A 136,243-nucleotide genomic window follows, 5' to 3' on the forward strand; every position below is an offset into this window, starting at 1 on the left:
CCCCCACAATCTCTGCGCTGACCTCGCGGGACAGCAGGGCAGCCATGGTGCACCGGCTCTTCCTCTCACTCCTGCCTAAACAGAGGGGCTTGGGGCGGAGCTCAGGGCTGGTGCCTGGGACTGGCCTGGCCTGCTCCCTCCCAGCCTTTGTGCTGTAGGGCTGGGGATGGCACAGTGGGGGCTAGTGGTTAGAGCGGGGGGGGGGGCTGGGAGCCAGGACTCCTAGGTTCTCTCCCCGGCTCTGGGAGGGGAGCGGGGGCTAGCGGTTAGACTCACTGACTGTGCCATCTAACGGGCGGTGACTGAACGGCAGGAAACACCCCCGTGCACACAGCACACTGACTCGTCGAGCTGCGACAGGCACCAGCAGAGCAGCGGATTCATTCAGCGACATGTCCTGCCCAGGGCTGCCCTCGCCCGTCCCCAGGTCAAATCGAGGCCAGACCTGGACCCCGGGGCTGGGGCTGATGGTGGGCAGATGGGACCAGATTCACCAGGGGGCCCTTCCCTGAAGCCGACGACTCTGAGACCTACTGGACCTGCCTGGTGCAGGAGTTGCGTCCACACAGCCCAGCATCAGCCTGCAGCAGGGGCCCGGAGCAGCCCCTTGGCTTTCCAAGGGCCAGAGATCCCTGCGCACAAGAACCAGCCAGTATCCTGCCTCCAACCGCGGCCAGTCCCACTGCTCCAAAGGAAACTGCCAGGAACCCGGCCATGGGCAGCCACAGGACAGCACAGTGCTGCCTGGTGAGAGCTGCGTTCCCTGAGCCATGGCCTGTTACGCTCCAGCCCATGCCACCTGGACCATCATCCCAGCAAAGCCCCAGGGCCCCGTCGGGCCGGGCACCGCCCAGACCCCAGCCGAGATCAGGGCCCCGTCGGGCCGGGCACCACCCAGACCCCGGCCGAGATCAGGGCCCCGTCGGGCTGGGCGCCGCCCAGACCCCGGCCCAGATCAGGGCCCCATCGGGCCGGGCGCCGCCCAGACACAGACTGTCTCTGTACTGAAGATCTCACAACAACCCTCACAGACAAGGCCGACTCATTACCCCTGTTTTATGGACAGGGCACAAAGGCCCAGAGAGATTCCCAGGTTCCAAGGCCAGAAGGTTCCACTGTGACCAGCTGGTCTGCACCCCTTGACCCCGGTATAACACAAGCCAGAGACCTGCCTCAGGGGAATCTCTAGAGCAGCGCTCTTAGAAAACAGCCTCCCTTGATTTCCAAATGGCCAGTGCTGGAGAATCCCCCACACCCTTGGTAAGTTGCTCCAGTGGTTAATTACCCTAAACCTACCCCGTACTTCCTGGCTGAATGTATCTCGCTTCAAATTCCAGCCAGCAGCTCGTCTGACCTCCCTCTGGGACGTTTGTTCCCCTGTGGGCAGCGACAGGCTGGGATCAAGTCACCCCTGAACCGTCTGTGCTCAGCTAAGCATCCGGAGCTCCTGCCGTCTGTCGCTCCCAAGAGCTTTCGAACCCAGCGGTCGTTCTCCTGGTTCTTCTCTGACCCCCCAATCCACCAGCGGGCCCCAGAACCGGCCCCAGGCTCCCAGCAGCGTCGCACCAGGGCCAAACACGGGGGAAATCACCTCTCTGCTCCTGCGGGAGATTCCCATTTCTGCATCCTAGGGTCACATGCGCTGGGAGCTCGAGTCCAGCTGATTACTCACCACGCCCCCCAAACCTTTGTCAGGGTCCCTGCTCTCCAGGCAGCATCCCCTCCCCTGTCAGAACAGGCGTTCGGCGGCCGTCCTCTGGTCCTAGACATCTACGTTTGCGTTCAGCGGCATTAAAACGCAGAGTTCACCTGGGCGCAGCTTGCCAGGAGATCCGCATCGCTCTGTGCCAGTCACCCGGGCTCTGCTTTGTTTCTCTCTCCCCTAGTTTTTGTGCCATCGGCAGTGACTGGCCCGGGAAGGGCCTGCAGCAGAATCCAGGTCGCCTGCATCCCTGACCGACCCTTCACCACACGTCCCCCTTGTGCGAGGACCCCACCTCCCTGGCCCACTCCTCCCTCCCTGGCCCAGCCTGCAGCTGTCATGAAAAGCCCCAGGGCTCAGGACCCCCAGCCCTGAGGTTCAGGGACCTGGGACCAGGGGCCGGCTGGAAACTCCTGGCCCACTTTCCCTCATAACCAATATATGAGGAGGGAACACTGCCGGCCGAGACCCACCTGGCTCCCCCCTCGGCCCAGCCTCCTCGGGGGCGTATGTTCCTGGCTGAGCGGGGTGGGGGTACGTGGTGGGGGGTCGGTACAGGGGTGGGGAGGGGTGCATGCCGTGCCCAGCCCAGTGGGCCCAGGAATGGCAGTGGCATGGCAGGGGGGCACCAAACCAACCGAGCAGAGCAAGGAAGCACAGCACCTGCCCTTCCTGGGGGCACCAAGCGCAGACGCTGCCTGGGAGCCAGGCCCCCAGGTGTTTCGAGCTGGGCACCCGCTCCCGCCATCCGACACGGCGTTTGTCCCGCCCCGCTGAGCTCTCCTTGCCCCGGACCCGTTCCCCCCATGGGCCCCCCAGCCCCGCTCTCCGAACCGAGCCAGGCCCAGCGCCTCCCACGAGCCTCCGGGCGTGACCTACCCCCCGGCCAGGCACCAGGGTCCCCGCCAAGCACTGGGTCACGCCAGGCGCGCGGCTCCGGTCGCTCCCAGGGCAGCCGAGCCCCAGGACGCCTCCGGGTGGTGCCGCCGGGTGGTGCCTCCGTGCCCGTCCACCCTTCGGGTGGAGAAGAGACAGCGCTCGGCGCCTCCCCACCCCCGCCAGGGGCATAACATTGCGAATGCCCCCTGCCCCCGGGGAGGATGTGACACACGGGGAGCTGCTGGGTTATAAATAAACCGCACACCCGGGAGTGGGGTGGGGGCAGCGTGGGGGCAGAGTCTGGATTAGGGACTAATCCTGCCCCTAGGGCAAACCTCCCCTGCCCCGTTCTGGGCTCTGGGGCGTGAAGGGAGCAAACAGAGACGTGGGCCTGGGAATCGGCCCCTGACAGCACCCAGAACTACAGCCCCGTCCCCGCGCCAGCCCCGGCCCCTGGCCCAGGCCAGCACCCCTACCCGGCCCTGAGAGACAGTGCGAGAAAGGGGTTTGTGGGCACGAGCCCAGCAGGGGGACACAGGCCAACACCCCCAGCCACCCCAACACACATATCCACAAACACAACTCACACACAACACACTAATACACCACACGCCCACACACACACACACACACACCAACATACAAATACACATATCCACAAACACGATTCACACACAACACACCACACTAATACACCAAACGACCACAAACTCTAACACAAACACACACACGCACTATTGCATATCCACAAACTAAGTCCCTGCCGTGTTAACACACAAGCACTAATGCACATGCAGAGCACACACCCTGACAAACACACACCCTGCTCAGTGCAAAGGCGGCGGCCGGACCCGCTCCACCCCAGCCCCGGGTCGCTCCGCTCGGGGTCCCGCGGCCCGGCGCAGACCCGGGCTGGCCCCGTTCCACCCCCGGCAATCAGCCGCCCCTGCCCGGACCCGCAGCTCCCGGCCCCGCGCGGCACCCATGGGTGCTCGGCCCGTCGCTGCGGGGTGCGGGCTGGAGCCGGACTTGCCTGGTGCCGCCGGGCGCTGCCCCGGATCCGGCTGCTGGCGCGTCCTGCGCGGGGCTGGCTCCGGAGCCGGCCGGGACTCGGGGGCGGGGGCCGGGAGCAGCCACCGCCCGCCCGGGATCGCCAAGCCACTGACGTAACGCGCCAAGCCCGGCTTAAATCCGCGCCCAGCTGCCCCCCCAAATCCCGGGCCCGGGGCTCAGTCCCCGAGAGTCACCCAGCCTGGATGTGCGCGTGCAAATGCGTGCGTGCAACCGCGCAACAGTGCAACCGCGTGTGCACAACGCCCGTGCAAACTTGTGAGTGCAAGCATGTGTGCAAACGCGAGTATGCAAAATCGGCCCTGCAAGCACGTGTATGTGTGTGCACACGTCTGTGTGGTCAAACGTGGGTGTGCAAACGTTTGTGCCTGTGTGTGCAGATGGGAGAGTGTGCCCCCCGCGAGTGTGCAAATGAATGAGCGTGCGATGTGTGCACACCTGTGAGTGTGTAGGCGTGTGTGTGTGCATGATTAGCTGTTGTGGGCCATGTTTAGGCAGGGCTTGGGAGGGACAGGCCGCAGGTGGGGGGCTGTGAGGGGCGCAGGCAGGTTCGGGAGGGATCTGGGGGGGCACAGACAGAGTGGGGGACTGTGTCTATGGGGGGGGGGGGTCACACAGACCCATTTATCTGCAGAACTGCCCCATGAGTCAGGGCTTCCTCGTCCCCTTTGCAGGGAGCGAGGGTGAGTCAGGGACTGTGACTGTCTCACACATGGATACACCCCCCCCACCCCCATAGACAGACAGACAGACACCCTGTCAGCACGCAGCTAATAATGGGGTAATGAGGCAGGGCGCATGGTCTAGTGTTGGGGCAGGGGCAGGGGGAGGCTGGGAGCCAGGACTCCTGGGTTCTGTCCCTGGCTCTGGGAGTGGAGTGGGGTCTAGTGGTTAGAGCAGGGGGGCTGGGAGCCAGGACTCCTGGGTTCTCTCCCTGGCTCTGGGAGGGGAGTGGGGGCTGGTGGGTTAGAGCTGGGGGGCTGGGAGCCAGGACTCCTGGGTTATCTCCCTGGCTCTGGGAGGGGAGTGGAGTGGAGGCTGGTGGGTTAGAGCTGGGGGGCTGGAAGCCAGGATGCCTGGGTTCTCTTCCTGGCTCTGGGAGGGGAGTGGGGTCTAATGTATGGGGGGAGGCTGAGAGCCCAGTATTCTGGGTTCTCTCCACCGCTGTCACTCACTCAGTGGGCAATGATGAATCATTCCTCCGCACCTCAGTTTCCCCATCTCCACGGAGTGCCATGCCCGCCCCACGTGGGCTGGGGGGGGGGTGTGGGGCGTGTTGCTGGAGCAGGGCAGGGTGCAGAGTCGCATGCAGCTCTCAGCCTCGCAGACCCTGTGGCACCTTCAAATCCTGTGGAAGGGGCACCAAGCCCTCCCCTCCCCCCCCCCGGCTCCATCAGAGTTTGGACAGAGTGTGAGGCCTTGGCACTGGGGTGGGGGGTCGGGGGCAGAGCTGTCTGGACCCCCCAGCGCAGAACAGGCCCTGGGGTGACCCTGGGCCCCAGCGAGTTCTGACTGGCAGTCACCTGGGAGGTGCTGAGTGGGGCTGTGTGCGTGGGGTGTCCTATGGGAAGAGTTTGGTGTGGTGCTATGGGGCGGGGGGGAGTTACTCTGTGTGGGGCGGGGAGAGATTTGTTCTGGGAACTGCAGGAATTTCCCTTTGCCTGCTGCAGAGGAATCCCAGGGATGGATGGGAAGTGCCCCACCCCCCTCACCCCATGGGGACCGGAGGGGGAGGGGAAGGAGGGGGCTGTTTCCTGACAAAATAAAACAGGAAATTTCACAGGAAATTAAATTGCAACTAAACAAAAAACCCTGATCCCAGCTCCCGGCACTGGCCAGACCCATCTCCCTGTTCCATTCAAACCCAACCCCTGTGGGTTTGGCAGTGCCCCTCAGTCCTGACCCACAGCCCTCTGCTATCCCAGCCCAGGGCCCCCCATACCCAGCTCTGCTGCCGGTGCCCCTCACTCTCAACCCGCAGCCCCTGCTCGCCCAGCCCTGTCCCCCCTGACCCATAGCTGTCCACGTTCCAATCTCAGCTGGCTGCAAAGAGCTTTTATGATTCCCAGCATCTCTCGCTGCCCCCTGCCATGAGCCCTGTAGAGTCACGGGGGTCCATGCAACACGTGGCCTGCACAGCCGTCCTGCGCGACGCTCGATGCCCGGCCAGGGTGGGCGTCTGCCTATGGCACGCAGCGGCCCCGCTCACAACAGAGCTGCTTCCCCCAGACAGGCCTGTGCCTTTGACTCCAACCCCACATGCCAAACAGCACGATCCAGGCCCCTGAAATCACGGGACTGGCTTGAATCGTAACCAGCACTGGCACCTGCCTCTTTGCCTCCTGGTGACCCTTGGGGGTCCCCTTTCCCGGCTTCTCTCCCCAACCAGCAGGGATGGAAACAAGCCCTGTCCAGTTAAAACCGAGATTCTTGCCTCATCCCAGGACTCCAGGAGCTGGGGCTTTCACAAAACACCAAACACGGTGAGAGTTGGCAGCGCTGCGGAGGGAGCAGCTCCTAGAGCCCAGCCTGGGGCGAGCTGCATTGCAGCATCGGTTGTTCAGCGTCCGGATCCCAGCCCGGGGACAGTGCGGGGCATGGGGGGCGGCCTGGAGCTCTATTCCCAGGGCAACACCCGCAGAAGTGACAGACACCCTCTGCATCCGGCGTCCTCGCTGGCCCCCTCCCCAGTCCAGGGGTTAACCTGCTGCCCAGGGGAAGGACGCATCAGCCTCCAGCCTGAGCCAGGCCACCCCCCCCACACACACACCTGCCCCAAGCGCTGCTCCCAGCCCAACCTGCCCTGGAGTCCTGGGTCATGCTGGCATGGGCGTGGGCACCGCTGCCCTAGCACGACGGCTGAGTGGACAGGGACTGAGCTGTGTGCTGGGGTGATTCAGAGGGCACTGGGGCCAGAGCTGCGTCCCCCAGCAGCCTGGGCCCCCAGCGCTCCCTGGCCGTTGTGGGCTTGCACATCCTGGCTGCGGAGTGGCAAGTTCCCAGCCTCCCCTGCAGTTAGAAAGATGGTTCTGGGCTGGTCCTGGCATTGTCCGCCCAGTACTGCCCCTCACCTGCCATTCCCACGCGGCTGAGCCCAGGACGAAGGGCCGTGGGGCCCAGTGAGATTACCCAGCGCTAGCTGCCGAGGCACTAATCCACCACAGGTTTGGAACTTCATTAGGTCCCTGACCCATTTTCCCTGTAAGAGGATGAGCGTCTATAGATAGCAGTCCCTCAGGCGGGGGCTGCATTAGCTCCCCCATGGGTCGATTTGTCTAATGAGATCGCCCACAAAGACCCTGATCCCAGCACGCCACCGGCCCTGGCGCCGCCTCCCAGAATGAGATTAATTTCCGGGGGAGGGGGGGAGGGAGACAATAGCCATCTCCAGTGCAGATTGCGGATCGACCCGGGGCTGAACGACCAGGGACATTCAGGGCGGGGGTGTCAGAGAACTTGGCAGCCCCATGCTCTGAGCTCCAGGGCCCCCGTGTGCTGGTCGGTTACATAATCGTCCCTCTGCAGCGCTGACCGTGGCCTTGGACCGACGTAACCAGGAAGGACTGTCTGTGCAGCAAAGGGCTCCGTGACCTTGGGGGAGCCTTTGCCGTGGGAGCATGGCCCGGCTGGGTCAGACCCCGTCCATGCCCTGCACCCTAATGCACGATTGGTCCCTTTGCACCTGCTCCTGCAAATACCCCCTACGCGGGGCCCTGACCCAGGCCTGATGGGGCACGCTTGCCAGCCCTTTGCTTGATCTCGCCCCATCCCCCCCGGCTGCATTAGGCTCTGAAGCACTCGGGCAGATGCCCTCGAATGAAGGGAGTGAGGTGGGTCTAACTACATCACTCAGGGTATGAACAATCCACCCCCTGAGCGACGCCTCCGGTGCAGCCAGCACTAGTTTCCTGTTGACCCGGCTACCCGTCTCGGGGAGGCGGATTAGCTGTGCCAACGGACGGGAGCAGGCCTAGGCAGTGTCTCCCCGGAAGCGCTGCAGCTGTGGTGTTGTAAGTGTAGAAGAGCCCCAAGTGACGGTCACAAAGCCCTGTCCAGTTCCTCCTCTCCGCAGGCCCCAGGCCCCTATGGCCACTAGCCGGGCGTGTGCACATCAGGGAGCTCCTGTTCCCGCTCCCACCCAAGTCTAGGAGTACCTTAGGGCACATCTACAGTTCAAACACTGGAGCGCCACCATAGTGCGTCAGCGTGACCCTGCCTACAGGCCCAGTGAGCTGTTCTCACGCCCCTTCGCCCTGCTGCTGCCTGCAAGGCGTGGACCCCCCATTCTGGCCGCACACGGCGCTGTGGGTCGGATCCTGCCCGCCTATGGGAACGTTAATGCCCCAAGCACCGGCCGGTGGTAGGGAGGTGTCGCGGCACCACCTAGAGGGAGCTGGGGTTAGAAGCAATACACAGACAGCAAAGGAACCCGTCATGCAAAAGACTCTCTGGGCGTCCCACACCTTGCAGCTAACGGTGGGTGTAAAAAGTTGCTGGGGTCTGATTTCCTATTAGCTGAGACAAGATGGGACCAACTTCTGACGGTGAAAGACAAGCTTTGGGGCTTACACCGAGCTCCTCTGATCTGGGAAACGTACTCAGCGTCACAGCTCAACTCCTCCGAGCTAGGCTGTTAGAGGCATGTTTCAAACTCCGCATCGGCAGGGATTAGATCGCCTGCCGGCTCAGGAGAAATCCCAATTCCCTGCGCAAGGCTCCTGGGCCCTGTTCTCTGCTTATCTACAGCGAGCGGGATTTTCAAGTGAAAGGAGTCTGATGGCACTGGCAGCTTTCGTGGGCAGCCTCGACGGAGGAGAGAGCCACAACTCTGCCTGAAGTATTTGGCAGTAGTCAAAGATGCGAATGACCATCAGGGCCCATCTAACCCTGCAGGAGGGGCCAGTGAAGTGCCGCTCCCTACAGGCCATTCCCCATCCCTTGTCCAGTTCTCTCTCAAATGTCTCATGCATTGGAGTTTCCACACAGTCCCTAAGAAAACGGTCCCACAGCTTCATTGTCTGGAGTGGACTCCCGATATTAGCCATGGAGTCTTGATCCTACCCCGCATAGCGATAGCCCTGTCACGGAGTGAGGGGGGAGACAAGGCCCTACACCCCCGGCTTCCTGCGATTCACCACGACTCTCAGCCACCCAGTAAAACAGAAAGTTTATTTCGATGACAGGAACACAGTCCAAAACAGGTCCTGCCGACACAGACAACAGGACCCCCTTTAGTTAGGTCCATCTGGGGGCCCCAGGGAAGCCACAGCCCTGTTGGTCAAGGCACCCCTCTTCATTTCCCAGCCAGCTCCAAAAACTGAAACTCGCTTCTCCCGCCTCCTTTCTCCCTTTCTCGGCTCCTCCCCCAGTCTTTGTGTCCTTTGTCCAGTTTCCCGGGCAGAGGTGTTACCTGGCCTCCAACCCCACTCCTGCGTTCTCAGGTTACATGCTCAGGTATGCTCCCTTCCCCAGTGCAGGCCGTCCCAGCAAAACTCCCCTGCAACCTTCCCAGGTCAATACTCCCTACTCAGCATTCAAACAACACATCAAGAACAGTCCTACTTCGTCACAAGCCCCTCTGTAGCACCCTCAATCTCCACCCACCCTTCCAGTGGGCAGTGCCAACCTGCCTCTCACATCCCCTTCTGGCCACACCTAGGCTTCCCGATTACCCCCAAATTTCTCCCAACTGCCACCATCCGTTCAGTACCACCAAGGCTCGCCCGCAGGTGGTCTCAGCTATTGGTGCTAGACAGCCATGCTTAAGGAAGAGGAAGGACAGGCTAGGGTGCTGGGTTGGGGTTCAGGACACCTGGGTTCAATTCCTGACTCCGCCACAGATGTCAAGTCACTGAATCCAACTGGTGAGGCAATTCCCTGATAGCGTGGAGATGATACTCAGCAGGAGGGGTGTGAAGATAAAGTGCCCGGTTGTGAAGTGCTCAGGGCAGAGAGACAGACATACACGTGCTTGGACAGACAGCAAAGCCACCTTCTCTTAACAACTCTTTCCTGAGAACACAATCAATCCCTTTAACTCTATGGTTATTTCTGTACCGTCAGCACTCCGATATTCACACCCAGGATTACTGCTGTTCTCTAAACAATGTTACATGCCTGAATAGGATTGGGTTAAAAATAGACTGGAAACACGTCTACAAAGCGCATCCCCTCACCCCAACTGTTCAACACAGAAACAGCGAGCTGGGTTTAAACTCTCTCCCCATTCTTCACACTGTCGAACAGTCCTGCCCAAAAGAGTGTTGCAATGAGACAAGACGGGATTTTTTAACTCCCCCATGAAAATGAAGGCTATAATTTGTAAAGAGCTATCAGGTAGGATTGCTAAACAAACACAAATGTAGTTAACTCACGCTTGAGCCAAATGAACCAGAAACCTTTAAAATAACTGCATCCTTTAATGGCAGTAATACAATTATAGAGGATTAAAGAGCTCACAGGAGAAATATAGATGACATTTTTGGAAGACAAATGTGCAATAAAAAAAAGGAAAAAAACACAAAGCCATGCAACGAAACAGTCATTGTAAAAATACCAATACAGTATATACATATTTGCATCAACAACTTCAATTCTGAAATAGTATTTACAGTTTATTACAATCTCGGTTAGAGCATTATTTTTTTTTCTCTTAAAGCTCTGGAAGATGGAAAAATATTAATGGATTAAAGACTGGTGATGTTTTACGTTATGGTGAATATATTCCAAAGTAGAGCGTCATCACTTTTCATATTCTGGACAGGGTTCAATATGGTTTTTTTATTTATGTTACAAATGTTTAGGGTTATGGTACAAATGCCACTGATTTTACATCCCTCTCCCTAAAAGCAATCTCACATGGCAGAACATGACACAAATGATTTATTTCACTTCTCTTTTTTTTGTGACAGTGATACCAGCCAAACTCCAAAGCCATGAGTTCATATGTCACACTTCACTGCAGGTTAAGAGCTGAGGAGACACCAAGAGAAGGCATGAGGTAAACCACTTCAACTGTGCGCTAACTACTACCCACACAGATGCCACACTGATTCATTGAAAACTAGCAAACAATTTCAGGGAGAAATGCAAGCAGAAATTTTAATAGATTAGATCTCCATTGGACATCCACTTATTGAACAGATCAGCACAATCCGTTGGCATCTGAGTTTTCTGGAATCCAGCTGGGTTGAGGGACATTGTTTAGCGTAAGTTTGCCTCAAATTAAAGCAGGGTGCAGGAGGAAGTAAAACAAATAGCGTCCAAAGGGAAGAAGACAAGTAAATTAACACCAAACATAAATGTAACAAAACTTCAGAGTCCAGACTGGGTTTTTTTTAATTGAAGAGAGTTATTTTGGCATTATTAATATTAATCTCACATGCACCAAAACCAAAGAACACCCATTAGCTGTAGAACTTTTTCAAAGCAAATTATAACGCTTACAGCAAAACTGAATGGGTTTTCAAGCAGCTGTCCCACTGCTGGACAATTCATCCTAAACCAGATTCAATGACGGTAGCCAGCGTCCTGAGAAATGTTTTTCCTCTCACACTACTCTTTATGCAAACACCAGCCCGATGACAAGCCACTGTGACATGATGCAATGGATGAATTCTCAACCCAGAGAGGTACAGCCCCTTGGGATATATTCTGCAATAAAACAGGAACCTCTCTGCGGGGGAAGGTGGGTCGGCTGGGATAGCCTGGCACCAGATCCTCATCTAAGCTGGTGCAGCACTCCCCGGTGCGAGGCCCTGGGGAAGGAGAGGTATGACATGCACACTGTGCCTTTAAAACACTCACCATTACCAGCTATTTGGGGTCTCTGACAAAAGTTCTGGCTTGTGCCTTGGTCAGAAGAAAGCACGATACTCAGTTCACACTCCACAGACATTTTCCTGATAGTGCCACAGACACTGTCCTGGCTGAAAGTATAACGAAGAACCCACCTGGCTCAGCCATGTTTATAAAACTGTGTTTAAAATATTTAACTTCGTTTCCATTATTTCACAGGAATTGATACTGCATGTTGGTCATGTACATTGTACAGATCCATGTCTCAACATATGGCTAGAAAGGTGCAAGCATTTTAGCTTTTCCTTGGTGCAGTTTATGCTTTAAAGACACTTAGCATAAAATGTTTTTATCTTCCAATACTTGTGAGCATGTTTGCTACAGGCTTTGCCAGCCAAATACTTGTGAGCGTGGGGTACTACCAATATTCACGTGACGGACGGCGGAATCCAGTTAGCTCCACAGCGATACCGCTATCGAAATACCAAGAAGTAGGGGGTAGGACACACCTTGACATTGAGTAACCGAGGCTACCAAGGGGAGCATGGGAAGGAGAAAAAAAAAGTATTAGTACAAAGATCTAGCACATTTGAGACAAGCGTGGGGCAGAGGGATGATCAGGAAACTGTAAACTACAGAATTGTCTCGTCTGTCGGAAAGGTTTATAAACCTGTTATCCCCTTTACCCACTGAAACAGCTTGTAGCAAGAACACTGAGCCACAGAAAGGAGTCACCCCAGATCTTCCTTCCCTCAACAACCATTTTCATAACCACAGACTCTACTGTATCCCGTTCATCTTTTGAAAATCTTGATTATCTGTCACTCACGTCCCTTCCCCTGTAGCTGCTTTTCCCTGCACACCCTGAAAGCACAGCTCATTGTACTCAACACTTCCATCTCCACATTTGTTTCTAAACACACAATGAATCAGAAAAAGTATTCAGCACCTAACATCGCTTTCCTCTCTTTTCTAAAGAACAGCCTCTCTTTGTAGTGTGGCACTATCGGACAAAACTCTGCCTCCTGAAACGCACAGCATGCAGAGTTCCCCCCTCCCATCTGGATGGAGATGGGTTTTACCCCTGGGGGGTAGGGTGGGGATCATCTACTGAAAATCTTAGAACACAGATTTGTGTTTATGGAAAAACCCTCCATTCGCAAAATACATACAAGTGAAATCTGATTGAGATTAATAATTTAATTTCAATAATACAACCCTTTTTTTTTTTGGTAGACTGCACAACTTTTTGGGATGCAAATATTCCATGGCCATCCATGGAAGGTCTCGAGAATGCGAGTCCTGTTACAACCCAGCTGGGTCTTACAATCAAACAACCTCCAGGAAATGGCATAAAATATTTACTTAAAACAAAAGCAAACAAAACCCCCACAATTACAAAAATAATCCCACATGGTTATGTTTCCATGGTAATTCTGTTCACTGTACTAGAATTTTAAAAAAGACTATGATACAAATACTTTAGTTAGTTACATTTTAGAAGTGAACACATTCTACTAATCCGCATGGCTCACAGCTTTAATCTGCTAAGCAACACGTATGAACCACATTTCTCTGCCATCCAGTCTGTCACTACCCTTGTCCTGAATGTAGTACCGGGGAGATGCTCGGCTACTGCAAAGAGGGAGGACAAAAGGGTGGTGTGACAGATCAGCCACAGCTTCCCAAGGACATTTCAGACAATTCATTATTTCCCGAAAATGATTTCAATTGCATTTTGAAAGAAAGCTCTAAAACAAACTATTGGGGAAGTCAAACAAAATGCTGGTTATTACTGCACAAGGATACTTTGATTATTCATTTAAAATGCATCTTTGAGACTATATGTTACAGCACTGACCAGAACCAAAACGATTTATATACATGTTATATGGCTAAAGTGAGCACTAATGGAATAAAAAAAAAAGTTACCAACACTGCGCGCTGTTATTCAATACACCGACGCAAGGTCAGTCCTTTAATACTACTGGCAGAACGGTGAAGCTGTGGGATCGAAGCCCTTAAAAACATCTTTCAGAGACCCCGCATCCTGCTGCTCAGTGTCGTGGGCAGGACTGTTCCCTGCAAAGGGGCTGCCTGACCCAGGCTTTGTGGTCTGCTTAACCATGCCATAGACGGAGGGCACCGGGAGGTTATGAACCCCTGGCTGAGGTGCGGTCTCCTGGGCAGGTGTGGAGGAGGCGGCGGGGGCGGTGGAGGCGGCCTTGGGACGCGGCCTGTTATAACTATTGTATCTGTCTGTGGCAAGCTCAGCGCTTGCCTTCTCGGCCTCGGGCTGATCCAGCGCGGACCTGCGCACAAACAGAGGCTCCTTGGCCTTGTTAGCGCTCTTGCTGGCCTCTGGGCCTTTCAACGATGCATTGCCTTCGCTGGGAGACTCCCCGGCTTTGCCACCTGAACTTGGAGTCCTGGGGTCATACAGACTAATCCCACTGAGCACACTGCTTTGGCTGCTGCCTTTGCTAAGTCCACCGGCTGTCAGCAGCCTGGGGTCGTAGGGGGCAATGGTGGGAGCTGTCTCGCTGCTGGGCGTGGGAGCCGCTGTTGGCTGAGCTGGCTCCGCAGGTTTGGCAGCTCTGGCAGCTGCTGGCTCTGCCGGTTTCTGTAACCTGGGATCGGCTGATGCTTTGCGCATCCGAGGGTCGCTCGGCTTATCGCTCTGCCCAGGCCCTGGACTGCCAGACGCATTCACAGTCTTTAATATTCTTGACAACAGCTCGAAGTCAGGGATGTTGGTGCCAGAACCGGTGGCAGGCTCTGCTTGGGCTGCTGCCCCTCGTTGTCTGGGGTCAGAAAGGCCTGTGTTTTGGGGCCTGTTGAGTCGTGGGTCAAGGGCAGGTAATGACTGGAGAGCAGCTGGGACGGGAACAAATTCTTGCTTTGGGACAGGCAGTGGAATCAGATCCTCTGGGCTCCACAGGACCATTCGGGCAAAGTTTGGCTTGTTTAGGATCACGTCTTTCTTTATGTGGCTGAACTGCTGCAGCTGAGACCTGGGGTCTCGCAGAGCGTGGGCTGGCAGTGCGTCTAAGGGGATATTGACCGGTTTGTCCCTTAGCGCTCTTTCCCCCTCCTCCTCCTCAGGAACCACGGCAGCCTTCTGACTGGCCACACTGCTGGAATGAGGCGCATCCGGTTTCAGGGCAGGCGTGGGAATGTGTCGTGCTAGTCTCGGGTCAGTGGGCCCTGCGTCTCCAGTGCTAGATGGACTACAAGCATCGGCATTTCGAGACAGCCTGGGATCCCGCAGCACACGTGGATCCGCAGGCCGACTGCTCCCTGCTGGCTGGGCCTTCTGCAGGCGAGGGTCACTCACCCCTGAGGACGGGCCGATGCTGCCACTGATTTCTCCATGGGATGCCTGGGCATGAGGCCTGCTTGAACTTTGCTGCCTTAGCGTTTTCAGTATGGAAGTGACGCTACTTCCACCGTCATCCTCATCACTGGAGTACCAGTTGCCAGGATCACCTAGGAACAAGGAGACGAGAGTAAGCAAATACCACAGTGCGCGCCACCATAGCTAACCACACGGTACCTGGTTCTGTTAGGGTCTGCAGCAACTGGTCTCACACTAACAAGCAGCTCCCTCAACCCCCTGGCAGCTCACGACGCTGCAATGCTAGAAAGGGGGATCCACGAACATTTAGCAGCATCCAACCTCACCAAACTACATTAGCTTTGCGGGATCTTTCAGCCAGCTGCTCTGATTTCTGCAGCGCACTCTTGCCATTCTTCCTCTCCCCTATTTCTTCCTTCATGACTTTCGGTGCTCACCCCCGGCCCTCCTTACGAAGGGAGTTTCTGAATCAGTGCTTGGGAGATTGATTGGGAAAAGACCCGAGTGCATGTTCTTCAGAAACCTCCAGTGCCCTTCGCTACAAAACCAAGATGGCCATCTCCCACGTGGGGCCCATGCTGGCACCAGGCGCTGTCTGTTGAGATCACAATCTCATAGCTCCTCTTTTTGTTTTAAGATTTGTCATTTGTAAAATAAAAGCACAAACCCCACTGCCAGCCTGAGCTGTCGAGTATGTTCAAAGAGGAGCTGGGGACGGAAGCAATGGGATGCAGAATGACATTCCCACAGGGCTGCCCATTTGGAAAACAGGGAGAATGTCTGTCCCCCAAGACATCTTAGCCCAGGGCAAAGACAGATCTGGGATCGCATTCGGTCTCTGTCACTGAGAGACCTGCAAGCATAGGAATGTTGCAGGCAGAGCATGGAAATGCAGATGTGCCAGGGCCCACAGTCCACATGGAGGGGGAAGGCAGCAACCAGAAATGGTGCCACTGGACTCTGGGAGGAAACAGGCCAAAGGCCTAAGCCAGGGGAGCAGGTTAGTCTGGTGTGGAGCCCCTGGGGGATAGGGTAGCTTGTGCAGGGGCATCCTTCACGGACACATCTTTGAACAAGTCCGGTGCTCTGCCACTTGCCTTCCTCATTCTCCCGCTCCTGCTTACTGCTCTCGGCCAGTCTCCGAGCCCTCTCCTCCTCTTCCTGCTGCTTCTGCTGGATTCTCAGGTACAGGGCTCTCTGGGCCGATGGCAGGAAGTCAGGGATGTTGGCTGATGGTTTGTGTAACCCTGGAGCCCCTCCTTCACACAAGGAGTCAGGTTCCAAGGACTGGTCAGGGAAAAGATGCTCTCCCAGCGGCTCGTCCATATCCTCATAATTCCCATAGTCCTCTGTCATGGAAGGAACAGGGCAAACGTTCACAATCACAGGACACTGACGTTATTTCTCATACAGCTGAATATAGCAGCCGACACTCAAGAAAGCAGTAAAGAGAGACTTATGCCCATGAAACCAGCCAATGTTCGAGTCTTGTCTGGTGCGAGTTCTGCCCAGCCACCTAGAGCAGCACGTTAAGTGGTCACAGGCAGCTAAAAGAGACCAGGCCAACATCGCATGTCCAGCCCTCCCTGCACAAGACCAACTCCTGTCATTCTTGATAAACAGAGACAAGGCAGGGACAGCTAGTAAGAGAAACATACCTGGGTCACCCATCAAGCCAGGGTCCATGTCCAGGCCCTCTTGCTGTTGGTAGAAATTATCGTAGAAGCTTTGTGCAGGTGGGCCAGGAGGCATCATTCCGGAGTGTGGAGAATCGTCCGGGCCATATGGCATCATTGGGGGCCTGGGACCCATTGGAGGCCCAGGATTCATCCCAGGGCCCATAGGCATATCCGGGTGCATGTCGGGGTGCATATCTGGATGCATATCAGGATGCATGTCGGGGTGCATGTCCGGGTGCATGTCCAGATGCATGTCAGGATGCATATCGGGGTGCATGTCAGGGTGCATGTCAGGGTGCATATCCGGGTGCATGTCAGGATGCATATCCGGGTGCATGGGTCCTGGCATAGGCCCAGGTGGTCCACCAGGCCCAGGGAAGCGGGGAGGTGGTGGAACTGGGTGCCTGGAAGAGAACAGAGGGAAATTTAACTTTTAAAATGCAAACTTGAGATCAGTCTCATTTCCCTACAAAGAGCACGGCTTGCAGCAGTGTCCCCATCAGAACTGGAAGGACAGGCACGGTGCTGCAGGGAATGCCTGTTGCTGCACGCTCTGCTTCCTGCAGGAATAGACCATGTTGTTTTAAATGCACCCACCGGCAGGAGCTGCCAGAAAAGCCTCATTTCCACACAAAAGGCGCCTATTCCACATCTCTCAACTTCAGCAGCCAGCTCTTTACTGTTGAGTTTCAGTAGCAGCAGGACTGCGTCCCCAGCCCTTCTGTACACTGCTATGAAATGGCAGCAGGATGTTGAATTCACACTGTGCAACCCCCTCCTGCCTAGACCACCATGCCATGGCACAGAGGTCTCTGGGCGAGGAAGACAGGCTAACCTTGTAGCAAACCAGATGTCAGGAGCAGAACCTTGGCTGGCCTATTTCCGAGCCTACTCCACAGAGAGAGAACAGGAAATACATAATGTTCAGATTACACGGTCTCAGTGACTGCACTAAGGGGTCAGTACCACCCCGTGTGCAGTGAAACAACACACAGGTTCCTAAACACCCTGTACCGCGTCTAAAGGATCCACAGAGCTTCCTAGACGCATGTAGGGAGAATTTTACTACTATGCAAATAACAAAGAAATTCCATATATTAGCTACATTAAATAACAACTAGGCTACAAGTGGGAATGTTTTGCTTGTGACAGAGAGGCTGTGGATGAATTTCATCCTGTAAAATTACTTTAAGACCCTCAGAGAGAAGGGTATGAATAATGACCTCGCAACGGCACACATAACCCCCCCTTCCTATTCTTGACTCTCCCACTGAGCGTTATTCCTTTAGTGAATCCGTAAGTAGTTGGAAGGGAGGGTCATGCTTACCGCACGCCTAGTTTCTCCGCCAGCTGCCCAGTGGGCCGTACCACAATCTCAAACAGAGATGGGATCTTCTTATACATGTCCTGCTGCTGCTGAAGCTGCTGTGGTGAGAGAGGCTCATGCGGCGGTGGTGGCAGCTGGGGTGGCCCTGGCGGTGGAAGGGGGGGAGGCGGAGGAGGAGGAGGTCCTCCAGGAATTGGCCTGCCGTTGGGAGACGTTGGAGCTGGCGGGCCAGGAGGGCGAGGGGGTGTGGGCAGCAGGCCCACTCCAGGTGGAGGTTTCGGTAATGGATTGATGCCCTGTTTCTTTAGCTCTTCAACTTCCTTCTCATCTTCTGCACCTGCTTCTGCATCATCAGCCAGCATCTGAGGGAGAGAGAGAAATGAGAGGAAGTTAAAAGCAACGCCCTAAACAGCCCATGTTGGTATGAGTTTGCCTGGTCTCGGCGCAGCTGGTCAGACCACGGCCTGGGCCCGTGTTTCTCCAGCGCTGAGGTTGCATATGAGAGTCTGCCAGCACAGGCTTGTCTCCTACTGTTCCAGCAAGCTGAAAGTGTCCCAAATGGTGGGGCTTCTGCTCTGCAGAGTCAGACCAGGCTCCCTGCGCTTCCCTTTTCAGAACTCAATCTCGGGACTCCAAATGACACCCTTGTTACCCCATCTTACAAACTCCTCTTTCCTTGCTGTGAAAGTCTCACATGGGCAGCAAAATCAGCCAAGGCAAGAGAGCCACTCGGAAAGGAACCCACATTAACATTCCCTTTTACCTTGTCCAGCAGCTCCCGTGTTTCGTCTGTGAGCGGCTCATGGGAAAACATGCAGTCGTCCCCATTGATACAGTTCCCAGTGGTGTGGAACAGTTTACAAGGAAAGTCTCGTACAAAGTGTTAAGGAAAATAAAACTCCTTTGAGTAATTAATAAAAAATCTGTCAATGGGCAGACAGGTTATTTTTAACAATGCTGCACCAATGGTACATTCTTACTAAGCACGTGAAATCTCTGCAGTCCCAACACTGAAAATAAAACACAACTGCCCCACACCCCACATTTTCCTTTTCTAAAACTCCTGCAAACCCACCTGCTCTGTGCAGCTCTGTGGCCTAAAGACCCCATTCCCTTGTGCTTACTCCATACTGTATTGTTCCCAAGCTGAGCCTGCCTTCACCAACATGAAGCAGCTCGTGTCCCTGCAGCTGTCACACACTGTTAAAAGCCTACACATCTTAAGGTATACGTCTTCCACACTCCCATGGCTAGTCCTAGCCTCCCTCCCCCTGGGGAAACATCAGTGCAGGTCTTCATCATGGGACCCTTCCCTTCCTTTCTGACACACTTTGGTGAGCAGTGAAATAATGAACATGCCATCGCTGACATCTGAGTCAGCACCCACTGAAATGAATGGGGCTGTTCACACCTTAGCATTCAGGCTCTCTGCAGGCTCAGGCAGGCATAGGTTACGCTCAGGGTAGTCTCTCCCCCCGTTATTGTTTCAGGCTCTCTGCAAACTTAGGCAGACGTCTCTGCATCAGTTAACTCAGATCACAACGTGAAGGATTTGTCTGCAATTCTAACACCTAGAGATTGACTTTTTATAAAACGAAAGCTGAGACTGAAGAACAAATGAGAGGTCTGTCTACACCTTCAGCTAGCCCTTCACGGCCCCCTCCCACAAGTGGGTGCACCCCACATTCTGGGAAACAATATCAAACAGGCACTTGCCTGTAGATCGTAAGCTGCTTAGTGCAGGGACCTAACTCTTCTGGCCCATTTTTCCCTGTTGCACAGGGCTGCACATGACTGACTTAGCCACTGATCTCCCTGGTGACTGGGAACACAGCGAACAAGAGGAAAGGATATCATGCATGTAAGGGCAATTCTCCGCCCTCGCACAGTAACCAGTGATGTAAAACTTGCACAGTTCCCGCTTCTTTGGTAGCTCGATGTCATGGCTGAAATTGCAATGCTCCCCCTGTATAGAAAAAGTACAACACCCGCACTGTTAATGAAACAATAAAGCACACACAATAACAGGGGGCAGCAAACACCTATAAGGCACTTGTTATGGAACTGACTCTCTGCTGGGGTTCTGGCCCTGAAATCCTTGAAAACCGGGCTCTGTGTACCACGGTTATCTTGTGTTTTTAAAATCGGAGAATCAGGAAGTAGAAAGTAAAGCAAGTGTTTATCTCAGATTGGTGTTTGCACGCTTGATTTTCCTTACACTCGGTGTAACACTCCTAGCACTCAGCATGTTATCACTTTCAACATGTATTCTAGACTCTATGTTCTCGACCACGTACATCTCAGTCTATATCTTGTACAGATCTGGATGCATTTTAGGTACTACAGAAATGCTTAAAAGTAAAGTCAAGGCCACCATTAATTATCTCCTTACCCAGGTACACCTGCCTTCCACAAAGTATTTGCAGATAACTTTTCCTTTTTTATCAGACTGCTGGTGGGGTTTATCATGGTCATTCCGCCTGTAATTTCCACCTCCTCCTCCGTCCTGCAGGAATTGTAAGGGTGTAGTTAACAAGCACGAAAAGGCAAACCCTAGCCATGGAAAGAAATTAACCTACAATAACCTCCCTAAAATATGCATTTCAAAGTGCACATGAAGGTCTTGCATGAAGGAAGCATATGACTTGCAGCCTGACCGACTGTAGCTAGATGGAGACAGATTTCAACTTGGTTTGTCAATCAATCCATCAGAATCTGAAAAATCCATCCTGCCTAGAAAAGGGATTATTGTCATGAAGCCTGGGCCGGTCCCATTTTTACACTGCTGGGAAATACACAAATAAGAAGTCTAGACTTTGGGCTCATTTCAAGGTATTTCAGAGATCATCTCTTTTGGTGGGTGGGGAATGGGGGTCATTTTTCTGACTGTAAGGTCAGTGCATACACTTGGTGACATGAACCCTAATGAGGGCTCCCCGAGATGCCTCCCTCTTTTTAGCATTACTTGGTGCCAGTCAAACAGTGCCTGAGAGCACTTCTCACTCCAGACAAAAACAGGCAGAGGAGCCCCTTGATAGAAGGGAGAAAATCGATGCCCGGGGTTCAAAAATTGGGCTGCTTCGAAGCTTGACTGCCAAGCACAGGAGTACGTGACTGATCAGCAGCCTCCTGCCGTTGAAGCGCAGCTCGGATGAGAAAAGTGACTAGATAAAAGGAGCCCTGTCCTCATGGCAGGTCTGCTCTCTGTGCCGGTTCAGTGTCACTTTACTGAGCAAGATCAACAGTTACTGGCTTTACTCCTAGCAGCCCTGCAGAGCCAAACCCGGTGGGAAAAGGAGCTGGGGTGTGCTCTGCTCTGTGCTTCATCATCAGGACTGTTCATTATTTCCCAAGTTTTGTACTCCAATAGGGTTTCAGAAGCCCGAGGGCTGGATCTTTACTCTCAGCGATGATGAATGAGGTAGGAGGAGGTCAACTTGTGGCTCTCAGCCTAGGGCAGTAAGCAGCGCTGGCGGGCAGAAAAAGCCATCTTTATGTGCAAACTGACCAAGTTTGTTCTGGGTGCAGAGAGCCCTGGGCAGGCTCAGAAAGTTCCATATTTCAGAATTCAATACATCCAAGTGAAATTATTTCTGGGGAAGCCTGTCTGGTATGTTGGAGAGAAACCCCCTGGGCATCTTTCCACAGGTGACCCAAGTGCAGCAAGACCCCCAAGGAGACAAGGCAGAGCTGCTTACCCCCATGTCTTCATCATAGTAATCGTCATCCTCGTTCATTCCGCCACCTTTCCCCATTCCACTTCTGCTCCCACCTCTTCCTCTTCCCCTGCCCATCCCTTTGCTTCCTCTCCCTCTGGGACCACGCCCACGCCCCCGATTTAAACCTGAAATAGAGTAAAACAACATCATTATTTATACTTTTCCCCTCAAATAAAAGCTGACCATTATGATACCAGTGGCTGGCTCTACTCTCCGGACTGCGCAGAGCTCACGAGCACCATCTAATTCACTCGGCTCTGGGCTGTCACGTACCTCGCCCTCTGCCCTCTTTGCTCCTCCGGTACTGGTTGAGCTCTTTCGAATAGTCGTCGTAATCCTCGTCACCCATTGGCTCTTCATTGTCACCATACTGCAATTCAGAAAGAACAGAGTGCTCAGGGCACTGGACTCTTGGCCCAAAACTGATGCTCACCCCGCCACTTCTAATTCCAGAAAGGAATGTTCTCCCCCTTAACGCTCCCCATTTCTGGAGGACTCGGATACAGCTCAGTAACGGGCCTTACTTCTATTTCTTCCTCATACATCTCCTCCTCCTCTTCCGGATGTTCGCCTCTCCCTCTCCCACGGCCTCCTCGGCCCATGCCTCGCCCTCTCATTCCACCTCTGCCTCCACGCCCTCGGTATCCTCGGCCTCGGCCTCGACTGCCTGTAAAGCAAGCAAACAAGTGTCAGTCTGCTACCACAGTACTTGAACACTCAGACAGCCGCGTGGCTCCATGCCTGACAACTGGCTGTCTTTGGAGCAGGTACCAAGTCAGTTCACAGGAGTAACATGTTGTCTCTCACTTCCAGAGGACAATCAGATCAGCTTATGACAGCAAATGATCTCTTAGTTACTGCTAGTGAGATCAATGAGTTTGCGAGGGCGTGCTGGGACTTTTTAAGCCTACTAATACAACATAGGGTCACTTTCTTAAGGAACACAAACGTAAGTGCATACCTAATTGAAAGGAAAGTCAATGGCATTCCAGTAAGGGTTACCCATCACATTTAAATAGTGAAGAATATGGCAAAGACAATACACGCCGGGTACAATATCTGTACCATGCTTCTGCTTCAGGCTCTATCAACCTGTAACCAGAATCCATCAATCTGTGGTACTTACCTGCCCCCCATTACCACAGTATCTGAGCGCATCACAATCTCTAATGTATTTATCCTCACCACACCACTATGAGGGAGGGCAGGGCTACTCTCCCCATGTTACAGACAGGAAAACAGAGCTTCAGAGAGACACGGTAACCTGCCCAAGGTCCCACAAGAGCTCTGTGGAAAATCAGGGAACTGAACTCAGATCCTCCAAGCCCCAAGTTATCACCTCTACCACTCAGCGATCCTTCTAACAGAATGTATCTATATATGTATATATTACATACCTGGTTAGTGAAGACATCAAAACACTTGCCTCCTCCTTATAAGAGCAGGTTCTGTGTATTTTAGACTTTTGATAGAATAAATCTTGGTGCTATTTGGCTTTAAGTGGGTTAATGCTTTTTAATATTCTGAAGCAATTACTCTTAAAGTGGCTAGGACGTAAACATTTTAAAGCAGCCATTGTGAATGCAGGGCAATTACCGCACATAAAGTTTCATCCTTCCTGCAGGATCAGCAACATGCTACGCTTCAGAGTTTACTCTGAATATACTTTAACAGGATGAAATCGGACTTGCCATGTTATTCTGACTTTGTTTTCTTTGCACATAAAGGACACACTATTTTTTTCTACCTCACCTGTATTTTTAAATCTATCTAGACATAAGAGAAAGAATGTGCCTTTAAATATAAAGCTACAAAACTGGGATCTGGCCTTTGCCCTGGCAGAATAAAAGACGTCAAGAAATGGCTGTCTCTGGGTCTCGCTATGCAGCACTAATGAGTTATTTAGGCCCTGCCATTGCAACTGAAGCAGACCTCTGCTGTACCAGGGGCTCAGAGCGGGCACAGCATTCCACCTGCAAGCCGCCAACTACAAGATCAGAGCCTTACATGGTGACGGAGCATCAACCTTCATAAGCAAACTGTTGTAACATGTTGATTAGAAAAGTGGCTTGGCCTGGAAAGCGTGTTGGCAATGGCAGCCATACCTCGCCCCCGATGTGTCCCCTCCTTAGCTCGCCGGTACTGGTTCAGCTCTTTTGTGAAGTCGTCATACTCTTCTTTCCCCATGTCTTCATCTTCATCCCCCTCGTATTCGCCATAGGCCTCATTCTCGTAATCCTCATACATGCTGTAATTCTTGCTCTCCATTTTGGAGTAGCTCTTCTTTGGCAAGGGGGCACTGTGAGAGGACTGATACTGCTGGTGAGACTGAAAAAAGTAGACAGACAGGAAGGGTTAACAATGAAGCAAAGATCAATCTGAAACAGCATGGTGATGGCTGACGCACAGCAGGTCCCTGGGGCATGCCCTCTTTCCAGACTTGCCAAGGAATTGTGGAAGTAAAGCAGTCTTTATCCCCAAACCTGCAAAGCCGCAGCCCCCTCATGGTTTCATTTACTACCCACCATGCATCCCTTCCCTGGCAGCTTTCTCCCAGAACCTTCAGAACTCTGCAGAGACAGACAAGCTCCTCATCAAGATTGTGCGGTTAGAAGGGGTGTAATGGAGCCATCAGACAGAACTAGAAAGGGGAACTCATGTCATCTCCCCTGCATGCAGCAAGACAGGTCTCTATGTGCAAAGCCTGCAGCATTTCCAACCCAGTGCAAGAGAGAGCAGCTTTTTCCACAACTGGTTGATCGCAGATACTTACAAGAGGGTAAGGAGGGCTGTATTCCCGGTACTTTCTGTGCCCCTTCTCACTGGGGCTGAAATCAGAGTCCTCGCTGTAGTCAGAGAAGTCTTCACTGGAAGATGCATGGCGCTGCAAGGCATGGCAAACATATTGTATGATTTTAGTACAGAGGCTCTTATGCTCTAAGCTTGAATTCCAACTCTGTGGCCAGGCATCTGGACTGCCACACACAATATAAACGAGTCTTTCTGAAGGTAACTCAGATTCTGGCTTGCAAAAATCTTGACAGTGTTCCTTGAATTGAACATTTATGATACAAAAGACTTCTAGTGTATTTCAAACTTCATTAGAATCTGATGAAACAAACTGGTAACGTTCCCAATTCGGACGGAATCTATAGTGAAGGCAATTCATATCACACTGTCTGTTAGCTTGAGGGTCTCATAAACATCTTTGACTTTACAAGCCAGATATTTTAATTTACCATATACTAGTCTTCTTGCAAGCACAGGTGTTCACCAAAAAAAAAAATTAGTTTCCCAAATGAAATTGTTTTTCCTTTCCATTCTACCCACAGATATATGCAAACACAGAAAAAGAAGAGAGATTCCTTACTAGGGTATCTTCTACCTCCCCACCGTTTGTTTACTTGTTACCTCTTGCTGGATTATGTCTAATTTAAACAGTAAGCTCATATTTCTTTGTAAGTGAGGTACAATGCACTACATGGTGCCATAAGGATGGGCTACGTCCATATGGCAAGGCCTAAGGCAGGGAGATTCTGCCTAGGATACTACAGTTAATATGTTCTCTACAACAGTGGTTCTCAACCAGGAGTCCGGGATCCCCTGAGGGCCCACGAGCAGGTTTCAGGGGGTCTGTCACACAGGGCCAGCATCCGACTCACTGGGACGCTGGGCAGAAAGCTGAAGCCCCACTGCATGGAGCTGAAACCTGAGGCCCTGGGTTGAAGCCAAAGCCCGAGCAGTTTAGCTTAATGGGGCTCCCTGTGGCATGAGGCTCCACGCAATTGCCATTTGCTACCTCCTAACGCTGGCCCTGACTTTTATATGCAGAAAAGCAGTTGTTGTGACAGAGGTGGACTGTGGAGGTTTTACAGCATTGGGGGGGAGGAGGGGTGTTTGAGAAACCCAGCTCTACAAGGTAAGTATGTAAACGTAGCCATTGGAATCACTAGATATGTAGCCTCTTGGAGGAGTGGAGTTGGGATCCCTATTACCATACCTGACAGGAATAAGAGGACCCTGGAGGTTTGTTTACTCACTTTGTGCTTGGATTTCCTTTTCTTTTTTGCTCTTCTTTTCTCTTTCTCTCTCTCTCTCTCTTTCCTCCTCTTGCGCTTCATCCGCCGATGAGCCTTTTCTTCATCCGAGTCGCTTCTGTGCTTCTCTCCCTTCTCTTTCCGGCCCCTCTCATGGGACTCAGAGGCATTCTGGGGCTCCTCTCCCCCATCGTCCTCCAGCTCGCCTTCTTCCAGCTCCCCATCCTCCCTGCAAAGCAAACACTCACATTGGCATTTCACTCCTGACAAAATCACTCAAGGCACTCAAGCCAGCTGGACATCTTGGGGTTTCCTAAATCTAAAGGTAACACTAGTCCCAAATACCTTGGTTTGAGACATCTGTCACATTTGACTTTATCAATCCGTCTCACTGGAACATACAAATAGAGCCTATTCAAATCTCGCTCACTCTCTCTCTCTCACACATACACACACGCCTCAGACCAAAGTTCCCAGTTAAAGAAAGACAAGAGAGCTCTGCTATTTAACTGATTACATCTATGCACATTTTTAAAAAATGAAAGCCTATACAATAATTCTACTGAACAACATACGATAGCAGAGACTGCAAAATTACAGCTTCAAATCTTAGAGAACATTATCACAAATTCAATCAGCCTTAGAATTAAAGTCAATATACAACAAACCATGTGGTCCTACAAAAGATAAAAATAAAACAAATTATCCCAGAAACCCCATTATTCCTATTGTCTATCCTAATTATTATAGGAAATCCGGCAAATCATGTACTGAAGAAGCATGCAGCTCCTCTTCCAGGGGTTTTAGACAGGCAACTTCTTCTTATCTAAAAAGCATGTGTGTGTGTAAATTTAAATAAACAAACAAACATTTGGTTTCATCTATAATTATCTGGCCTTTTGCTTGGAAAGAATAGCTGTTTGAGTCCTCATTTCCAAGTGAGAATGCTGCCTTAAGAAAATTTAATTTGTCTCTTAATTTTGGATTGGTGAGACAAATCTGGAAACACACGCACTGCTGCTTCCTGATCTTTACATCACATTAGCAACAGAGGGTCCTGTGGCACCTTTAAGACTAACAGAAGTATTGGAGCATAAGCTTTTGGGGGTGAATGCCCACTTCATCAGATGCAAGTAATGGAAATTTCCAGAGGCAGGTATAAATCAGTGTGGAGATAACGAGGTTAGTTCAATCAGGGAGGGTGAAGAGCTCTGCTAGCAGTTGAGGTGTGAACACCAAGGGAGGAGAAACTGCTTCTGTAGTTGGATAGCCATTCACAGTCTTTGTTTAATCCTGATCTGATGGTGTCAAATTTGCAAATGAACTGGAGCTCAGCAGTTTCTCTTTGGAGTCTGATCCTGAAGTTTTTTTGCTATAAGATGGCTACCTTTACATCTGCTATTGTGTGGCCAGGGAGGTTGAAGTGTTCTCCTACAGGTTTTTGTATATTGCCGTTCCTGATATCTGACTTGTGTCCATTTATCCTTTTACGTAGTGACTGTCCAGTTTGGCCAATGTACATAGCAGAGGGGCATTGCTGGCACAGGATGGCATATACAACATTGGTGGACGTGCAGGTGAATGAGCCGGTAATGTTGTAGCTGATCTGGTTAGGTCCTGTGATGGTGTTGCTGGTGTAGATATGTGGGCAGAATTGGCATCGAGGTTTGTTGCATGGGTTGGTTCCTGAGTTACAGTTAGAGTTGTTATGGTGTGGTGCGTGGTTACTGGTGAGAATATGCTTAAGATTGGTGGGTTGTCTGTGGGCGAGGACTGGCCTGCCTCCCAAGGTCTGTGAAAGTGAGGGATCATTGTCCAGGATGGGTTGTAGATCACTGATGATGCGTTGGAGAGGTTTAAGCTGAGGACTGTAGGTGATGGCCAGTGGAGTTCTGTTGGTTTCTTTTCTGGGCCTGTCTTGTAGCAGGAGGCTTCTGGGTACACGTCTGGCTCTGTTGATTTGTTTCTTTATTTCCTTGTGTGGGTATCGTAGTTTTGAGAATGCTTGGTGAAGATCTTGTAGGTGTTGGTAGATACTTGACACCACATTAGGGTTCACACATAACTATGGTCATCATGAGATGAAATAAAACAAACCAAGATCTGAAATATCCTCAGAGGATTTTCCAGTCACATTCAGTTTAAGAATTACTGGGGTTTGGTTAAGTGAAGCTTTCTCCAAGCTCACAATAAATCAAATTTACAAATCAAGTAAGGGTGCAAACAGTACTTGAATTCTCTTTTTATACTGCTCACCCCTTCCTGAATCCTACAAATTCTCACATTCTTAATCTTGCTCTAATTTTTCATCTCTTCTATGCTCTGACTAGAGCAGTACATACTTATCACTGTTCAATTCTTTATTTAAAATGATGATTTTGAGTACGATGAATGGATGGAATTTTATCCCTGAGTTTGGAAAACAGGGTTTATATGCCACCAATTTAAGGGTAACCCTTTCCTCAAATGCCTTAGTAGCATGCAGTACCGCAGTGAAGGGAAACTTCCGAGGGAGGTTCCCCTTCTAACTCATCCCTTGTTGGGAACTCTATATGGGGTACTGGGTACAGAGGCAATGCTGTCCCTTAAGTAGCTATCAGCATGTCTGCTTTCACAGGGATCTTTCTATGTTGTCTTCATTGTTATTTATTTGGCAGACGTGCCCAAGATTAGCTTGGTGCTGTGCAGACATCTTGGAAGGCACTGTCCACCCCAGCGAGCATACAGTCTAAAACCCATTACAAGATCTCCCGCTCCTTTTCTGTTTAAGGCAAAGAACCACAATAATGGTGCCGTTACTACTTTTCAGTGGCAAGAATTCAAACAGAAACAGCATTTACGACAATAATCTTTGGCCCCTCTACAAAAACATCTCCTATTAATTTCACTGCTGTTGAAAGATGCTAAGATGGACAGCCCTAGAAACTGAAACCGAAACAGTGCCTTTAGCTGCAGACCAGATACAGCAGCAATGGTACAAAGGTCCACTCTCTACACGGCCCTCTGCTACTGTGTCTCACCCCTTCCACGGAGAGACGAGCTCTGGGGAAAGAAGGGACTTCAGTCATTCGACCTCCCCGCTGAAACTCTGCCACCAAGGGACCCGGTCTGTTTGTGGTTTTGGGGAATGATTTATCTGGATTTTACAAATGGTAAAAGGGCATCCCCCCACCCCCTTCCAGGACTCTGGATGCCCTTGGTAATCCCAACATTACATAAATGAACAGAGTAATCAATACCACCAGATTAAATCAAATAACCCACTGATCATGTAAATAGAAATTAATCGACCCCCTGTCACCACAAGCCCTGCTCAACACCACTCTCCCCGCAAGGCCAGAGAGGACAGACAGTAGGGTGACCAAATTTACCAAAGGGAAAATGAGACACCGCACGGGGCTGGCCCGAGCCCTCTCCCCACCTCAGCACGGGACTGGCCTGAGTACCTCTTCCCCGCACAGGGATAGCCTGAGCTGCTCGCCCAAGTCCCCTCCCTAGGCCCCCCCGCAATGAGGCTGAGGTCGCTGGTCTGCCCCCCCCCCCACGTGAGGTTGGGTTTGCTGGAACCCTGCCTGCCCCTGCACAATCCATGCCCCCCTGCAAGGGGCTGGCATATCTGCTCATTCCCCCGCATGTTCCCTCCCCACAGCACGCCACCTTTTTGACGAAAGCGGGCATCTGCCCAGTTTTCTCTTGCCAACTGATCAAGTCGGTAAAAGCAAACGGGACAAATGCCCACTTTTGCCAAAAAAGTCGGGTCGGCCGGGATAAGGTTTAAAAAAGGGACTGTTCTGGCCAAACGGGATTTATGGTCACCCTAACAAACAGACACTGTGATACACCGGTAGGTTAACAGGGACCTGGGGAGGATGCGAGTTCCAAAGTCCCAGGCCTTAATAAAAAACAATCTGGCAACAAACCCCTCTAGCCTATACTGATGGGACCCCAGCTCAGGTGCCTCCTTTGATTGCAGCTATGACAGTGTCATGGGGCAGAGGCATTTCTTAGACAGGGAGATCCCAGACTATTTACAGCCATATAATTCAAAACCAACATCTTAAAATCCATCCAGAATTCAGCATACAGCTAGGGCAGGTCATGCATCACAGGTCTAATGTGCTCACAGAAATAAACACTGATTAACAAGCAAGCCGACAAATTCTGCACCAGCTGCAGTTTCCAAACAGATTTAAGAAGTATCCGCGTGTAGAGCACATGTCGGTATCTAATTTCAAAGGCAGAGATGACAGTGGCAGAGTCTACATCTGAAAGGAACGGGAACAACTTCCTCGCTGCCAATGGATGGGAAAAGGCCAAAGCGGCTGTAGCTGCTACCTGCTCTTCTAGCAGCAGGTAGGAATCTCATTAGACACCGCCATCCCCAGGTCAGGAACCAGGTCAACCACAGGCAGTCAGTCGCACACCTTGAAGGGACAGAAATAATCCCTGCAATCTCCTCTGGTAAACTCACCAATCCGACCAACATCACCACAGCTTATCTGGTTGAGTCTCGGCCAGCTAGCCCTCAGTCACACCCCAATGTATCCCGGACAGTGAGCAATGCAGTTCACACTTCTGAAGTTATTTTGAACGGACTAAGGCCCTGCAACTCATTACACAAACAGCTGAACAGACATTAGAAGACAAAATTTGGTCATCATCCGCTTGGACTGGATGGAAACCAGCTCTAGCCCCTTAGAGATCGAACACTCCAGATCCCACCATTGCCAATTTTCCTGAGCCATCCATTCCCACTATAATCCAAAATTCCAAACCTGTTTTAGTTGGTATTTGCAACATCTGAATAACAGATTTGTTCAATCCAAGATCAGGCTTGCTGCAGGACTACCTGGTCCTGCAAGCATGTGGAATTTTGAAAGGCAAGCACCAGTTGAATAAACTTCAACTAGTCACTGAAAGTACTCAGTGCCCATCCAAGGTTCATGTTCCACACTTCCAAATGGCACAAAGTGAGAGTGCCTGGAACAATATCTGGTGAATTCAGATCCTATACACATTTCTGACAGAGTCAAATAATAAATGTATAAAGCCAATGAGAAAAAAAAGGTTAAATAACTAATTTCCCCTTCCAGTAGCCATTTCCCTTTGTCCCCACAACAATTACCTCAGACACTCCAGAATCTCAAAATAATGGTTCAATACAATACCAGGTGCCTGACAACCCTTTCTCCATCCCCCAACAAATTATGCTTAACTACTAGTTCAAAACAAAAGCCCCTCTAAGGTCACCAAATCTCAGCAAGTTATGATTTCCAAGGAAACACTTCCAAAGTCTAACGCACACATGACAAATCGAAAACATACGAGACACTAGGAGTACACATAACATGAAAGATTTTCCTCCCTTTAGAGCAGTCAGAGAGAAGGCAAGAATCCCTGAGTTCTAACATTATATTTGCCTTGGCAGTGGCTAGTTGGTTTTCATCTTCCTCTGTAGCACTGAGAAGGCACTATGTTAGGATCAGCCAGGAGAATCCTCCATGACTGATTCTCTGCAATCACAAAGGACCCAGGACACTGGTGAATCCGACTCCTTCTAGAAAATAGGAAAATCAACTCTGGACTAGATGAACCAACATTTTTCATGGGGTTGGAGCTAATTTAAAATGTCAGTTTCACAAAGGAAAAAAAACGGTGTTTAAACTTTTATACTAGCATCCCAGAAACAATGGAAACCCCATTATTTCAGACATTTACAATCAGATGGGAGAATGATGTAGAAAAAAAAATACTAACAGGAACAATCATGCACTGGCCACAAAGGACTGGGCTTCAAGAGACTCAGGGTATATCTACACTAGAAATGTACCAATGTAGTGTAGACCCTTACTAAAGTGCCATAGTAAATCCATCTTATCAATAGGTGGTAGCTAGATTGACGGAATTCTTCCATCAACCTAGCAGTGTCCAGTGTGTAGCTGGATATAGTACCACTCCCCCACACACACTCCGCGCAGACTATGTTGTGAGAAGAAACAAGCCGGGCAGGCTATTTAGAGTATTAATATTCTCCTATGGCAACTGCTGATGAGCCACTATTTTAAAGGCCTGCTGTGGTATGGTAAATTCATTCAACGACGTATGTTTTGGCATGCATGCTATTATCCACGGGGAAAAAAGACTATTCCCATTAGCACTGCTCTGCTTAAATCAGCATTACCTTCCCCGAAGCACCTGCCAACTGGGCATTGCAAGACTGCTCTTAATTTCCTACCTTCCCTGTTGGCTTTAAATAGGAACAAGTGCTCCCGTCAATATCAGGTTGCAATCACCCTAATTGCAATTCCCAGCAGTCAGAACAACTGTCATTTCTGTTGAGTAAAGTACACAGTTCTTCAGCTCTGCTTTGAATTACTCTGGCCTATGAACAGTTTGGAGAAAGGAATTTATCAGCCTGTTCTATCAAGGCATTTATGAAGAGCAAGAGGACAATCTGGAAGTAAGCGTAAAAGCCTGTGGCTACTGCGAGGCAATTTGTGAAACAGTTGCTGGGACTCTAAACAGAACTAATTCTGGTGATACAAGTTACTTTCATCATTGTACAAATCTTCCATAGAATAAGAGAGTGTCTAATACCTCGCTTTTATACAAATGTTTAGATATCAAGCAAAATCTTGGGAGAAATGGCACAGCGTAGCACCCACCATGGGGCAAGGAGCCACATATTCCTGAATTCCTTAACTCAGGTTCTGCCACCGACTCATTTTAGTAGCTTTGGTCCCATTATTTAATCTCTCAATCTCAATTTCCCAGTCTGTAAAATGGAGATTATAATACCTACCTCAGAGCGAGCGTGTGAGGGTTAATTCATTAGTATAGGGGAAAGTACTTTGAGCTCTTTGGACAGAAGGACTCTAGAGGGCTTAATATTATTTCATCATTAACTTTGGTTTTGGGTTTTCACACAAACAAAATAGAAAATAACACCAGAATCTGAAATCTGGCAAATTATAGTGGCATCTGAAAGTTAGGGTGAGTAAAACTATGAATTAAAAAGTTTGAATAAAAATGATTATAAAGTGACAAGGCTGTGCCAATTTCATAAGCGAGCTCACCATTTGCATTCACTGTGGTTATACAGTAAAGAAGCCAAGTTGGTAAAGTGGCTAACGTATTTGTAGAGAAGAATGCTGACTGTGGGAAAATCCTTAGCTAAGTGTGTACCTATCTTGTGGCCTTCCTATAGCCCCTTCACACTTTTTCTATTAAGGGCCGTCTCCAGTACAGAGCACGCTGCTGTCTTAGCAGAATGCTGAACTTTATCCATAGCACTACATCTATGACATCACAATCATAGTAATGACCTAAACACAGTACTGTGAACCAGCTGCCATCTCAAGCAGATACAGTGTCATAAAGGTGAACTCTCTCATATCACAGCAGCAGAGAAAACAAAATTATTATTCACACCAGCATAAATCCGAAAAAAATAGGGAAAAGTGTGGCCTTTTGGAAAACAATTTCAAGTTTTCTGTTTTCTTCTCTTTTAACCATTATATTGTAATCGATTCTAAAATGGGACACCAGGTGTTTAGAAAGATTTTTTAAATCATAGAAATAAGTAGCAAAAATAATACATGGTTTTTATGTAAAAATAGGAAATTTGGTGTATGCTCAAGGTCTTTCGCTACCACACACTGTTAGAATTTACAGAAATTAGAACGTCACATTTATCCGAACTATTTCAGAACTTTGATTGACATTTTTTCTGATGAACTGAAGTTGAACAGGTGTATATATGCACATATGGAATGTTAAATCATCCATTGGGATTATGGGGATTAAAGCACTATAATGCAATATTATGCACAAAGGAGAGGTAAGAAAGAATTTTGCTCTGAATAATCTTGCACTTATGAGCTTAATAAATCCCCTGCCCTTAAATATTAATTTTTTGCCCTCTGTTTTCTTTTAACAATAACGTTTCATGTGAATACAGGAAACAACCACAATTTTTATGTAATAACAGCATTTCTACTGTGCAAAAGTATCTATTAAAAACAATTCAGGTGCTTTTTAAAAATAATTCAAAATGGCTTAGAAAAATTAAGGGCTAAATATTTACAAAGTTCTATTTCATATAACTAAACAATACTTGGTTGAACTTGGAAAAACTCATATGAAACTGAAAAATTATGAGAACATTTTGCACAGTGGGCATAACTGACAGCTGTAACTGAGATAGTTTACTAGTTATGCTAAAGATTTTATAATTATTTTCCGCATCACAGCTACAAAAGTTGGTCCAGAATAACATGCTCTCCCGCATCTGCCAACTTCATATGGAAACAAGTGGTTTTACTATCTATGGAAGCTGGAAAGGGAAGAGAAGGAAGTTTGTCTGACTCAAGGGAAAGAAAACATTGCTCTGTAAACCCATCTGTTACAAAACATGGGAGTATCTTATTTACAGTTATAAAAAACAGCTTTATCCAAAGTGTCAGTCACAGTGGAGGAGAATTAGGATGGTGATTAATATCTGGTCTGCCTGACTACTGCAGAAAACCTTCCTTTTTACAATAGTCGTTTGCACAACAGGTGCAGTTGAGCATGAAATCCCATGTACAGTGCGATCTGTTTTAGTGGAGTGGATCCACAGACTACAAAACCTGAACGTTAACATACAAAGAAAAATGGCTACAAGGTAACTGAGGTCAGCATAAAAGAACGCAAAAAATGTGGCGAAAATGCATCTTTTCAAAGCAATAGAAGGGGTGGCTCTGTTAGAAAATGAACCACAAACACAGGTTAACAGGAAGTTTACTGGACCGAAAAGCCTGCAAGATCTAATCTCACAATCATGAAATATTAACTTCTAATTTTGTGTGAATTTAAACAAAATAAATGAAACCCTAGCTAGACTGTATAGCACATTTCCCTATTCTTGGGATAAATGTCTCTCTTCTACCTCAAGAAAGGTATGATCCGGAGGGTTTAAGATGAATTCTGTTTTCTATTAATAATCTGATTTTTTTACAGCACATTCCATAGGGGAGGAAAAAAACTACACAACAAAATCAGCAAAAAGAAGAAGAAAAGCTGAAAACTAGCAAGAAAGCCATTAAACTAGCTGAACATGCAGGAAATGAAGAAAACTTCATGTAGGAGTGGGAAGAGACTATTCTAGTTGAGAACAAGTATCCATCCAGTCATGCAATGGTGCATCCACAGCATCTTTCTGAACAAGGTTTAAAAGGCTTTTTCCTGGTTTTGCAGTATGTACAGCAGGGTGGAGATCTTGTGTTGTTTTACGGTGCTTTGTGGCTCTTTTTAATGTAGGCAGTGGCACACTGTCTTAGGTTATTACTTGAGTTCTGTAAAGGCCGTCAAAGGCCTGAATGGACAGGACATCTCTGCATTAAAGATGGGATTTTCAAAGGAACCTAAGAGAATTACATGTCTATCTATCTCAATACGATTTGAAGTCCTACCTCCCTCAATACAAATATTGGTTAATTCACTAAAACCCTGAGAAACTCGGTACAATCCTGAAGCAAAAACAGAACTGGCCAGAACCTGCCTCTTTTCTGTTCCTTCAGAGTGTTGCCATCTTGGATTTTTACCTCAAGATGGTAACAGCGTGAATAAGGTCAACTGAGAAACCAGGAGAATATTCACTTTGCAAACTGGTGTGGCCTCAAGAATGCAGTGTACTGTGTTACCTACAGAACCATTCAGGTTGAAGCAGAAATTCCATCCCAAGTTTCTCAGCCTTTCTGCAAGCTACCTTCCATTCAATGCCTTTCTTCAAACTGGGATATCAACTGTGGGTTCTCCACAGGGAGTTCTACGAGACATTCCTCTCAACCCAAGGTAAAACACTAATGTCATTCCTGAACTGGGGTCTCGCTCACTGCCTCTTAGTTTGTAACTACTGCTTTTCTTTTCTATTTTGAAGGGACTTTTATACTGGGGAAAACTTTCACACACTGCTTTAAAACATAATCCAGCTCTCACTTGGCATGTTTTTGCCGATTGCTAACTACTGAAGTCACTGAGTTTAGACAGTTGGCTCCTTCCCACCCGTTACTCGATCTTGCAGTGAAGTAATAATGTTGTTTTGATATTCTAGACACTGCTACAGCACTAGATGATGTCACAAACCCAGGAGTATAACAAGGCTATTGAAAAGGACACTGTTCTGGGGTTCGGGATTTGCTTTAATCACTTCTCAACCAGTGCCATAAAATACTGCTAGACCAAAGGACCAACACTAGTTTTTGCAAGGGCTGGTATCTTGTGAAGCAGCGGTTGAAAAATAAAATACCATATACCCAAGCTTTCAACTTTCCGAAGGGGTACACTCTTCACTTCTAGTCCATCAGGTCACAGGATATCAGGTCATAAGACTAAATCATTCCGAATACCATCTTGCTTCATCTATCTGCACTTCAATTCTCACCTGACATTATTAGTGGCTAATTCAAGAACTGCTAAAACTAGAAATTTTTGCCTTAAACCACCTGGAAGAAACCAAGTAATCAAAAATATTAACAAACATTTAGGCATGTGTTGAATTTACTACGAAAAGCAATTCCATTGATTTCCATGGGCCTACTCAAAGCAGTAAAGTTAAACCCATGCCTGTACGTGTGATTGAGGCCGGAGTCTTGAGTGCTGGATTACGGTCATTACAGAACTGAAAATGCAGGATTGTAATCAGAAGAAAACGTTAAAAGATTGAGTGTCACTTCATTTACTCACATTTAAAAAACTCCAAAACTTGAATGTTCATTTTGTGAAATCTCTGAACAATTCCACAAAACTTGGCAGTTTAAGATTCTACTGCTTCTGATTTTACAATTCCTATTTCCATGAAGAAGTGGCACTACATTAGCCCAATAAAGTGGAAATTAGTATAAGATTCTCCTCCACCAAATATCTAGTTTCTCAGCTGCATTTGGCCATTCTAGTTCCAATGACAGTGGATTCAGAAACTCCTGATGACATCAGTCAATAGTAGATTAAGACTCAAAAAGCCTTTCAGATGTTGCTTGGAAAATGATCTACTATGGAGGTATAAAAATTAACTTTTATTTAAATTTTGTGGAACAACTGAGAGGTTTAACATGAGGATTTTATAAAAAATAATAATATGGCTTTAACAAATTAGGAGAAATCCATACTGTCAGGTCCCACTCCTCATGAACTGCCAGAGCTAGAAACATCTTAGCCAGGTACGTAAACATTTTCCAGCTCTGACCCTGGCCCATTGATCAAAGAGACATTTCAATCCTTATGACTTCATAGCAAAAGTAAGCTGCCAGAGGTAGGATGTTAGGGAGAAAGGTCCCATTATAAAATACATCTAAAATAATAGCAAACGGAATAATACAAGTAAATTGCATTTTTTACACCCCCCCCCATTGTACTCAATTGTGAAAGTCCCCTTTACAATGCACCAACATTTGCAACAAAAATCCTCCACTAGTCTTAACAATGGATTACGAGTGTTTGTGCTGTTTTATAATTGACGTTTTCTAACAAATGTATACAAGTTTCTAAATTTTTTTTTTTTTGCAGTGGAAGAAGAGTAAACAAGGGGGAAATGAAACACCACAGTTCCTCATAAATATACTTGTGAGTGCTTTTAAGAAACTAATTTTGTCTTTTCCACATAAGAAAAACGTAAACTGGATGGAATACTCCAGGACAATATGTGTGGTTTTGTTCAATATGAAAGACAGAAGGAATGACTGAGGATTTTTTTTGGGGGGGGGTAGGGGGCAGTATATTGTACACTGAGGGGATACATGAGCTAATTTATTTCATGTAAGTATTGTGAGGAACAAACTTATATGAACTTTTCATAATACATTGGATAAACAAAGGGATCATGGAAACACAGGCAGAAGAGAAACTAGGACATTGTAAAACAGATTCCTATAAACAGTGTGCTTATACTGTACATCACTACTTGTCCTGCTTAAACTTCTCCAGGTATCAACTAGAACACTCTAAAAGGGGATTGGGGCCGGGGGAGAGAATGTGTGATGACATTTGGGAAACAGTGATTTCTTTTGCCACAATTTTTTTTGCACACTTGTGAGTTGGTCACCAAATATTTTTAACAGGACAGTCTGCCTGCTTTCAACATAATGGAATGAGGATGGAGTTTGCAAACAAAGTAATGGATCCACATCCTGTTTCTAGATGGAATCAAGGGGTTTGAGCTAGCTGACCTTTCACTCTGGTACCCGTGCCGTTTAAACGTCACAGCAGACCTATTTTGGGAGAAAACTGTGTGCTTTTGTGACTTTTTTTAGTTCACGTCTGTGGGGTGCATGAATCTAAAAGTCAAGTCAACACAAAGGGGCAGAATCCCGCTTGGTTTGTATACATACTGTATTAACTCATTCCTTACATGAAATGTATAAAAGGATGGTCTCCGGACTTTTTTTTTGGTGGTGGGGAAAAGAAAGGAAAACGTATAATTGAATTATTCAATAAAAGAGAATACTTACCACCCCAACCCCTGCATCACATGAAATACAGAACTCCTTAGAGAGGAAGACACACTAATACATACAAGCAGCTCTCTGTACTACACAACTGCCTTCATAGGGGAGTGGGAAGGGGAGCATCTCTCTCTCTCTGTCTCTCTCTCACAAACATACATGATTAAGCTGTTTATTTTTGTGCACTGCATACAATAATCTCTGGCTCTACCTTTTCAAATGACAGCAAGTGCTAATACTAGCAAAGGGAACAGTTGCACTTATGTTTCTTTGGCAGGGGAAAGGTGTTTCACATACATCTCTGAGGATAAAAGGAGAGAGGGTTTTCCTGGGGGACTATAAACCTTTCAGTACCTTGATAGACTGGGATCACTTGAGATTCCAGCTGTGGAAGGGAGTCTCTCTATATAAAGGGGGGAGGGGAACCAAGGGGGTATTACTGCTCAACACATCCCATACCACTACACACTCCTCATTACACCCCAGGTGCCTTTCTGCCCACACTGCTCTCCCTAAAGCCCCCCTGTGGCCTGCACGGGTCCATGAAGCCACTGAGAACAAAGGGGACATTAATGAGGCCAGCACTGCCCAGCTGGGCTATGGGGTCCATGGCCTCATTAAGGCGTCCACAAAGCCTTCCCTTAACCCCTCCAAAAGCTGGAAGCCCAGAAGAGCCCCCCCAGCCCCCCCCTTGGAGCCTCTCCCTGCCCCTAGTGCCAGCAGCTCAGCTCCCTGCCCTAGTCTCAGGAGCATAACCGCTGCCTCCCCCCGGCCCCTAACTCTGCCCCCCTGCGCTCCTCTCTGGCTCTGCCCCCCCCAATCCCTGCTGCTCCCCGGCCCTGTCCCCCTTTTCCTAGGACCCCTAATGCTCCGCCCAAGGGCTGCCCCAAATACCCCCCCCCCCAAGACAATGCCCCTGGCTGATCTCAGGCCCTGTCCCCCAGGTCCCCCCCCCGAGGGCCCCGGGCCCCCCCTGCTTCTGACCCCCCCGATCGCAGGCCCTCCCCCCCCAAGCTGCCCCCTCCCCCTGAGGCTCCCCCCCCCCGGATCTTGCCCCCCTGCCTGATCTCAGGCCCTGCCCCCCCCCGGGCCCCCTGCCCTGCCTCAGGCCTGCCCCCCGGCCCCCCCCGTCTCAGGCCCTGCCCCCGTCTCCCAGGTGACCGCCGCTGGCTGCCCGCGGGGGCCCCTGGCTCCGTGTCCCCCCCGGCGGCCCAGCCCCCCCCAAACCTGGTCCGGCGGGCCGGACGGACACACGGACAGACAGAGGCGCTCGGGAGAGGCGGTTACTGGACCTTTCGTCCGGGCCGTGGTGGTGGAGTTGTGGCGGCGGCCGGGGGAGGCCGCAGCTGCCGCTGTCGTGGTGGTGGCAGGACGGAGATGGGGGGGCGGAGTGCGGGCTGGGGGGGGAGGCGGCGGCGGCGGGGGGGACACTCGGGCTCTCCACGGCCATGGGGGGGCACACGGGGCACAGTCACTGTACGGGGGGGCTCACTCGGCGCGGCCCCGCGCTCCGCGGCGAAGCACACAAAATGGCGCCCGCCGGGCACGCAGCCGCGCCGAGGCAGCGCCCCGCGCGGCCGGCGGAAACGGGCGGAGGTGGCCGAAGCGGGGCCGGAAAGGGCCGAAGGGGAGCCGAGCGGCGGCGGAAGGAGCCGAGCGCGAGCGGAGATTGCCGAAGAAGGGGGAAGCCGGATGAAGGCAAGCGAAGGGAGCGGCTGCCAGGGCGAACTGGCTGCGGGGGGGGGGGGGGTTGACTTGTTCAGCCGCGGCCCCCGTGTCTGGGTCACTGGCCAACCCCCCCCTGCACCTGGTGCCCCCCTCCTGACCTCCCTGCTCTGCACCCAGCACCCCCCATCTCTGGGTCACTGACCCCCCCCCATGCACCTGTTGCCCCCTTGCTGAGCTCCCTGCTCTCCACCCCCCCATCTCTGGGTCACTGACCCCCCCCATGCACCTGGTGCCCCCTTGCTGAGCTCCCTGCTCTCCACCCCCCCATCTCTGGGTCACTGACCCCCCCCCATGCACCTGGTGCCCCCCTCCTGACCTCCCTGCTCTGCACCCAGCACCCCCCATCTCTGGGTCACTGACCCCCCCCCATGCACCTGTTGCCCCCTTGCTGAGCTCCCTGCTCTCCACCCCCCCATCTCTGGGTCACTGACCCCCCCCATGCACCTGGTGCCCCCTTGCTGAGCTCCCTGCTCTCCACCCCCCCATCTCTGGGTCACTGACCCCCCCCCATGCACCTGGTGCCCCCCTCCTGACCTCCCTGCTCTGCACCCAGCACCCCCCATCTCTGGGTCACTGACCCCCCCCCATGCACCTGTTGCCCCCTTGCTGAGCTCCCTGCTCTCCACCCCCCCATCTCTGGGTCACTGACCCCCCCCATGCACCTGGTGCCCCCTTGCTGAGCTCCCTGCTCTCCACCCCCCCATCTCTGGGTCACTGACCCCCCCCCATGCACCTGGTGCCCCCCTCCTGAGCTCCCTGCTCTGCACCCAGCACCCCCCATCTCTGGGTCACTGACCCCCCCCCCATGCACCTGTTGCCCCCTTGCTGAGCTCCCTGCTCTCCACCCCCCCATCTCTGGGTCACTGACACCCCCCCCCCATGCACCTGGTGCCCCCCTGCTGAGCGTCCTACTCTCCACCCCCCATCTCTGGGTCACTGACCCCCTGTTACCTGGTGCCCTCCTCCTGAGCGTCCTACTCTGCACCCCACCCAGGCCTCCTGAGCTCTCCACCCTGATTCCCCATCCCACCGGGCTGCTCTGCCAGTACCCAGGCCTGGAGGGCAAGCAGAAGCCTGGGGCAGGGTACTGTTTAGCAGATGAAGGGTCTAGCTGTGTCCAGGGCCGGCTCTACTGTTTTTGCCACCCCAAGCAGCGCGCCAAATTGCCGCCGCGGACGGCAGGGGCAGTCCATGTGCCGTTAGGGTGGCATGTGCGTTTCCGCGGCCGCAGCAATTCGGCGTCAGTTTCTGTCCTCAGCCGGAAGACAGAAGCCGCTGAATTGCTCCCGTGGGCAGCTGAAGACAGAAGCTGCCGCCGAATTGCCGCCGCCCCGGAAACGTGCGTGCCGCCCTAACGGCACACACACTGCCCCCGCCGTCCGCGGCGGCAATTCGGCGCTCTGGTTGGGGGCAAAAACACACGGACTGCCGCCCCTTGCAGATTGCTGCCCCAAGCACCTGCTTGGAACGCTGGTGCCTGGAGCCGGCCCTGGCTGTGTTGGACGCATCCCTGGAGGTCCGTGGACCTGTGCCCGGGTGACAGGACTGATTCCATCCGGAAGCACTGAAATACATGTGCTACTCGACACTAGCCTCCTCTTGCCCCCATCTGTAATGGGCCCAACACCACACAGGCCAGGACAGGACGTGAAGGGGACTCCATTCCTGTTGCAGGGTTGAGGGCTAGTTTCCCTGGGGGAAAGGCTGCCCCGGGCAATGGGGCATTGCGATGTGCTTACATGAGAGGCAAGGGTTACTTAAGGAGCGGCTGTATGCGCTCAGTCACTGGGCTATTTTCCATGGGGCAGGTGTGGGCATAGTCCCTGGGAGTCAGAGCCAGGGGGCAGAGGCTGCCCTGCGCGCTGGGTCCCTGGAGGTCAGAGCCAGGGGGCGGGGGCTGCCCTGCGCGCTCGGCCCCGGGGGGTCGGAGGGGAGGGCGCTGCCCTGCGCGCTCGGCCCCGGGGGGTCGGAGGGGGGGGGGCGCTGCCCTGCGCGCTCGGCCCCTGGGGGTCGGAGGGGGGGGGCGCTGCCCTGCGCGCTCGGCCCCGGGGGGTCGGAGGGGGGGGGCGCTGCCCTGCGCGCTCGGCCCCGGGGGGTCGGGGGGGGGGGCGCTGCCCTGCGCGCTCGGCCCCGGGGGGTCGGAGGGGGGGGGGCGCTGCCCTGCGCGCTCGGTCCTTAGGGTGGAAGCCGCCTCGCGCACCAGCGCGCACGTGGGACCCCGAGGTTCTGAGCGGGGGGGCGGGGCCTGACCTGCCCTTTGCCCGGCCGGGCTGAGCGCAGGCCCGGCAGCAGACGCGGTGCTGTGACGCGAGTGGGCGGGGCGCTGCCCCTGTCACGTGCTGGGGGTGGCGCGCGGGCCCGGCCGGTGGTCACGTGGCCGGGCCGGCGGGCGGGAGGAGGGCGCGCGCGCGCGGCGGCGGGATGGTGGAGCAGGAGGGCGGCGGCGGCTCGGGCGGCATCAGCGAGGAGGAGGCGGCGCAGTATGACCGGCAGATCCGGCTGTGGGGGCTGGAGGCGCAGCGCCGGTACGGGCCGGGGGGGCGGGGCGGGGGGATGGAGATGGGGGCGGGGCAGGTGGGGGGAGGGGAGGGAGATGGGGGAGGGGGCGAAGGGGCGGGGCGGGGGGATGGAGATGGGGGCGGGGCAGGTGGGGGGAGGGGATGGAGGGGCGGGGCAGGGGGGGCTAATGGAGAAGGGGGGAGGAGAGGGGGTCATAGGGATGAGGGGGAAGGAGGTGAGGGGGGAGGGGAGTAGTGGGGCGGAGGGCAGCGCAGGAAGTGGGGACGAGAAGGGAAGGGGATGGTGGGGGAGGGGGAAGGGTTAGTATGATGGAGGTGGGGAAGTTGCGGGGAATGGGGAGTGGGCAGTATGGGGATGGGACAGGTGGGGGGAAGGGGGATGGGGCAGATGGGGAGTGGGCGGTGTGGGGGTGGGACAGGTGGGGGGGAAGGGGGATGGGGCAGGTGGGGAGCAGGCGGTGTGGGGGTGGGACAGGTGGGGGGAAGGGGGATGGGGCAGATGGGGAGTGGGCGGTGTGGGGGTGGGACAGGTGGGGGGAAGGGGGATGGGGCAGGTGGGGAGTGGGCGGTGTGGGGGTGGGGCAGGTCGGGGGGAAGGAGGTGACAGCCCAGTTCAAGCTGCTGCCCCCCATTTAACGGCACAGTTCGAATTAGTGCTGCCCAACAGCCACAGAGCGTCTGGATCCAGTGTCTGGGTCTCTGCGGTGTAGCGGTGTCACCCTGGCAGTCCTCGCTGCTCAGTGTAACTGCTTCCCCCCAAGTGCCGTGGAACCGTCTGGCTTTGCTGCTGCAGGTTCCGGTGAGCCTCCCAGGCCGGCACTTTCCAACTGGCACTGGACGTTAATGCGCTCTGCCCCTACCCACGTGGCTGGATTCAGCCAGCCCGCCCGGCAGCAATCTCACTTCCCAGCCGCAGTCCTCGCCCCTGCAGAGGGCGGGGTGGCTCGTACAATGGAACCTCAGAGTTCTGAACCCCCGAGTTCCGAACTGACCGCTCACCCACACACCTCGTTACGCAATCAGGCAGCAGCAGAGACCAAACAAACAAAACAAATACAGTGTTGTGCTGTACACAAGTGCTGTGTTAAACGTAAACTACTTTTAAAAAAAAATAAAGGGAAGGCAGCATTTTTCTCCTGCATAGGAACGTTTCAAAGCTGTGTTAAGTTAATGTTCAGTTGTAAACTTTTGAAAGAGCCGTAACGTTTTGTTCAGCCTTAAGAACAACCTCCATTCCCGAGGCGTTCGCAGCTCTGAGATTCTACTGTAGTTGAAGGCGTTCCTAGGCAGCAACTCCTCTGCCACGTTTGCTGTGTCCCCAGTCATTGGCGTGGCACTGTAACCCCAGAGCCCACTTCATGGAGCAGGGTTAGGGGGTGGCTAGCAGATCCTAGGTTTGGGCCTTCCTTGCCTGGAGGACGTCCCTGGTCGATTGGGGCAGTGCTAACCGCCTTTCCTCGTGTCGTTGGCCCTGTGAGATATTGGTTATCGGTATGTATTTCTCTCCTTGCCATCATGTGGCTGCGAACACAGAACTGTTCCCCTCACCCGCCAAACTCACTGAGTCTCAGCTGCTGCAGTCCATCCGTTAACACTGCCCATGCATCTCGTTGCAGGCTGCGAGCATCCCGGGTGCTGCTGGTTGGCATGAAGGGCCTGGGAGCAGAAGTGGCGAAGAACCTCATCTTGGCAGGGGTCAAAGGCCTGACCATGCTAGACCATCAGCAGGTAGGAGCTCTTGGCTTGTCTCGTCTGGGATTTCTGAGCACACAGGTCCCTGCAGACTGCCCCCCTGAGGCACGACCGTGCTGGAGCTAGCGGAGGGAGAGGGTTGGGTTCTCACAGGTCCATTAGGACAGGTTCATTGCAGGATGAGGCAAGGAGTGCCTGTCTGGGTGCTTCTCTAACCCCCGTCCCGGAGCGTCTTAGAGCCTCACGAACACGCATGGATTCTGTCCCCACCCACCCCTGTATGCACCTGGATCTCCGTTTGGGGAGCCATGGGGCAGAGATAAGTGACTCCCCAAGGTCACACAGGAAATGCGTGGCGGGCCTGGGAATTGAACCAAGGTCTTCTCCAGCCAGCATCCGATTCCCCGTCCCTCCCTCTCGAACTGTCCCTTGGACACCCTGCTCGCCCAGTGGGGGCCATGCTTCTTTGTTGCTGCATCATGCTTGCATCCTCCCATGTTTGTTACCACTCGGGGGGCTCTTTCTCCGACCCCTTCCCTCTGGCCTGGTCCCTGTCGCCCTTATCAGCGCTCTGAGGTGCGTAAGGTATGGAACAGGGCAGTTCTGGAAGTGCTGATAGCCTAGGGGCTTGCCACATCCACTCTAGCTGGGATGGAAGGTGGGTCATGGTAAGTAACTGCCTTAGTTGAGTATTGGCATTCCTGGCCCCTCACCACCCCTGGCGTGTATCACCCTGAGGAGCTGACTTTCCTTCTGGGGCTGGAGCTCGCAGAGGGGACAGGACCCATTGTTCTCACCCGGAGCGGCCCACTTTAGACGTGCCAGAGGTTAAGCACCTCAGGTTCACAGAGGTGGCTGCCGTGCCCACAGCTGCCCTTTTCGACAGGCTGGCAAAAAAAGACCAGGGCGCCCCTGCATGGTGTATGGAGAATACAGGCAGCATGGCCTGGTGGCTAAGGGAGCACTCGCCCACAGCGGTGACGTCGGCACCGAGAAGTGTCTGTAAGGCACGCGGAGACCGCTGTCCATGTGAGTTCGGCGAGGCCTGGCGTGGCCATGTCTTGAGTTCTCCCTGCCCCTGTGTGTGGAGCAGGATCATTCCCCTGGTCAGAATACAGCCGGAGTCCTCCCTTGCTGCTCCTTCCTTGGCTTGCGATTCCTAGTGCAGGCGCTAGGCCGCAGTGCTGGGCCGTGCAGTGGGGCTGCGACTCCACATCGGGCACCAGGTGGAGCTCTTGGCTTTAGAGCCGCTCGCTGGCTAAGGCACAGAGCGCCCGAGGAAGGTGAGGGGAGGGAGAGCAGCGAAAGTTGCTGCGTCAGGGAAGCTTCCCCTTGTACCTGCTGCGTGTGCCCTAGTGGGGCTGGCTTGGAGGGCACTGCAGTGGGGCTGAGCACTGCCGGGGTTCCGTGGTGCGACTGGGGGCGCTGACTGACAGGACATGACACCCCCAGTTCTTGCTGTTTGACAGCTCCCGCTCAGGCTGGCTGGAATTGTACCATTTAACCCCCAAACTAGCCCCCTTCTTCTGCCCCATAACTGCCACGCTTCTCCCTAGTGGCTTTGGATGAGCGGTTTAGTTCCTGTCTGATGAGAACTGTGCCCTGCTAGCAGGGAAGCTGGCCCCTTGCAGGCCCGTGTCTCCCGTGTGCCCGCTGGTGATTAATGGCTCGTGGTGACGCTGCCTCTCGGGGTCCTGCCACTCGCCAACCAGTCAGAGATGGTTTGGTTTTATTTCCCCCTGCCCCAGGTGTCGCAGGAGGACACTAGAGCTCAGTTCCTGATTCCCGTGGGCTCACTGGGCCGCAACAGAGCCGAAGCCTCTTTGGAACGCGCTCAGAACCTCAACCCCATGGTAGACGTGAAAGCTGACCCGGAGAATATCGAAAACAAAGCCGAAGATTTCTTTACTCAGTTTGATGCTGTAAGTGGCAGGTGGGGTGGGGGGCATTGGGCAGAGGTGTCCTTGGGTGGTTAATTAAAGCTGGTTAAAAACGGATGTAGTTAAACTAGTATGAATCCCTGTGTAGATGCTTTAAACTCAATCTAGAGCTGGTTATGTCAGTTTCGCTTTCACCTGTGCGTTTCCAGACAGAAGCTAAACCAACCGGCCAGGTTTAAACCGATTTAAGCACAGCCCTGCAGGGATCACACCCGTTTAACTAAACTGGTTTAAAATAGTATCTTTAATTAACCTGATGTACCTTTGTGTGTAGCCAGGGCTGTGAGTTGGCATGGATGGGGGAGGATCTTTATACCGTTTTCTGTTTGCATATCCTCTGTTTTGGACGGGTTTGCTTCATTTTCTGGCTCCCCTGGGCTGGCATCTTGTGGGGCCATTGAATTTCCAGCACTGCTGGAAATTTTTCAGATAAAAACTCTTTCAGTGAAATCCTGAAAATGCAAATCTGTTACCATCACACAGTTAAGCATTGTGACTGGGGCTTCTTTAGTCCATTTCCCTGATTTTATATTATTTCCTTCAAACCCCCCCCCCCCCCCAAAAAAAAACAAAACAAAACCAAAAACAAACAGTAAAATCAATTCCTGCCCAACCTAACTTTTCGGCATAAGCTAATGGAGAGTGTCCTTGTGTCACCTGGCTTCTGCAGAATGACTGGGTTGGTCTGTGGGTGCTTTGCCTAAGGGTTGTCACTACACGACTGGTTTGGCAAGCTGAATATCTGTTTGTAAACAGCACCTGCTTCCGTTCTGGCCTGTCTCAAGTCTCCAAAGCTGGAAGATGGGGAGGAGCGAATAAGGCCCTTACTTAGCCAGGAGACTTGACCGGAGCGGCTAGTATGGCACACGCCGGACGCTAACTACTCTGGAATGTGTCTCCACACAGGGAGTGACTCCAGAGTAGCTATGCTGGTCTGTTGCCCTGGGTGGACAAGCCTGGCGGTTAAATTAAATGAAAAGTGTCTGTCTTTGGCTTTGTTACCAGGAGCCAGCTGGGCTCTGCCACCTCCAAACTCCTGATTCTCCCTGGAGAGGAGCCTGTTGGAATTAGCAGCCAGCACAACTTAGTGTTCTGCTGCCAGGAGGGATAATTGATAGTAGCTGTGTGTAAAGCACCATTCTTTGTCTGGCTCTGAATGGAGGGCTGCCCTGCCCAAGACCCCTGCCATTGCCCAGGAGGGGCGGGGAGGTTCACACCCTCCTGGGGAACAGTGATCTGTCCGGGGCCTGTTTATCTAACCCTAGTCTCAGAAAAGGGGGGGGGGGAGAGACAGGTTTGTAAATGTGCAGCCTCTGCTGCTCCTGCCCATGGTGGGGAGAGAATGACTCTGGTGCTGCCGCTTCCTCCCAGGTGTGCCTGACATGCTGCTCCCGCTGCGTCATGGTGAAGGTCGATCAGATCTGCCACAAAAACGGCATCAAGTTCTTCACTGGGGACATCTTTGGCTACTATGGCTACATGTTCGCCAACCTGGGGGCGCACGAGTTTGTGGAGTAAGTCTGGCTGTGGGGGAGGAGAGCGGCCATCCCCCGAATGCCCCCACGCTCGGGTGCACTGACATCTGTGGTACTGGCACAAGCATGTTGGTAACGCGCCAGGCAGCCCCCGGTATGTACAAAAGGGAGCAGCCCAAGAAGCTACAGGCCACGGTGTGCAGCTGGCAGCTCTGCATTCTGGGACCTCACCCTTGCTGGCCGTCCTTCCATTTTAGGGAATTCATCGTGAAGGCCTAACGGGCGGGGGAAGCTAAGTTACCAAAGGGGGGCGGTCTATGCCCAGTGCTGGGGGGCGGGGGGAGATGTGCTGTAAATGGGTGTCATTGTGGCCACGGTGTTTTGTGTGACAGTTCAGGCATTGAGGCTCTTCTGTGAGCCAGGGGGTTCTCTTGCACAGATCATCTGCTTCAGGACGGGTGGGTTTTGCCCCATAGCCTTTCTTCCCCTCAGCACACAGTTATGCACGGAAGCCCCCCGCCGACAGGCTCGGCGCATCTTAAAGCTGAGACATAGCATGCCGTGTCTGGGACTCGCAGGTGCTGGACCTGCCATCTTTCTCATGATAACGTGAAATACGATGGGTTCCGATTCTGGCCTCCCTCAGCCAGGGACTGCGGTGGTAAATCTCTCTCTGTCTCTCTGCAGAGAGAAGACCAAGGTCACCAAAGCCAGCCAGGGAGTGGAAGACGGGCCCGACACCAAAAAAGCCAAGCTTGATTCAACAGAGACAACCATGGTGAAAAAGGTGTGTGTCAGCGCCCCTGTCGGCCACCAAAGAGCACCCGTGTTACGGGGAAACGTCAAATCTATGTCTAGGTAGATCCACCCAGCAGAGGCGCTGGGTCTGTCTGGTGGCGTGTGGTACACGGGATGCAGTTCTTAAGACAGCTTCAGGGTATGCATGGAGAGCCATGGGTGGGATGATCGCTGTGTTACACTCCTCTTGAGAAGGCGTCATGGAGTTCCTGGCTTTACTTCTGTCTGCTGCTGGTGAGCCATGTGGCCTCGGTCTGCACCCCCTGCCTCCTTTAACTATGTGAGCTTAGTGTCATGAGAACATGTCTCTCTCTCCCTTTGCAATGAGGGGCTCTGATGGCGGATTACCTATCCCGGTTTGACAGCGCGTTGTCTGTAACGGGATTTGAATGATGGACCTGTTGTCTGCAGGAACATCTCCTTCTCCTGAGATCTCTGCTGTCATTCAGAACTCTGGTCCTTTCTTTATAGCTAGAGCCTAGGTCCTCTGAGGAGCGCTGTATGGTCCAGTGATAACGTAAGGCAGCCCCCGTTGGCCAGAGCCAAGGGTGGACGCTATGGGTAATGTCAGTGCAGATGATCTTGGGAGGTGTTGAGTGAGTGAAGGAAGTGTACGGTGGCTGCAGAGTTTTCTTCCCCACGAGAATCTCCTTGAATGGCTCCGAGCCAGAAACTTGCTGTGGAATTTCCCAGCTGTGTGTTGGTGTTCGTTCTGTCAGGCTGGGCTATTGAGAAGCCGGTCTCAGCGTGCGATAGATGAGTCGCGTTGGCCTCGGCCCGGGTCAGCGGCTGCGCGGGTTGAATGGCGGGATCCCCGAGTTGGTGCTGCAGCTTCTGGACCCAGCCTCCTGTGAATAGCTTGTTGAGTGAGTTAGGCCCCATCTACTCCTCCCCCCCCACTTCGGTTGGGGAGGGATTCTCACTGGTATACGTGCACGGGAATAGTCCCTAGCGTGGACACCGCTGTACTGCAATTGGTCATTCCCCTTCCTGTCTGGGAACAGCTGTGCTGGTGGAAGGCACCGCTGCGACCGGTACACCAAGCCCTCCGCTCCCCACCCAAACACCAGGGCCAGAAGCTGCCTTGTTGCTGCTGTCAGCCGATTGCTAAGCCCCTGTGTAAGCGGGAGGGTGGCTTGGGGGTGAAGGGAGATGGGGGAGGGCAGAGCCTTTCACATTTAAAAGCCTGGGGCCTGGCCATTGTTAGGGTCTCGCAGCTGGAAGTGGAAATCCCCTGGCTTTATCTGGCTATGGGGAGAATGCGAGCAGCTTAATGGGCTTTTGTGTCCCTTTCTCTCGCTTGTCAGGCTTGTCAGTCAGGGGGCATTTAGTGCACTTCGCCCCACGCTGGGCCAGATCGGAAGATATGGGAGTATTCCCCAGATGCCGCTGCTAGCCAGCTGTCGCCCTCCCCCGATCGGGGCTGGGATTCCGATCCGTGTCAGATCAGGTTTAGGATGCAGCGGATTCCGATAGAGAGTTTCCAGCATGCCGATGCCTGGGATGAGTCCCCTCTGGGGAATATGGATCTAAAGGCCTGGGGGGGGGGGGGGGGGGGGGAAACAGTGCTTTCTGCGCCTTTTCTGGTGGCTTTGCTGCAAAATCCCAAGCCCGCAGTGCACTGGCAGCAGCCTGGTGGGTGACTGCGGGGGCAGCTTCCCCAAGTGACACAATGCAGCGAGCGGGGTTTAACGCTGCTTGGCGAGGCGCGGCAAGGCCTCCGCTCTTGTTCAGAGGCTCGTCTGTCCTTTGCATTTCTTGTGACCTGGCTGGTGTTGCTTTGAGGGTCACGTGCCCTCCGGTGGAGCGGGGATGGGGTCACCTCGCAGTCACTCCACCGCCCGTTTCTCTCCCCCGCCGCAAGTCTGAATGCAGCCAGGGCCTGGGAGGGTGGCAATCTGCAGTGCTGCGCTCTGCCGCTGGGGTGCCAGAGAAACAGGAGCTCCTTGGCATCGCGTTTCCTTTGTGTAACCAGACGTGCTGCGCAGGGAGGCTGCTCAAGGCAGCTTGTACGTGTGTTCTCCTGCAGGGAGGTGGGGAATCAAGTGTGGGAACCAGTGTTCTGGGGGCGTGGGGGCCCTTTGAGCCCGTACACCAAGACTGGGCGTCTGTCTGGAAGACCCTCTCTGGCTCAGCCAGATGTTCTGGGTGGGACGCAGAAGTCTCTGGCCTGTTTGCAGGAGCTCAGACTCGATGATCACAACGGTCCCCTAGAACCTATGAAGAAGGATGATGATAAAATTCCTCAGTAACTACCAGCCTCCCTTGAGCTCTGGGGGCGGGGCTGAACACCCCTTCCCTCCCCTTCTAGGCATGAGCTGTTCTCCTGACAATTAATCCGACCGCCTGAGGCGGATGCTCTCTGGGACACTAGTGGCCTGAGCCCTGGGGCTCTGCTCCCCGGTTGCACTTTGCGTCCCAGGAGCTGAGCGCAGTGGTGGGATTTTCCAGAGCTCTTAGCACTGGCCTAACTCTGCGGACTGGGAGTTTGTCCAGTGGTTCTAGCGGGAGCGGAGTTAGTGCAGCAGTGAGCGCTCTGCAAAGCGCTGTGAGCGCAGACCGGCATTAACACTCTACTTCCAAGGCTCGGATTGCAACCTCGACATACTGCCCAGTCCCTGGGCTCTGGGGGCTACTGAGGGTGGTGGTACCTTGCAGCGTTGTGCTGAGGCCTGAGAGCCGCAGAGAGAGACTGCCCGGGAGGCTACCCTGCAAGTGACTCATCGCGTTCCCAGGGTCGGAGCTAATTCCTGGACAGATTACCTCCCCCGGGCTAGGCGGTGCATTCAATCCAGCTGTGGGTAGTAGCTCGGCAGGTAACACTGAGTGCTGTGTCTAGCATCCAGCTGTGAGGAGCAGTGGTGGTTCCTCCGGTGCTCAGTGCTGCATGTAGCCCCTGGCGCTTCTCTGGACCGCTTCCCGTGTGGGGCTGCGGTCTGCGTCGCATGGGTGTGTGCATGAGACCGGTGAGCTGTTCTGGCTGGGGCAGATTGCGCGCTGCAGCAGGCAGGAGTTAAAGGTTTGACTTTCGGAGACCCCGAGAGGTCTCTGGCCAGGTTCCCGTCCGGCTGTGTTCCTGCTGTCTGGAACTGGGGCGAGAGAGAGCCCCTGAGTGGGACTCTTAGAATCCCGGACGTGTGTGCAGAGTTTGGGAATCAGGGAGTGGTGGTAATCGGCAGAAGCCCCTGCAGACTTTACCCCTTCATAGCTCTTCCCCATCTCTTGCCCCTACAGCAGGCTTTGGACCAGGGACTCGGCTCCTTGCGCTGGGTGGCTAGCTCACTTCTGCCTCCACCTCCTGATCTTCTGTTGGTCCGTGGCCACCTCGCACTGAGCCTGGGGCTGGCGTTGCCGGGCTGGTCGCCGAGCCCAGGCGGGAAGCTCAGGGGTCGGGCAGCCCTGCTGGCCAGGCAGTGACAGCCCAGCACAAACCAGCAGCAGCATCTCCTCCACTGCGCTGCCCTTCGCCAGGGTTTGATTTGCTGTCTCTGTGAGCCCCATAGGCCGAGCGTCCGCGTGGCGAGATCCAGGCCCATCAGTGCTGCCAAAATCATTACCCCCATCCTGGAGCTCCTTCCTAGCAACAGCCGGTTGGGTAGCCCTGGCCCAGCACGGCGTCCTGCTGCAGAGCACCTGCGCACCATGCTCGTCCTGTCTGGTGGCTGCTCGCTCCCACCCTGGGGCCTGCGGGGAGGCAGAGGGGAATGGGGCTCTGCTAGGTGACCTGCAGTCTGGGGGGCAGGGCCGGATCCTCAGTGGTGTGAACTCCCCCCACCGCAGTGGGGCTGCGCGGGGCGAACGCCGGCGCGGATCTGGCCCGGTGTTCGTTCCGCTCTCCGTAGGCGGGATGCCCCCCAGCCATGGGGGGAACGTTGCAGGGGGGCTCCCTGCCCCTCTCACGCTGGCTTTCCCATTGCAGCGGGTGGTTTTCTGCCAGCTGAAGGAAGCGCTGGCAGTCGACTGGAGCAGTGAGAAGGCGAAGGCAGCCCTGAAGCGTACCGCCCCGGACTACTTCCTGCTCCAGGGTAAGGGACGCCTGGGAGAGGGGTGGGGTTGGGGAGCAGGCCGCTTCCCCACTCCGTGCCTCAGTTTCCACATCCTTGCCGTGAGGAGCCCACAGACCCGGCTCCCACGGGGTGCATGGTGGGGGAGGTTCTGAGGCTTTATTCCCCCCCCGCCCCCCTCCCCCCAGTGTTGGCTGGGCTGGTGTGAGCTCTCTGAATGAGGCGCTCTCCTCCTGGGGAGAGAGCTGCTCCTGTCCTGCTCTTGGGCCTCTGCCCCCAGCTGGGAGTGGGATCTGCCCTGCGGGGGCGTGTCTGCTCATCTCTGCCCATCACAGGCCTGGCAAGCGCGCCTGTCAGCGCCAGAGTCTGCCTAGGAAGCGCCGGGCCCCGCTCAGCCGAGATGCGGCACTTCCTGTGGCAGGAGCTGGCTTTGATTTGTTGGCTTTGAGGTTAATGCAAGTTTACCATAACAGCAGTGAGCTAAAAATACCCGGGCGAGTGTGGAAACAGCCACGCTCCCCAGAGCGGAAGCGCCCTGCCAGCTGGGAGGGACCGGCCCGGCCCAGGCGTGTGGTTTGCCCGCTGCCCTCTCCCTCCAGCGCGCCGCGCTCAGGCGCCGGTGCCCACACGGGCTGCAATCTCGGTGAAGCCACAGCCCCAGGCGGGGTTTTCCAGTGACGTGAACCAGCGCTGGCTCCCAGATTAATAGCCTGCACCACTTCTGCCCCAGAGCCGGGGCTGTGAGCTCCTGCCCACGCCTGGCAGCGCCTGCCTCCCCCTGCAGAGCAGGGGTCCAGAGGGTAAAGACAGGGCATAGGACACGCCTGCCTCTCCCGGCTGCTCCTCAGAGCTATCCAGGCCTCCCATCCCCTCCCCGCTGCCTGGCCAGGACTCCTCCCGCTGAGTCAGGCTCTGGGGGAGGAGGTTTTGGAGTTGCAGGGCTCCAAGCCCCGGGCTGTCCCCACGCTGGCCCATTCCCTCCAGAGCTGCATCGGCTGTTGCTGTGGCCGAAGAGCCTGCCTGTCTGTCCGACGCTGGGCGAGCGGCTCAGGCTGCCGCTGGGTCTGGGAGGGGCCTTGACCCAGACCGTTTTCCTGCTGGCTGTCAGGCAGCACTCGGCATCTGACTGGTGCTGCTCGCCCGTGTTCGGTCCCCAGCAATGCGGGACTTTCCCCAGCAATGGGACGCCAAACACCGTAGACAATAGGAGAACATGGCTGTCAATTGGCAAATTGTCCCGGGGCTCGCAGGCAGGGGTAGGACGGGAATGGATTCAAAGCCACCCTTTGAAATTAACATCGTATTCATAGTCCTTTGTTCTGGCAGTGCCCAGGGGCCCAGACTGAGAGGGGCACCATGGGATCAGGGGCTGCACAGGCAGAGAGTGACTGAGAGTTCCTGCCCCAGAGAGCTCGGTCTGAACCCACAAGGGAGACAGTGGAGGGGATTGAGGCACTGAGGGGGCAGTGACCAAGGTTAGCCAGCTGGTCAGTGGCAGAGCTGAGAATAGACTCTTGGATCCCTGAGTTCCAGTCTCATCACTCTCCCCACTAGGCCACGCTGCCTGGTACACGTTGGTGCCTCTGCATTGGCGTAGGTATTCAGCAGTCGCTGGAGCTGTTCCTGGCTCTGCTGGGGTGCTGGCTCCCAGTGAGGGGTTAGTGGTGGCCGGACGCTGGCTCGCTGCCGGGGTTTCCGTCTCTGCTGGCCTGTAGCGGGCTGCAAAGTGCTGACGCTCCCAAAAGATGAGTTAAAATCGCTGCTCCTGTTTGCTTTATTGTAAGTCATCGCAGACCCGCTGGGCCTCTTGGCTGCTTTCCCAGCAGCCCCCAGGATCCCTCAGATGTGGCAGGGGAGGGAGCCGCCCGGTGCCAGCCTGCCCCCTTGTTAGCGCCCAGGCAGACGGCACGGATGGCAGGCAGGCAGCCCAGATAAACACCAGGCTGAGCTGCTGCCTGTGCTCTCTGCCCTTCCTGGATCTGCTGATGTGAGTTGTGCTGGGCTGGGAGTCACTCCCCTGGCTCTGGGAAGATGGATGGTTGGGCCTAGACTCACCCCTCGGCTCTATCGCCCGCTGAGCCAACAGCTCAGAATAAACGAGCCGACCTAAGGGCTTTGGCCTGGGGGGTGGCTGTGAACAGCAACAAGCCAGACCAGGGGCTGGGTGAGGAGAGAACGAGCCTTCAGACCTGGCCAAAGCCTGAGCCCGGAGCATGCCGGGAGGCGCCCCGGAGCTGCCCTGTGGCCGTGACCATGGCGCTCTGGCACTGATGTGCTAGGAGCGGGTTGGGCGGGGAGCACGGCTGCTGAATGGTTTTGTTCCAGGGCAGCGTCAAAGCCGCAGCTTCACCTGGCTCAGGCAGAACCAGTCCGGCTGGCAGCGCTGCCTTCCCAAAGCACTCTGCGTAGCTCTTCCTGCTTGGGGGACGCCGGTGCGGCCTGAGAGCGAGCGTGACCCTGTTTTACAGACGGGGCATGCAGCAGCCAGCGATAGGAGAGTCCTGCCCCAGCCCTGTGCTCGGGTCGCTACGCATGGCCTCTTGCCATGTCTCCCCTGAGTTATTCTTGGCTATTGGCAGTGCCCCTGCCGTCCGAGATCAGGGCACCGTGTGCCCAGCATGACACAGGCAGCCAACCAAACAGGTCTGATGAGGAAGGTGTCTGGGAATAGGTCCTAGCCCTCCTGAACCCCAGGCCAGTGCTCTGTCCACTGGTCCAGGCTGCCTCCACCCGGCACGAACTGTGTGCATGTGTCTCTCTGGCCCAGGCACGGGGCGGCTGTGCCAATGCGCTCGAGCATGCAGAGGATCTGTAGCAGTAAAATTTGCTGCAAGTGGCGTGTGCTGTAGATTCTCCCATTAGCACTTTTCTTGGCCCCCGGCGCAGTGAAGGTCTCCCCAGCCAGAAGCCCAGTGAGGAATCTCGTTGGTTATCGGAGAGGGTAACGAGCACGTCCCCAGGGATCAGGATTGTGACCTCCGCCTCTCCCCCCCCAGTGCTGCTGAAATTCCGGACTGATAAAGGGAGGGACCCGTTGCCAGAGAGCTATGCCGAAGACTCGGAGCGTCTGCTGCAGATCCGAAACGAGGTGCTGGACTCCCTGGGCGTCAGCGCAGACCTGCTGCCCGACGACTTCGTCAGGTGCGCTGCTTTGGCTGCAGTCCGGTGTCGGGGCTGGGATCGGGACTCTAGGCCTGCTGCTCGGCATGTGGTTCAGGTCCAGCCTCGGGACAGTACCTTCCCTTGGCCGGGGACCATTGTCCACGCTGGGTGCTCCTCACTGCCCACGTGTGAACAGGAGCAAAGTGGGTTCCAAAGAAAGGGGCTGTCCAATGGGCCTGTCTCCAGACACCCCCGCACACACCCCATGTGTCCCGGCTACGTCCCTTGGGGGCTGCCCCCCATGGGGCACTGGAGCGTGCATGTGCCCACAGGTACTAGACTGAAAACTTGACTCTGGGAAGCACCTGGGCCTGTGTCCGTGGCCTGTGAATAGCTCCTTGGCTCCAGTGGGCGTCTTGGTCTCTCTCTTCCATGGGTGCAGGGATTTCTGGGGGATGGAGCTACCTTTCCTGTACCAGCTCTGCTGGGGTTCAGAGCCTCCTCCCTGCGCTGTGAGGGGGATGCCCGCTGCAGACCAGCCCTCCCAGGATCCGGGCCCAGCGTGGGGCCATGTTGCTGTCTGCAGCGCTGAGCCAGCCCCACAGCAAGGAGCGCATCGCAGGATCATTAATCTGTCTCTGATCCCCTCTGGGCAGCCGCAGTTCTGCATCAGCAGTGACCTGAGCCGTCTGGCTGCCTCTCCCCGTGGGTGAGCACAGAGCCTCCAGGCCGCGCCTGGCTGGGCTCCGCTCCCTCGCCCGGGTCGTCTCGCGCGCTGCCTGTTCTGCCCTGCTTGGCTGCGTGGGCCTGACGGGGATGGATGGGCTGCTGGGAAGCTCGGCTCCTCCCTGCTCTCCCAGGCTGCGTGTGACCCTGTCCCCGCAGCTCCAGGGAGACCCCAGGCCATGGGGTGGAGGGGCGCCGGGCAGTGACGCCATGGGCTGAGAAGGCCCAGCTGAAGCTTTGGACCTGGGGCAGAGATGGTCCCAATCAGCCCTGAGCACATGGGAGAGACCCGGGTACCTGGGCCGGGCGGAGGCTGGGATGGGCTGGACCAGCGGGGATGGGGGAGTCAGGGCAGATGCTTCAGGGGGATGGGGGGGGTATGACTCCCCGCCCCCTGACCCTGCCATCCCTTCATGTGTGGGCTGGAAGGACCCTCCCTGCGCCCCCGGATTCATTTCAGCCTGAAAATCCCACCCCGCCTGCATGTTGCCACACGCCGCCCTGGGAGGCGCAGGCCGCTGTGCGCCGGCAGGAATGGTGGGAATGCGCCCGGGCACACGGCAGATATGTCTGGCCCTATTTTTAGAAGGGCCGCATGCAGCATGTGAGGGGCTGGGACAACACACCCGTGTGGCTGATGAGCTCCCGGCAGCGACGGCTGCTCAGTGCTCACCCCTCGAAGGCCCTGGACCCCCCCGGGCCTCGTCGCATTGGGGTGTATCCTGGGCCCGCTGGCTATGCTCCTGTCTCGCTGCACCCCTGCCCACCTTTCCTGTCTCCCAGGGCCCCTCCCAGATCCGGGGCATTGGGGCCAATTGACGCTTCCCCCTTAGCTCAGTCCTCGCTCTGGTTCTCCGCCCCAGCCGAGGGGTGTTCACTGATGGCTCTACCAGACATGCTCTTTGCAGACCCTGCCTGGCGAGGATCACCCATCGCGTCCCTTCCACTGGGCTCTGTGCCCGGGCCAGGGACCCTCGGGCTGGGCTGGCAGGGCCAGGGCTGGAAGCCTGGGGGGCTGGTCTGGTCACTGCCCTGGCCTGGGGCAGCCGGTGCCACGTTGGCTCTGGGACTCGGAGGGCTGAGCCGGCCGGGCGCCTCAGGCACTGACCTGGGGTGTGTTTCTTCCAGCTATTGCTTCTCCGAAATGGCTCCCGTCTGCGCAGTGCTTGGAGGGGTCCTGGGACAGGAGGTAGTCAAGGTAACGGGGGTGTGGCTAGGCCCAGCTGTCTGAGAGAGGGTGGTATAGCCATGGAGGGGGGAGAAATTTACCCTCCAGCACACAGGGAGCCAGTGGCAGAGCCGGGATAGAACCCAGGAGTCCTGCTCCCAGTCTTCTCTCTCCCCCCCACTACACCCCACTCCCTTCCCAGAGTGGGGGATAGAACCCAGGAGTCCTGGTTCCCAGCTCCCCCACACACACACACACACACGCTCTAACCACTACACCCCACTCCCTTCCCAGAGCCGGGATAGACCCCAGCCCCCCCCATTTCCCCTGCTTGTGCAGACAGACGGCTGGGGACCAGGACCTCTCCCGCTGTGGGCCGTGCTGGGCTCTTGGGGGCTTGGCGCCCCCACAGCTGCTTGGCACAGCCTGTCTCTGCTCCTCCTGGGGCTGGGGGTGTCTGGAATCCCCACCCCGCCCAGCCTGGGACGCTCGGTGCCCTGCACGGCCAGTTGGGAGCCCTCCCTTCTCCGGGCCCCTGGCTGCGCTGCGCTGCTGGGACCAGGGGCCTGGCTGGCCCTCCCTTCTCCGGGCCCCTGGCTGCGCTGCTCTCCTGGGACCAGGGGCCTGGCTGGCCCTCCCTTCTCCCTGCCCCCTCTGCCCTCCGGTCAGTCGGCTGGTACCATGGAGCACTCTGGGAGGGGGTTGGGTGAGTCCCAGGCCGGCCACCCACTTGCTGTGTCCTCAGCTCCCTGCCTCTCCTGGGGGCTGCCTGTGGTCCTGTCTCCAAACGCCCCAGGCCGAGAGCCGCTCTGCAGCAGGATTAGTGCTGCTGGGCCCCTGCCCCCTGTGCCGGGGCTGCTCCCAGCTGCACTCGCCCCCACGCTCCGCCCCCCACAGGGTGCTCAGCTGTCCGTGGGTGCTGGGCTGCGGCCCACCCCCCCCCCAGCAGGGCCCCCTCCGCTGCTGCCGTGGCTTCCCTGTTCCTGCTCTGTCCGGGACCAGCCTCTGCTCCTGGGGCCAGGTGTAAACCAGCGTGAGCGGGCGCGTGCCCCCAGTTCACCTGCTGGCTGAGATTGGGGACAGTGGGGGGCATGTGCTCCCCGGCTGATGCTTCTCTCCCCCCCCCCCCCCCAGGAGCTGCCCATGTGTGGTGAGGGACTTGCCCATAGAAGCGAGGGGGGCGGGGGGTTCCTGGAGCTGGGATTTCGGCTCTAGACAGGCTGTAACAACGCCCTTTTCTCCCCCCTCCCCAGGCCCTCTCCCAGCGGGATCCACCCCACAACAACTTCTTCTTCTTCGATGGCATCAAAGGGAACGGGGTCGTGGAGTGCCTGGGTCCCCGCTGAGCCTCCCAGCGCGTCGGCCTGCAGCTGCAGTTCATCACCCGGAGCCGCTGGAGTCCCTCTGCCTCCCTGCAGCGCCCGGCCAGCCGCAGCATGGTGCCGCCGGAGTCCTGCTTGCACCACGCTCCCCTCCAGCCGCAGCCGGCCAGGCAGTGCAGGCATGGCCCCCACGCGGGGCGGGATGGGGACGTACCAAATCCCCACTCGCTCCCCCCGTGTGTTCTCCTGGGCTCTCCAATAAACTTGCTTCTTCCCAGGCTGGCTCCTTTCCTTCCAGCGCAGCCCCGTCCAGGGCGGGAGCCCCGGCTGGTGGGGCTGGCAGTGCTGGGGCCCACAGCCCCCCTCTCCCTGGCTGTGCTGCTGTTCGCACCAGGCCCCCTCGCTCTTGCTACTGACCCACCAGCGGCTGCTGGCAGGGGCCCCTCCGTGCCTCGGCTCTCAGCCATGGCTCTGGGGAAAGGGCACCACCTCTGGGCAGGCTCCCCAGCCCCTGGGCAGCCTCCTTGTGCGGAGCTGGGGGGTGGCTGGTGCAGGGGAGCGGCTGCAGCTCCTATCTTGAGCTTTAGGAAGCACTTAGGACTGAAATAGTGGGGGCCGGGGAGCCGTGGCTTGAGTCCAGTGGCTGGGCTCACCCCGTGCCAGGGCTGGCCATGCTGCGGGGCTCCCGTAACTCCTGGGCTGCCCGGCAGCCGGAGGGTGCAGGCCAGGGGTGGCACTGGTGCTTTCCACGTGCCCCCACCCCCATCATGCTGCTGGACACTAGCTCAGACAGAGCCCGCCGCCCCCTCCCCAAAGCTGGCCCTGACTGGAAGACGGTGGGGTCAGGCATGGGGGGGTGGGAAGTCTGGCTCGCTCTGCACCCCAGCTGGTGGGCAGGGGTGCAGCACTGCAGGGACCGTGCCCCGGGCTGGGTGAAGCTAGCGGCTCCGGGCAGCCGTTCCCTTTCCACACCCAGCTCTGGCTCCGTGGGCAGGGGCCCTGGCTGGGCCAAGTCAGCCTCTGGCTTCCTGTTCTAAACTTGGCCATGACCTAGCTCCAAAATAGCCCCTGTGAGCGGCCAGGCCGAGGGCGCTGGGGATCCCCCGCGGCTGGGAGTGACAGAGAAACAGCCGCCTCTTTGCCTCAATCCAGCTTTATTGAAAAGGAAACGTACAAAAAAAAAAAGTAACTGCTCCTGTACAACAAGCGCGTCCTCTATGTAGAGCGCGGCCCAGTGTCTGTACAGCCCCTCTCCCCTGTACAGCGTCCCTATGTACAGTATTTACAGCGCCACTGCTGCCCCCGGCAGGGCCCCCCCACGCAGTGCACCTTGGCCGGGGCCTCACCTGCCCTGACCCCTGCTCTGGGGGGAGCTCCGGGCTCAGTGCTGTGCGGGGGGAGGGGGTGGCGCCAGCCGCCACGTGGCAGGGGCGGGCGGGGTCCCAGGCCCCCCTCCCCCCTTCGTCGTTCACCCTCCCTGCTGCTGGAGCCCAGCCCTTCCCGCTGCCCGAGGGGAGGCAGAGGTAATGCCTGGGGCTGTCACATGCGGCCCCCCCCAGCCACAATTAGTGGCCCTCCCTGAGAGGAACAGTGGGGGGGGGGGGCGAGTCCCTGGAGCACCAGCCGGGGGCTGCGGCTGCCTCTGCAGGGGCCACTCCCCGTCATGGGGCCCTGCGGGCACATCCCTGCAGCGCGGGGCTCCCAGTCAGTACTCGAAAATAAATAAATAAATAGACGGTGCCCGCGGTCGGGGGCAGCAGCCGGGGGCCCAGCCCGGCAGGGGGGTTATGAGCTCTGGAAGTTGCTACATTTTGCCAAGAGGTTCCGCAGTCCGCGCTGGGGGCTGCTCTTCCCCCCCCCCCCCCCCCCCCCCGCGCTGCGGCTCCGGCCCCGAGATGCGCTAGTTGGGCTGCAGCTCTGGCATCACGTCCACGGGCATGTTGTAGAGGGCGCCCAGCAGCTGAGAGATGAAGTGGTAGAAACGGGCCCAGAGCGCTCCCTGTCGCTGCCGCTCCCGCCACTACAGGGACAGAGAGAGGCCAAGTTAGTGCTGTGGCGGGACCCTCTGCTATCCCCCCCACCTCCCCATGGGGCTCAGCCCGCTGGCAAAGGCCTCCAGGCACGGCTGGCACCGACTCCCTGCCCTAACCACCAGGCTCCAGCGGGACTGGCTGCCTGTTCCCTAAATCCCTGGGGTGCCAGGGCTGGCTGTAGCCCCAGGCAGCCTCCCAGCTCCGCCTGCGTGAGCAGCACCCAGTCCCGCCGCTGCCCCGGAGGGGGGTGCGGGCGCCCTGCCACGGGGCGTGCGGCGGGGGCGGCTGTGCTGGGCTGCCTCTCCCAGGTTCATTAGGCTGCCTGCCGCTCGCTCCATGGCCTTATATACCCAGTGCTATTTATAGCGCATGACTCAGCCGCTCGCTTGCCCAACCACCCCGGGCGAGCGCAGCCTGGCCCAGCCTCCCCGCCTGCATGGGGAGGGGTGGTGTGTGATTCCCAGGCCTGCAGGCCAGCCGCGGGGGTCCTGGTGCTGGGAGGGGAGGGAGGAGTAGGGGGGTTGGGAGCCAGGACTCCTGGGTTCTATTACTCCATCTCTTTCCCTGGGAGAGCCGCTAACCCTTTCCAGCTCCCCCCCACCCGGCAAGGGGCATCCCGGGCTGACCCTGCCCTCGCCAGGAGCGCGTGACTCCAACAGGAGCTGGGCCCCTCTGCCCTGAGCTCACTCCGCCAGCAGCAAGGCCAGAGCCCCACCCAGGCTGGACAAATGCCCTTCAAGGGTCACCACCCCCAGCCCAGGCTCCCTTCTCTGGGCACCGCCCCCTGCCTCTGCTGACCCCGGCTCCCCCCACACCCTGGTCTCTCCGCTGGCACTCACCTGCCTCTCGTGGGCCTGGTGGAAGGCGTCGCCCATGCGCCGTAGCTGGGCCCCCAGCGCATGCTCCGGGTCCAGGGGCTCCCCAGGGAGGCGGCCGTTGGACACTGCGCCCTCTGGGGCTGGCTCTGTGGGGGGCCACTCCCTGTTGGGCCCCTCATCCTGCACGGGCTGGAGCTCTCCTGTGGGGGGACAGAGCCAAGCAGTCAGGGCGGCAGGACCCGTGGGAGGAGGCAGGTTGCAGGGCAGGTGCCCCAACAGCCCCTCCCAGGAAAGAGGTGAGCCTAAGCCCCGCTCCCCCAGTGGTCAACCAGGCAGGACCTTCCCCAGCGGGCCGGGGGTGGCGGGGGGCTCTGACCCTCGCCCCATGGGGACAGCAGGGCTGGCAGCGGAGCCCGGCCAGTGCATGGTTGCTGAGGTCTCGCTCCCAGTGCTGGCATGGGGCCCAGAGGGGTCGGGCCAGGATACGGCTCCCGACAGACAGTCAACAGGAAAGCCCAGAACAATTCTCACGGACGGGGGGGTGGGGCAGCCCCCAGCCAGGGGATCAGTAGCCCGATCTCCTGGCTGAGATGTGGGATGCCCGTTTCAAAGGACCTCTGGCATTGCCCCTGGCCCGAGCTCAGCAACGGGCACGTGGGCTGCTCTGGCCACGTCTCCCCCCTCGGTCACCGCCCAGGGGCCGTGGCACCTGCAGCCTCGTGACCACTGCAGTGCGAAGCTTGGGGGCGGGGTACAGACCTGCCCCATGCCCAGCCGAGAGCGGCACTGCCCATGGAGACTCACCCGGGGGAGCCCTGCAGAGAAGCAAACTCTGCCCGGCTGGGACATGCCCGAGCTTGTCAGCCCAACTGCGCTGCCCGGGTCGACCTCCCCATCCCCACAATCACACTCTGCCATCTGCCTGCCCGGCTCCTTGCCTCCCGCCTGCTAACGAGCAGCCCCTCGTTAGCCAAGCGAGCCTGACGGCGCCCTGGGGGAGGAGAGCCATGAGTCAGCAGCGCGGTCTGGGGCCGTGCACTGTTTACTCAGACACGAGGTGTCTCAGCTCCATGCGGCGCGGGGAGCCGGAGGCCCAGCCGGATGGTGACACAGATCCTGCCAGGCTGGGGCAGCGCAGCGACTCTGAGCCGCCAGGGGACATCTCCGGCAAGGGCTAGCAGGGCCACGGCGAATGGTATGCGGCAGCTGGGGGCGCAGGGGGAGCCGCCCCGCAGGAAAACCCAGGGACCAGTGCAGGGCAAGGGAGCATGCCCCCCCCCACCAGCTCTGCTGGTGCATCAGTGTGTGCAACGGGTGACAATGGACCTGTCCCTTTGGTGCTTGTGCAACTGCACTGGGGCGGAAGGGGGGGGCTGGCTGGGGGTATCTGGGTTGCCCCCCCTCCCCTGAGCTCAGCAGCGCTGCATGGCTGAGTCAGAACGCGGCTCGGACCATTCTCCCAGGCTGCCTTAGTCCTGGGCCTGGCGCTGCCCTGCCAGCGACCCTGCAGGGCTCCGAAGGGTCCGTGTCTGGGGAGGAGACAGCCAGAGCTGGTGCCTCTGAGAACGGGTCTGGGCAGCCATGTGCCCAGCTCACCGTGCCAGGGACATGCGCAGCCCGCCCAGAACCACTGCCCGGACCGAGCCCGCCCTGGCCACAGGCTGCCTACAGCACCCGCTGGCACCTGCAAACGGGGGCACCACGAGGCAGCTGTCCCCCTCCCCCCAGGGAGAAGGGGTGGGAACCCGTAGATGCCAGGGCTATAAATGGGGGGCACCTCAGGACAGGAGCTGACCTCTAGGGACTGGGGGCCGGAGGTCACATGCTGGGTTTCCTGCCCCTTCCCCCACACCCTCTGGCCATGCCCCCCCCCCCATGGGGGGCACTCGCAGGGAAACTCACCATGTGCCACGCTGCCCCTGGTCCTGCCAGCTTGGGGGGCGTCCCAGCGCCGGGGGGGCTCTGGCCCCCGGATGCAGCGGTAGAGCGAGCAGGGAGCAGGGCCGTCCGGGCACAGGCCGCAGTTCAGCCGGGGTGGCAGGGCGAGGCTGCCCGGGCAGACGGGGGGCGGCACGGCCACCGGCCCCCCCAGCAGGATGCCTGGGTCCCCTGGCAGGGCGGCTGTCGGCTGAACGCGGCTCCCCTCCTGCAGTGCTCTGGCCATGGCGCTCGGTGAGCTCTGCGGGCAAAGGACGGGGCGGTCAGGGGGGCAGCGGCACCGGGCAGGGACACCGCGGCCGCCTCCCTCCGGGGCGCAGGGACCCGCGCTCCCCACCAGGGGTCGCCGCAGAGCGGGCGGGGGGGGACCAATGTTTGTAAACAAACCCAGGCAGCCCCGACGGGACCCGTCCCGTCCCGTCCCCCTCCCGCCGGGCGCCAGCAGGTCCCGGCCCGGCTCAGCCCAGCGGGTTTTGGGGAACCGGGGGAGGCTGCAACATGCCGTTTTTCAGGAGAGATCTGGGGGTGGCGAGGGGGGCTGGGCACCTGCACCCCCATCCACAGGCACCGGACCCCCGGGTCCCCAGGCACTGCCCCCGAGCCCCAGCTCTGCTATCAATCCCTGCCCCGCGGCCCCGCAACACCGCCCCACGCCCCGGGCACTGCCCCCTCCCCGGGACCGAGCCGAGACACCGGGCCCCGCCCCGCCCCGCCCGCGTCCCCGCCCGGCACCAAAACAATCGCCATGTGCCGCGGGCACCTGCCTCCGCCGCCCGCGCCGCCGCCTCCGGACCCTGCGCAACCGCCCCGGCCTCACTTACTGCAGCTGCATGAACCCTCCCGGGGCGGCTCGGGGGTCGCTGGGTCCCGCGGAGGCTCCGACTGTGCGCGGCGGGCGCGGCGAGCTCAGCGGCACCGGGACAAGCAAAAGCCACAACAAGTCGCGCGCGGAGTCCAGCCGCTCCCGGGGCTCGAGGCTCGCGCCGCCCCCCCGGGCCGTGACGTCAGCGCCGGCCCGCCCCCGCGCGGACAAGTTCGGGCTTGTGCAGGCGCCTGCGGCGAGCGGGGATCCCCCGGGGGGGAGGGGTGCGTGCAGGGGTCCGAAGGGGGAGGGGGGATGAGAGGGCTGGGAAATGGGGGTGCCAGGAGGTGGGGGGGTGCATGGGGCTGCAAGCCCCGGGGGTGCCAGGGAATGGGGGTGCAGCGGGTGTGCCCCGGGGCGTGGGGTATGTACCTAGGGAGGAGGATGGAGGTACAGGCTGCATGCACTGGGCTGTGGGGGGGTGTGCATGGGAATTGGGGTGCTGGGGTGCCAGGAGGTGGGGGGTTGCCAGGGAATGGGGGTGCAGCAGGTGTGCCCCGGGGCATGGGGTATGTACCTAGGGAGGAGGATGGAGGTGCAGGCTGCATGCACTGGGCTGTGGGGGTGTATGCATAGGAATTGGGGTGCTGGGGTGCCAGGAGGTGGGGGTTTGCCAGGGAATGGGGGTGCAGCGGGTGTGCCCTGGGGCGTGGGGGTACATACCTAGGGAGGAGGATGGAGGTACAGGCTGCATGCACTGGGCTGTGGGGGTGCATGCATAGGAATTGGGGTGCTGGGGTGTGTGTGGAGGTTATGGGGGGGTGCATGAATGGCGCGTGGGGGTGCACAGTGTGGAATGGGGCTACATGGGGTGAGGGCTGGGGGCTTAGGATACGGGGGGGGCTGTTGGATCCGTGAGAGGGAAATGGGGCCCCAGGGTGTCTGGGGCCTACCGCTGCATGGGGGAGTGGGATGCACGGGATTTGGGACCGTGCAGAACTGGGGTGGAGGGTGGTTGGTTGGGAAGTGAGATGAAGTTAGTCTGAGCCCCACTGGGGAGAAGAAAACCCCCCACTCAAGTCAGGCTGGGTTGTGCCCTCGTGTGACTCCTGTGGCACCCAGTCCCTGTGTGAGGGAGGGGTTGGAAAACCGGGGGGGGGGGCTGCAATTGGCCTTCACATCCCGTCCCCTGCCACCCCACCGGTGGCTCCAGAAGCCTCAGTTACAGGGCCCTGAGCGGCTATTTAGAGTCTGCTACCCCCCAGTGCAGCCATAACGTGCACCCCCCGGTCCTCCCCACTTGCACTAGCGCCACGTGAACCTCCCCCTCTCCCAGCACTGGATAAAGCAGATCTTGCACCCGTGCAATGGGAAAGGTGGGTAAATGGCACCAGTCACGGCAAATCCCCTTCACGCAGCCAGGCCCTATGGGTGAGATGCTGACTGCTCCGGGGCCCAGGCTTAACACAAGGGTGGGGGGGTTGCAGCGACACAGAACCTGTCACACTGGCACCGCACGCTTCGTGCTGCAGATTGAACGAGACACTGAGGGGACCATGGTGGTTACAGACACCCCCTATCCTTGTAACTTCTGTGAGAATAACCTTAGCTCTGACCCCAAGCTTCCCCTGGGGCAAATAACACGTCACACCGCCTCACAAACCCAAACTGTGTCCCTGTCCTCTGAGCCCATGGTCCTGTGGCATGTACCGTTAGCACCATTGCGATTTGTTGTCTGTGCTGCAACAGTGCCTAAAGATCAGAGTCCCCACTGTGCCGGGCGCCGCCCAGACCCTGGCCGAGATTGGGGCCCCATCGCGCCGGGCGCTGCACAGACCGAAAACAGCACAGTCCCTGCCTCAAAGAACTTACAAATACACATGAATCTTGCATGAGTTCAGGCACCAATTACAGACACTTTGGGCACCTCGGCAACCTGAGCTGGGCGATCCAGGGACAGCAGGTGGGACAATGGATAGATACAGACTCTAAGACGTTCCTACCCAACTGCACACGAACACACACACACTCTCTCTGGGGAGAAGCAGGCTCCAGGGGGCTCCGGGACCCGGGTGAGTGGCTGGGGTGGCCAGACCAGTGTTCAGCAGGAAGCACCGGTTCCCAAAGCCGCTCGGGGTGTGACTCAGAGGTGACTTTCGTCAGCGTTGTGTTTCCATCACTGACGGCTCCGGTGGGGGAAGAGCGGCGCTGCGGCCATGTGGCTCAGGATGTGCCGTCCGGCCTGCTGGGCGCAGGAGTCGCTGTGAGGGGCCAGAACTGGGGCGTTCTGGGGGCAGAGGCAGCATTGGGGAAAGAGCTCGCCTAGGAGAGCTGGATTCCAGTCCTGACTCTCCCATGGGCTCCCCGAGTGACCAGGGGCAAGTCCTTGCCTCTCTCAGGCCCTCAGCTCCCCTCTCCGCCATGGGGAGAATGTGCCAGGCTCTGCTGTTACGCCCTCCGTGCGCCACACCAGGGGCCGTGCATTGCACCAGGGGCCGTGCGCCGCACCAGGGGCCACACATCATGACTCCAGCACGCTCAGGGCAGCGAGTCTCCATGGGCTCCAAGTTCAATGGGGTGACCTTGCTGTAACACAGCGAAAGCTGAGAAACCCCTTTGCTGTTCAAACCCATATCCCATGGGCCGGCCCAGACACACACACCCGTGAGGGGCTCGCAGGTGTCCTGGGGGGCACAGCACTGGCCTAACGCCAACTGCCAGTGTTAGGGGCTGTATTTCTGAGGTGTGTGGGAGGGGAGAGGGGGTCTGGTGGTCAGAATGAGGGCAGTGGGAGCCAGGACTCCTGGATTCTCTCCTGGCTCTGGGAGGGGAGTGGGGGCTAGTGGTTAGAGCAGGGAGGGCTGGGAGCCAGGACTCCTGGGTTCTATCGCCAGCTCGGGGAGGGGAGTGGGGGCTAGTGGTTAGAGCAGGGGGGTCTGGGAGCCCGGACTCCTGGGTTCTATCCCCAGCTCGGGGAAGGGGGGTGGGATCTAGTGGTTAGAGCAGGGGGGCTGGGAGCCAGGACTCCTGGGTTCTTTCCTGGCTCTGGGAGGGGAATGGGGGCTAGTGGTTAGAGCAGGGGGGGGCTGAGAGCCTGGACTCCTGGGTTCTCCCCGGCTCTGGAAGGGGGGGTGGGGTCTAGTGGTTAGAGGGGGGGGGGCTGAGAGCCCGGACTCCTGGGTTCTCTCCTGGCTCTGGGACGCCCTGGGGGGAGACATTTCACACCCAGCCCCCGGAGCTGGACGGGGACGGGGCCGGGGAAGGGCCGGTTCGGGGCCGGGGAAGGGTCGGTTCGGGCCCGGCCCAGCCACTCAGCGCGGCGGCTCGGAGCAGGCGCAGCAGCGCGGCCGGTTTCCAGGCGAAGTTGCGGCGGCAGAAGCCGCGTCCCCCGGTAACAGCGGCCGGGCCAACCAGGGAGCGGCGCCGGGCGGCGAATCGGTGCGGCCCGCCCGCGGGCGGCGATAGCTGCCCCCTCCGCCGCAGCCTCCGCCTGTCCGCCCCCCCCCGCCCCCCCGCCTGTCTGTCCGCCCCTCCCCAGCCCCCCCGCCTGTCTGTCCGCCCCCCCCCGCCTGTCTGTCCGCCCCCCCCAGCCCCCCCGCCTGTCTGTCCGCCCTCCCAGCCCCCCCAGTCTGTCCGCCCCCCCCGCCTGTCTGTCCGCCCTCCCAGCCCCCCCAGTCTGTCCGCCCCCCCCGCCTGTCTGTCCCCCCAGCCTGTCTGCCCCCCGGCTTCCGCCTGCCCCCCCGCCTGTCTGTCCGCCCCCCCCAGCCCCTCCGCCTGTCTGTCCGCCCCCCCCCGCCTGTCTGCACCCCTACACCTGCCCCCTCCGCCTGTCTGCCCCCCCGCCTGTCTGTCCGCCCCCCCCGCCTGTCTGCCCCCCCGCCTGTCCGCCCCCCCGTCTGTCCACCCCCCCCAGCCTGCCCCCCCTGCCTGTCTGTCTGCCTGCCCCCCTGTCTGTCCGCCCCCCCAGCCTGCCCCCCTACACCCGGCCCCCCTGCCTGTCTGCCTGCCCCCCCATCTGTCCGCCCCCCCAGTGTGTCTGTCCACCCCCACCTCCTGTCTGCCCCCCAGGCTTCCGCCTGCCCCCTGTCTGTCTGCCCCCCTTACACCTGGCCCCCCCGTCTGTCTGCCCCCCCCGTCTGTCCACCCCCCCAGCTGCAGCCTCCGCCTGCCCCCCCGCCTGTCTGTCCGCCTCCCCTTCCTGCTCCCCCTCATCTGTCTGCCCCTTGTCCCCCTCCCCCCGGTGCAGCCTCCGCCTGGCCCCCGGCTGCCCCCCCACCTGTCCCCCTTGTATCCGCCCCCCCTTCTATCCACCCCTCGCCTGTCTGTCTGTCCGCCTCCCCTTCTGTCCGCCCCCCTCCCCATCTATCTGTCTCCCCCCTCCTCCACTAGGTCCCCCTGCCTGTGTATCTGCCCCCCCAGTCTGCCCCCCCACCTGTCTGTCTGTCCAGCCCCCTCCGCCTGCCCCCTGTCTGTCCGTCTGCCCCCCACCTGCCCACGTCTGACTGTCCCCCATCTGCCTGCCCCCCGTCTGTCTGCCCCCCACCTGCCCCCGTCTGACTGTCCCCCATCTGCCTGCCCCCTATCTGTCTGCCTCCTGCCCCCCATCTGTCTATCTGCCCCCCCAGGCTGCCCCTCATCTGTCTGCCACACCACCGCCTGCCCCCCCATCTGTCTGTCCTTCCCCCTTCCTGTCTGCCCCCATCTGCCTGCCCCCCGTCTGTCTGTCAGTCCGTCCACCCTCCCACTAGCTCTCGTATGTCTGTCCGCCTCCCCCCTCTGCCTGCCCCCCATCTTTCTGTCTGTCCACCTGCCCCTCTCCGCCTGACCCCCCATCTATTTGTCCAGCCCCCCCTTGTGTCAGCCCCCCCACTCTGTCCACCCAGCCACCCCCTCTGAATGGCTGGTTTGGACGTGTCCCCCTGTGGCCTTTGGGGCAGGACCAGGCCAGCCAGGAGCAGCCACTGGCCCTGCTGTCTTGTGGTTAAACACCAACCTCCCCAGGGGCCAGGATCAGGCCCAGAGCCCCAGCAGCCCCCCTCCCATAATCCACCTGCACCACTCGGTGGGTCGTGGCCCAGCCAGCCCATTGGCCCCTCTGCTGATGCCCCCAATATAAGCAGCCCCCTTCCCATAATGCACCTGCCCAGTCCCACAGTGAGGTCTGTCCCTCCTGCCCCAGGGCTGTGCTGGGAGGGGGTGGGGGGGTTGTACTAACCAGGTGCCTCTCACCCCCTCCGCTGCCGTCTGCTCCTCAGAACAAGTGGGGGAGGGGACAGGTCAGCTCCCCCAGTCCCAGACCCCACGGTCAGTGTCCCCCAGCTCTGCAGGCCGCCCCTCGGCTCCCCCTCCTGGGAGCACGGGCAGCGTCTGGGGGGATGTGGCCACCCCAGCCAGGGGCTGGGAAGGACACACAGCCTCTCATGAGGCCACAACTGTGTTGTGAACAGTGGAAGGGAGGCCGGGCTGGGGCAGGGACCATGGGGCAGGTAGGTCCACGCGCCCCTTGGCATATCAAGACACCTGCCTGGAGAGCAGGGAGCAGAGAGAGAGCATCCCCCCGTGAGAGTGTGTGTGTGTGTGTCTCACACACACTCCCCCACACACTAATGCACAGACACATACACACACAGACAGGTGCATATGTACAGACACTAATGCACAGACACAGGTTTGCATGTGAACTCACACAGACAGGGGTACATGTACACAAACACTGATGCACACAGGTGTACACACGAACACACACTACTGCTCGCACACACAAGCGTAGAGGGGAACACACCCCAATGCACAGGCACAGATAGGCGTACACATGAACACCCACAGAGCCGCTCTCTGGCTCTCCCCAGGCGTGGCCCAGCCAGGCCCCGGGCTCCCAGCACCCCCCTTGCAGCGCCTGACCTGTCGCCCACGCGGTGCACACATGACACACACACACCCGGGTCCGGCACAGACACTCACACACCCTGGAACAGAGGGGGATTGTGCAGGGTTTGAATCCCCCACCCAGCTGGGCTCCCCGAGCCGCCCCCCTCCCTCCTGGCACCGAGCTGCCTCCAGGAGCCACCTTCATCTGCCCGACCGGCCCAGCTCACAGGGCCCCCCATGCAGTCCTGGGCTCCCCGCAGCTCTGCCGGTGCCCCTCACTCCCGACCCGCAGCCCCTGCTAGCTCAGCCCTGCCCCCCCCAGCTCTGCCGGTGCCCCTCACTCCCAACCCGCAGCCCCTGCTAGCTCAGCCCTGCCCCCCCCAGCTCTGCCGGTGCCCCTCACTCCCGACCCGCAGCCCCTGCTAGCTCAGCCCTGCCCCCCCCAGCTCTGCCGGTGCCCCTCACTCCCGACCCGCAGCCCCTGCTAGCTCAGCCCTGCCCCCCCCAGCTCTGCCGGTGCCCCTCACTCCCAACCCGCAGCCCCTGCTAGCCCAGCCCCCCCCCCCAGCTCTGCCGGTGCCCCTCACTCCCGACCCGCAGCCCCTGCTAGCCCAGCCCTGGGCTCCCCCCAGCTCTGCCGGTGCCCCTCACTCCCAACCCGCAGCCCCTGCTAGCCCGGCCCTGCCCCCCCCCAGCTCTGCCGGTGCCCCTCACTCCTGACCCGCAGCCCCTGCTAGCCTGGCCCTGGGCTCCCCCCAGCTCTGCCGGTGCCCATCACTCCCAACCCGCAGCCCCTGCTAGCCCAGCCCTGCCCCCCCCAGCTCTGCCGGTGCCCCTCACTCCCGACCCGCAGCCCCTGCTAGCTCAGCCCTGCCCCCCCCAGCTCTGCCGGTGCCCCTCACTCCCGACCCGCAGCCCCTGCTAGCTCAGCCCTGCCCCCCCCAGCTCTGCCGGTGCCCCTCACTCCCAACCCGCAGCCCCTGCTAGCCCAGCCCCCCCCCCCCCCCCCCCCCAGCTCTGCCGGTGCCCCTCACTCCCGACCCGCAGCCCCTGCTAGCCCAGCCCTGGGCTCCCCCCAGCTCTGCCGGTGCCCCTCACTCCCAACCCGCAGCCCCTGCTAGCCCGGCCCTGCCCCCCCCCAGCTCTGCCGGTGCCCCTCACTCCTGACCCGCAGCCCCTGCTAGCCTGGCCCTGGGCTCCCCCCAGCTCTGCCGGTGCCCCTCACTCCCAACCCGCAGCCCCTGCTAGCCCAGCCCTGGGCTCCCCCTCCCTCTATAGCTCTGCTGGTGCCCCTCAGTCTGGACCTGGGGCCTCTGACTTTGGCCAGGGCTGCAGCCTGGCGATTGTCTGATTGTCGGGGCTGTGGGGATTTCCCACCATGGGGCTAAGGGAGGGAAATTCCCGTGTTGGTGGGGAGGGGAGAGGCTCGCTTGCAGCTGCTGGAGGCTGAATCCCCTCTCCCCCCCCCCCCCCGCCATGTGCCTAGAACAGGGTCAGAGTTGGGGAGCGCTCCCTGACATGCCCCCGCCCCACAGGGACCCCCTCAATGGGGAGCTCGGTCTCCCTGGCCCCAGGTAAGCGGCTGCAATACCAGGGATGGTTAGTGCTGCTGAATTGGGGTCCCCTGTTCCCTGGGAAAGGAGACCCAGCAGACTCATGGCATGTTCACCGCTTTGCACACTCCTTGCATTCACTCACTGCATTGCACACACATATTGCACGCTCCTTCCGGTCAGATGGTGTGGTCCGCCGCCCCCTGGAGGGCTCCCACTGCCCCCTGCCAGTTGCATCAGCTATGGGGCCTGTGGGGAGAGCCCCTGCATGCAGCCCCTTTGCAGAGTTCTCTGGTTGCACCCGGGGGCAGCGCGGGGCCCAGGAGGAAAAGCAACGGGACGGGGACGCCCCCGGAGCAGCTCGTCCCAGCAGCTGGGAACGCTGCTCCCCCATCCCAGGTCTCCTCAGGTCGCCTCGCTTGAAACCCCAGATGTACCTGGCGGTTTTCCCTGCAGGTGCCTGCCCCAGGAGCCAGCTCTGATGGTGCCCCCTCTACCCCCCATTATTCCCATGCCTAATCATCCCAGCGAGTGGAAACGATCTGGTGTCACAAATCTGCTGAACCCCAGCCCAATCGTTGTGCTGGTGACCTAGATCTGGGGGTGTGAACTCCGGCGGGCGGGCGAGGTCACCGCGCTCGCTCACCCCCCACCGGCGGCTGGGATGATTAATTGCTCTCCTGATGCGACCTGAGAGGCGGGACACGGAGCCGAGCCGGGGACGCGCCTGGGCCAGCCGGCCCGCGCCCGCAGGGGCTGTGGGATCCCGTGCCGTGGAGGGGAGGCCCCGGCTCGGGCACCCGAGCCAACAGGAGACCAGTTGCGAAGGCTGGGCAGGCAGGAGGCCGCCCGCGCACCCGGCCTGGCCAATAGCAGCCTCCCGTGCCAGCCGGGCCCCCGGGGAGCCAGCGTTAGTCAGTCGCTCGAACGAGGATGCTGACATCATGGCCTGTCTATTCCTCCCCGCGAGCCGGTTCCCCGGTGGCCGCACATGCGCCAGGCGCCCCCCAATGAGTCATGCTGCTGCCTAGGTGAGTTTACCCAGCGACAGCACCGGCCATTCAGCAACTTCCCCGCTCACATGATGCAACGCACACGCGGGTGTGTGTGTGACAAACACCCCCCCGCCCCCCGCCCACGGGCCCACGTTCATTCAGACAGCGAGCGGACCTGCTGGCTGAACAGGGACGGGCCCAGGTTAGCTGGAGGGCGGGCGCTTGTGCTCCCAGACAGACAGTGTATTTGGATGAACTCGGCCCCACGCGGCTGATGGGATGGGGGAGCTGCATTCCCGGGATCAGCCCCCCCCCCCCCCCCCATCATCCCGGGCGGTCCCTCCCCCTGCAAAGGGCTCGTTTTAAAATGCACCAGTGGCTGCAAATGGCCCCGGCCGGAGTCACTGTAGCCACGACGCCAGGGCGAGTCCGACTCGTACCCTCGGTGTTTTGCATCAGCAGATGCTGTGGGGCCCGATTCTCCCCAGCCCCGCAGCCTGGGCCCAATTCTGCCCTGCCCAGAGTGGGAGTGTTTTACACCCGGTTTGTGCTGGCCCCAGACCTGGGCACAACAAGTGTGAAATTCTCTGGGCCAGCAGAGACTCCTGTTCCAGCAGCGCTTTGCACAGGCGTCAGCAACACACGAGGTGTCAGGCAGAAAGTAGCCAGAGTCCGGTGCCTGTGAGAAGGAACAATTCCCTGCTCCAACTCCGGGTCTTCAACCAAGATCAGGGCCCCGTCGCGCCGGGCGCTGCCCAGACCCCAGCTAAGATCAGGGCCCCGTCGTGCCGGGCGCCGCCCAGACCCCAGCCGAGATCAGGGCCCCGTTGCGCCGGGTGCCGCCCAGACCCCAGCCGAGATCAGGGCCCCGTTGCGCCGGGCGCTGCCCAGACCCCAGCCGAGATCAGGGCCCCGTGGTGCCGGGCACTGCCCAGACCCCAGCCGAGATCAGGGCCCCGTCGCGCCGGGCGCTGCCCAGACCCCAGCCGAGATCAGGGCCCCGTTGTGCCGGGCGCCGCCCAGACCCCAGCCGAGATCAGGGCAGACCCCGACCAAGATACAATCCCCGCCCCAAAGAACTTTCAGTCTAAATGGAAAAGGGTGGGTGGGGAAACCGAGGCACAGAGCGGCGACGTGACTTGCACAAGGTCCCCCAGCTGGTCAGGGGCAAGACGCCCAACTCTCAGCCCTAGCCACTACACTGCCCTCTCGGCTCCCGTCCTGGAGCCTGTCGCTGTCCCCTTGGCCAGATCCTTCGGCGCCGGCCGGGCGGCATTCGCCTCGGCTGCAGAGCGGGGCCCTGATGTCACCTCCACAGCGATGACATCCACCTCCCGCCAACCGCTGTCACCTGAGTCGGCCGCAGCCCTCCAAAAAGCCCCTGAACATGAGCTCACCGGGAGCCTGAGATCAACACGCCGGAAACCACCCGCTGATTCAACTTCCAGCCAGGTGGCGGCTGTGGCTGGGGGCCGCTGGCCCGCGGGGGCAGGAGGCCCCGTTTGCAGGCGTGGCTGAAAGCAGAACGTGGCAACAGCCTGGAGCGAACGTGTCCAGTGCCAGACCGGGAGTTTGGGGGCACCAGCCCCCTGGGGTGGGGTCCTCAGGGGGAGGGAACAGGAGATGCAGTTTATAACTGAGACTGCGCAACAGGTACAGGGGGCCCCAGCCCGGAGTCCCAGGGCTCTGCACCCTGCTCCCCCATTGACACCAGGCCCCTAATCTACCCACTGGCTTCCACTCCCCTCCCAGAGCCAGGGAGAACCCAGGAGTCCTGGCTCCCAGCACCCCCGCAGCACCCTCCCGCGCTATAACCCACTAAACCCCATTCCCATCCCAGAGCCAGGGAGAACCCAGGAGTCCTGGCTCCCAGCACCCCCGCAGCACCCTCCCGCGCTATAACCCAATAAACCCCATTCCCATCCCAGAGCCAGGGATAGAACCCAGGAGTCCTGGCTCCCGGCCCTCTCACCGCCCCGCCCCCGGCCCGCTCTAACCCACCCGACCCCACTCCCCTCCTTTCACACTCACTTTGCACTGGTGCAAACAGCTGCACGAGGGGCAAGGCAGCTGGGACTCAGCACAGGGCGGCCGGGGGATGCCGTGGGTCCCGGTGACGGTGAGCTGGAAGGATGGGGGGCCAGGGCTGCCGAGGAGACGTCCCTCGCACCAAAGGCTGGCAGCCACAGCGGGAACCCGAGCTGGACAGACCTATCGGTCTGACCCAGGGCAGGGAGAGTGGGGGGCTGGGCGGACAGGCCGTTTTCTCCCCGCCCCACCCCGCCCCCCGGCCCATTCCTCCTGCAGACCCTTTGCGGGCTGGGGCTCGAGGGTTCACTTTGGTCTCTCGTGTCCTCTCCCCAAACCTGCCGGCCCCAGCCCCGCTCGGACCCCCTAACCCCCGCCCCTGCTGTGCACCCCGACTCCATCTTCCTCTCTGACCCCGCACAGACCCCCCCCATCCCCAGGTCTCCTCACCCTGCTCTGCCTTGTGCCCCGAACCCCGCTCTGCCCCTGTTCTGTGCCCCGAACCCCGCTCTGCCCCCAACCCCTGACCCTGCTGCGCACCCCGACTCCATCTCCCTCTCTGACCCCACACAGACCCCCAGTCCCCAGGTCTCCTCACCCTGCTCTGTCCTGTGCCCCAAACCCCCCTCTGTCCCACCCCTGCCCTGAACCCCCCGCCCCTGTTCTGTGCCCCGAACCCCGCTCTGCCCCCAGCCCCCTCCCCCGACCTTGGCCCCTTCTGCTCTCCCCCACTATGACCTTTGACCCCGCTCTGACCCTTCCCCCCCCCCAGCTCTTTGATTAACGCCGCTGGTTCCACTTGGCTGCGCTCCCCCCCAGCAGCTGAGACTGCCCCCCCCAGCCGGGCTCTCATTGGTGCGAGCTGCGCCCGGCGCAGCCAATCAGCGAACAGCAAGAGCCTGTCACCAAAGGAACAAGGACCACGTGCGGCCGCGGGACCGGGGCGTCTGCTCCCAATTCCCCCCCCCAGCCTGAAAGCGGGGGGGGCTGTATCCCTCCCCTCCCCCATTGCACCCCCAGAGCCCCCGAGCCTGAGAGCGGGGTGGGGCTGCATCCCACCCCTCCCCCATTGCACACCCAGAGCCCCCTGCCTTAGAGCGGGGGGGCTGCATCCCACCCCTCCCCCATTGCACCCCCAGAACCCCCAACCTTAGAGCGGGGGGCTCCATCTCCCCCCTCCCCCCACCCCATTGCACCCCAGCTTTAGAGAAGGGGGCTGCATCTCACACTGCTCCCCACAGTCCCCCCAGCACTGTCCCACTCCCCTCAGGTCCCCCTGAGCTGCCCCTCGCATCACCCCCTAACACACCCACACCCACTCTGCCCTGCAGCAACATCTCATAGGCTGCCCCATCTGTCCATCCCCCCACTGCCCACCCCCTTTTGCCTCCTCCTCCCCGTCTGTCCTGGGGGTTCTTAGCCCTAGAGTAGGAGTTCCCCAAATTCCCTGGCCCCTTCACTCGCCCCCCGTTTAGTGGAGGGGGCTGCCCCAGAGACCAACTGAGATGGGAAGAGGAGGGAGCCCGGACTCCTGGGTTCTATCCGCATCTCAGGGAGGGGAGTGGGGTCTAGTGGGTTGGAGCAAGGGGGGCTGGGAGCCAGGACTCCTGGGTTCTCTCCCCAGCTCTGCCCCCTACTCCCTGTGTGACCCTGGGGGCAGGCCTCCCTCCCCTCTGTACAATGGGGCTGCAGAGCCTGGCCCCCCTCATGCCAGGCGTGGGAGGTGGGAGTTTTGAACTGTGGCCCATGCTGCAGGGGTGGGGAGGGGGGATACAAGGCCACAGCTGGCATCTGGCTCCACGGGCTGGTATGGAAGGGGGCCGGGTCGCTGCCCTGCCCTGCTCATGGGGTTGTGTGAAGGGCTGGGGCAGGCAGGACTGAGCCTGGTATCCCAGATTATCCCGGCCTCCCTCCAGCACCAGGCCCAGCTGGGGGCAGCAGCTGTGTGTCCCGCACATCTGGCAGCCCTGGTGTCCGGGAGTCCACCTGGCGGCCGGACGAGCCCGGTTCATGGGTGGCTGTGGCTAATCCCCTGGCTCTGCAGAGCGAGCCTCACCCCACTGAGCCAGCCGCCAGAGCTCCCGGGGAGCTGGGGGGGGTCCTACCAGGCTGCCCCTGCTCCCTGCTGTCCCATCTCGGGGTCTATGGGGTGTGGCGGGGGTTAGAGCAGGCTGAGTTTGGTCCCACTGTTGGGGGATGCTCTATCGCTTCCCCCCAGGGGCCCCACCGGGGTCAGCCGGGCCCCACCTTGGCATGTCCAAGGCTCCCAGTGCTGATGCAGCCAAGTACCACATGCATAGCACCCGCTGCTGACATGCTGCCTCCTCTGGGGTGAAGCGCCCCTGCTTTTAACAGCTGCACAAGAACCCCTCACCTGGTGCTGAGATGCAGCCACCTCTGGGGTGGGGCGTGGGGGCTGTTTATACAGGGATCCCTCACCCAGTGCTGAGATGTGGCTGCCTCTGACCCTGCCCCAGGCAGACCCATTCAGTGCCCCGGTGTCACGGAGTATTGGGGAACTCAGGGCCCTGCACCCCCGGCTTCCTGCGATTCACCATGACTCTCAGCCAGCCAGTAAAGCAGAAGGTTTATTTGGATGACAGGAATACAGTCCAAGACAGGTCTTGCAGGCACAGACAACAGGGACCCCCTCAGTTAGGTCCATCTTGGGGTCCCCGGGCATCCAAGCCCAGCCCCCCTTGGGAGGTCAGAGCCATCTATGCCCCCCAGCCCTCTCTCCCTGCCTGCTTCCAGCACTCTGCTTTCAGCGACCCCTCCCACAGCCTTTTTTTTCAGTTTCCCGGGCTAAGGAGTCGCCTCCCCTTCAACCCCTTCCTGGGTTCTCATGTTACACACTCAGGTATGCGCCCTCGGGCGCCCTCGGGCAGATCCCATCCTGCAATGCAGACTATCCCAGAACACTCCCCTGTCAGCATTCACAGACCACCGTGAGAACAGGCCCAGTTCGTCACATCTCTCCCCCCTTCGAGACCGAACTGAGCAGGGTCACTTTAGCCAGTGACCTGGGGAAGTTCGAACCTACCCCCGTTCCCATGGATGCCCCCGCATCCCTCCCATTCCTTGGTGAGAATTACACCAGGCCCCTCCAGTTTCACGCCCCCCCTTAGGTCGGGGGTGCTTGATGGCACTCGCAGTTCGCATGTGGGAAGGTTTATGCGGCCTGCGCCCTTTTCCCACCCCCATACCTCTGGGGTTCCAACTGGGCTGTGGTCTTCTCCCAGCGTTCCAGTCTGGAGGTCTGTGCTTTGGGCTCTCTTGGTTCAGAGCCGCCCTTTTAACCTTGGCCACCCTCTGGAAAGGATCCTTTATGCTGGGCAAGGGTCCTAAAGCTGTTTTCCCCTTGTCCCAGGCCTTCCTCCCCCTCTGACAGGGGTCACAGGATCCGCAGTACTGTCGGACAGTAACAAAGACCCCAGGCCAGTAAAAGCTCCGTAGCAGCCTCTGCTGGGTACGCCAGGTTCCCTGGTGCCCTGCGAGGGGAATGTCATGGGCCCGGCACAGCAGCTGGCGGCGATACTTCTGGGGTACCACCAGCTGCCTCCTGATCCCCCCTGACTCCATTTTCCCTGGGGGAGCCCATTCTCGGTACAGGAACCCCTTCTCCCACAGGAACCTTTTCCGGCCACCTCGTCCCATGGTCTGTACCGCATTGAGGTCGGCTAGGTCCCTTATCTTCCGCAAGGAGGGATCTCTCTGTAACTCGGCCTGGAACTCAGCAGCTGGGACAGGGATGGCCACCTGCTCTTTCTCGCCCGCTGGGTCCGAAGCTGCAGCCTCCCTGAGCCGCGTCCCTGGGCGTTCCCTCCCCACCAGCTTAGGGTCCCGCGCCTCAGGCAAAGCACCCCCCCCAAGGCCAGGGGGCAGTGCCCCTTGCCGGCTCTGACCGCGGGTCACAACTAAGGCGGTCTGGGGGCTGCTTGGCCAGTCCTCTAGGTCCCCCCCCATCAACACCTCGGTGGGCAAATGGTGGTGCACTCCCACGTCCTTGGGGCCCTCCTTGGCCCCCCATTTCAGGTGTACCCTCGCTACGGGAACCTTGAATGGGGTCCCGCCCACCCCGGTCAGGGTCAGGAAGGTGTTGGGCACCACCCGATCTGGGGCCACCACCTCGGGCCGGGCCAGTGTCACCTCTGCGCCCGTGTCCCAGTAACCATAAACTTTCTTCCCCTCCACCTCCAGGGGAACAAGGCACTCGCTCCGCAGGGACAGCCCCGCGCCAACCCTGTAAACGGAGAACTTTGAATCCGGAGCATCTGGCCCCCCAGAGAAGCTAGCCTGGGGCTCTCCTCCCTCCTTAGCAGGTGGTACTCTGCCAGCCCCCCTTCCCTGGGAATGCTGCCTCTCGCCGGGCTGGGTCTCTACCCAGTCAACCCTCTGTGGGTTCGGCCTGCTCAGTCTGTCCCTGAGCCTGGGGCACTGGGCCCGTATGTGGCCCTTTTGGCCACAGTGGTAGCAGCCCATGTCCCGTGGGTCCCCTTGAGTGGGTCGGATGGTCCTGATGCCGGATGTTCCCCTCTGATGGGGTTTTTCTGTATTTTCCCACGGGGAGGTCCCATGGTGACTCTCTCTCTGCGTTGTGGTGGGATTGCTCCTTTGGGACTCCTCCCTTTTATCTCCTGACCGGCTCTTTACGAACTCATCGGCCAGCCGGCCTGCCTGTCGCAGGTTCTCTGGCTTTCTGTCCACCAACCACAGCCTCAGGTCAGATGGGCACCGCTCATACAGTTGCTCCAGTACCAGCAGTTTGACCAGGTCCTCCTTCGTCTGGGCCCCATCAGCCCACTTGCTGGCGTATCCTTCCATGCGGGCGGCTAGTTGCAGATATGAGATCTCAGGGGTTTTATCCTGATTCCGGAACCTTTCCCGGTACATCTCAGGAGTCAGCCCAAACTCCCGTAGCAGGGCCTTTTTGAATAGCTCATAGTCCCCTTTCTCTGCCTCTTCCAGTTGGCGGTACAATGCCACGGCTTTGGGGTCCAGTAAGGGGGTAAGGACCCGGAGTCTGTCCGCGGGATCAACCTGGTGCAGCTCGCAGGCCATCTCAAAGGCCTCCAGGAAGTCATCCATGTCCTCCCCCTCCTTGTATGGGGCCATGATGCACTTATCAAAGCTCCGTGCAGTCCTGGGTCCCCCCTCACTCACCGCAGCCGGGGGTTCGCTGCCCCTCAGTCTCGCCAGTTCCAGTTCACGCTGATGCTGTCTCTCATTCTCCTGTCTCTGTCTCTCTTTCTCCTCCCGTTCATGCTGTCTCTGTCTCTCTTCACGCTGATGCTGTCTCTCTTTCTCCTCCCGTTCACGCTGATGCTGTCTCTCTTTCTCCTCCCGTTCATGCTGACGCTGTCTCTCTTCATGCTGTCTCTGTTGTTCACGATCCTCCAGCTCCCTCAGTTTTAGCTCTTTCTCCCATTCCAGCCAATTCCGCTCCCCGGATGCGGAACGCCGCCGGGAGGATCCTCTGCTGGCCGGCGGGCTTCGCTGGGGGGACCCCCTGCTGGCCGGGGGGGTCACGGCGCCCTCGGTATTTGCTGGGCTCCTCCCCACCCTTCCCCTAGGCATAGGAAGGAGGGGTCTCGGGAAGCCCTCAGCAGCCGGCTGACCACTCCCAGCTGGGACAGACACTGGTGCCTGCGCTGCATTTGCCAGGCTGCTTCCCTGAGACACAGGGATCAGTTCATTCGCGCGATCTTCCGCCTCCAGCTGGGCAATGAGCTGTTCTTTGGTGAGCCTCCCAATGCGCAGCCGCCTCTGCTTGCACAGCTCCACCAGGTCGCTCTTAAGCCGCTTGGCATACATCTTCCTGCTGGCCACTCACCGGCCTGTGTGCTCACAGCTCCCCACAGTTCCCAGGGGGCCCCCCTAGTGTGCCAGCCCTTCTCGAGGTCACCGCCTCTCTGCCAGGGTCGAGCTGCAGACTCCTCCGCCCCTGGGACCACTCGCTGCGATCCCCCCGGGGGACCCTGTTACTGCAAAAGTCCTTCTCGCTGGTCACACACTCCCAGGGGTAATAACCGTCTCTCTCTCACTCTTCAGCACGCCTGGTCCCCGTCAATCCCCCTTCGTTTTACTGCTCCCCAGTCACTTACTGCAGGAAGCGCCGTCCACGGGGTGCAGTAGATCCCGCCGCTGCCACCAGTTGTCACGGAGTATTGGGGAACTCAGGGCCCTGCACCCCCGGCTTCCTGCGATTCACCATGACTCTCAGCCAGCCAGTAAAGCAGAAGGTTTATTTGGATGACAGGAATACAGTCCAAGACAGGTCTTGCAGGCACAGACAACAGGGACCCCCTCAGTTAGGTCCATCTTGGGGTCCCCGGGCATCCAAGCCCAGCCCCCCTTGGGAGGTCAGAGCCATCTATGCCCCCCAGCCCTCTCTCCCTGCCTGCTTCCAGTTTGGAAGTCAGCCAAGGCCCAATCAGTGGCTGCCAAAAGGGAATGAGATCTGGGTTCTCCCAGAGCGGGCTCTGAACTGCTCACCTGGCAAAGTTGGCAGATGGGAGCTTGGACTTTCTGTTCACAGGACACCTGGGTTCTGTGCCCGGTTCTCGCTGTATGAGCTCGTCTCTCTGGGCCGCAGAGCCCCACCTGTAATGGGGGCTGTGAGCCTGTGGGGCAGGGCCCGCCTCTCCCGCAGGGTCTGGGGCCCGGGGCTGCAATCTGCCCTGGGCAAGGAGAAAACAGCTGATGGGGGGAAGGAGAGGCAGGTCCTGGTGCCGGGTGAGCCACTGCCGAGGTCTCAGAGACCCCTTGGGCTGGCCCGTTCTCGTTGCCGGGTGTGGGTGGAGCTCAGATGGGACGGGGCCTGCGCCCCCATTCCTGCTGCTGGGCAGGGGGGACTCAAACTGGACACTGCACCCCTCTGCCCAGGCAGCTCCTACGCTCGCTGTGGGTGCCCTGGGCAGGGCGCAGGGGGAGAGGGGCTGGCCCTGGCGCCAGGGCACCTGGGGGGTTACCCTGCTTGGGTGGGGTGCACCCAGCCCTCCCTTTGGGGGCCTGCTACTCCTGCCCTTCCACCCTGGGTGTGTTTCCCCCCCTATAAATAAGTGACTATCCCCCCCCCAGCCCTCCTCCCTGCTGGTCCAGCCCTCTCCTCCATCTGTGTCGCCCAGGCAGCCGCGGCCAATCAGCGCCCGGGAGCCCAGCAGGAAGAGCAGCTGCCATGGAAACAAGGCTGGATGCTGCAGGATGAAGCTGGCAACACCCTGGCAGGGCTGGCAGGGGCGGGCAGCTCGCTGCAGCGGGGACCCTGGGGCTGCTCGGCTCCCCATCGCTCAGGCCTCCCGGGCCACCAGAAGGGGCAAAAAGGTCCCCAAGAAACAAACTCCCTCTTGGGGAGACCCGAACCCCTCACATAGGGAGCGATACACGGGGGACTCCATGCAGGGGCTGCAGGTCGGGAGTGAGGGGCACCAGCAGAGCTGGGGGGGGCAGGGCTGGGACACCAGGGGGCTGCAAGTCGGGAGTGAGGGGCACCGGCAGAGCTGGGGGGGGGCAGGGCTGGGACACCGGGGGGCTGCGGGCCCTTACACTGGCTTTAAACTGCAGCAAGGGAGGTTTAGGTCGGACATTAGGAAAAACTTCCTCTCAGGGTGGTTAAGTGTGGGAATAAATTGCCCAGGGAGGTTGTGGAATCTCGTCACTGGAGAGTTTTAAGAGCAGGTTGGACACACACCTGTCAGCGATGGTCTAGATAATACTTAGAAGTGAGGGGCACCAGCAGAGCTGTGGGGAGCCTGGGGCTGGGACAACAGGAGCTGCAGGTCGGGGGTGAGGGGCACCAGCAGAGCTGGGTGGGGTGGGGAGTTTAGGGCTGGGATAGTAGTCAGGGCTGGATTAATGCAGGGGATTTAAGGGCTGCAGCCCAGGGCCTCGAGCTAAGGGGGGCCCCGCAGGCCCATGGGCTGGATGTGGCCCGCTGCTTCTTTTCACCCGTCCCGCAGCAAGTGTCCGCGCTGCAGGCCAGACACCAGTCCCCGAGCCTCAGCGCCCACCCTGGGCCTGGAGCTGCGAGCGCCAGCTCGCCGATGTGCCCCTGCGGCCCCTAGGTGAGGGGCATTCAGGGAATATCTGCACGCTGCCCCACCATAGCGCCGGCTCCACAGCTCCCATTGGCCGGGTAGTGCGGCCAATGGGAGCTGCGGGGGCGGCGCCTGCATGCACGGGTAGCGTGCACCGCACAGAGCGGCCTGGTCCCTCTGCCTAGGGGCCGGACATGCCGTCCGCCTCGGGGAGCAGAGCAGCGTAGAGCAAGGGCAGGCAGGGATCCTGCCTTAGCCCTGCTGCGCCGCCAACCAGGAGCTGCATGAGGTAAGCACCTCCCGGCCGGAGCCTACACCCCGCACCTCCTCCTGCACCCCAATCCCCTGCCCCATCCCGGAGTCCCCGCCTGCACCCAAACTCCCATCCAAAGCCCGCACCCCTCACCCCCTCCTGCACCCCAATCCCCTGCCCCAGCCCGGAGTCCCCGCCTGCACCCAAACTCCCACCCAAAGCCAGCACCCCCTCCTGCACCCCAATCCCCTGCCCCAGTCTGGAGTCCCCGCCTGCACCCAAACTCCCACCCAGAGCCTGCACCCCCTCCTGCACCCCAATCCCCTGCCCCAGCCCGGAGTCCCCGCCTGCACCCAAACTCCCATCCAGAGCCCGCACCCCCTCCTGCACCCCAATCCCCTGCCCCAGCCCGGAGTCCCCGCCTGCACCCAAACTCCCACCCAAAGCCAGCACCCCACACCCACTCCTGCACCCCAATCCCCTGCCCCAGCCCGGAGTTCCCGTCTGCACCCAAACTCCCATCCAGAGCCCGCACCCCCTCCTGCACCCCAATCCCCTGCCCCATCCCGGAGTCCCCACCTGCACCCAAACTCCCACCCAGAGCCCGCACCCCCTCCTGCACCCCAATCCCCTGCCCCAGCCCGGAGTCCCTGTCTGCACCCAAACTCCCACCCAGAGCCCGCACCCCGCACCCCCTCCTGCACCCCAATCCCCTGCCCCAGTCCGGAGTCCCCGCCTGCACCCAAACTCCCACCCAAAGCCAGCACCCCGCACCCTCTCCTGCACCCCAATCCCCTGCCCCATCCCGGAGTCCCCGCCTGCACCCAAACTCCCATCCAAAGCCAGCACCCCACACCCCCTCCTGCACCCCAATCCCCTGCCCCAGCCCGGAGTCCCCGCCTGCACCCAAACTCCCATCCAGAGCCCGCACCCCCTCCTGCACCCCAATCCCCTGTCCCATCCCGGAGTCCCTGTCTGCACCCAAACTCCCACCCAGAGCCCGCACCCCGCACCCCCTCCTGCACCCCAATCCCCTGCCCCAGTCCGGAGTCCCCGCCTGCACCCAAACTCCCACCCAAAGCCAGCACCCCGCACCCCCTCCTGCACCCCAATCCCCTGCCCCAGCCCGGAGTCCCCGCCTGCACCCAAACTCCCATCCAGAGCCCGCACCCCCTCCTGCACCCCAATCCCCTGTCCCATCCCGGAGTCCCCGCCTGCACCCAAACTCCCATCCAAAGCCAGCACCCCACACCCCCTCCTGCACCCCAATCCCCTGCCCCAGCCCGGAGTCCCCGCCTGCACCCAAACTCCCATCCAGAGCCCACACCCCCTCCTGCACCCCAATCCCCGGCCACCAGCCCGGAGTCCCTGCCTGCACCCAAACTCCCATCCAGAGCCCGCACCCCCTCCTACACCCCAATCCCCTGCCCCAGCCCGGAGTCCCCGCCTGCACCCAAACTCCCACCCAAAGCCAGCACCCCACACCCCCTCCTGCACCCCAATCCCCTGCCCCAGCCCGGAGTCCCCGTCTGCACCCAAACTCCCACCCAGAGCCCGCACCCCGCACCCCCTCCTGCACCCCAATCCCCTGCCCCAGTCTGGAGTCCCCGCCTGCACCCAAACTCCCACCCAAAGCCAGCACCCCCTCCTGCACCCCAATCCCCTGCCCCATCCCGGAGTCCCCGCCTGCACCCAAACTCCCATCCAGAGCCCGCACCCCCTCCTGCACCCCAATCCCCTGCCCCATCCCGGAGTCCCCGCCTGCACCCAAACTCCCACCCAGAGCCCGCACCCCCTCCTGCACCCCAATCCCCTGCCCCAGCCCAGAGTCCCTGTCGGGCACCCAAACTCCCACCCAGAGCCCGCACCCCGCACCCCCTCCTGCACCCCAATCCCCTGCCCCAGCCCGGAGTCCCCATCTGCACCCAAACTCCCACCCAGAGCCCACACCCCCTCCCGCACCCCAACCCCCTGACCCATCCTGGAGCCCACTCCCCCACTCCAAACCCCCAGGGGCCCCACAAAATCTAATAGCCCCAGGCCCACTGGAGAGTTAATCCATCCCTGATAGTAGGAAACCACGAGTTGGGACTGAGGGGCACCGGCAGGGCTGGTGGGGTGGGGAGCTCGGGGCTGGGGCAGCAGGGGCTGCAGGTCAGGAGTGAGGGGCACCGGCAGGGCTGGTGGGGTGGGGAGCTCGGGGCTGGGGCAGCAGGGGCTGCAGGTCGGGATTGAGGGGCACCGGCAGGGCTGGTGGGGTTGGGGAGCTCGGGGCTGGGGCAGCAGGGGCTGCAGGTCGGGATTGAGGGGCACCGGCAGGACTGTGTGGGGTGGGGAGCTCGGGGCTGGGGCAGCAGGGTCTGCAGGTCGGGATTAAGGGGCACCGGCAGGGCTGGTGGGGTGGGGTTCCTTTTGGGATCCCCTTTTCACGATTTAACCCCAGATGCCCCTTTAGGGCCGAGCGTGCGGCTCCCGGGCTCCCACCCAAGCACTGAGCTGGGCCTGAGCTCAGACCTGCTCCCAGCTGGAGCATCCCGCATCCCTCCCTGCGACAGCGCCTCTCGCCAGCTCCCACGCTGCCTTCGCTCGCTCCCAGCACCGGCCCGCAGACTCCATCTAGCGGGCTCGGTGGGAGCCGGCAGGGTCGCAAACATCATTCTGGCCTGTATTAGCAGGAGTGTTGTAAGCCAGTAATTCTTCTGCTCTGCTCTGTGCTGGGTAGGCCTCAACTGGTGTGTTGTGTCCAGTTCTGGGCGCCGCATTGCAGGAAAGATGTGGATAAACTGGAGAAAGTCCAGAGAAGAGCAACAAACATGATGGAAGGTCTAGAAAACCTGCCCTGCGGGGGAAGATTGATAACACTGGGGTTGTTTAGTCTGGAGAAGACTGAGAGGGGACGTGAGAACAGTTTTCAAATACATAAAAGGTTGTTACAAGGAGGAGGGAGAAAAATTGTTCTCCTTAACCTGTGAGGACAGGACAAGAAGCAATGGGCTTAAATTGCAGCAAAGGTTGTTTAGAATGGACATTAGGAAAAACTTCCTGTCAGGGGGGTTAAGCGCTGGAATAAATTGCCAAGGGAGGTTGGGGACGCTCTGTCATTGGGGATTTTTTAAGAGCAGGTTGGACAAACACCTGTCAGGGATGGTCTAGATCATACTTAGTCCTGCCTTGAGTGCAGGGGACTGGACTAGATGACCTCTCGAGGTCCCTTCCAGTCCTACGATTCTATGATTCTATGGAGGGATGGACAGATGGATGGATGGATGGACAGCTGGATGGATAGAAGGATGGAGGGACAGATGGAGGGATGGAGAAACAGATGGAGGGACAGATGGACAGATAGAGGGACGGAGGGATGGAAGGAAGGACAGATGAAGAGACAGACAGATGGAGGAATGGATGGATGGATGGTTGGACAGACAGTTGGAGGGATGGACGGAGAGACAGATGGCGGGACAGATGAAAGGATGGATGGATTGATGGAGGGACAGACAGAGGGACAGACAGACAGATGGATAGAGGGACAGACGGAGAGACAGGTGGATGGAGGGATTGATGGATGGTTGGACAGATGGCTGGACGGACAGACAGAGGGACAGATGGAAGGATGGATGGATGGATGGTTGGACAGACGGATGGATGGAGGGATGGAGGGAAGTATGGACAGATGGTTGGATGGCGGGACAAATGGAGAGACAGATGGACAGATGGAGGGATGGCTGGACAGATAGATTGAGGAATGGATGGATGGAGGGACAGAGACAGAGGAACGGAAGGATGCACAGATGGATGGAAGTACAGACAGACTGACGGATGGAGGGACAGACGGATGGAGGAATGGATGGATGGATGGACAGATGAATGGAGAGATGGAGGGACAGACAGACAGATGGAGGGACAGATGAAGGGATGGCTGGACAGATAGATTGAGGGACGGATGGAGGGACAGACGGATGAAGGAATGGATGGATGGATAGACGGATAGACGGATGGATGGATGGATGGATGGAGAGATGGAGGGACAGACGGACAGATGGAGGGATGGAGGAATGGACGGATGGAGGGAGGGAGGGACAGACAGACAGAGGAATGGAAGGATGCACGGACGGATGAATGGAGACATGGCAGGATGGAGGGACAGATAGATTGAGGGATGGATGGATGGAGGGACAGACAGACAGACAGATGGAGGGACAGACGGAGGAATGGAGGGATGGATGGAGGGATGGAGGGACAGACAGTCGGAGGGACGGACAGAGAGGCCCCTGTCTCTGGCTGGGGGTGCTGTCCGGCCCAGCCCACGACCGAGCCTGGCAGGGGTGTGTGTCACCCCTAAGCATCAGCCCCGGGACCCCCGCCCCAGCGCTAACCCTGATTGGGGGCGTGGCTCGTGTGGGGGCGTGGCTCGTAGCGGGGGGCCCACAGACTGACGGGGTGTCGTGGCCCTTTTAAGGCCCCCCCCACGCCCAAGGAAGCGGATGTGGGGCCCAGACACGTGGTGGAGTGGGAGGAGCGGGCGGGGGGAGCAGCGGGGACAGGTGGGTCCGGAGGGCGGGGGTCCGGGGTAGGGGGCTGCTGAGGGGTATTTGGGGGGCGGGGGGTAAGTGGGGCTGGAGGGGGTCCGGGGTAGGGGGCTGGTGGGGGGGATTTGGGGGGCGGGGGGTAAGTGGGGCTGGTGGAGGGTTGGGGTGTGGGGCTGGCGGGGGGTATTTGGGGGGCGGGGGGTAAGTGGGGCTGGTGGAGGGTTGGGGTGTGGGGCTGGTGGGAGGGATTTGGGGGGCGGGGGTAAGTGGGGCTGGTGGAGGGTTGGGGTGTGGGGCTGGTGGGAGGGATTTGGGGGGCGGGGGTAAGTGGGGCTGGTGGAGGGTTGGGGTGTGGGGCTGGCGGGGGGTATTTGGGGGGCGGGGGGTAAGTGGGGCTGGTGGAGGGTTGGGGTGTGGGGCTGGCGGGGGGTATTTGGGGGGCGGGGGGTAAGTGGGGCTGGTGGAGGGTTGGGGTGTGGGGCTGGCGGGGGGTATTTGGGGGGCGGGGGGTAAGTGGGGCTGGTGGAGGGTTGGGGTGTGGGGCTGGCGGGGGGTATTTGGGGGGCGGGGGTAAGTGGGGCTGGCGGGGGACCGGGGTAGGGGGCTGGCGGGGGGGATTTGGGGGGCGGGGGGGTGGGGGTCTCCCCCCGTCGGTCTCTGTCTTTCCGCCCATGGTGCTTTGCGTGCCCCGGGGTGCCCCCCAGCTCTGTGCAGTGGGGTCACGGCCTGGCCCTGCCCCACACGGGAGGGGCCAGGCCCGGGACTGACCCCTGGTGTCTTTCACAGCGGAGCCGCCCAGCCCGGCCCAGGAGATGGTGAGTCTGGGGGGAGGTGATCGGGGGGGAGGGGAGCTGCATTCACAGCTCTGGCTCCAGCCTGCCCCTCTCGGGTTGGGGTGCCCCTGGCAAAGTGGGGGTGGAGCAGGAGTCACGCCCTGGGGTCACGGTGCCGCTGGCAGCTCCAGGGGTTCCCCACAGTTGGGTCCCCTCCGTTGCTCTGACCCAGCCCAGAGGTGGGGGGACCCCCCCAGCCCGTGTCAGCCCCCCAAAGCCCCCAGGGCCCGAGGTGCCAGGCGTCGGGCTCCAGCCAGGTCCCTCTGGGAGGTGGGGAGGGACGTGCGGCATCTGCCCCGCTCCCGGGTGGGGTGCAGAGGTCCTGCCCCTGCCCCAGCTCGGCCTGTGGGGCCCCCCCAGCTCTCCCTGCTCTCTCCTTAGTCGGCCACGCTGGACCTGAAGTCGAAGGAGGAGAAGGACGCGGAGCTGGACAAGCGCATCGAGGCGCTGCGCAAGAAGAACGAGGCACTTATCAAGCGCTACCAGGTGGGAGCTGGGGGGGTTCAGGCTGGTGCCCCAGAAAGTGCTGGGCAGTAGGAAAGCCCCAGTGAGTTCCCATCCCACCGACGACCCCTCCCTTGCGGTGCCAGCCCCCCCCCATCCCACTGCCGACCCCTCCCCTGCGGAGCCAGCCCCCCATCCCACCGCCAACCCCCCCATCCCATCGCCGACCCCTCCCCTGCGGTGCCAGCTCCCCTATCCTGGTGCCAGCGCCACATCCCATCGCCGACCCCCCGCCAGCCCCACTTACCCCCTGCCCCCCAAATCCCTCCCACCAGCCCCCTACCCCTGCAGCGGGTTCCGCCCCGTGGTGTCGGACGTGCCCTAAGGCACCGAGGAGCCGTGTAATCCAGCTCGTGAGACACAAACGTCCAGCAGCAGCTTAACTCTGGGGGTGGTTTATGTAACACCAGGCTGGGGGGGGGGGCAGGTCCTAGAATCCCTGGGGGTCCCCTAAACAGGGACATGGGGGGGAGAGGGTTATTTTCTCTGAAGCAGAGGCATCTGGTGCTGTGGGCGGGGGCGCGTTCTGGGCCTGATGGCCAGTTCTGGGGCAGCAGGGAAGGGGTTCGGTACCAGTCCAGATGGGTGCGCTGGAGTCGGGATACCAGGCTCCAGGGGCAAGACGGGGTGACTACATTGGGGAGTCCTGGCTTTCTGCTCTGGGGATCAAGGTGTGGGGGGGTGTTCCCCGCTCGGCCCGGGAGCCCCGTCACGTCCCTGCCGCTCCCCGCAGGAGATCGAAGAGGATCGGAAGAAGGCCGAGCAGGAAGGCATCGCGGTGACAGGCTCGCGCCGGCCGCGCCACTCCGAGGGTGAGCCCGAGAGGAAGCGGGCGGATAAGGACGTCTCCATCACTGTCCAGGTCTTGCTGTCCCCCGGGGTGAGCGCTGGGGTGGCGGGGTGGGGGGTGAGAGGGATGGGACAGCCCCCAAGGGCATGGGGGGGCAAGGTAGAGGAGCACTGATAAGTGGCGGGGGCAACATGGCTGCTGGGGGGATGGTAGCCACTGATAAAAAGTGGGGGTGGGTAAACCAGTGGGGGGCACAACTCCTGTGGAGGGGAAGGAGGGTGGGGAAGCCAGCTTGGGGGGGCAGCAGTTGTAGGGAGGGTGAGCGGGAGGAGGGTGGGGGGGGTGGGCATGGCTGCTGGGGAGCTGAGGGGTACGGTGATAAGGGTGGGGGGCACAGCTCCTGTGGGGGGCTGAAGGGGACACGAAGTTGGGGTGCTGCGGGGGAGGAGGGTGGGGAGCAGCTGTGGCCCGGCCCTGGTTTCTCACCCTCTGCCTCTCTCCCCTGCCCCAGGAGAAGCGCGTGGTCAGTGACAGGAAGTCCCCCGGCGCACCCAAGGCTGGCCGTGGCCCACCTCCCCGGGGCGCGGGGCGGGTCGGACCGTACCCCTCCAGCCGGTCGCCGCGGGCGGAGCAGCCTGACCAGCCCGTCTGGGAAGGGGCAGGAGGCGGCGCAGGGGATGGACCGTCTCCGGGCGGGCGAGGGCGCAGGCCGCGGGGCCGAGGAGGGGCCGGCGCGGTCACAGCGGCAGGAGAAGGAGGCCCTGACAGGAAATCCAAGGTGCGTCATGTCTTGTGGGCAGTTTGCTAGGCTGGGCCTAGTTCAGCAATAGTGCGTTGCATGTGCGTTTACACTCGTGCACTCATGCTGGTGTTGCATGTTGCTTTCTGCTGGGGCAGGGGGTGAAGGCTCGTAGCAGGACTCTCCCCCGGGGGGGCGGATTGCAGAGTGGGATGTGGGGTCTCTCTGGGGGGCACCGGCTCGGGTGGTGGGGAGGGGGGCATGGAATCGTAGCAATGCTGGGCTGGAAGGGACATCGAGAGGTCGTCGCGTCCAGCCCCGGCACTGAGCCAGGCCACGGAAACCCAACCCAGCCCAGCCCTGACGGGGGTTTGTCCGACCCGTCTCCCAGCCGACTGGGGAAGCCTGTCTCTCCCCCGAGCGTTCGGAAACTTTTCCCGATGTACAGTCGTTCCCTGTTTTGGAGCTGTGCATCTGATTCCGCCCAGTCCCCGCTTCCCAAGAAAGGTGCAAAGTGCTTCACCTGGCTGAATTCAGACCAGGTCTCCAGTTGGTCCTGATCATTTTGAATCCTAACCCTGCCCTCCAAAGTGCCGGCAGCCCCTCCTCCTGGGCGTCATACACAGACTTGATAAGCGGACTCTGTTATCCACGTCACTAAGGAAAATGTTGACTGGTACCAGTCCCAGGACTGGCCCCTTCAGGACCCCCCGGATCTGCCCTCCCAGTTTGACAGCGACCCATTGATAACTCCTCGATGAGTGCCGTCTTCAACCAGCTAGGCACCCGCCTTAGAGTAACGTTCTCTAGGCCACATTTCCCTGGTTTGCTTATGAAAATGTCACGTGGAGCTGTGCCAAAAACCTTCCTGAACTCGAGATAGGACTCATCTACGGCTTCCCCCCTCGTCCGCTCGGTCAGTAATGCTCTACCGTAGAAGGAAATTAGGTTTGGTTTGGCATGATTGATCCATGCTGATTATTCCTCGTAACCCTGGGGCCTTTCTGCTCTAGGGGGTGCTGGCTCCGATCCAGCCCCAGGGCATTGACTGGCTGGCTCGGGTGGGGGCAGGGAATGGGATGTGGGTGTCCCCAGGTGGTACCGGTGTCCCCTGGACCTGCTGTGCCCTCTCACTCTTCCCCTTCCCACACCAGGAGTGGGAGGAGCGAAGGCGGCAGAACATCGAGAAGATGAACGAGGAAATGGAGAAGATTGCGGAGTATGAGCGGAACCAGAGGGTGAGTGGGGGGCAGGGAGGGGTGGCCAGCTTGGAAAACCCATTTTCCCCGCCCCTGTTTTGCTACCATTGCTGGGAGGTGCAGGGGGATGGTGGATTTCCCCCCTTCCCCAAGGGCCTCTGGGCCCCCTGTGCTGAGCTGTCCGCACCTCAGTGCCCTCTCTGCAGTGGGGCTGGGTGAGAGGGTGGGGGAGCCGTGGCTCTGGGTTGACCCTGCCCTGGTTCTCTGCAGGACGGGCTGCAGGAGAAGAACCCGGTGCGGAATTTCCTGGATGACCCGCGGCGCAGTGGCTCCTTCCAGGAGGCCGACCGCAAGGAGGGGAGCCGGCGGCACGTCCGCAACTGGGGTGGGCCCGACTTTGACAAGGTCAAGACAGGCATGGAGCGGGAGAAGGAGTGGCACGCCCCGGTATGTACCCCGGGGAGGGGGAGCCAAGGGGGCCCTGCGTGGGGGAGGGCCTTGGGGTGGGTGTCTGTGGGAGGTGGTGTGTGTGGGGGGGGTGTATCCCAGCCCCTTGCCCCTCCTACGATGGCCAGCTGGTGGGGTTGGGCCGTGGGGCTGGTGCCCCTCAGGGCAGGGGCTGTGCCTAGGTGGGAGTGTGTGGGGCGGGGTGGGGGTCCCATCCCACGGCCCTGTGAGACGCCTGTTCCTGGCTGCAAGCCTCTCTCCCCCTCCCCGCAGGGCCGCCGGCCAGGCCCCAAGAGCGGGGGGCCGCTGGACATGACGCTGTCCATGACAGGCCGGGAGCGGGCTGAGTACATGCGCTGGAAGAAGGAGCGGGAGCAGATCGACCAGGAGCGGCTGGCGCGGCACCGCAAGCCCACGGGCCAGTGGTGCCGGGAGTGGGACGCCGAGAAGACGGACACCATGTAGGAGGGCGGCGGAGCAGTGGGATCCCTGGGGCGGGTGGGGAAGGCCCCGGGCTGCACTGGTTCTCGGGGCCTGAGCTGGGTCGCTTGGCGGGGTGGGGGGAGGCAGATAGGGCCCAGTCTGAGGAGTGGGTGCGGGGGCTGGTCAGTGGGCAGCGGGGGTGTCTCTGGGCTCACACCCAGCTCAGGGAGGGTGTCGCCTGTGGCCGCACTAACCCAGCACGCGTCTTTCAGGTTTAAGGAGGGCTGTGGCTCGGTGCCGGGACCGGACCCGGGCACCAGGCGTGGTAAGTGACCCTGGCAGCGCCAGGGCCCAGTGGAGACTGGGGGGGGCCTCCCCCTGCCATTCCCCATCCCCATGGGTGGGGATACCGACGCCCTGGCGGAGGGTTCTGGGAGGGGGTGTTTGGTCCCTGTGAGACAGCCCCGGACCCAGGTGCAAGGAGGCGGGGGGCCCTACTGGACAGCATGGGTAGCTGGGGGTGGGGGATGCTGTGCCCTGGGGGCAGTACCCCTGTGGGGGGGAGATCTGTTCCCAGGCCTGGGGCAGACCCGCTGGCTCTCCACTGGTTGGACTGGAATTGTAGCCCCGGCAAGGACGGACCCTGGGGTGATCCGGAGGCCTCTGCTCTGGGAAGCGTCATCCGGCCCTGGCCTGCCTTCCGCACAGCCGTGGGGATGGGTCAGGGGCAGCCCTGCTGTGAGCTCCCCTGCCCCCAGACTGTTAACTCCCTGCTGCCCTCTCCTCTCAGACGAGAACAAGCGCCCCCCCAGGCCGCCTACCTTCGGGGAGTTCCTGTCTGAGCACCGGGCCGAGCACAGGAGGAAGGGCCGGGGCCGACTCGCGCCCGCCAAGCCCTACAGGTGAGTCCACCCTTGCCCTGCTGTGTGAGGGCCGAGGGCCGGATGCCTGGGTTCCATTCCTGGCTCTGGGCGGAGGGAGAGGGGTCTGGTAAGTTACAGCACTGGGCGGTGCGGGGGGCTGGGAGCCAGGACTCCTGGGTTCTGTCCCTATTTAAGCCACTAACTCCCTGCGTGACGAAGGGAAGGGGGGCTCACTGCACCTCAGTTTCCCCTGGGCTGGTGTGAACCCCTCCGGAGCTAGTTGGCCCTGTTCGTCGGTGTGTCTGGGCTGGGCTCTGCAGTGCTGGGTGGGGCGGGTGCCGAATGGGGTCTGGCTCGGTTGGGCCCTCCTGATGCCTGTTCCTCCCCCACTCAGCATGCACGACAACCGGTGGGAGGAGAAGGACGAGGGGCCAGGGGCTGAGGAGCCCGACCCCCGCCACGAGGAGCCACAGGTAAGGGGGCGGGGTCCAGCCACGGCCATTTGGGGATTTCCCCCCCCCCCATCCTCTCTACAAGTAGCTCGGCCTGCAGCTCTGCCCCATGTCTCCCCACTCCCCCTACAGCCCCACGTCTCCTACGGACTCACCCACGCAGGATCAGGCCCTGTCCCACTGTCCCCCGCGGCTCCCTGGGTCCCGTTGCCCCTCGCTGTCTGAACATCCCTGCCTTGTGCCAGCAGGCGGAGGTGCTGGCTGCCCAGCTGCCCCCCGAGTCCCGGCAGCCCCCCGACGAGGATGAGGACCAGTGGGAGGATGTCAGTGAGGAGGATGATGATGATGAAGGCCACCTCAGCTCGTCGGGCGAGGAGGAGGAGGCAGCGCCCCCTGTGGAGTCCCCGAAAGCCCCGCGGGCCCTGAAGGTTGGGCGGGGCCCAGCCCCCAAGCTGGACATGCCCCCGCCGGGAGCCCATGGAGGACAGGGCAAACCCCTCAGCCCCTTCTCCCCAGCTGAGGGCTACCAGCCTGTCTCAGACTGGGGCGAGGAGATGGAGCTGAACTCGCCCCGGGGCAGTGTGGGGGACAGCCCCCCACAGCGCCCCGGCCCCGCCCCCCAGGCACAGCGGGCAGGGCCCTCTGGAGAGACTGCAGGTAAGGGGAGGAGAGCTGTGCTGTGGAGGGGCAGGTATCAGGCTGGTCTGGCTTGGGGCGTTTGCCCCATTTGGACAATGGAGAGGGCCCCGGTGTGGGACTTGGGGTGCGGTCCCAGTGGGATGGGGAGTAGGGGCTGACAGAGGGGAGGGGTCAGAGAGCAGGAGTACTGGTGGGGGGGCATCACCCCAGGAAATAATGGCTCCCAATCTCCCCCCAGCTGCAGAGCCGGGCGGGCGGGGCACGGCAGAGCCTGCCGAGGCCACACAGCAGGAGGAGCCGGCGCAGGCCAGGGGATCGATGGCGTTAGCAGCCCCTGGCGGCACGGAGAGGCAGGAGCCGGCCCCCCCCGCAGCTGGGAGCCCTGAGGAGCCGGGGGTCCCTGCGACGCAAGGTGCTGGGGGTGGGTGGGGTGTGTGCTGAGTGTGGTGGGGGGGGCTGGAGGGGGCAAGAGCCGGGGGCTTGCTTGGAACCCCTGGGGGGAGGGGAGGCTCCCCTTGGCCTCTGGGGAACCATGGCTGGGCTGGTAGGGGAGGGGGCTGGCTGGGCTGCGTGTGGGGCTCAGTCCCAGGGGCCCCCAGCCAGGAGGGAGCCATGCACGGCTGGGCTGGGGTGATTGGGGGGGGGGTTGCCCGCAGCCCCCGGCTGCTGATGTTCTCTCCCTCTCCTCCCCAGCAGCCGTAGAGACCCCGACCCAGCTGGAGGCGGAGCCGGCGGCAGGCACGGTGCAAATCACGGACCTCGAGCGGGTGTGTTTCCGTAAGAGCTCGGCCTTGCCCGCCGGTGGATAGTGGGACTTGCCCCGTCTCTCTGCCCCTCTGCTGCTTCGTGGCCCCGCTGGCAGGGGCACTCCCGCTGCGGACTGATCCGCCTGCCGCGCTGGGCCTTGTCACGACTTGCTCTGGGCGGGGAGAGGCAGATCCCGGACGGGGAAACCGGCCGCTGCCTGGCTCGGGGCTGCCGCGCGTTCCTGTCCCGGTGTCTGTCCCAGGCGAGGGCAAGACAGGCCCCTTCGCCTATCCCAGGGGGCAGCTAACCAGGGCCTGAGCCTGCTGGCAGTGGGGTGGGAGTGGGGGGGGATTGACTTCGGTGGAGCGGGAGTGGACGGGGTCTGGTCTGAGGACGTGGAAAGCAGCAGCTGCTGCTGGGTCGCTGAGGGGCGAGCGGTTGAGTGGCTTTAGCTGCTGGGCCTCCCAGCTGGGAGTTCTCCGCTAGCCGCTTGCGCAGCGGGACCCGGATCCCCGCTCAGGGCCCCACAGGAGCTGGGGTCAGTAGTGCAGCAGAGGCGCGGATCGGTGCTGCCTGCTGGGGTGTGGGGTGACCTGTCTCTGTCAGCTGCACCGACAGAATCTGTGGCCAGGATTCGAACTCACGGCACGTTCTCTCTCTCTCTCCCCCTTTGACAGGATAATGGAGAGCCCTGATGCCCCAGAGCCACCCCCGAGGCTGCCGCGGCAAAGGTCAGGCGGCTCCCTCCATGACTTCCACAGATTGGTAGAGCCTCTTTCTGGAGCCGTGCGGGCAGGACGCGCTTTGAGGCTCAGCTGTCTGGATGTTGTCTGGGTTAACCTTCCCGGGGGCCCAGTCCGGGGATGCAGGGGTGTGTGGGGGTGTGTGTGTGTGGGGGTGGGTGGCCTGGAGGGTTTATTCTGATGGGAATTGCGTGACCCTGAGCAGCAGGGCGAGGAGGTCGTTCCAGCAAGCGGTGCAAAATGTCTGGGATCCACCGTGTGTCTGTCCACAATTAACCTCCCCTGCTGGAGTCCAGGAGGGGCCGTGGCTTGTGTGGGTCTGTCTAATGGGATTAGGGAGTCACCTAAATCCCGGTGTAAAGACTATGTGGGCCAGGGCGCCTCTTGTGTGCGGCTGCCCCTGGCTCACCCTGTCCCGCCCCGCTAGCTCTGAAGTCCAGGCGAGGGCTGTGGGTTACCTGGGGGCACCTGTATGATCCCCAGCCGCAGCTAGCCCTGTCCAAGCACTACTAGCCAACGTCTCCTGTGCTGGAGCCAGCCACGCTTTGCCCCTTCTCAGCTGTACCCATTGCAAGGGGCTGTTCTCGGGTGGGCTGCCTGAATGTGTCCCCGTCCTCCTGGTCTGCGCTCCCAGGCAGCCAGTTCCACCCACCGCTATGCAGCCCGTGACTCCTTTCCCCAGGGGGTAGAACTCCCCCACCCTGCCCGCTGGGGGGGTAGGAGCCTGGGCTTAGAGGTGTTTTCACTCCCCGGTGCTGCCTTGGCATGCTTGGTTGTCCTGCCCAGGTCTCCTGTGCTGTCCGGTCGCTTTCGATCATGTAAAAGCAATGCCGATGTACCTGACTTTCTTACAATAAAACCTTCACAAAGCCGCTGGGCCTGGCTGCGTCGGGCTCTTCCTGGCGGGGGGGAGGGGATGGGCTGGCAGCACGGCTCTGAGAATGCTGCTTAAAGGGGTGGGGGCATGTGACTTGACAAATCTCTTACCGGGACAGCCTGTGTTCCTGGGCACTGCCGTGGGGATGGGCAACCTTACAGGTGCCCCTTCGCTCGGGCACGCGCTCCCTCTGGAATCCCTCTGGGCCTTGCCATCAGGGCTGTCCATTGGAGACAGAAATCTGGGCAGCTGGTGGTTTCTGTACCTGTTAAACCCAGGGCCCTGGCTAGATTCCAGCGTTGCTAGTTAATCCCCTGTCCTGAGCCACCCTCCCCCAGAACATTTAAAGCGGCTGTGGCTCCATCTCAAGCAATGGTGCAGCGTTGCTGTGTGCTGTTACGGCTTCCACCCCAGAGATGGCTGCCTTACAGTGGGTGATCTCTGTGTAAAGGCCGGTCGGGTCCCAAGGGTGACGGGCGCTGGGTAAGTGTAGCTGGATGGGTGGAACCAGAAGGAGCACTGCGGTAACATGGGTGGGCGGCTGCCCACCGGCCAGACCTCGGCGCTAAACCTGGTTTCAAATCTGTTAATAGGTTTAATCTGGATATCAGCCCCCAGCGTGGGGACCAGAAGAGCCCAGCAGGCTGGGCGCAGGGCTGGCCCTTGCTCCCTTCTAACGGCGCCGAACCTCCCCAGCGCGGTTCGGCTCACGGGTGCTTTGGTGGCACTGCAGGTGCAGGGCTCCCTGGGGCTGGCTGCTCCTGTAGTCAGCACAGCTGGTCTGTCCGCTGGGTGCTCAGAGCACGCGGCTCCTGGTGACGTGGAGCAGTCGCTCTTTGCCCAAGGGGCAGGATTGTGGTTCCCTGGAAGCTACAATGGGACCTCACACAACTGGGTGACTGGGCAACAAAATGGCAGATGAAATTCAATGTTAAGTGCAAAGTGATGCACATGGGAAAACATAATCCCAACTATACCTATAACGTGATGGGGTCTAAATTAGCTGTTTCCACTCAAGACAGAGATCTTGGAGTCATTGTGGATAGTTCTCTGAAATCATCCACTCAATAAGAACATAACATAAGAACGGCCGTACCGGGTCAGACCAAAGGTCCATCTAGCCCAGTATCCTGCCTACCGACAGTGGCCAATGCCAGGTGCCCCAGAGGCAGTGGACCAACAGGCAATGATCAAGTGATCTCTCTCCTGCCATCCATCTCCATCCTCTGACAGACAGAGGCTAGGGACACCATTCCTTACCCGTCCTGGCTAATAGCCATTAATGGACTTAACCGCCATGAATTTATCCAGTTCTCTTTTAAACTCTGTTATAGTCCTAGCCTTCACAACCTCCTCAGGCAAGGAGTTCCCCAAGTTGACTGTGCGCTGTGTGAAGAACTTCCTTGTATTTGTTTTAAACCTGCTGCCTATTAATTTCATTCGGTGACCCCTAGTTCTTGTATTATGGGAATAAGTAAATAACTTTTCCTTATCCACTTTCTCCACATCACTCATGATTTTATAGACCTCTATCATATCCCCCCTTAGTCTCCTCTTTTCCAAGCTGAAGAGTCCTAGCCTCTTTAATCTCTCCTCATATGGGACCTGTTCCAAACCCCTAATCATTTTAGTTGCCCTTTTCTGAACCTTTTCTAATGCCAGTATATCTTTTTTGAGATGAGGAGACCACATCTGTACACAGTGTTCAAGATGTGGGCGTACCATGGATTTATATAAGGGTAATAATATATTCTCAGTCTTATTCTCTATCCCCTTTTTAATGATCCCTAACATCCTGTTTGCTTTTTTGACCACCTCTGCACACTGCGAGAACATTTTCAGAGAACTAGCCACGATGACTCCAAGATCTTTTTCCTAACTTGTTGTAGCTAAATTAGCCCCCATCATATTGTATGTATAGTTGGGGTTATTTTTTCCAATGTGCATTACTTCACATTTATCCACATTAAATTTCATTTGCCATTTTGTTGCCCAATCCCTCAATGTGCAGCGGCGTCAAAAAAGCAAACAATGTGGGGCATCATTTAGACAGAAAATATCATGTTGCCTCTATCAATTCATGGTACACCCACATCTTGAATACTGCGTGCAGATGTGGTTATCCCGCTCCAGCCCTGGAAGGGTTAAAAGCCAGCCCTTGGAGAGGGCTAGGGCTGGGAGCCAATCAGAAAAGGCTGAGGGGCAGCCAATCAGGGCCACTCTGGGCCCTATAAAAGAGCTGTGGGGCCAGAAGGCAGTCAGTCTCTCTCTAGCTTTGGAGTGAATTGGCCCTAGCTGCCTGAAGGAGCAAAGGGTCCCGTGGACAGAGCCGTGCTGGGGAAGGGGAAGGCTGAGCTGGGGAGCTGAGGCCTGGCAGGAAGGCCTAGGGCGGTACTGGGATGTGGGGAAAGGCAGCAGGTCCAACCCCCTTGCCAATGATGAGTGGCCATTACAGAGGAGAGGGGCTAGATGATGACTGGCAGTAGCCACTGAGGCAAGGTGGGCATAGGGGGAGGGGGTTCCCCTGGGAAGGGAGACCCAGAGTGTGGGCAGCACCCCGAGGGAAAGGGGTGCCGGGGTCCGGGAGAGACATGGAGGTCTGAAGCAGGCGAGACACTGGCCAGCAGGGGGTGCTCCAAGACTGGAAAGTGCTAATTCCTGGACTGACCCGCAGGAGGTGCTGTGGCCGAGAGTGCTCCATCCGTTACACCCCATAGATCCATTGGACTTGGGAAAGGTTCAGAAAAGGGCAACACCAATGATGAGGGGTCTGGAATGGCTCTGTGTGAGGAGAGATTAATCAGACCGGGACTGCTCGACTTGGAAAAGAGACACCTTGGGGGGGGGCGGGGGAGGGGGAGATATGCTAGAGGTCTATAAAATCATGATAGGTGGGGAGAAAGTCAATAAGGAAGTGTTATTTACTCCTCATAACACAAGAACTAGGAACAGGAGTACTTGTGGCACCTTAGAGCCTAACAAATTTATTAGAGCATAAGCTTTCGTGGGCTACTGCCCACTTCTTCGGATGCATATAGAGTGGAACATATATTGCGGAGATATATATACACACATACAGAGAGCATGAACAGGTGGGAGTTGTCTTACCAACTCTGAGAGGCCAATTAAATAAGAGGAAAAAATTTTTTTTTGAAGTGATAATCAAGCTAGCACAGTACAGACAGTTTGATAAGAAATGTGAGACTACTTACAAGGGGAGATAGATTCTTCTTATCAAACTGTCTGCACTGGGCTAGCTTGATTATCACTTCAAAAAAAAATTTTTTTCTCTTACTTAATTGGCCTCTCAGAGTTGGTAAGACAACTCCCACCTGTTCATGCTCTCTGTATGTGTGTATATATATCTCCGCAATATATGTTCCACTCTAAATGCATCCGAAGAAGTGGGCAGTAGCCCACGAAAGCTTATGCTCTAATAAATTTGTTAGGCTCTAAGGTGCCACAAGTACTCCTGTTCTTTTTGCGGATACAGACTAACACGGCTGCTACTCTGAAACAAGCACTAGGGGTCACCAAATGACATTAACAGGCAGCAGGTTTAAAACTAACTAAAGGAAGTATTTCTTCACACAACACACAGTCAACCTGTGGAACTCCTTGCCAGAGGATGTTGTGAAGGCCAAGACTATAACAGGGTTCAAAAAAGAACTAGATAAATTTATGGAGTATAGGTCAATCAATGGCTATTAGCCAGGATGGGCAGGGATGGTGTCCCTAGGCTCTGTTTGCCAGAGGCTGGGAATGGGCGACTGGGGCTGGATCACTTGGTGATTCCCTGCTCTGTTCATTCCCTCTGGGGCACCTGGCATTGGCCACTGTCGGAGGACAGGATACTGGACTAGCTGGACCTATGGTCTGACCTGGTCTGGCTGCTCTTAGGAAGCTGCGATAGGTCTGTTGCAGGCCCTGGCCTCCCGCGCACAGAGCAAACCTGCAGTGAGCCCTTGGCCTGCCGCATGGACATAGCACAGCTCTCAGAGGCTAATGCAATCGCCCATGCTGCGGGCACCACATAGCCCCACCCTGCCCCCGTTAATCCGTGGAGCCAGCATGTTTCTTCGCTGTAGTGGGGACAGGGAGGTGTTAGAAATCTGATGCAGAAGCCAGCAGATGCGAGGAGGAAAGCTGCCTTCGTTAAGACCACAAGGATGGTGCTTCAGATATAGATGCCTCTCTGCCGAGCCGCTCTTCTGCCCCCAGACATGCCTCTCAAATGGGTGCAAGCTGGAGCATCTGTTGCAATAATTAAGGCTGCGACTTTCTGTGACTTCCGCAGCAGCTGGTGTGGCTGATTTCAGGGCCAGCTACTCGGGCGACCCACAGCCAGCCACACCGGCCGCTACTGGAGGGACCTGGAGCCAGCTACTCCGGTGGTCCTGGGGCCACCCTCACCAGCCACTGCTTGGGATGCTCTGGGCAGCTGGCTCTGGGGACCACCCAAGGGAGCGTCAGAGCAGCGGTCCCAGGGGTGCCCGGAGTGCAGTCCTGGGAGCAGCAGCTGGGGGGCAGTCAACCCCCAGCACTGGAGCAGGGCCCCCTGGAGCAGCGGGGCCCCAGAAGTAGAGGTTTAGACGGGTATTATTGGTAAAAGTCCTGGCAGCCAGGTGGGGGGGGGGGAAATTCCTTCAAGGCTGAGAACAGGAAATGTGCCCCCCGTCTCAGACTAACCCGGGGGGGGGGGCAGGCTCTGCGGTCCAAGCCCTGAGACACCCCCACCCTCACAGCCTTGGGGGGGCAGGGAGCAGAGTTCTGTCTCCTGGGACCGGCTGGGGTATTGAGCCCGCGGGGGGAGGGGGCAGTCCCGGTCGGAGAGGCTGGCACAGCGCGGGGGCGGGTCTGGCAGGGGGGGCGGGCCTGGCGCGGGAGGGGAGGGGAGGGGGGGAGGCTGCCCAGACCGGACAGGGCTCGGGCGGGGCCGGCAGGACAAGCGGTTCCCGAGCGCCCCGGGCCGTGCCAGCCTCCCCCGTGCGTCCTGGGCGCAGCCGGCATGAAGCAGCGGGAGGGAGACGGGCCCGGGCAGCCGGTGCCCCCCAGCTACGCCGGGGATCGGCCGCGGGCGGGCGGGAAGCTGCTGCTGGGGGGCGGCCGGGCCCCCCCGCGCTGGCTGCGCGTCGCCACCGTCTGCGCCTATTTCCTCTGCGTCTCGCTGGCCGCGCTGCTGCTGGTGATCTACTACGGGCTGGTGTGGGCGCCGCGGGGCCCCGGCGCGGAGAACGGCACCGAGCCCGGCCCGCGGGCCCCGCAGCTCTGCAACCACAGCGGGCCGGGGCCGGGGCCGGGGCCGCAGGAGGCGGCGGCGAAGGGGCCCGCGCAGGAGGAGCGGAGCGGGCAGCGGGGCCCCGCGGGGCGCACGGGCTGGCGAGGCCGCGACGGGACCCACTGAGGCGCCGGAGGATGGAGCCGCCCCTGGGGGCTCCCCCCGTGGGACCGAGCCGGGCCAGGAGGGATGAGAGCAGGACGGAGCCGGGGCCCGCGGCCTGGGCGTGAAGGGCTCCGCAGGCATCGCTCGGGGCGCGCAGCGGGGACCGGACGGTGAAAGCCCCAAAGCGCAGAGCGGGCGGGGGGCAGGTCCCCCCTGCTGCCGGGGAGGCGCCCAGAAAAGTCCGGACAGCCTCAGGGGGCGGCCAAGGACGGGCCGCGGGAGCCGTCACCTCTCCAGGCCTGGGGGGCACGCGTGGCCGGCTGAGCCGGGAGAAGGGCCTGGAGGCCCCGGGGGGCTGGCCGGTGCCAGGGTCGGAGGGCACCAGGCTAACCTAGCAGCATAGCCCCCCGTACCCCCAAGGCACCGTGTGCTGGCGCCAGGAGCCTGGGGTGCTTTGGGTGTCAAGGCCATAATGGACTCAGACTCCCAGGGGCTCCGGGCTGCGGGCCTTGGGCTCAGCAAATCCTGTATCCTTCTCTCCGTCTGTCTGTCCAATAAACCAGTCACTGCTCCTGCCCCAGCCTCTGTCCCGCCTCATGCCACAAACTTACCCAGCCGGGGGGGTGGGGGCATGGGAGCAGGGGGCGGGGTGAGGTTTGCAGGGAGCATAGGGATTGGGGGAGCAGGGTGAGGGGTGGGGGTTGGAGGGAGCAGGGCCCGGGGGTTGCGGGGGGGGGGGGAGCAGGGAGCAGGGGGAGGGGTGGGGGTTGCAGAGAGCAGGGTGGGGGTGGGGGGTTGCAGGGGAGTGTGGGGGTTGCAGAGAGCAGAGGGGTTCAGGGAGCGGGGTGAGGGGTGGGAGGAGCAGGGAGCAAGGGAGGTTACAGGGTGAGGGGGGTTGCAGGGAGCAGGGTGGGGGTGGGGGTTGCAGGGAGCAGGGTGAGGGGTTGGAGGAGCAGGGTGAGGAGTGGGGGTTGCAAGGTGAGGGAGAGACCGTGTCACTTTAGCCCATTCCCAGCTGTGGGAGTTGTCGCATCCAGACTGGCTGTCAGCAGATATCCTCCAGTCTCCCATATTCCAAACAGCGTCACATCCCCCCACGCAAAACTGATGCAGAAAGGGGTGTCCCTATGCACCGCTGACGGCATCACAAGAATTTTTCATTCAGTATTGTGACGGGTTGGATCACAGAAACCCCGTTGGGAACTGCCACCTGATGTGCCTAGACTACCTCGGAGCCCATTTTCCCTGCCAGTTTGGGACTTCAGTGCCTTGCCTTGTTTGAGCCAGACACGCTAGCCTGCTGCAACACAGGTCCAAGTTTAAAGGGGGGGAGGGATAGCTCAGTGGTTTGAGCATTGGCCTGCTAAACCCAGGGTTGTGAGCTCAATCCTTGAGGGGGCCACTTGGGGATCTGGGGCAAAATCAGTACTTGGTCCTGCTAGTGAAGGCAGGGGGCTGGACTCGATGACCTTTCAAGGTCCCTTCCAGTTCTAGGAGATGGGATATCTCCATTTATTTATTTATAAGTCTGAACCACATCACCCACAAGCTGCAGGCTTAACCGAAAACAGCTTAAGAAGTGCTCCTGTCTCCAGCACTCAGATATCCAACTCCCAATGGGGTCCAAACCCCAAATAAAAGGGTAAACTCATAAACTGTTCACCCTGTATAACACTGATAGAGAGATACGCACAGCTGTTTGCCCCCCCCCCCCCGGTATTATTACATACTCTGGGTTAATAAGTAAAAGGTGATTTTATTAAATACAAAAAGTAGGATTTAAGTGGTTCCAAGTAATAACAGACAGAACAAAGTGAATTACCAAGCAAAATAAAATAAAACATGCAAGTCTAAGCCTAATACAGTAAGAAAACTGAATACAGATACAATCTTGCCCTCAGAGATGTTTCAATAAGCTTCTATCACAGACTGGACGCCTTCCTAGTCTGGGCCCAACCCTTTCCCCTGGTACCGCCCTTGTTCCAGGTCAGGTGGTAGCTAGGGGATTTCTCATGATGGCTCCCCCTTTTCTCTGTTCCACCCACTTATATATCTTTTGCATAAGGCGGGAATCCTTTGTCCCTCTAGGTTCCCACCCACCCCCTTCTCACTGGAAAAGCACCAGGTTAGAGATGGATTCCAGTTCAGGTGAGATGATCACATGTCACTGCAAGACTTCATTGCCCACTTGCCAGCATACACGTATACAGGAAGACTTACAGGTAAACACAGCCAGCTACAGTCAATTGTCCTAGTTGATGGGAGACATCAAGATTCCAAACCACCATTAATGGCCCACACTTTGCATAATTACAATAGGGCTCCAGAGTTATATTTCATATTCCTAGTTTCAGACACAAGAGTAGTACATTTATACAAATAGGATGACCACACTCAGTAGATTATAAGCTTTGTAATGATACCTTACAAGAGACCTTTTGCATGAAGCATATTCCAGTTACAAATTATATTAACTCATTAGCATATTTTCATAAAATCATATAGACTGCAACGTCACAAGTATTATTAGACTTTTCAGTTTCACATCAACATTATCAGTGTGTAACCGAAATGGTTTATCAAAATCAGGTTTGACTAGAACAGGCTTTTTTTTTGGTAAGGTTTATCATGGAAATAACAATGTTACTGAATCCCCTTACAAACCCCGTGGTAATATTTGACTAGGTCAATAGCGGATTGGACCTTTTGTGATCTTGCCAGGAGTTCTTTAAAATAGGTAGTTTATCCCTATAAGCTCCTGTGACAATGCGGTTCAGGCGGAAACCAACTGAGAGTGCCAACTCAGGACAAATTGCTCAAACAGGGCAGTTACAGCCCAAGGCTGGGGTTTTTCCACCTCTAAGGCAAACCAAACCAGCCAGACTAGGAGGACTTCGGTCTCACCCCCTGGCTAACCGCAAGTCTCACAAGCAATCTCCTTAAGACACTCCAGTTTCCCAGTATTACCACCAGTGCCGCTCGTTATGGGGACAAATGGTTATGAAAACCAATACCCCAGTAAAAGAAAAAGGTTCTCCCGATCCCAAAGGACCAAGCCCCAGACCCAGGTCAATATACAAATCAGATCTTACCCACAAATCACGCTGTTGCCAATCCTTTAGAATCTAAAATCTAAAGGTTTATTCATAAAAGGAAAAAGATAGAGCTGAGAGTTAGAATTGGTTAAATGGAATCAATGACATACAGTAATGGCAAAGTTCTTGGTTCAGGCTTGTAGCAGTGATGGAATAAACTGCAGGTTCAAATCAAGTCTCTGGAACATCCCCAGCTGGGATGGGTCCTCAGTCCTTTGTTCAGACCTTCAGTTTGTAGCAAAGTTCCTCCAGAGGTAAGAAGCAGGATTGAAGACAAGATGGAGATGAGGCATCAGCCTTTTATAGTCTTTTCCAGGTGTAAGAACACCTCTTTGTTCTTACTGTGGAAAATTACAGGAAAATGGAGTCTGGAGTCGTGGGCCAGTCCCTGCATACTTTGCTGAGTCTCAAGGCATATCTGCCTTCTCTCAATGGGTCCATTGTATAGCTGATGGTCCTTAATGGGCCATCAAGCAGGCTAGGCAGAGCTAACCCCAGCTTGTCTGGGATGTCACCCAGCAGCATAGCATAAGTTTGAAATACAGACAGTATAGAGCCAATATTCATAATTTCAACTACATCACTGATACACACATATAGACAGCATAATCATAACCAGTAAACCATAACCTTGTCTTAGACATCCCATTTGACCCCCTTTATACAAGATTTGGGTGCCACTACAGGACCTTGGTTGCAACAATGATCTATATGGTCCCAGATTATATCAATAACGTCACACCCCCAACGCAAAATTGATGCAGGAAGGGATGACACAAACATCACTGACTGCATCCCAAGAGCTCCCCATCCTTGGGTTTATCTCACTATGGCTAGTATCGGGGTAGGCACTATGGCGTAGCTGGCTAAAGAACAACAGAAATGGTTCATCAAAATTGTGTTCAACAACATGATTGAACCTCTTTACAAACTCAAGGTAAAACTTGGTTAGAACAATAGTGGATTGGATCTGCTCTGGCAGCATCGTTCCTGTATGTCTCATGTGATCTTGCCAAGAGCTAAAGAAAACAGCTACTTTATCCATACAAGCTCGGGCAAATGTTTGGAACCCCATTAACATCAAATAAATGCAGATATTAATGATGTTCATAGTACAGGAATCTTGGCATTTAGCCGTGAAAGCAATATGGTAGTGTGCCTTAGTTTCCCTTCTCATACAGCACATTAGGTCTGGAATGTCTTTTCTCCTGTGAAAAGTTCCAATGCTGTTTACAGGCATCAACTGTGAAACATTAGTATAACAAGGCTTTTTAACATAAAGTGTGTTCTCATGTATTCCTTTTAACATGTTCAAGGGATTTTCCAACGGATTAGGAACATTGTACATTCTTACAGTTCTTGGTAATAGCAACACATTAGTTACAAAATCACCATTAGCAATAACAACAAATCCATTGCAAGTGTCCATCTACAATCATGGTTGTCATGCCACACCTTTGGCTCAATACCATTGGAGTTTGGGCATTTTAGGGTTAACCTGTGGCTTCCCTTTGCAAAATTCAGTTTTCTCTTTCCTCCTTGTCCTGCAGGATCACACCCTGATTTTTCTTGCTTACCAGAATTCACTGGCTGATGGGGTGGGCTCTCTGTGCTAACAGCTATTAGCAAGTCCTTCCCCTCCCAGCCAGACAAGTAATTTGCATTACCACAGACAGAAGCCAGTCCACCAGTTTTCATATCCTTAACTGCTATCATCTCCAAGGCTGGACTCTGTCTTAAAGAGATACCATACAAATCCAAAGAGTCTGAGGGTGAGAGTTTGCTTGCTCTCCCCTGCATCCTCCAGCATTTAGCCATAAAACTGTTCTGCGCTGACACACCAGTAACCAAATCTGTCCTCAGACCCTGAAGCACAAACTGCTCACTCACAGAATTAGAATGGAGACATTCCTGTTCCAACACCATTGTCTTCCCAACAAGCTGGCCAAACACAGCCACTTGGTTATAGGGCTGCTTAACTTTCTTAACAGCTCTTACTCCATCTGAGACCTTCTCAAAGCTACCCACACTGGATCTTTCGAAAGGAAAGTCAGTGGATCCATTCACAACAGAAAATTTCTGGCTGTTAGGAACTGAAACTCCCTTGATTAAATCACTCTCACACCCTTCAGTTTCAGGGAACTGCTTGCACAGATTACCATGAGGATTCCTTTCCCCAGGAGCTTTTCTAAGCAGCACATCACCCCTCACAGAAATTCTGCCCTTACCCTCTTCACCTAGGGCTTGCTCTAAAGGAACACTTTCCTGAGCAACAACAGACTTTTTCTGGGTCTTACTTACATCCAGGATCACCTTTGGCCCATCAGGCAGATTTCTACACAATCCCATAGACTTCCTAGATAAAAGGTTAGAAACATTTCCCTTCCCTTTGCCACACACAAGTTCAGGAATCCTTTCCTTCTTGCTACAAGTTTCCACACCATCAGTAGATAACACAACCAAATCACCTTCATGCTCTCCTTGTGCCCTGGCTAGGGTATTACCCGGATTAGACAGAGTTGCTACATCCTTTACCAACCACACACTAGCAACAGGCAAAATATAAGCACCAGAATTGTCTGGTCTCTGGGATTTTGCTAAGACACTAACTGGATGCAACCTAGTTCCAGTGCCATTCTCCCCAGCAGACACAGACTTAGGACCATTCCCTTCCTGGGCTTTAGTTGAATTCAGAACCAATTCTGAGACAACTGCACTATTCTCAACCATCCCAGGCTGAAAGGCACCTTCTGTCTGCTCCACAGACAAAGAAGAGCTGGAGACACCTTTTCTACCAGACACACAGCTTGGGATTTCATTTCCCTTGTCCCAGCACACAGGGCCGTTCACAGACAACTGCTTGGAGACTGGGGTAGCTTCCTCCATAGGCAAGTCAATACCCCTGACAGATACAGGCACATTTCCTTCACTATCACTATTCTCCACACAGGAAACAGGTAAGGTCTAGGGACATTCATCTTCCACTATCCCTGCCTTCCCAAACTGCTGACTAGACAAAGCCATCAGCTCACACGGCTGCCCAGGCTCCTCCAAACTTTTCCTGCCTTCCTCTCCTTTGTCCCAGCACACAGGGCTGACTACAGACAAAGACTGGGAGAGTGGGGCAGCTTCCTTACCCGGCACCTTGCCACTCCCAACAGATAAACTGCTCTTCTTACTACACTGAGCCACTGCCCGCAAATCACAGTTACCCTTTTCAGGTTCACTTTTGCAAGCTGTACTAGCCACCAATGCATCACCCATCCAAAATCCACCCTTTCCTTCCTCAGTTAGGGCTTCCACCTGACCATCCACTTTAATCTGCTCCAGAGAAACATTTTCCTGCCCAATAAGATTTTGCTGCTCTTGATTTAACTCCAGATTCACTTCTGAGACACTAGACCGACATTCAGAAACTTCATTTACAGACAAATAGCTCTCCTCAGGCAAATCATTGCCCACAATAGACACAGGTTTAAGATCATTCCTGTCCTGTGAGTGACTACCTGGACTGAACAAAGCTTTAACATTTTCCCCAATCAAAAGATCCTTAGGCAATAACTTTTTTACACCAGCTATAACTTTATGCTTAGCACCATTCCATTCAAGGTGGATTCTGGCTAAAGGCACACGGACAGTAAACTCATAGAGGACTACAACATTCACACTCTGATTTGGTAAATAATCTTCCTCTTTGACAAGATCTGCTTTAACCAGAGTGATGTTAGAAGCCATCATTTGCCCTAAACAGCTTTTACCATTGACTTTTACATTCTCTGTGAATTTTTCATTACCACTCCCATACAGAGCATTGGCACAAGTTATGGAGCCACTCTTTACTGAACACACAGTAAAAGCATTTACATAAAAGGTGGCACAATTGGGGTACATTTGGTTACACCCAGACAACTGCTCAGAGTTATACAACATACCAACATTGTTATAAACTGGACTTTCAAGAGGATACAATTTCTGCTTTTCTTCCCTTGCTTTTTTGACTGGGAGCTGAAATCTTTGCACTTTTGCCTCAGCTTCTAGTTCCTGCAATCGAATTTCTGCCAGTCTTTGTTCATGCTCAAGTTGCAGTTTACTTGCTGCCTTTTGCTTTTCAATTGCTTCTGCCTTCTGATCACTGGCCATTAACAGATCTCTCAGTCCTTGATTTGTAGCTTTCTTTCTAAAGCTTATCCCCTTTTCTGAACACAAATCTTTCAGGGCTTTTTTGTCAAGGCCCTCATATGCTCTTTGCTCACCCATTGCAACTCTTCTTTAACAAATCAAACTCTCAATCCCAAAATTCAAATGTGGATAACGCGGGGTTCTGACCCAAAGCTTAATTGACCTGGTTCTGTGGATCCTGCCGACTACGCCACTGTGACAATGCGGTTCTGGCGGAACCCAACTGAGAATGCCAACTCAGGACAGATTGCTCAAACAGGGCAGTTACAGCCCAAGGCTGGGGTTTCTCCACCTCTAAGGCAAACCAAACCAGCCAGACTAGGAGGACTTCGGTCTCACCCCACTGGCTAACTGCAAGTCTCACAAGCAATCTCCTTAGACACTCCAGTTTCCCAGTATTCCCACCAGTGCCACTCGTTATGGGGACAAATGGTTATGAAAACCAATACCCCAGTAAAAGAAAAAGGTTCTCCCGATCCCAAAGGACCAAGCCCCAGACCCAGGTCAATATACAAATCAGATCTTACCCAGAAATCGCGCTGTTGCCAATCCTTTAGAATCTAAAATCTAAAGGTTTATTCATAAAAGGAAAAAGATAGAGATGAGAGTTAGAATTGGTTAAATGGAATCAATTACATACAGTAATGGCAAAGTTCTTGGTTCAGGCTTGCAGCAGCAATGGAATAAACTGCAGGTTCAAATCAAGGCTCTGGAATACATCCCCCGCTGGGATGGGTCCTCAGTCCTTTGTTCAAAGCTTCAGCTTGTAGCAAAGTTCCTCCAGAGGTATGAAGCAGGATTGAAGACAAGATGGAGATGAGGCATCAGCCTTGTATAGTCTTTTCCAGGTGTAAGAACACCTCTTTGTTCTTACTGTGGAAAATTACAGGAAAATGGAGTCTGGAGTCACATGGGCCAGTCCCTGCATACTTTGCTGAGTCTCAAGGCATATTTGCCTTCTCTCAATGAGTCCATTGTATAGCTGATGGTCCTTAATGGGCCATCAAGCAGGCTAGCCAGAGCTAACCCCAGTTTGTCTGGGATGTCACCCAGAAGCACAGCATAGGTTTGAAATACAGACAGTATAGAGCCAATATTCATAACTTCAACTACAAAATTGGTACACACATATAGACAGCATAATCATAACCAGTAAACCATAACCTTGTCTTAGACACCCCATTTGACCCCCTTTATACAAGATTTGGGTGCCACTACAGGACCTTGGTTGCAACAATGATCTATATGGTCCCAGATTATATCAATAACGTCACAGCTCCGACCTGGTGTATCTTCTGTGCCAACAATTATAGGCAAATTTCCCCCTCCCTTGTCAGACTGGTAATTTGCATCAACACTGACACTAGTTTTCAAATTCTCATCATTGTGCATACCGCAAAATTTCATTTCCCTTCTTAGAGTTGACTCATTCTCCCCATCAGCAGTCTCAGGTCTTTTTCCCTTCACCTTTCTCCTAGAGGGTTGAGATCTGAACCTCCCTGCTTAAAGAATCCCGTGGCTGGCTGGGTGTGTCCACCAACTGCAGCCCCACTGGGCTCTGAGCATCTACCCGGACACTCTCCTGCATTCTTACTTTTAGATCCACCACCCAGAGACTGGACTCGATTTACAGGGACATAATCAATGCCTACCAACAAGTCAGAATCAGGATTCTGCTTACTCTCCTCTCTCCATTCTTGGTTCCACATCGGAGCAGACGGGCCCGAGCCCACCTCTGACCCCTCTCCCTGCTCCTAAGGGCTGAACTGGCAATTCGCCCGCAGAGCCCTGGAGCTTCCTGTTTGCGGCATTATAAAACCTCAGCCTTCGCTGCCCATTGGCGCTTGGGAAATCGCCTGCAGCACGGACGCAGCCTGCGGGGTCGGGATACACGGGGACGGGGTGAGTGCTTGCTTAGCTCTGTGCCGCTGTTCCCGTAGCTTGATTTCGCAGCTTGGGTTCGTAGTTCGTGGTGGTAACTGGCCAGGAAAGCCGGGCACGCGTGTAGATCAATCTCTGATAATTTTCATATGACTTTACATTGTGCCTCTTCATATAACCTTGTGGTGGGTCTACCCACGTGTAACCTCTGTTTTCATGGAACTTTGTATCAAAGCCTCATTTAGAAACTTTGCATTGCCCTTGGTATAATATTATAGCCCCTAAGGATAGAATAAAATAGAAGAAAAATTTCTGTTTGCTAGCAGTAGAACAAGAGCTCTCCCCCCCACTCTTAATCAATTGCCCTGTTGAATGAATGAGGAGTGAATGAGGAAGGCATGGAAGGCAGCACCTCCAGACAGCCTCAACTGTTGGAGAGGGGCTGGGAGCCAGACCCAAGGACAATAAAACGTGTCAAGTGGGCTCATTAAAGAGAAGCAGACATACTGAGGACCTCGGGGGTTAGAAGTAAGCACCTTCTTTTGGAAACACCCTCTTTGCAGCATTGGGACAACACTCAAAAGAAAGCAGCACAAAGGACCAATGGACACAGACACAGAGTTTGAATCTGGTATAGATTTGCATAAGAAGGAAGCTGCTATAAAAGTGAGGTGTCTTGCAGAGGACCCCGGGTCTCGTCTTGTCAACATGGGAGCATCGATCCGGATCGGCAGAAGCCCGGCTCCACCCCCTCCCCCATCTAACTCACCTGGCCAGTGAAGTTAAGGGGAGCAACTAATTGGTAACAACAAGACGGAGTGTGTTTGTGTGTGTGTGTGTGAGTGTAAGTGTAATATATTATATGCATATAATACAGTGTTAATGAATACATGTATTACTAATAAATGTGGCATTCTGCCTTATTCCCCCTGAAAAGATCCTGTGCAGTACTTTAAGTACAACACGCGGAAGAGCCCATCGATGTCAGGCGCACACCGATGCCCTTTGATGTTGGCAGCAGAACGTTACCCAAAGTCTTCCACGTGTAACCCTTCTGCCCATCTAAGTTGGCAGCAACAAGGGCCGGGTTCTGTATCTAGGGGTTCCGCTTCAATAACACAGTGCAAAACCGGCTCGAGCCCCCACCCAGTGACCTGGGACAATTACATACCACCCCCTGGGTGCCTCTAAGAGGCAATACTTCCCCTCTCGCAAGCACGGAGTCTGAGTGTAACAGAAAATGTTTAATAACATGAGGTAAACGACATCAGCATTAAATTGGAAAAACACCACAACTAGAGTTCATAGACCAAACCATGAGCGAAGACCCACCCCAGCAAATTGGGCCGTGTCCTCTCCCGTTGGTTCTTGGAACCAGCGACCCAAGAATCACCAAAGTCCCAAAAGTCCGACAACCCCCCAAAGTCTCTGTCCCTGATCAGTGCAGCCCCAGAGTTCAAAAGGGGGGGTATGTGTGAGCAGGGTGTTAAGGGGCACCTTACGTGATCCGAGGCCAACCGGCTGCTTCTCCGTGGGGTTCCACCCAGCCTTCACCACGAACTGCTCCACTCCACCCGCAGTCCCACTCCTGCCGTCCCACGAACTGCTCTGGCAGCTGCTCCGCTCTGCTCACCGACCTGTGAGCCGTGCCGCTCCGTGCCGCTCCGCTCCGCTCCGCTCACCGACCTGTGAGCCGTGCCGCACCGCGCTGCTCCGCTCCGCTCCGCTCCACTCCACTCACCGACCTGTGAGCCGTGCCGCTCCGCTCCGCTCCGCTCTGCTCCGCTCACCGACCTGTGAGCCGTGCCGCACCGCGCTGCTCCGCTCCGCTCACCGACCTGTGAGCCGCTCCGCTCCGCTAGCTGCTCTGCCAGCCGCTTAGCATTATAGCTTCAGGCTCCCCCACTAGTTAACACCACCTCAGTGATCTCAGCTCTTTTGTGATTTCAGCTCATAGTAGGGGAGCCCCAGTGCTAGTGCACCACTGGCCCAAAGTGAATTCAGTTCAGCAGTCTGTAACTAGACTTCTAATGGAATCAAAAGTTAGCTCTGATATTCAACAATGGAGAGAGGAGGTAGTGCAATTGGTGTTTCAACCCCTCAGAGAGGGCCCATACCATCAGGTACAAATACCTGTCCCCATCCTCTCTCAATTCACTGGGTTTTGTAACCCATGCCCCTTGACAAGCACATGCTACTTAGGTAATGGTGAATGACTCACTCAGTCCTTCTGTCATACACAGTTCCACTGGCCTTGATTCACAGAATCAGGGTAACAAAACTTTATTCTTCCTGCCCCAATAACAGAGAAACTGGGGATCCCACACCAGCCAAAGTAACCACTTTGAGTTGCTGTTGTTTCATGCCAGGCGAGTGGGTGTGCCTATGCAAACAAGATCAGCCCCTGGAGTTCTTTTCCACACTCGCCATAATTCACCACCAGATGTCAGGGTAGAGCTCATCCTGACTCTGCTTACACACGTCACCCATCCTTTTTGTAGGCTTTAGTTTGAACAAGAGTCTATGGGTCTTGCTGGGTCGCGCTGCCTCTGGGTACTGTGTGATGGATCACCCGTCAATTGCAGATGTGACCGTCAGCCTCGGACCTGGCTTTGATCTTGTTTCAATTGCACCTTTGTTCTTTTCTTTTAGGGTGGACTCTTCTCACTTTGTCATGTTGTCTGCATCTTCAGCCCTTGGTGTTTGCATTTTACCTTATGGGGACAGGCTGGGGCTGGAGGTTGATCCCATTATCCATGCATCCCTCACTCACACATCTGAACTAAGTTAATAAGGTTACAGTAGGTTTTGCAAAATGGACTAAGCATTTCAAAATGGAGTTTTAGATACAATATGGAAAACACAATTTCATTCTTCAGCTCTACACTGCAGGCCTGGAGCCATCTCTTCTCGGAGGCGTGGTGGGGCCTTCCAGCGGGGAACAGCCGAGCCCACGGGGCAAATGCCGATGTCTTCCTGCCTGCACTTCGTGGGCAGCAGCTCCTCTACAGGACATAGTCAAAGGGTTTAGGGGTGAGATTCTGTCTGCTCCCCCTGCGTCCTTGTGCCAGAGCTGGGGTGTGTCCCCCCCGTTGCCTTTCGCAGAGCTACTGGCATGGCCAGCGGGAGGAATATGGGGCTCCATCAGGGCGCAGAGCCGTAGGGAACAGAACCCGGGAGCCCTGTTGCTCTGACCACTAGCCCCTGCTGCTCTAAACCACTAGCTCCCCTGTCTAGCACCGGGGCTAGGCCCCCGGAGTCCTGGGTCCCAGAGGGGTGGAGGGGAGGTGGGACCCCGGGTGACTAATGAAGAGACGGCCCAGGTGCCCGTTTTCACCCACACAGGTGCAATCGTGGAGTTTCTCAAGTAGGAACGCAGAGGCAGAATCAGGCCTGAAGTGGGCCCCCGCCCCACCCCCCGCCCCACCCCCCGCAGCTAGCAAAGGCCTCTCAGCTGGGAGGGCCGCAGGGAGCTACCCCAGAGGGATCCCGTGTTCCTGCCCCAGCTCCGGGAGGGGGCTACAGCCTGAGGTCCCTCTGCTTCCCTCTCTCCTGGGTGGAAGGAGATGGAGGTAGGGCTGGTTCCTACCCCCCGTCCCGTAGCTACCGCCCTTGCTGCAGCCTCAGCAGAGGAGAAGTCTGAATGGGCCCTGGGATGGAGCTCCCCCCAAAGGGTCCCTCAGGGGCAGGGCCGAGGTGCACCAGGGGGGTTTGGGTTCTGTGGGTAGCGCCCAAGATGCAGACGGCTGGGAGGCCCCATGGCAAGGAGCTCACAGCCCGGTGTGGGGGCGGGGCACTCACCCACCCGGGCCCTGCAGCAGGAAGGAGGCTGAGGTGAGGTTTTTGCGAGAGGAGACTCTCCCCGGCCCCAGCTGCCCAGGCTATCTGCAGCGACGTGGCTGCTGGCAGCAGACAGGTGTCCCGCCATGGCTCAGTGGCTCTGAGCCGCTGGGGAAGAAGGCTCATGTGAGCCAAAACCTCACCCACTTGGCTGGCTGAGTTAATCTCCCAGGATGCAATTCCGTTCCAAACAGCCCCTTTGAGATCTCCTGTGCCCGACTCGTCTGCCTGCGCAGGGGCCCTCTGCCATCACCGCCTCCGTCCTGAGCAGGTGTGTGTTTGCACCGGTCTGGAGACCAGACAGGGAGCTGAGAATGTACCTTGCACCGTCATTTACCCCACGGGAGAGTGTAGCTGTCCTGACCTGGGGGGCGTTTCACGGGTGTAAACGCCTGCATGAAGTGCTGGGGGGCCGGAGAACGGGGCCCCGAGGGGTTTAGGTGAGGGTGGCAGCACTGGGAATCAAACCCAGAGCTCCAGGAATGGGGGTGGAAGCCTCCACCATAGCCAGGTTCCTTTCTGGGCCGCCACCCCACCTCTGACCCCTCTCCCTGCTCCTAAGGGCTGAACTAGGCAATTTCTCTGCAGAGCCCTGGAACTTCCTGTTTGCGGCATTATAAAACCTCCGCCTTCGCTGCCTGTCCGCACTTGCGAAAATCGCCTGGAGCACGGACGTAGCCTGTGGGGTCTGGGCACACGGGGTGAGTGCTTGCTTAGCTCTGCGCCGCGTGCCCGGAGCCATCTCTTCTCGGGGGCATCATGGGGCCTTCCAGCGGGGAACAGCCGAGCCCATGGGGCAAATGCCGATGTCTTCCTGCCTGCACTTTGCGGGCAGCTCCTGTCCAGCCTCTCTGGCATTGTCATTCTCTCAGACAGGCACAAGTTGCTATGGATAGACTGGTTTGGCCTCAAAGCTTGTTGTTAAGCCGCTCGGGGCGTTGCTGAAAGTGGCCTGATCAAAGGAGGGTGTCTATCAGAATCCAGGTGAGACGGTTAAGTGCTGGCTCTGGGCTGGAGCTCCTAGATCATTTGCTTTCCCCCCCCCATCCCGGTCCCCTGGGCTCGCTCTGATAGTCTGCCCACAAATCACCCCACACCAGACCAGTCGTGTCCCAGGTCAAGATTTGCCTGTCGCAATGGCTGCATTTGGGGTGGAGCTTTAGATAGGCTGTGGGTCAGCATGTGAGTTGTTGGGACGGTCTCGGGGTTGGTCCGTGGTGTGGCAAGCCTGTTCCGTTTGATGCTGACAGTCAATTCCTGGCACCCGCGCCCGCTCTTCTCTAATGGGCAACTCGTCACTGCCATAAAACAAGGCTTGGGCTGCCTCTACACGAGTGAGCTTTTTGGTATGAATGTAAAGTGGTGCAGTTATACTGGGGTCACCCCCGTGTAGACACACTTACTCCGCATCAGAGCAGTGGCTTTCAGTGTAGTTGCTTGGGAAGGAGTTGGAGCTAATCAGAAAAAGCCGCTCTGATACTGGACTCAATGCCCCTCGGCGGCTTACCCCCGTGTAACTCGACTGGTGGAACCAGTCACACGTTCCTGTGTGCACCAGGCTTGAGACTTCCCCTGCACCAGGGATTTTTTCCCGGTTCCGTTCTCTAGTTCAGTTAAAATAGTTTAAGTCACTGTTTTTGGCAGCTAGGGGCTTGGTCTGCGTTTAACCCAGCCTGGTTGGATCGGTGTACAACCACACTGCTCTGCCAATTAGCTCCGATACGTGTCAGGTGCCAGGGCACCCCCACGCCCTGAGCTGTCCGTCCCCCAATAGTTATGACCACCCAGCCTGCTTTGAGCCCTGGCAGAAGGGCTCCTGTGTTTACGAAACTCTGCCTTTGGGAAATTGGATTGTTCTGTGGCTAGAAACTCCGCAGCATTGGAGCTGCCATCTGCCTTGGGCTAAAGAACCTCATTTCTGCACATTTAGCTTTGTTAGTAACTGTACGTGCTGACGCACCATCACCTGCTCTGGCCACTAGACTCCACTGCCCCCCCAGAGCTGGGAATAGACCCCAGGAGTCCTGGCTCCCAGCAGCCCCTGGGTAGCCAATAGCTCCCGCTCCCCTCCCAGAGCTGGGAATAGACCCCAGGAGTCCTGGCTCCCAGCCCCCTGCTCTGACCCACTCCCCTCCCCTCCCCGCGATGGGGAGAGAATCCGTGAATCTGAGGTTCTGCTGTTGCACGATCACATTATTCTTGTCACCAGCCTAAAGCAGGGGGAGATGCCGAGCTCAGGCCCTTACTGCTATCCACGTGGGGCCCAGCTCAGCGCAGCAACCTGCACCAATCGGATGGGGGTTTTCACCGAGGGCCCAGTCCTGTAAGCATTGCTGCCCATGCCTCCCGGCTCAGGGCTCTCGCCCGGAGAGAGTGCTTTATAAATAGCAGTTGCTTTTTCCTTCCTGCCCCAATTACATGGCTTTCCTCTTTCATCATGGGAAGGATGCGACATTGGGCAACTGGCTTCACAATGCAGAGTCGTCCTGCAACTGGGGAGCCTGGGAGCAGAGCGCGGAGACGCTCGGGCCCAGGTCCTTAGCTTCCAATGGGCATTCGCTGGCCTGTGCGAAAGGCGCTGGGGGCCTCAGCCCAGCTCCCAAGGGGGAGCAGCCCATCCGCAGGGAAAGGTCCCCCCCACAACGCCTGTCAGTCAGTTTAGATCCCAGCCACACTTCCTGAGTCCTTCCCAGCGGGACGCCAGGCGGTCCCATGAGTACAAATGTTCAGTTCTTTTTTAAAAATGACGCTAAGCTCCTGGCCTCACAGAGATCTTATGTCGCTGAGTTCCACAGGCCAATCTGGATCTGTGTTTTAATACAACTGTGCGGTTACGGTGCCATTCCCGCAGAGTAGCAGGACGTGACTAGCCTTTGTATTTTATTGTTTGTTTACAGGATACAGACCCTGCTGCAGAATGAACGTCACCGAGTTGTCTGGTGACTACGATCTTGACTTTAACTTCACTGCGCCCATCTTCGAAACGCCGGATCCGCAGCCTTTCCGGCTGACCCCCATCCTGTGGGCAGCTCTGGTTCTCTACTCCCTCGTCTTCCTGCTGGGCGTGCCGGGGAACGCGGCTGTCATCTGGGTGACGGGCTTCAGGATGAAGCGCACGGTGAACACCGTCTGGTTCCTCAACCTGGCGGTGGCCGACCTACTGTGCTGCCTGGCGCTGCCGTTCCTGGCCGTGCCCGTGGCCCGCAGCAACCGCTGGGAGCTGGGTGACTTCGCCTGCAAGCTGCTCCCATCCCTCATCATCCTCAACATGTTTGCCAGTGTCCTGCTCCTGACGGCCATCAGCGTGGACCGCTGCGCCCTGGTGACCAGGCCCGTCTGGTGCCAGAACCACCGCACGACCCGGGTGGCCTGGGGCGTGAGTGGGGCAGCCTGGCTCCTGGCTCTGCTCATGACCCTCCCAACCTTCATCTTCCGGAAGACGCACGCCGAAGCGTTCTCAGACAAAGTGACGTGTGTCCTGGAGTACGTTCAAGTGTCCAGTTACCAGACCGCCGTTGAGGTGTCCGTCGCATCCTTCCGTTTCGCCGCCGGCTTCCTGGTCCCCTTCGTGGTGATTGCCACCTGCTACGGCCTGGTCCTGGCCCGCGTCCACAGGAGCCGTTTCACTCGCTCGCGCAAGACCATTAAGGTCATTCTTGTGGTGATCGTCGGCTTCTTCGTGTGCTGGCTCCCCTACCACGTGGTGGGGCTGATCCTGGCCACCAACAAGTCGAGAACGAGCCTGTTCAAAGGTGCCTCTGAGTCCGACCCCCTGACTGTGGGTCTGGCCTACGTCAACAGCTGCCTCAACCCCGTCATCTACGTCATCATGGGCCAGGACTTCAAAGACCGGTTCCAGCGCTCGCTGAAGACCATCCTCCGCAACGTGCTGAGCGAGGATTCGTTCTCCGTGGGTGACAGCAGGAAGAAGACCAGATTCACTCAGGAGACCAAGTCCACGATGGAGGACCAGAGCATCGGGGTGTGAGCTGGGGAACGGGCCTCTGGCAGCCCCACCGTGAGCCGGACTTGTGACATGTCAGGTGACGGCTGCCTCCCCTTCATTCACTGTTGTTACCCTGGGGGGTCCATGCAGGGCACACAGCCGTGTGGCCACCGCCCCTGCACCCCCCCAGGCCCTGCAGGCTGTGGGGTGGGGCAGACGGTGATTTAATGCACATAGTGCCACCTCTACATTTGCATATCTGAATAGTCATGCTCTCATTCTCCTATTTCCCCATCATCCAACCCTTTGGTGCCTCACTCCCCTTCCTACCCTCCCAGCTCCTGCCTTGATTCCCTCCAGTCTCCAGTTCCCCATGTCCCCCTGCTCCAAATTCCTTCTCCATCCCTTCCCCCGAGTCTGACCCCACCCGCAACAACCCCTCTGCCATAGAGACATGACTGGAGCAACACCCAGAATCGCTCTACAACCACATCTCCATGGCTACAGGCCACACTCTGGGTGGGTCTCCTCTCTGGCTCGGGTCCTCTCTGTGGTTGGAGACCTCCATGCAGTGGGGTCTCCTCTCTGGCTGGGGTCCTCTCTGTGGTTGGAGACCTCCATGCAGTGGGGTCTCCTCTCTGGCTGGGGTCCTCCGAGAGAGAACCTGCCTCCAGGAGGCTAACTATAGAGATGTGGCGTATGGAGTCTCACCCTCAGCTCTGCAGCTGTCCCAGGCAGGAGCCCTGCATTGGGTGCTTGCCAATCCAAGAGCCAGGCTAGAGCTGGTGGCCCTCAGCCTGGGTTCCTCTCTCCCAAGCTACGGGGGTAACTCCTCTGCCAGGCAGCAGTAGTAGCCTGTTACCCTCTTAGGCAAATCAGCCACAAGAGGGCGACAGAGACCCGCCCTCCCTAGCACGGGGCTTAGGGAGACCCAGGGCCGCAGGACGTGACTCTCCCTGTCCCTTATGCAGTCGTCGGCACCAGCCCAGGGTGTGAAGCACAGGTCGGAACGGGGCAGCGTTTGGGCACGCACTCTGCAAGGGGGGGGCCGAGCACCTGAGAGCCAGGCGCCCATGGGCATCCATGCAAGCACCCCCGTGCAAGCTGCAGCAAGCAGCATCCACCAGGGAAGATTACGGGAGAGTTTCTAGCCTCCCACCCCTGTTGCCAGAGGCTCGGAATTTTCTGTAACTTCCCCCTTTTAGGGCTGGGATTTTGGGGATTAGGTTTTTGGAGCCAACTGCCCCCGCCCCACCCCCCCAGCACCCTGCAGAGGCACCATCCCGGAAATGTTGGTGGTTTGGTTTTTGTGTCATGGGGGAGGACGACTGGCAGGAAATCACCCTCCTGCTCCAGGGCACGAGCCAGCCAGAGACTTCCCAGGAGGTGACAGGTCTGAGTGCACCTCTGCCAGGCCCAGGCCTGGGACACAGCACCCTGTGCTGACCCAGGGGGTCTGAGTGAGTCCTGGCACCTCTGGGCTTCCCTCTGGGAGCCGGTGCCCAGCAAGCCAAAGTATTGTTTGTTTTAACCATAGGAACAAAGCATTTAAAGGGGAAAAGGGTTTTAAAAACAGTCTGCGACCATTTCTCTCCTACCTAAAACCATTCTGCGATGGGGATCTAGACAGGGCCGGCGTCTTCAGTTGCCCCAGCGGCTCCTGCATGTCACCCTGGCCCCCCCAAACAGCCCCTCCCAGGAGACGCTCGTTACAAACGCTCGAGTCCCTTTGCTCGCGGGCGTGCACAGGCCTCGGGCTGGCTTGGCGCTATCTCCTACCAGCACTCAGGCATTTGCTGAGCAGTGGCTTATCTTGAGCTGTCCTGCGTCCTTCCTGCTGGTTTGTGCGGCCAGATACTGATTGAACTGAACCAACAGCTTCATCCCGCGACGTCCACAGACAGCGGCCATCCCCTGTCGGGGCTCGGCTCCAGCTCCGTCACCCCTCGAGTCTCGTCCCTGCACACCGGCCTCTGGAGCAGCTGGGACTGGCTGGGCAGAGGTAGCGTGAGTCCTGCCCTGATCCGTGGTCCCGGAACCCCCCAGGAGGTCTCACCATGACCCTCCCTCCAGCCCCGTGTGATTGTGCATTGCTCCCTCCGGGCCTGGCAGCCCCGGTCCCTGCGGCGCCCCCTCGGCCCTGGGCTGAGGTCCCCCTGCCCTGGCAGATAAACAGTGGCTCTGTGGCTTGCTCCTTGGCGCTCCGCCTTCCTCCATTAGCCTGTACGCGGCTCTGCTTACCCTGGGCGAGGCCCCTCCGTCGCCCGCTGGGTCAGCGCCAATGTGATCCTGGGGGTGTTTCCAGGTTTGCCATAAACACAGACATGGCTGCTGCCGGGTCTCTCCTTGACTCTTGCTGTGACGATGAGTGTGGGGCATCTGGGGGGGCATGAAGCCACCTGTTTATTTGTCAGGGCCGGGGAACAAGGCACCCGAGGGGCTGGGAATGGGGCTGCCACGCCCTGAAGGGAGGGTTGGGGTGTGTGTTACATTTAGCAGTTTCTGGCGCTGTCCACAAGGCTGGGCTTCTTGGGGCGCTGGTTCTGCACACACTGTCCAGAGGTCTCTCTTTGCCAGGGTCCCGTACGCGGACCAATTCATGCACCACACAGTGGGGGGTTCTTCAGATTCCTGCCCCCCCCAGCGCGCGGTGCTGCTCCCGGGAGACCCGAGTAACTGCTCCCCGTGTTCAGTGAATAAACGTGCCTCTTTGTCGCTGCGTTGGAGTTTGTGTTGGGATGTTGGGCTGGTGCTTCAGGGTTAAAAACTGAAAAGCAGAAGCCCTGTTCCTAGCTGAGCTCATCATCTCTGGTGTTTTCCTGGGCGTCTGCCCTGCGACGTAGCTAGGGACAGCTGCATGTGGAGACATGGGGCGGGGGCAGGCCATGAAAGCAGCGTGTCTGAAAGGCGCCACAGGCTGGGTGCCTGGTGGGGTCTGATGAGCGGAGGGTGAGGGGCTTCCCTCTGCCTCAGTCCGTGGCCCTGAAGCACACCGAGTCGGGTGCTTCCCAGGGGACGCGGAGCGTGACGTTCCCTGGCCCCAGGACTCTGATCCCGCAGTCAGATCCAGGCCGGTGCAGGGGGGTCACGATCCAAGGAGCCCAGCCGCTGGGTGCTGGGGGCTTTTCGATGTGCCACAAGCGAGGGAGCGGCAGGGGCAGGGGCAGCACACGCTGGCCAGGAGGGTGCAAGCAGAAACATCTCCAGTGAGTCTGTGAATTATGTATGTTCCATCTATATGCATCCGAAGAAGTGGGCTGTAGCCCACGAAAGCTTATGCTCTAATAAATTTGTTAGTCTCTAAGATGCCACAAGTACTCCTGTTCTTTTTGCGGATACAGACTAACACGGCTGCTACTCTGAAACCTGTGAATTATGGTCGCACCTAAAGGCCCCAATCCTATCCCAGCCCCCGTTGTCTTAGGGGCTGTAAAGGACAGGCCCCTGCCCCCACCGCTAACAAATCCAGAGCCCAGCTGAAAGGTGGCTGATTTGGTTACACACCTGACCCTGGGGTCAGCAGGATCCTCGGGGGGGGGGGGGGGGGAGGGTGTCACGGAGTATGCGGGACTCAGGGCCCTGCACCCCCGGCTTCCTGCGATTCACCATGACTCTCAGCCAGCCAGTAAAGCAGAAGGTTTATTTAGACGACAGGAATACAATCCAAGACAGGTCTTGCAGGCACAGACAACAGGGCCCCCCCTCAGTTAGGTCTATCTTGGGGTCCCAGGGCACCCCAGCCCCCTTGGGAGGTCAGAGCCCTGTCTGCCTCCCAGCCACATCACCAGCCAGCTCCTGAAAATCTGCCTTCAGTGACCCCTCCCACAGCCTTTGTTCAGTTTCCCGGGCCAAGGTGTCACCTGGCCTCTAACCCCTTCCTGGGTTCTCATGTTACATGCTCAGGTATTCTCCATCGGTCAGTCTCCCATCCCCCAATGCAGACCATCCTAGCCACACTCCCCTGTCAGCATTCACAGACCACAGTAAGAACAGTCCCAGTTCGTCACAGGGGGTGCGTTTGGCAGTTGTGCCCAGGCCTCTCCCCCACCCCCCAGGGCAGTAGCCAGACACTAACCCCAGTTCTTGTTTCTGGTGTTTATTTGGAGGCTGGTCACAGGACAGCTGGGGAATGTTCTTGCTGCCCTAAGCAAACCGGCAGCTGCTGACGCAATCGGCCCCCGCACCCCTGCCCAGGGTGGCAGCTGTCCCAGCTCATACTCAGCTGTGGGGGGGTGTGGGGTGTGGGGGAGCTGTAGGAGTTAGAAATGCAGAAATGTCGGGGCTTGTGCAAGAGGCTGCGGGCTGTTGCAGCGGTTCTGGGTGGAGTTCTTAGCACACCAGCCCCTGGGGAAGTGGCCCCCATCTCCGCTCTGTGGAGGGCTCCCAGTCCCCCTGCTTCGGGGCCGGAGCTGACCCCTCACCGGGCAGGGGCGAGGTGGAGGGCACGTTATCCCATCACCGTCTCTGTAGCAGTGGGCAATGGCCTCTATTGAAGACTGGGCTAGAGGGACCCTGGGCTGGTCCAGGCTGGCCACGCCCTCGATGCTGGGCATTGTGAATTTGTCAGGTCTCTGCGAGCACCGCTAAAGCCCCCTCCTCCCTCTGGGGGACCTGGGCTCTTGGTCGGTGTTGGGGGTGGGAAGATCCCGCTCCAGCCCCGGCTGTGATGCTGCAGAGCGGCCAGGCACTGAGTGGGGAGTCTCTCACCAGCGCATTTTGACAGGGCCCCCGGCCAGCCCTGCTCTGAGGAGCAGCCGGCAGTGACCCACACCCTGCTCCTGGGGGGCGGGACTCAAAGGCTGGTGCTAGTTTGTTTGCTTCTCTCTGTGCCATCCGCTGGGGACTGGTGCGGGTCCGTGCGGTGGGCCCTGCTTCATAAACAGACTCTGAGTAGAAAGGGCTAATAAAGGATTCACTGCCGGAGTCCGGCCGGCAGCTCGGAACCATCCCCGGCACCGTCTGCGGCTGTCCCCGTGACACGCCTTGTTCACGTGTGTGACAGCTGAGTGAGTGACCCCCTCTACCCCAGCCCCGACAGCCTGCGCTCGCCTCCGCCCTGCCTGGGCTGGGGCATTGACGGGGGAGCCCCGGGCCGGGACTGCGTGGCAAACACAGGGAAGAGCCCAGAATGCCCATCACCCCACCCTGATGCCCGGCTCTGGCCAGAGCCCCCTGCAGCCCCTCCCGGCCGCGCGTCCGGCCCGTTCTGCTGCCGTTGCAGAATTCCCAGCTTCCCCATTCTCTGGAACTTAGCTTCCTCCTCCCGGCAGCCAGGCCCCATTGCCCAATGCTCTGGGGTGATGCAAAGGAAACCGCAGGGACAGCTCCAGCTAGGCCTGGGTCTCTTCAGGGAGGGGCATGCGGGGCAGGGGGTCCTGTTAACCCTTCGGTGCCCTGGGCTGAGGTTTCCCTTTATGCGGCAGGGAAGCAGCGACGACTCCCATCCACAGAGCGCAGCAGCGGCCGGCCCGCGCCTGGGTGGGGACAGCTTGGAGCCGAAGCCCCGGCAGAGGCGGGTAAGCCAGTGGGGAAGGCACCGGGCTGGGACTCAGGAGACCTGGCTCCAACGCACAGCTCTGCCACCGACGCCCACTGCGACCTGGGGTGAGTAACTCCACCTCTCCAGGCCTCGGCCCCCGGCTGCCGTGTGGGGAGAACGAGCCCTATTCTGTCCGTTTGCATTGCCGGCTCTTTGGGGCAGAGCCTGTCTCTCACTCTGTGTGCAGCCCCTGGCACAACCGGGCCCCAGTCTCAGCTGGGCGCGCTGCGTGTGACTGCGTCAGTCACTCCCCCACCGCTGCAGGCCAGGGTGACGTCAGGGCAGGGCCCCGTCCCATGCCAAGGCAGCGCCCAAGGTGGCAGGAATTAGCCCTTGGAGCGCCACAGAAGGGGGGGGGCATTACTGCACCCACTGGGCCGTGGGCAGAGACTCCTGCAGCAGGGTCCCCCCGGCCGGGATGTGGCTGCGGCATGTACATGGTGTGGGGGGATTTTATCCAGCAGGCAGGAGTCCCGGCTGCGGCTCTGGGTGTCTCTAACCCACAGAGAAATCACGGGGCCTGGAATTGCTGAGCCGGGGGCTGGTTGGTGAAATCATTCACGTGGCCTCGTCGGGCTCTCACGGCTCCTCCACGCGTGGGACCAGCCTCTGGGGGTGCGACACCAGCACGGGAAGGAGCTGCGGTGCCTACCGGGGACCCCTCCGTCCCCCGTCGCCAGGTCTATGCACTGATACAACCAGGCCTGGCTGGCTCCTGCAGCGAGCACCGGGCCTTGGGAGGATGGTGCCATTTCAGAGCAGAAAAGGGAGAGAATTTTATTCAACCCGAATTTGGTTTTCAGGGGACGGATCCTGCAGCAGAATGAACGTCACCGAGTTGTATGATTACTACGATCCTGACTCGTACTCTAACTTCACTGCGCCTGTCTTCCACACGACGGATCTGCAGCTGACCCCAGTCCTGTGGGCGTCTCTGGTTCTCTACTCCCTCGTCTTCCTGCTGGGCGTGCCGGGGAACGCGGCTGTCATCTGGGTGATCGGCTACGGGATGAAGCGCACGGTGAACACCGTCTGGTTCCTCAACCTGGCGGTGGCCGACCTACTATGCTGCCTGGCGCTGCCGTTTCTGGCCGTGCCCGTGGCCCGCGGCAACCGCTGGGAGCTGGGTGACTTCGCCTGCAAGCTGCTCCCATCCCTCACCATCCTGAACATGTTTGCCAGCGTCCTGCTCCTGACGGCCATCAGCGTGGACCGCTGCGCCCTGGTGACCAGGCCCGTCTGGTGCCAGAACCACCGCACGACCCGGGTGGCCTGGGGCGTGAGTGGGGCAGCCTGGCTCCTGGCTCTGCTCATGACCCTCCCAACCTTCATCTTCCGGAAGACGCACGCCGAAGCGTTCTCAGACAAAGTGATGTGTGTCCTGGAGTACGCTCAAGTGTCCAGTTACCAGACCGCCGTTGAGGTGTCCGTCGCTTCCTTCCGCTTCGCCGCCGGCTTCCTGGTCCCCTTCGTGGTGATCGCCACCTGCTACGGCCTGGTCCTGGCCCGTGTCCAGGGTAGCTGCTTGGTCCGATGGCACAGGCCCACGGTGGTCGTGCTGGTAGTGATCGTCGGCTTCTTTGCCTGCTGGCTGCCCTACCACGTGGTGGGGCTGATCCTGGCCGCCCACGCCCCCAGTGCCCGTCTGTACAAGCTGGCAGATGCCACCCAGCCCCTCGTCGTCAGCCTGGCCTACGTCAACAGCTGCCTCAACCCCATCATCTACGTGGGGATGAGCCGGGGCTTCCTGCAAAGCCGCCTGGCTGACATCCTCCAGGAGGAGGAGGCAGACCTAGGGGATGAGGCCCAGGCTCAGCTCACCTCCACAAGCAGCGGGCAGGTTTAGGTCCATGGGGGTCCCCCAGCTCGGGCGGGACAAGGAGAGCAGGGGACTGGACTGGACTGAGCAGGCGAGATGCTCGCACCCCGGCTGCTGTGCACTGTGGGATGCTGAGATGCCGTGCCCTGCGGGTACCACATCTGTGCCTTGCGTGGTCGCTGAAGGAGTCTCTGCAGAGTCGGCTGGAGGGGGCATCCTGCAGCCCCTCAGCGAAGGGGCTAGCGCCGTATTACCACTGAACTGCTCCGACTGGAAGCTCTGGGGGCAGGGACTGTCTCTGTTCTGCGTGTGTACGGCCCCGCTGCAATACAGATCATCCATAAATCACAGCCTTGTGGCGATCCCTCTCCTGCCGCCTTCCTTGGCTGGCCTGTGGGAGCCGGAGCATAGGGCTGCGTGTGCCCGGCCCCGATCCCTGCCCCAGCAGAGGTGGGCAAACTACAGGCCTGCGGGACCCTCCTGCCTGGCCTCTGAGCTCCTGGCCTGGGAGGCTGGCCCTGGCCCCTCCCCTGCTGTTCCCCCTGCCCCACAGCCTCAGCTCACCGCGCTGCGGGCGCAATGCTCTGGGTGGTGGGGCTGTGAGCTCCTGGGGCAGCACAGCTGCAGAGCCCGGCCTGACCCGGTCTCTGTGCTACGTGGTGGCGTGGCTGATGCCGGGCGGCGCAGCTGCCTGTCCTGGTGCTCTGGGCGGCGCGGCGGTAGCACCGCCAGCCACCAGTGCTCCAGGCAGCGCGGTAAGGGGGCAGGGAGCAGGGGCGGGGGTGTTGGACAGAGGGCAGGGGAGTTCGGAGGGGGTGGATGGGGGCGGTCAGAGGGCGGGGAACAGGGTTGAATGGGGGCAGGGGTCCCCGGGGGGCAGTCAGGAAGGAGAGGGGGGATTGGATGGGGCGGCGGGGGGGGCAGTCAGGAGCGGGGGTTCCGGGGGTGGTCAGGGAACAGGGAGTGGTGGATGGGGCAGGGGTCCCAGGGGGGCCGTCAGGGGACAGGGAACGGAGGGGTTGGATGGGGCAGGAGTCCCGGGGGAGCTGTCCCAGGGGACGAGAAGCAGGGGGGGGGTCAGATAGGGGGCGGGGGCTGGACCACGCCTGGCTGTTTGGGGAGGCACAGCCTCCCCTAACCGGGCCTTCATACAATTTCAGAAACCCGATGTGGCCCTCAGGCTCCTGCCCTAAAGCCTCGGCTCTCAGGGGGAGTGTGATTCTGGTTGGAAGCTGGAAGCAAAGCCGGGCACTTGGCTGCAAGCGGATGAAGGGTGCCCCTGTCCCGGGGGCAGTGGGACCCCCAGAACCCTACAGCCCCCAACCCCCAGCTCTGTGCCCTGCAGCCCTGATGGGCGGGGGGGGGGTGCACTGGTCCCCTGCAGGGAGGGGATCCCCGAGCCCCCCAATGCAGCGGGGGGGGGGGGGTGTACCGGCCCCGGCCGGGAGGGGATCCCCAAGCCCCCCAATGCAGCGGGGGGGGGGGTGCACCAGCCCCGGCCGGGAGGGGATCCCCGAGCCCCCCAATGCAGCGGGGGGGGGTGCACAAGCCCCGGCCGGGAGGGGATCCCCGAGCCCCCCAATGCAGCGGGGGGGGTGCACCGGCCCCGGCCGGGAGGGGATCCCCGAGCCCCCCAATGCAGCGGGGGGGGGGTGCACCGGCCCCGGCCGGGAGGGGATCCCCGAGCCCCCCAATGCAGCGGGGGGGGTGCCCCAGGAGGGGATCCCCGAGCCCCCCAATGCAGAGGGGGGCGGTGCACCGGGAGGGGATCCCCGAGCCCCCCAATGCAGCGGGGGGGGGGTGCACCGGGGCTCGGGCCGGGCTGGGGCGGCCCCCGGCGGCCGCTGCGGGAAGGACACGGGGCGGGACCGGGGCCGGAGGCGGCGCTTCCCGGTGGCTGCGGCCTGCGAGGCCCGGGCGGGCCGGAGCGGTGAGAGCGGGGCCGGGGGGCACGTGGGGGGGCGCGGGGGGCACAGAGCTAGTGGGGGGGTACAGGGGGGTCTGGGGTCCACAGGGGCGGGGGAGGGGGTCTGGGGACACGGGTCGGGGGGCCCATAGGGGAATGGAGGGCGGAGGGATAGCAGGGGGGTTGGGGGGGCCCATAGGGGAATGGAGGGGGGAGGGATAGCAGGGGGGTTGGGGGGGCCCATAGGGGAATGGAGGGCGGAGGGATAGCAGGGGGGTTGGGGGGGCCCATAGGGGAATGGAGGGGGGAAGGATAGCAGGGGGGTTGAGGGGTCCCATAGGGGAATGGAGGGGGGAAGGATAGCAGGGGGGTTGGGGGGGCCCATAGGGGAATGGAGGGCGGAGGGATAGCAGGGGGGTTGGGGGGTCCCATAGGGGAATGGAGGGGGGAGGGATAGCAGGGGGTTTGGGGGGGCCCATAGGGGAATGGAGGGGGGAAGGATAGCAGGGGGGTTGAGGGGTCCCATAGGGGAATGGAGGGGGGAAGGATAGCAGGGGGGTTGGGGGGTCCCATAGGGGAATGGAGGGGGGAGGGATAGCAGGGGGTTTGGGGGGTCCCATAGGGGAATGGAGGGGGGAGGGATAGCAGGGGGGTTTGGGGGGGCCCATAGGGGAATGGAGGGGGGAAGGATAGCAGGGGGGTTGGGGGGGCCCATAGGGGAATGGAGGGCGGAGGGATAGCAGGGGGGTTGGGGGGGCCCATAGGGGAATGGAGGGGGGAGGGATAGCAGGGGGTTTGGGGAGGCCCATAGGGGAATGGAGGGGGGAAGGATAGCAGAGGGTTTGGGGAGGCCCATAGGGGAATGGAGGGCGGAGGGATAGCAGGGGGTTCGGGGGGCCCATAGGGGAATGGAGGGTGGAGGGATAGAAGAGGGTTTGGGAGGGCCCATAGGGGAATGGAGGGGGGAAGGATAGCAGGGGGGGTTGGGGGGGTCCATAGGGGAATGGAGGGTGCAGGGATAGCACGGGGTTCGGGGGGCCATAGGGGAATGGAGGTGGGTCTGTGGGAGGATAGCAGGGGGCTCGGGGGGGTCACACGGGGTCACACAGAGGGGCCGTGGGGGGATGCCGGGTTAGCTCCTTGGGGGGGTGGGAGAGGGAAGGTGCCCTCTGGTGCCAGGGGATGGATCAGGCCCAGGGAGGCTTTTGGGTTCAATCCCCCATGCCTGGCACAGGGTTCCCGGCCCGTCGCCCAGCGGGCCTGGGGCTCACGCTCTTCCAGAGCAAGTTCTCGTCCTTACACATCCTTTTCTGCCCCCCAACCCCCCAGGCACTGGGGAGACCAGCCTTGTGTGGGACCCCCTGCAGCTGGGCCAGGTGGGGTGAGGCGCCCCCAGAGATCCAGCTGTTTCCTCCCTGCAGTCTTCTCCGGATTTCTAACCCTCTCACCCCCGTGGGTGCCGCGGATCCAGATTCCCGCTCCCTGTCTCTGCCGAGAAGTGGGAGGTCGTTGCCTGGGGTGACCCAAGGGGGCAGAGATGCCATCGTCGGAGAAGGAGCGCAGGGCCCAAAGGCGAAGCAGAGACCCCTCCCCGTCCCGGGGGCACCAGGGCGGGCGCTGGGACTGGAGCTGCCCCGAGACGCGGCACCGGCTGGAGGAGCTGTATTTCCGGGAGCAGGATTACATCCGGGCGGGCTCTGAGGACAGCCGCCAGTTCTGGGCCTTCTTCGAGCGGCTCCAGCGCTTCCAGACCCTGAAGGCTGAGGGGGATCCGGCGCTGCGGGCACCCCCGGCCCGGGCTGACCCCTCTGCCGTCCCTGGGCTGGCTGGCCTCCCGCAGGAGTACGATCCGCGTTACCGGATCAACCTGTCGGTGCTGAGCGGGGATGTGGAGGGGCTGGCGCGGGGCAGGAGCGGGGGTCTGCGGCGGGGCCCCGGGGTGCCGGCCGAGCGGCTCTCCCAGTTCCGCGCCGCCCTGCTGCATTACCTGGACTTCACCCAGAAGCAAAGCTTTGGCAAGCTGGCCAAGCTGCAGCGGGAGCGGGCGGCCCTGCCCATTGCCCAGTACCGCGACCGGCTGCTGCGGGCCGTGGCCCAGAACCAGGTGGTGGTGGTAGCCGGCGACACGGGCTGTGGCAAGTCCACACAGGTCCCCCAGTACCTGCTGGCGGCTGGGTACAGTCACGTGGCCTGCACCCAGCCACGCCGCATCGCCTGCATCTCGCTGGCCAAGCGGGTGGGCTTTGAGAGCCTGCACCAGTATGGGGCTGAGGTGAGTGGGGCTGAGACCGAGGGCGGCCCAGGACTCCGACGGGGTCTGTGCCAGGCTGGGGGAATTAGTAGCCAGTTTTGTAGATCAGACAGGGAGGACGTGAGATCTGCTGTGCCCCCCACCCCCTGGCCAGGAGTCCTGGTTAAACCCTGTGGGGGTCCCAGATGAACGGACCCCATGTGACCTCTCGCTGTTCTCCCTTAGCCCTGCTGCCTGGGGGCGTGGGTGAGACTGTATGCAGGGAATAGGGGCTGGGCCATGCCTTGGGGGTACAAAGAGCCCTGGGATCTAGGCTGTGCCCTCCCACCCCCCATGGGGTCTAGGCTGAGCCCTGGGAGTAGGCAGTGCCTGGGGGTTTGGGCCAAGCCCCTAGGGCTCTGGGTCAGTCATCAGGGGCCTCTCTCAGGGCAGCCCCATGCATTTCAGCACCAGCTGTCTGGGGTGAGCACCATGATCCCTCCTTGCTGGCCCTCTGCCCCTGGCTGGCGGGTGCTGGGGTCACCCCCACCCCCCGCTGACTGCCTGCCCTTGCTCCCCCAGGTGGGATACCAGATCCGCTTCGAGAGCACTCGCTCCCCGGCCACCAAGATCGTCTTCCTGACGGAGGGGCTGCTGCTGCGGCAGGTGCAGCGCGAGCCGGCGCTGCCCGGGTACCAGGTGCTGATTGCCGACGAGGTGCACGAGCGGCACCTGCATAGCGACTTCCTGCTGGGTGTGCTGCGCCGCCTGCTGCCCGCCCGCCCCGACCTCAAGCTGGTGCTCATGTCGGCCACCATCAACATCCGCCTCTTCGCGGGGTACTTCGGGGGCGCCCCCGTGGTGCAGGTGCCCGGGCGGCTCTTCCCCATCACGGTGAGAGCACAGGGGTTGGGCATGGATGGGAACTTGGGGAGCCTCTCGCTGTACCCCTACTGCATCCTTGGGGATCCCTCGCCCGGCGCTGAGATGCAGCCACCTCTGGGGTGGGGCACGGGGGCTGTGTGTACAGCAGTGGTCACCAACCGATCTATTGCGATCGACGGGTCGATCCTAGAGGATCTCCCTGTCGATCGCGATCTCCAGCGGCACAGCAGGGCTGCCGCTAAGACAGACTCCCTGCCTGCCCCAGCCCTGTGCTGCTCCTGGAAGCAGCCAGCGCGGCCCCGTGACCAGGGGGGAAAGGGAGGTCTCCCTCCGCTTGCTGCTCCTGCCTGACAGCACCGGCCCCGCAGCTGCCATTGGCTGGGAACGAGGAGCTGTGGCCAATGGGAGCTGTGGGGGCGGTGCTTGCAGAGAGGGGCAACGTGCGGAGACATGTGCCTCCCCACCCCCACCCCCACCCCCACCCCCCGACACCAGGCTGGGAACCTGTCTTAGCGGCAGCCACGCTGCGCTGCCGACCGGGAGTCATCGGAGGTAAGTGCTGTCCGGCTGGAGGCTGCACCTCAATCCTGAACCCCTCCCGGAGCCAGCACCCCAAATCCCCTCTGGCACCCCAAGCCCCAGCCCTGACCCCCCTTCCAGAGCCAGCACCCCCACCCCCTCCTGCACCCCAACACTCTGCCCCAGCCCGGAGCCCCCTCCTGCACCCCTGCCCCAGGCTCAGCCCAGAGCCCCCTCCCACACTGCAAACCCCTCGGCCCCAGCCCAGAGCCCGCACCCCCTCCCGAACCCCAGCCTGGTGAAAGTGAGTGCGGGTGGAGGAAAGCAAGTGACGTGTGTGTGTGTGTGTGTGTGTGTGTGTGTGTGGAGTGAGTGGAGTGAGTGGGGTGGGGCTTTGGGGAAGGGGCGGGGCCTCAGGGAAGGGGCAGGGTAGAGCCTGGGTTGCCCTTAAATTCAAAAAGTGATCTTGGGCATAAAAAGGTTGGAGTCCACTGGTTTACAGGGATCCCTCGCCTGGTGCTGAGACGCGGCCACTTCTGGGGTGGGGCACGGGGGCTGTGTGTATAGGGATCCCTTGCCTGGTGCTGAGATGCAGCTGTGTCTGTACACAGGTGGATTAGAACCCAGGAGTCCTGGCTTCCCAGCCCCCCTGGTTCTAACCCCCTGGACCTCACTCCCCTCCCGTAGTGGGGGTAGAACCCAGGAGTCCTGACTCCCGTGGCTAAGCCACGCCCCTCTCCCTGCACCTCCAGCCTGCTGGGAAGATGAGGGTGGTGTCCCTGCGGGGCCGGCTCTCGGGCTGCCCAGCGTAGGGCGCTCTCTCTGCCCTTTAGCCACGGCATCTCTGCTTGCGCAGGTCGTCTACCAGCCCATCCCTCAGGAGGAGGCGGCAGCGAGCGGGAAGCCGGAGCGGCTGGACCCCCGGCCCTACCTGCGGGTGCTGCAGGCCATCGACCACAAGTACCCGCCCGAGGAGCGGGGCGACCTGCTCGTCTTCCTGAGCGGGGTGGCGGAGATTGGCGCCGTGCTGGAGGCGGCCCAGGCCTATGCCACCCACACCCAGCGCTGGGTGGTGCTGCCCCTACACAGCACCCTCTCCATTGCCGAGCAGGACAAGGTGGGTCTGGCGGCGGGGCAGGGGCCAGGGCCTCTGCTGGACTGGGCTGTGTCCCCCCGGTGGGGGAGACGGGCAGGGAGCAGCTGGCAGTGGGGAGCTGGCCTCAGAGATGGGGCTAGGAGGGGAACGTGGCAGAGGAGCTGGGGAGTGGCTGTGGGGGGGAAGAAGGGGGGTGCGTGGGGGCGCTGGGTGGCTGGGGGAGCGGTGCCACGGGGTGGGAGCAACGGTGCATTAGGCAGAAGGCATGTGTCGGGGTGGGGGTGGACAGTGGCTGTGTGTGGGGAAGCAGAGGGGACCAGCAGGGGTGGCAGGGTGTGTCAGGGGCTGACACTCCCCATCTCTTCCTCCCCCCCTACCAGGTGTTTGACATGCCCCCCCCCGGAGTCCGGAAATGCATCGTCTCCACCAACATCGCCGAGACCTCGGTCACCATCGACGGGGTGCGCTTCGTGCTGGATTCTGGTGAGACGCCCGCCCCTTGCTTTGGGAGTGGGGGGCCTGGGCCGGCACCAGCTGGTGGGGTGGGGGCTCCGTTCTCTGGGCCGGCCTGGGACCCCCCTTTGGCCGTGGCTCTGAGCACTGCAGAATGGGGGTGGGCGGGTGCTGGGCGAGGCCGGTGGAGGTTGTCACCTGTCCTGCCCCCCAGGGAAGGTGAAGGAACTCAGCTACGACCCCCAGGCCAAGCTGCAGCGGCTGCAGGAGTTCTGGATCAGCCGGGCCAGCGCTGAGCAGCGGAAGGGACGTGCGGGCCGGACGGGCCCTGGTGTCTGCTACCGGCTCTACGCTGAGTCTGACTATGACGCCTTCGCCCCCTACCCAGTGCCGGAGATCCAGCGCGTGGCGCTCGATGCCCTGGTGCTGCAGGTAGGCAGAGCTGGGGGGGAATCTCCCCCATCCTCAAGCGGGTCTGTCACCCTGGTGGGAGCTGTCCTGCGAAGGGGGAACCTGGGTAGATGCTCTGCTCTGGAGGGGAACTCGCCCCCAGGTCTCCAGCATCACGGGAGCAAGCGCTGGGCCCAGCCCCGGCAGCCCCCAGCCTCTGGGATGCTTCCAGGGGTTGCCCAGGGCCGTGAGGCACCTTTGCTTGAGGAAGGCTTGTTTGTCCCGGCCGGGGGTCAGCTCTGACTCCACGGGCTACAGGCCACACGAGTCCTCCCCTCTCGGCCTGCGTAGGCTCCGCCTTCCTGCAGGGCAGCAGCAGACACCCTCCAACGCCCGAGCCCTCCAAGCGCCACCCTACGGCATCCAGCCCCTGTTCCGCCACTCCCAAAGGAGCAGCACGCCCCAGCTCGTTGAGCCCCCCAGCTCGTCGTCGTCCCCCCCCGGAGCCACCCAGCTCGCCGTGACCCCGGAGCCCCAGCTTGCAGTGACCCCAGGTTGCCGTCCCCCCCTGAGCCCCCCAGCTTGTCGTCCCCCCCGGAGCCCCCCAGCTCGCCGTGACCCCCAGCTTGCAGTGACCCCAGCTCGCCGTCCCCCCCGGAGCCCCCCAGCTCGCCGTCCCCCCGGAGCCCCCCAGCTCGCCGTCCCCCCGGAGCCCCCCAGCTCGCCGTGACCCCCAGAGCCCCCCAGCTTGCCGTCCCCCCCTGAGCCCCCCAGCTCGCCGTGACCCCCAGAGCCCCAGCTCGCCGTGACCCCAGCTCACCATGACCCCCGGAGCCCAGCTCGCAGTGACCCCAGCTCGCCGTGACCCCCGGAGCCCCCCAGCTCGCCGTCGCCCCCAGAGCCCCAGCTCACCATCGCCCCCAGAACCCCAGTTCGCTGTCGCCCCCAGGTCGTCGTCCCCCCCCAGAGCACAGCTCCGTTTAGCACACAGCTGGCAGATCCGTTCAGCATGAGCTGAACGAACAGCCGGTCCATGTCTCCCAGCATGGACCAGCCAGAACGGCTGTGATCCTCCGGTCATACAACGTGCCAGCTGGCTGCTTGCCCCGTGGTGAAGGATCCTGGGTGTCTCTCTGTACCCCAGTTACACCCCCAAAAGTCCTAGCAGGGTCCCCCTGCGGTTTGTGGGTTTCCGTGCAGCACCTGCAGTCTATCAATCCGTCTTTTGCTCAGAGTAAGTGGGTGTCCTTGTGACCCCCCCGATACTCAGCCAGGGTGAGGGAAGCGTCTCTTCTCTCCTGCCTAGCAGGAGCACCTGGATCGCCTTCTGGCCTGCTTGTCTCACACACCTTCCGAACACATTTTTCAGGGCAGATACGCAGCTCCTTGCACGTGACCCATGCGTCTAGGCAAAGGGTTAATCTTCCATTTCTCCACCCCCCAGATGAAGAGCATGGGGCTGGGTGACCCCCGGACCTTCCCCTTTCTGGAGCCACCCCCCCAGTCCAGCCTGGAGACGGCCGTGCGCTACTTGAGGGAGCAGGGGGCGCTGGACGGGGCTGAGAGCCTGACGCCCATCGGGAGCCTGCTGGCCCAGCTGCCCGTGGACGTGGTGATCGGTGAGGTGCCGTGGGGGGCTGGGGAGGTCCTGGCTGGGGACGGGGGGGAGATTGGGGGGGCCAGGGGCATGGAGAGGGACTTTAACCCTTGGGATGGGGGTGGGAGGTGGTTGGCTGCCCCCCCCCCCCCCCCCGTAACGCTCTCCTGCCCCCATCCCCCTGCAGGGAAGATGCTGGTTCTGGGCGCACTCTTCGGGCTGGCTGGGCCGGTGCTCTCTGTGGCGGCAGTGCTGAGCGTGCAGTCCCCGTTCCTGCGCCCCACGCGCACCAACCCCGACTGTGCCACGGCCCGCCGGCCCCTCGAGAGCCCCCACGGCGACCCGCTGACGCTGCTCAACACCTTCAACGAGTGGGTGCAGGTGGGACTGGCTGGCCCTCAGCTCCGCGGGACGTCTGGGGGGGGCAGACCCTTGGGTGGGGTGTGTTGGGGGGTTACATACTGTGAGGGAGCTGTGGGGGGTCTCGGGGAGGAGATCCCCCATGGCGGGAGCTGCGGGGGGGGGGGGTTTGGGGGAGGAGATCCCCCTGGGGGAGCTGGGTGTGGATGTGGGGGGGAGGAGATCCCCCATGGCGGGAGCTGCATGGGAGCATCTGGAGGAGGAGATCCCTGTGGCGAGGGCTGTGGGGTGCAGTAGGATGGCCTCCCGCCCCTGCCGTAATAACCTGAGGCTTTGGTGTGGCCGGCAGGTGAAGTCGGAGCGGGCTGGCGGCTCCCGGAAGTGGTGCCGGCGCCGGGGGCTGGAGGAGCACCGGCTCTACGAGGCAGCCAACCTGCGGCGCCAGTTCCAGGTGGGTGCGCAGCAGGAGAGGGGGCCGGGCGTCCCCCCAGAAGCGC

General features: G+C 58.7%; 7 protein-coding genes across 19 annotated transcripts in view; 6 read left to right on the forward strand and 1 right to left on the reverse strand.

Annotated features, from left to right (window-relative positions):
• Positions 1-10,051: 10,051 nt before the first annotated feature.
• Positions 10,052-39,729, reverse strand: ZC3H4 (zinc finger CCCH-type containing 4). 4 transcript variants are annotated; one of them, XM_054009800.1, is made up of 14 exons: positions 39,341-39,729; positions 25,573-25,798; positions 24,306-24,416; positions 23,638-23,848; positions 22,057-22,199; positions 21,806-21,902; positions 21,512-21,657; positions 20,206-20,319; positions 19,668-19,779; positions 18,577-18,686; positions 17,814-18,175; positions 16,466-16,890; positions 15,905-16,156; positions 10,052-14,938 (listed from the first exon to the last, which is right to left on the reverse strand). In XM_054009800.1, the coding sequence occupies exons 1-14, from the start codon at positions 39,496-39,498 to the stop codon at positions 13,434-13,436; spliced, it is 3,972 nt and encodes a 1,323-aa protein (XP_053865775.1). In that variant the 5' UTR covers positions 39,499-39,729; the 3' UTR covers positions 10,052-13,433. The 4 variants fall into 4 exon arrangements, with proteins under 4 accessions (XP_053865775.1, XP_053865774.1, XP_053865773.1 ...); XM_054009799.1 differs by having other exon boundaries at positions 23,638-23,851; XM_054009798.1 differs by having other exon boundaries at positions 23,638-23,860; positions 39,341-39,728.
• A 2,423-nt stretch (positions 39,730-42,152) lies between these two features.
• Positions 42,153-58,799, forward strand: SAE1 (SUMO1 activating enzyme subunit 1). Of its 2 annotated transcripts, XM_054009938.1 has the most exons (9): positions 42,158-42,301; positions 43,912-44,023; positions 45,736-45,909; positions 47,299-47,441; positions 48,090-48,189; positions 52,120-52,225; positions 55,201-55,345; positions 57,161-57,230; positions 58,454-58,799. In XM_054009938.1, exons 1-9 carry the CDS (start codon positions 42,198-42,200, stop codon positions 58,544-58,546), a joined length of 1,047 nt encoding a protein of 348 aa, XP_053865913.1. In that variant the 5' UTR covers positions 42,158-42,197; the 3' UTR covers positions 58,547-58,799. The 2 variants fall into 2 exon arrangements, with proteins under 2 accessions (XP_053865914.1, XP_053865913.1); XM_054009939.1 differs by lacking the exon at positions 57,161-57,230 and having other exon boundaries at positions 42,153-42,301.
• Positions 58,800-72,480: 13,681 nt separating this feature from the next.
• CCDC9 (coiled-coil domain containing 9) lies at positions 72,481-96,623 on the forward strand. Of its 5 annotated transcripts, none has more exons than XM_054009949.1 (15): positions 72,481-72,565; positions 88,159-88,187; positions 88,587-88,691; positions 89,443-89,571; positions 90,011-90,277; positions 91,393-91,476; positions 91,708-91,884; positions 92,158-92,345; positions 92,580-92,632; positions 93,098-93,209; positions 93,565-93,643; positions 93,868-94,279; positions 94,500-94,673; positions 94,955-95,028; positions 95,686-96,623. In XM_054009949.1, exons 1-15 carry the CDS (start codon positions 72,526-72,528, stop codon positions 95,701-95,703), a joined length of 1,941 nt encoding a protein of 646 aa, XP_053865924.1. In that variant the 5' UTR covers positions 72,481-72,525; the 3' UTR covers positions 95,704-96,623. The 5 variants fall into 5 exon arrangements, with proteins under 5 accessions (XP_053865924.1, XP_053865923.1, XP_053865922.1 ...); XM_054009948.1 differs by having other exon boundaries at positions 72,483-72,565; positions 89,443-89,589; positions 93,871-94,279; XM_054009947.1 differs by having other exon boundaries at positions 72,485-72,565; positions 89,443-89,589.
• A 4,920-nt stretch (positions 96,624-101,543) lies between these two features.
• On the forward strand, positions 101,544-102,586 carry INAFM1 (InaF motif containing 1). Its single transcript, XM_054009829.1, has one exon. It carries the CDS (start codon positions 101,637-101,639, stop codon positions 102,030-102,032), a length of 396 nt encoding a protein of 131 aa, XP_053865804.1. The 5' UTR covers positions 101,544-101,636; the 3' UTR covers positions 102,033-102,586.
• A 7,629-nt stretch (positions 102,587-110,215) lies between these two features.
• Positions 110,216-124,551, forward strand: C5AR1 (complement C5a receptor 1). 5 transcript variants are annotated; one of them, XM_054009783.1, is made up of 4 exons: positions 110,216-111,187; positions 114,046-114,199; positions 115,595-115,707; positions 117,904-122,241. In XM_054009783.1, the coding sequence occupies exon 4, from the start codon at positions 117,924-117,926 to the stop codon at positions 118,992-118,994; it is 1,071 nt and encodes a 356-aa protein (XP_053865758.1). In that variant the 5' UTR covers positions 110,216-111,187; positions 114,046-114,199; positions 115,595-115,707; positions 117,904-117,923; the 3' UTR covers positions 118,995-122,241. The 5 variants fall into 5 exon arrangements, 4 of the variants coding, with proteins under 4 accessions (XP_053865758.1, XP_053865760.1, XP_053865761.1 ...); XM_054009786.1 differs by lacking the exon at positions 110,216-111,187 and adding an exon at positions 115,883-115,990 and having other exon boundaries at positions 113,733-114,199; XR_008442848.1 differs by lacking the exon at positions 110,216-111,187 and adding an exon at positions 124,376-124,551 and having other exon boundaries at positions 113,734-114,199; positions 117,904-120,954.
• Positions 124,552-125,314: 763 nt separating this feature from the next.
• LOC128826469 (C5a anaphylatoxin chemotactic receptor 1-like) lies at positions 125,315-126,337 on the forward strand. The gene has a single exon (XM_054009759.1). The coding sequence runs from the start codon at positions 125,315-125,317 to the stop codon at positions 126,335-126,337; it is 1,023 nt and encodes a 340-aa protein (XP_053865734.1).
• A 1,854-nt stretch (positions 126,338-128,191) lies between these two features.
• Positions 128,192-136,243, forward strand: part of DHX34 (DExH-box helicase 34) — a 12,889-nt gene continuing 4,837 nt past the window's right edge. The window contains exons 1-9 of the mRNA XM_054009781.1: positions 128,192-128,240; positions 129,546-130,488; positions 131,029-131,340; positions 132,707-132,967; positions 133,327-133,429; positions 133,614-133,831; positions 135,234-135,408; positions 135,574-135,767; positions 136,096-136,197. Of these exons, the coding sequence (XP_053865756.1) occupies positions 129,754-130,488; positions 131,029-131,340; positions 132,707-132,967; positions 133,327-133,429; positions 133,614-133,831; positions 135,234-135,408; positions 135,574-135,767; positions 136,096-136,197 (2,100 nt within the window). The 5' untranslated portion in view covers positions 128,192-128,240; positions 129,546-129,753. The remainder of the gene's footprint in view (positions 128,241-129,545; positions 130,489-131,028; positions 131,341-132,706; positions 132,968-133,326; positions 133,430-133,613; positions 133,832-135,233; positions 135,409-135,573; positions 135,768-136,095; positions 136,198-136,243) is intronic.

The sequence above is a fragment of the Malaclemys terrapin genome, chromosome 20 (assembly GCF_027887155.1).
Source record: "Malaclemys terrapin pileata isolate rMalTer1 chromosome 20, rMalTer1.hap1, whole genome shotgun sequence".
NCBI lineage: Eukaryota > Metazoa > Chordata > Testudines > Emydidae > Malaclemys > Malaclemys terrapin.

Bases quoted from the DNA above. Each gene is read 5' to 3' on its own strand.
- CCDC9 (XM_054009947.1), top strand. From the start codon at position 72,526: ATGCGCCAGGCGCCCCCCAATGAGTCATGCTGCTGCCTAG. The intron at 93,210-93,564 runs GTGAGTCCACCC...TCCCCCACTCAG, and splicing joins GCGCCCGCCAAGCCCTACAG to CATGCACGACAACCGGTGGG. The intron at 94,280-94,499 runs GTAAGGGGAGGA...ATCTCCCCCCAG, and splicing joins GCCCTCTGGAGAGACTGCAG to CTGCAGAGCCGGGCGGGCGG.
- C5AR1 (XM_054009783.1), top strand. From the start codon at position 117,924: ATGAACGTCACCGAGTTGTCTGGTGACTACGATCTTGACTTTAACTTC.
- LOC128826469 (XM_054009759.1), top strand. From the start codon at position 125,315: ATGAACGTCACCGAGTTGTATGATTACTACGATCCTGACTCGTACTCT.
- SAE1 (XM_054009939.1), top strand. From the start codon at position 42,198: ATGGTGGAGCAGGAGGGCGGCGGCGGCTCGGGCGGCATCAGCGAGGAG. The intron at 42,302-43,911 runs GTACGGGCCGGG...ATCTCGTTGCAG, and splicing joins GGGCTGGAGGCGCAGCGCCG to GCTGCGAGCATCCCGGGTGC. The intron at 52,226-55,200 runs GTAAGGGACGCC...CTCCCCCCCCAG, and splicing joins GGACTACTTCCTGCTCCAGG to TGCTGCTGAAATTCCGGACT.
- INAFM1 (XM_054009829.1), top strand. From the start codon at position 101,637: ATGAAGCAGCGGGAGGGAGACGGGCCCGGGCAGCCGGTGCCCCCCAGC.
- ZC3H4 (XM_054009798.1), bottom strand. From the start codon at position 39,498: ATGGCCGTGGAGAGCCCGAGTGTCCCCCCCGCCGCCGCCGCCTCCCCC. The intron at 22,200-23,637 runs GTATGGCTGCCA...CTTGCTTTACAG, and splicing joins GGGGACACATCGGGGGCGAG to GCAGTCGAGGCCGAGGCCGA. The intron at 16,157-16,465 runs GTATGTTTCTCT...CTTCCATGACAG, and splicing joins TGGCTTGATGGGTGACCCAG to AGGACTATGGGAATTATGAG.